General features: G+C 39.4%; 1 protein-coding gene across 10 annotated transcripts; it reads right to left on the bottom strand.

The window, feature by feature from the left end:
- Window positions 1-41,130: 41,130 nt before the first annotated feature.
- GK (glycerol kinase) lies at window positions 41,131-118,660 on the bottom strand. 10 transcript variants are annotated; one of them, XM_012106441.5, is made up of 22 exons: window positions 118,468-118,660; window positions 106,576-106,649; window positions 104,107-104,213; window positions 96,518-96,595; window positions 89,098-89,181; window positions 85,280-85,356; window positions 82,611-82,748; window positions 80,425-80,534; window positions 79,479-79,545; window positions 78,343-78,360; window positions 76,571-76,606; window positions 76,128-76,195; window positions 69,970-70,012; window positions 69,173-69,253; window positions 55,088-55,166; window positions 53,774-53,870; window positions 52,911-52,995; window positions 51,699-51,819; window positions 51,447-51,590; window positions 49,148-49,228; window positions 46,078-46,164; window positions 41,131-44,253 (listed from the first exon to the last, which is right to left on the bottom strand). In XM_012106441.5, the coding sequence occupies exons 1-22, from the start codon at window positions 118,543-118,545 to the stop codon at window positions 44,243-44,245; spliced, it is 1,764 nt and encodes a 587-aa protein (XP_011961831.1). In that variant the 5' UTR covers window positions 118,546-118,660; the 3' UTR covers window positions 41,131-44,242. The 10 variants fall into 10 exon arrangements, with proteins under 10 accessions (XP_011961831.1, XP_060263842.1, XP_011961833.1 ...); XM_060407859.1 differs by having other exon boundaries at window positions 41,131-46,164; XM_012106443.5 differs by lacking the exon at window positions 46,078-46,164.
- Window positions 118,661-144,179: the final 25,519 nt, after the last annotated feature.

Below are 144,179 nucleotides of genomic sequence, written 5' to 3'. Positions count from 1 at the left end.
TGCAAAAAAAATTTAAATGCTTAATATACCTGAATACGTGAGTGCACATAATTTGTACTTTTGGACTATACCAGGCAATGACTTGAAGGAAAACATACTGATTTAATCAAAAAGATAGAACTAATTTTAAAAATAATAATTATGATTTTATGTAGGTGGTAAAGCAATTATGTCATTTATAAACACAAAAGCCACACAAAAATAGAAAAGTGAAGTCTGGAAGCACTACAGTCTTGATATGAAACAGGGTTTTGCATAAACAAACTAATCAAAAAAAGGCCAAAGTTTAATTTACTGGTAACATAAATTATTTTTAGCATATGCAAAAAATAATCATGAAAATGCCCTTTGAAACCAAACTGCGTGTTTCAAAAAGAACAAATCTATTGAGTAAGATCAGAATCACTAATTTTAAGGTAAATTCAATTGTCACAGATACAGATACTTCTCACAACATAAATATTACATAATCCAATACTACTTTATGCAAAACCTATTCAGCACATTAAATAAACTCCATAATATGCCATGTTTTTTAGTAATTATATGTATCTCTCCAGCATGCAATATTTAATTCAAGAATAATTTACTGAAGGAAATACACAAAACTTGGTAAATTTCTGATTGAAAAAAGCATGTTTATTATCTCAGTTTGGATATCTTAATGATTCTTGCTTATAATCACATTCTGCCTGCCCTTTATCTCCCTGTCTTCTATTTTATCTCAAAGAAAGAGAAATGAGATAAAGAGAAGCAAGTTGCTGGACTAGACCTATACTGGAATATTGCTTTCAGTTCAGTTCAGTCGCTCAGTCGTGTCCGACTCTTTGCAACCCCATGAATCGCAGCACGCCAGGCCTCCCTGTCCACCACCAACTCCCAGAGTTCACTCAGACTCATGTCCATCGAGTCAGTGATGCCATCCAGCCATCTCATCCTCTGTCGTCCCCTTCTCCTCCTGCCCCTAATTCCTCCCAGCATCAGAGTCTTTTCCAATGAGTCAACTCTTTGCATGAGGTGGCCAAAGTACTGGAGTTTCAGCTTCAGCATCATTCCCTCCAAAGAAATCCCAGGGTTGATCTCCTTCAGAATGGACTGGTTGGATCTCCTTGCAGTCCAAGGGTCTCAAGAGTCTTCTCCAACACCACAGTTCAAAAGCATCAATTCTTTGGCGCTCAGCCTTCTTCACAGTCCAACTCTCACATCCATACATGACCACAGGAAAAACCATAGCCTTGACTAGACGGACCTTAGTCGGCAAAGTAATGTCTCTGCTTTTGAATATGCTATCTAGGTTGGTCATAACTTTTCTTCCAAGGAGTAAGCGTCTTTTAATTTCGTGGCTGCAGTCACCATCTGCAGTGATTTTGGAGCCCCCAAAAAATAAAGTCTGACACTGTTTCCACTGTTTCCCCATCTATTTCCCATGAAGTGATGGGACTGGATGCCATGATCTTAGTTTTCTGAATGTTGAGCTTTAAGCCAACTTTTTCCCTCTCCTCTTTCACTTTCATCAAGAGGCTTTTAGCTCCTCTTCACTTTCTGCCTTAAGGGTGGTGTCATCTGCATATCTGAGGTTATTGATATTTCTCCTGGCAATCTTGATTCCAGCTTGTGTTTCTTCTAGTCCAGCGTTTCTCATGATATACTCTCATATAAGTTAAATAAGCAGGGTGACAATATGCAGCCTTGACGTACTCCTTTTCCTATTTGGAACCAGTCTGTTGTTCCATGTTCAGTTCTAACTGTTGCTTCCTAATCTGCATACAGATTTCTCAAGAGGCAGGTCAGGTGGTCTGGTATTCCCATCTCTTTCAGAATTTTCCACAGTTTATTGTGGTCCACACAGTCAAAGGCTTTGGCATAATCAATAAAGCAGAAATAGATGTTTTCCTGGAACTCTTGGTTTTTTGATGATCCAGCGGATGTTGGCAATTTGATCTCTGGTTCCTCTGTCTTTTCTAAAATATTGCTTAAGTCAAATGCAAGGCCTAGACTGCTTCTAAACATGGTCACTTTCTTCCATTCAGTTTTTGCTGTAGGAGTAATATTACATAAACAGAAAACACTGATACATATATATATACACACACACATACTCACTTTATGTAATACATATATATTTAAAGCAATACCTGACATGTTATTCAAATCTTCGTTGTGTGAAATGAATCAAACTTTTGACAGTGACTTTGTGTGTGTGTGTGTGTGTGTGTGTGTGTGTGTGTGTGTGTGTGCAGCTTTCAAATACTGTGGTTCATACTATTGGGTAAGAATATGCCCTAAAAGTAATATTCCATAACTAACAAGCAAGCTCATTTCCTAGGAGAGATCAGTTAGCAGCTTCTAGCTAATCCCACTTGTGAATTGCCCTTCATAGCATTAAGATCACTAAGAAAGCAAATTTTAATATAGAGGACACCAATTATTTTTCAGCTTAAGTTCCCTTTTCCAAAATTGCCCATGTATTTCTGTCATGGAAGGATAAAGAGAAAATAATCAAAGGCTGTAGGGACTTCCCTGGTAGTCTAGTGGCTAAGATTCCGTGCTCCCAATGCAGGAGGGCTGGGTTCAATCCCTGGTCAAGGAACTAGATCCCACATGCTGCAACTAAAGATCCCGCATGCCACAACTAAGACCCAACCCAGCCAAATAAGTGAATAATAAATATTTGAAAGAACAAAAAAGGCTGTGAAAACCAACAATATTCACATTTGCCAAGATAGGTTAGGTTATGCTGTGATAACAACCCTTCAATCTCAGTGGCTAAACAAAACAAAAGCTTATTTCTAGCCTCTGCTCAAAATGGTCATCTCACTGAGGTAGATGCTTGGATCTACAATCACTGCAGCAGCAGGAGAAGAGTGTTGTGGTGTCTACCACTGGCCATTTAATGGTGCCTCCATGTGCAACTGTGTCCGACTCTTTGAGACCCCATGGACTGTAGCCCACCAGGCTCCTCTCTCCCTGGGATTCTCCAGGCAAGAATACTGGAGTGGGTTGCCATTTCCTCCTCCAGGGGATCTTCCCGACCCAGGGACTGAACCTGTGGCTCCTGCATTGGCAGGCGGATTCTTTACACTGAGCCACCTGGAAAGCCCAAGCATCGTAACCTCTAAAACTCAGGCAGCTGTGGGCATCTCAATTAGTACCCTGTGACTTAGATCAATTTGTACCCCGTGAATTAGAAGCAGTGACAGAAGAATACTCTTTGCCTGCAGAGAGACAACCAAGTGGCAAGGACCTGATGGTGATCTAGCTCTTAGTTATAACATAACCCTGAGGCTGACAAACCTTCCTGTCTTTGGGGTCCCAGATAAATCTAAAGGTCCAGCCAATAAATGCCTTTTTTTTTTTCCTTTGGCTGAAGCTAGTTTCTGTTGTTCAGAAACAAAAGCTTTACTACTGAATCAATACTGTTTAATCCAAGTGCCTCCTTGCTAAGTAAAGTGAACTGCTTCCTTAGGTTCAGGCTTGTGTGTTATTGAGGTACATACTGCCATCTCAATTCAAAGGAAATAAAGCATATGCTGATGTAGATACCTTCTCTTCTAAATTCTCTTACCACATGCTCTTGTACATGAGGAGTTTTTTCCCCTCAATCTCAGAGACTAAAGCTTTCTTTACTGATGCCCTAATTAGAACAGTAACTCAATGTGTCAAAGTGTTTAGCATTTTAGGCATTACGCTAAACACTGTGGAGTTAAAGGAAGTGTGGCTTAGTTAAGTATAATGTCCAATGTCACAGGACTAGATAGCAGCACAGGTGATCTTGACCCTATCTGTCAGACTCCAGAGCTTCTGCTTTTAATGGTTCTCAAAATCTCAACCTAAGCTAAACATCTATATCTCAAAATCATGAAAACAGATACATGTACATTTTTCCCAATAAGACTTATGTTTTATTAAGAAATCCTAAGAGCATCACCATGACACAAGATGTTCCTCTTTTTTGTCCCTCCCTTTCAATAAAGAATTGGACGTCTATCCGTGAACCAAGAATTGGGCATCTATCCATAAACTTCCCTGGTGGCTCAGACGGTAAAGCGTCTGCCTACAATGCGGGAGACCCAGGTTGGATCCCTGGGTCGGGAAGATCCTCTGGAGAAGGCAATGGCAACCCACTCCAGTATTCTTGCCTGGAGAATCCCATGGACCGAGGAGCATGGTAGGCTACAGTCCATGGGGTTGCAAAGAGTCGGACACGACTGAGTGACTTCACTCACTCCATGAACCAAAGCGCCTTTGCAGGAGTTGTGGGATCCAGCATGACACACCAAGGGACTTGCCAACCTGTGCATCAGACAGCAGGCAGAAAGACCAGTACGTGCTGTTGAACTGGTAGAATAGCAACCTGTCCCATATCATCTCATGACAGTCAAGAAAAAACTTGCAAAGTGCTGAAACTGGGCAGGTACGCACGGACAAGACAGAAATTGCAGAAGATGGCAACCCACTCCAGTGTTCTTGCCTGGAGAATCCCAGGGATGGGGGAGCCTGGTGGGCTGCCGTCTATGGGGTCGCACAGAGTTAGACACAATGAAGCGACTTAGCAGCAGCAGCAGCAGCAGCAGCAGCAGGCTTCCCAAAGGGAGATTCTAGCATGCCATTGGAGTAAAAATATATGGCATGCATTTTTGCAACATGTAACTATATGTAATATGTGAATGGGTTTGGACACAGGGGCGACAGTAAGAACTTTACCTGTGCTGTCCTTCATCCCTCAAGGGGATGAACAAGCAGTGGGTCTCCACCTCTAGCAGAGAAGAACTAGAGCGGGAAATGAGTGCAACATGTAACTATATGTAATATGTGAATGGGTTTGGACACAGGGGCGACAGTAAGAACTTTACCTGTGCTGTCCTTCATCCCTCAAGGGGATGAACAAGCAGTGGGTCTCCACCTCTAGCAGAGAAGAACTAGAGCGGGAAATGAGTGCTGACTTCTCCCAATGTAGCTGGAGAAACCCATTTTTCTCTAGCAGCACCCAGAGTACAGAGATCGGACCTCCATGGCTGGCAGGAGCAAAGAGAACAAGCAAAAAGGCAGACAAGAATACCGTATCAAAGGGCATTAAAGGGACATGGTTCCTACTGGATTCACTCGGCAGGAAATCTATTCACAAGCCTCTGGGAGTAGCACACCTGGGGACCTACCTACCTACCAGGTCCCTCGGCACCCTCAATTTCTTGAATGCTAGAGACACACCGCCCGCCACGCTGCAGCTGGTTGCCTGTACACACTGCCCAGCACAGCAGTGACAGCTAGTTCTAGACAGTGAGTTCAGAAAACAGGCCAGGGTCTATTGGCAAGGAAGACGTCAGAAACGTGAGCTATAGTGCCACCTTCTGGAAATGAGGTGTCCAGCAGCCAGCCTGACGAATTGTAAGAACAAGACATAAACGTTCAAGGATTCGGCCACAAGAGGGAGCAAGAGAGTGGAGCAGGTGTACCTATACAAACGCGGAGAAAACCCCAGATAACAGCACTAACAACCGGAATACTCTATTTGAAAGCAACTACTGCTGCTGCTAAGTCGCTTCAGTCGTGTCCGACTCTGTGCGACCCCATAGACGGCAGCCCACCAGGCTCCCGAACCCCTGGGATTCTCCAGGCAAGAACACTGGAGTGGGTTGCCATTTCCTTCTCCAATGCATGAAAGTGAAAAGTGAAAGTGAAGTCGCTCAGTCGTGCCCGACTCTTCGCGACCCCATGGACTGCAGCCTACCAAGCTCCTCCATCCATGGGATTTGCGAGGCAAGAGTACTGGAGTGGGGTGCCGTTGCCTTCTAGCATAGATTTAAAGATGTATTTGCCAGTTCAAATGTGAAAGCAAGCAGTGCAAAACTACCAGCAATATGAAAGACAAAATCAAGGAATCATGTCATCAACAAAAGATACTTCTTCAACAATTAAGCTGTAATGTACAAAATTCTGTGAGCTAGCTGATAAAGAATTCAAAATAGCTGTTTTGAAGAAACTCAACAAGCTACAAAAAATATCACAGAAAGACAATTCATTGAAATCTCTCTCTCACACACACAATCATGATTATCATAGCAAAGGAAATCATCAACAAAATAAAAAGGCAATCTATTGAATGGGAGAAAACATTTGCAGGTTAAATATCCTGAAGAAGGCTAATATCCAAAATATATGAAGAACTAATGAGTAAAAAAGCAAACAATCGGATATTTTTAAATGGGCAGAAGATCCAAACACAGTTGACCCTTGAATAACATGCATTTGAACTGTGAGGTCCACTAGTATGCAAGTTTCTCTCTCTTAGTAAGTATGTGCTATCATATTATTACACAATCCACGATTGGTTGAATCCCACAGATGCAGAACCAGGGATACAGAGAGCTGACTAAACAGTTATTTGCAAATGTGACTGACAGAGGGTTGGCATCCCAAAACCCTGCTTTGTTCAAGGGTCAACTGTAGGTATTTTTCCAAAGAAGACCTACAGATGTTTACAGAAAGATGTTCAACATCACTAATTATCAGGTAAATGCAAATCAAAACCACAATGAGATATCACCTCACAACCTGTTAGAATAGTTATTTTCTACAAAAGACAAGAAGTAAGTGTTGGCAAGGATGTGGAGAAAAGGGAACCCCTGTCCACTGTTGGTGGGAATGTAAATAGGTACAGCCACTATGGAAAAGAGTATGGCGGTTTCTCAGAAAATTAAAAATAGAACTACCATATAGCCCAGCCATCTCACTTCTGGATAGTTATCCGAAGAATATGTAAACTTATTCAAAACCATGTAGGTACCCCTATGTTCATTGCAGCATTATTTACAATAGCCAGGTTATGGAAAAACCTAACTGTTCATCAATGTATGAATGGATAAAGATGAGAGGTGTGTGTGTATGAATACTACTCATTCATAAAAAGAAAACTATGCCTGTTGGGACAGCATAGCTGGACCTTGACAGTATTATACTAAGTGAAATAAGTCAGAGAAAAACAAATACTGCATGATTTCACTTTGTGTGGAATATAGAAAAAGGAAAGAACATCTCACAGTTACTGAGAACAGATTGGTGGTTACCAGAGAAGAGAGTTGAGGCAAAATAGGTAAATAGGGTCAATTTGTATGGTGATGGACAGTAACTCGAGTTATGGTGGGGATCCCTTTGTAGTGTATACAAACATTAAATTATGTTTTAGGTCAAGTAAAAAATAAATGTTCAAAATGAGATCTTTACTGAAGAGATAAAAGTCATTTAAAAGAACTAAGCAAAATTTCTGGAGCTAAAAAAAAAAAAAATCAATGAATGACGTGAAAAATACAATAGAAAGCACCTGGAATAAAGCCGAGCAAACAGAAGACAGAATAAATGAGATGATAGGAATTTTGAAATAACCCAGTCAGAAAAGAAAAAAGAATGAAAAAGAGAAGAAAGTGTATGTGACTTGTAGGAGTCCAGCAAAGAAGTAAATATTAGAATATTCAGGGTTTTACAAAAAGAAGAAAGGGAGAAGGGGGCAGATAGCTTATCTTAAAAAAAAAAAAAAAAGGCTCAAGTACTCAAACCTGGGATGTGAATTAGACATCCAAATTCATGAAGCTAATAGATTAATTTATTATCTCAATGCAAAAAGATCTTCTCCAAGACATTAATATAAAACTGTCAAAACTCAAAAATAAAGAGAATCCTAAAAGCAGCCATGGAAAAGAAATTATAATCTACAAAAGGAAGCCCCATTAGGCTATCAAAGGGTTTCTCAGCAAATACGCTACAGGTCCAGATTAAGTGAAATGACACATCTGAAGAGTTTAATGAAAAAAAAATCACCAGCCAAGTATATTCCATCCTTCATTTTGAAAGAGAAATGAAGACTTTCCAAGACAAACAAAGGCTGAGAGAGTTCATCACCACTAGCTCTATCTTGTAAGAAATGTTGAAAGTAGTTCTTCAAGCGGAAATGAAACGACACTAATCAGTGACATGAAAATATATGAAAGTACACAGCGCACTGGTGAAGAACAATAAGCAGTCGGATGAAAAACTCTAATTATATAATGCAACAGTGTGTTAACCACTTAACTACAGTACAGAGATAAAAGGAAAACAATAACTATAGCTACTGCAATTTGTTAATGAATCTACAATATAAAAAGAAGTAAATAATGGCATCAGAAATAGAAACGGGGGGAGTAAAAGGGTGAAGTTTTTGTAGACAATTGAAGTTAAGTTGCTGTCAGCTTAAAATGGACTGTTTTTTTAATGAGATGTCTAACATAAGCCTCATGGTTACTACAAAGTAAAAATCTAGAAGAGATGCACAAAAGATAATCAGAAATAGAGCCACAGAAAAATCACCTACTTACAAAGATACATAAAAACAGAGGGGAAAAGAATCAATGGAAACACAAAACAGAAAGACGCCATTAGTAAGTTCTTAGGTGTCAACACTGACTCTAAAGGCAAGTGGACTGAATTCACCAAACAAAATGCACAGTGACTGAATGCATTAAAAAAATCAAGACCCAACCAAGTGCTGCCTACGAGAAACTCACTTCAACTTTAAGGACACACACATAGGCTTAAAGTGAAGGGATAGAAAAGATATATTTCGTAAGTGGAAAACGAAGAAAGCAGAGGTAGTTACACTTTTATCAAACAGTGCATACTTGAAGTCCAAATTGATAACAAGACAAAGTCATGTAATGATAAAGGGATCAGTCATCAAGAAAATATAACAATCATAAATACATATACAACAGAGCACATAAATATATTAAGAAAATACTAACAGATCTGAATGGATAAATAAATAATATAATAACAGTAGGGGATTTCAGTATCCAACTTTCAGCAAGGGAAAGGGCATCCAGAAAGAAACCCAAGAAGGAAACACTGGATTTGAACCATACATTAGACCAAATGGACTTAACAGACGTTTGTAAAATATCCCATCCATTTTTCCATTTTTTTTCAAATGCACATGGAACATTTTCCAGAAGTGATCAAGTGATAGTACTCAAAACAGTATAGCAAATTTAAGAAGGCTGAAATCACACCAAGTATCTTGCCAACCACAACTATATGAAACTAGAAGTCACAAGAATAAAGCTGGAAAATCTAGGAATATGTGGAAATTTAACAACTGTAAGAAGCAATGGCACCCACTCCAGTACTCTTGCCTGGAGAATCCCATAGATGGAGGAGCCTGGTGGGCTGCAGTCCATGGGGTTGCAAAGAGTCAGACATGATTGAGCAACTTCACTTTCACTTTTCACTTTCATGCACTGGAGAAGGAAATGGCAACCCACTCCAGTGTTCTTGCCTGGAGAAGCCCAGGGACGGCGGAGCCTGGTGGGCTGCCGTCTATGGGGTCGCACAGAGTCGGACACGACTGAAGTGACTTAGAAGCAGCAGCTCAACAACCTTGGGTCAAAAAAGCAATTTTTAAAAATCTCTCAAATGAAAACAGAAATATAACATATTAAAACCTATAGGATGCTAAAAAAAAAGCAGTCTTGAAGTTTATAGTGGTAAATACATATATTACAAAAACAGATTACAAATAAACAACTTTACACCTCAAGGAACTAGAAGAAGAAAAACTAAGCCCAAAATGAGCACAAGGAAGAAAGTAACAAATTTGCAAATGGAAATAGAGACCAGAAAAATAGAAAAAAAATAAACTAAGAATGGATTATTTGAAAAAATAAGTGGAATTGATGAATCTTTAAGTAGACTAAGAAAGTAAGACAACATCAGAAATCTAAAATATGACACAAATGAACTTATCTACAGTGTGGAGGGGGAGGCATGGACCGGGAGTCTGGGGTTAGTAGATGCAAACTATCACATTTAGAATGGATAAATAACAAGGTCCTACTGTATAGCACAAGGAACTATATTCAATATTCTGTGATAAACCATAACAGGAAAGAAGATAAAAAAAAGTATATATGTGTAATTGATTCACTTTGCTGTATACTAGAAATCAACAAACACTGTAAATCAACTACAATAAAATAGTATTAAAGAATAACATCAGAAATAAAAGAGGAGACATTACAACTGATACTATAGAAATACAAAGAATTATGAGACTCCTCTGAATAATTATATGCTGGGAGACTACATAACCTAGAAGAAATGGATAAATTCCTAGAAACACACAATTTTATACCAAGGCTGGATCATGAAGAAATAGGTAAATTGAACACACCAAGTAAGGAGATTGAATCAGTCATCAAAAACTTTCCAACACAGAAAACCTCAGGATCAGATGGCTTTACTGGTGAGTTCTACCAAAATTTGAGAGAAAAATTAATATCAATCTTTCTCAAACTCTTCCATAAAAGCCAAGGAAGAGGGAATACTTCCAAAATTATTTCATCAGGCCAGCATTATCCTGATAGCAAAGTCAGGTAAAGGCACTACAACAAAACTACAGATTAATATCCTGATAAATACAGATGCAAAACCTCTGTAACAGCAAACCAAAATTTATAACACACAAATAAGGATTATATACCCCAAACAAGTGGAGTTTATCCCTGGGGTGCAAGGCTAGTTCAACATATACAAATCAATTAATATCATATACCACTTTAATAGAATGAAAGGTAAAAATCATATGATCATTTCATTAAGATGCAGAAAAAGCATCCGATAAAATGTAACATCCTTTCATGATTAAAAAAAGAAACTGGGTATATAAAGAACGTGGTGGTGGTCATTTAGTCACTAAGTCATTGCCAACTTTCGTGATCCTATGAACTGTAGCCTGCCAGGCTACTCTGTCCATGGGATTCTCCAGGCAAGAATACTGGAGTGGGTTGCCATTTCCTTCTCCATATAAAGAATGTATGCCAATATAATAAAAATCATATGAAACAACACTGCAGCTAACATTGTAATTCAAGGGTGCAAAACTAAAAACTTTCCTGTAAGACCAGCAACATAACAAGGGAGCTCATTTTCACCACTCATTGAATGTAGTACTGGAATCAGAGAAATTAGGCAAGACAAAAAAATAAAAGGCATCTAAATCAGAAAGGAAGAAGTCAATTGTCATGATTTGCAGATGATGTAACAGAAAATCCTCAAGACTCAACCAAAATAATGGCTGGAATAAACTGACTCAGTAAAGTTGCAGGATAAAAATCAACACACAGAAATCAGTTTTTATACACTAACAGTAAAACATCTGAAAGAGAAACGAAAGTATCCCACTCATATTACAATCAGAAACAGTGCTTAGGAATAGATTTAATCCAGGAGATAAAAGATCTGTATGTTGAAAACTCTGACTTTGATCAAAGACATTGAAGACAAACAAAGGAAAATATTCTGAGTTCATACATCAGAAGAATTATTATTAGAATGTCCATACTATTCAAAGCCATCTATAGATTCAATGCATTTCCTATTAAAATTCCAATGGGATTTTTCATAGAAATAGAAAAAATTCTAAAATTTGTATAGAACTACAGAACGCCCTGAATAACCAAAAGGTCAACAATGGAAGCATCACACTTCTTGGTTTCAAACCATACCATAACGCTATAGTAACTTAAACACTATGCTACTGGTATAAAAACAGCCATTTTGAGCACTGGAACAGAATAACCCCCAGAAATAAACTCTTGCATTTACAGTCAAGTAGTATTCGACCAAGGAACCAAATACACTCAGTGGGTAAGTGTAGTGTATTTATTTAACAATGGGGTTGGGTAAACTGGATAACCATGTGCAGAAGAATCAAATAAAAATAGTATATAATATCATTTATATTGAAAATCTAAGGGAACTCCCTGGCACTTCGGTGGTTTGGATTCCAGACTTTCAACGCTGAGGGCCCAGGATCAATCCATGGTTGAGGAAAGATCCCACAAGCTGCACGGCATGGCCAAAAAAAAAAAAAAAAAAAGCCAAACTTGTAAAATCGGAGAGTAGAATGGTGGTTACCAGAGGCTGGGGAGTTAGGAGGCTCTGGAATTAGGGAGATGTTGTTTAAGGGTACAAACTTGCAAAAAGCATAGAAAAATAAGTTTTGGAGATCTAACACACAGCATAGTAATACAGCCAACAATACTGTATTATAAATCTCAAAGTTGCTGAGAGTTCAGTGCTTAACTGTTCCCACCACAAAAAAAGAAATAGGTGATATAATAGAGGTGTTAGCTAACACTATGGTGTTAATATCACATTATATGTAAATGTATTATGTAAACACATAAATCTTAAACTTATACATGTGTGCTGACTCTTTGCAACCCCATGGACTATAGCCTGCCAGGCTCCTCTGTCCATGGGGGTTCTCCAGGCAAGAATACTGGAGTGGATTGCCATACCCTCCCCTCCAAGTGATCTTCCCAAGCCAGGGATGGAACCCAGGTCTCCGGCATTGCAGGCAGATTCTTTACTTTTTGAGCCCAGGTTGTGTCAATCATTTCGATAATAAATTTTTCACATTAAGAAACTATAGAAGTCTACACTTTTTGAAATATTTGCATATACTCATTAGTATACATAATTCATGTAAATTTTATTTTTGCATTCAAAGGCAGTCCTTGAAAGCATAATACATTTTTTAAAGAGTCTGTGTGGGCCCTGCAGTGACTCATGTTTACTAATGGAGAAGATTCAAAGGAAACAGTCTGCTGGGTAACAGCTTCTATAGCTAGCATATATTTGCCTTTCATGAAAAACCAAACCTGCACCAGGACCCCAGCTGAAGGCTGAAACTGCTTGCTTAGTATTCTCAAGCAGTGCTTGCACTGGTGAATACGGGCAGGGAAAATTTGCAGGGCCCATCAAAACTGATTGTTTCTTTTGCTCTAGTCATGCAGGGAATATTTTCAGAGTGGATAGGGAGTTCTTTGGGGGTCGACATTGGAGTTTCTATTGTTTATCCGCTTTCAAAATACCTTCACCCCACATGATGGTGAGTCATTTTGTGCTGATGTTCAAATCCCTAGTCATGAGTTTGAGCAAACTCTGGGAGGTGGTGAAGGAAAGAGAAGGCTGGCGTACTGCAGTCCACGGGGTCAAAAAGAGTCGGACACGACTGAGTGACAGAATAACAAATTTTGTGCTGATGTTCAAGTCCCCAGTACTGGTTGTTCTGAGGCTCAAGTTTATCCTGCCCTTTGCTCCACTTGGTTCAGCCTCAAAACACGCAGGGGGCTTCCAATGACTCTTTCTTTGGCTGAAGCTATATAGTAGTTAGCTTTTACTACTTGACAAACTACTGCAAAACTCTGGCTTAGAACCAACATTAATTGAGCTCACGATACTGTGAGTCAGCTGGCTGATGCTGGGCAGCCCGGGTTGATCTCGTCCAGCTGCAAGCACTCTTCAAACCCCTGATGGCCTCAGACGTTTTCAGCTCCCCCTGGCCAAAGCAAGTCACATGATCATCCCAGATTCAAGAGGCAGATAGACTATCCCCTTGTGAAGAGAGAAAAATAATTACAGCCAGGTCTGCAATCCACCACAGTTTGCTTAAACTGATTTCCTATAGCTTGTGATGAACCACTGATGAAAACTTTTAATTAATTTTTTTTTGGCCACATCACATGGCTTGTGGGATCTTAGTTCCCTGACCAGGGAGTGAACCCAGGCCCTCAGCAGTGAAAATGTGGAGTCCTAACCACTGGACTGCTAGGGAATTCCCTAGTTTTAATTTTTAAAGTGTTAATATAATGTTTTTATAATCATATCTCATTGGCACAATGATCACACAGCTAATCAGGCAAACTTTACAAGAAATACATTAAGCTGATAAACCAACAGTGACTACAAACCAACTTCCTGCTGGCATTTTAACCCTTAAAAAATGGGTAATCCCACTTTCAAAGACTTTAGATGGGCTACTTAATGATCTTGGAGACTCACATTGTGTGTATATATATATGCTGTGTCCTGAAACTACTTCCTTTATAAATTTAGTCCATAATATTCCTAAGTGCTTTTCTACTAGTAGGCAAGGAGGGAAAGTTCTGTAAACTGCTGCTGTGGCAAACACAATAATGGCTCACACATTCTGTTGCAGAAGAGAGCAGTTCTGATGACTTTGTCACACTTGGTGTATATTTTACTAGAAATGCTAGAGGTTTACATTTAAAACCCCTCCCAAAGTGGTAGAAGTGGCTCGGCACATAATGTTGAATCTTCCAGCTCAATAAAACACTTCTGTATCCTCAAGCAGTGATGAGGCCATCTGGAGCCTGGCATGACCATACCAATGGGCAACACTAGTTACTACTCCTTCTCCTCCAGGAACATTAACTGAAATGTCCTTTTAAAGCAAAGCATCTGGACCTATTTATCACTGTTTAACAATGCAAAGGGGGTTGCATCTTAACAAGACAGCTGCATTAAGACGCTGAGGATACAGCGAAAAGAAATTCAACAAGGACAGAAATGACTGTCAACATCTCACCTTGCCCAAGACTTAGAACTCAGTGTCTTGGATGGCAAAAAATCCCCACTCTTTGTTTCCGCATTTGAGAGTCTCCTTGACTTTTCAAAATGAGATAAAAAGTTGCCCCTATATTAGATTCTTCAGAAACAGATGTCACTTCATCAACAATGAGCATTTCCTGACCCACTCACACACATATACACAGAGATCTGACCAAAGCTGAATGAATCCTGACTTCTCAGAGGCCTCCTCATCCAGCCCCTGACCCCCGATTGATGGTTCCTTCCTCAGGGCCAGTACTGAATCTTAAAGTCTCTTCAGTAGTGCAATAACACCTTAGGTTCCTGTTTAGAAAACTGTTTGAGCCTCAAGACTGGGAGCTAGTTTCTGCTGGGTTAAGAAGGAACCCCAAACAGAGATGCTTAAAGAAACAATCGTTTCATTCCTCATGATCCTGTGGGCAAAGCAAATCACGTGACCAAACCCTGAATCTGTGCCTGTTCAGTTCAGTTGCTCAGTCGTGTCCGACTCTTTGCGACCCCATGAATCGCAGCACGCCAGCCCTCCCTGTCCATCACCAACTCCTGAAGTTCACTCAAACTTACATCCATCGAGTCGGTGATGCCATCCAGCCATCTCATTATCTGTCATCCCCTTTTCCTCCTGCCCCCAGTCCCTCCCAGCATCAGACTCTTTTCCAATGAGTCAACTCTTCGCATGAGGTGGTCAAAGTACTGGAGTTTCAGCTTCAGCATCATTCCCTCCAAAAGAAATCCCAGGGCTGATCTCCTTGCAGTCCAAGGGACTCTCAAGAGTCTTCTCCAACACCACAGTTCAAAAGCATCAATTCTTCATCGCTCAGCTTTCTTCACAGTCCAACTCTCACATCCATACATGACCACTGGAAAAACCATAGCCTTGACTAGACAGACCTTTGTTGGCAAAGTAATGTCTCTGCTTTTGAATATGCTATCTAGGTTGGTCATCACTTTTCTTCCAAGGAGTAAGCATCTTTTAATTTCATGGCTGCAATCACCATCTGCAGTGATTTTGGAGCCCCCCAAAAATAAAGTCTGACACTGTTTCCACTGTTTCTCCATCTATTTCCCATGAAGTGATGGGACCAGATGCCATGATCTTTGTTTTCTGAATGTACCAGTTAAAGGTGTGGCTAAGGGAGGTGGAAACAAACAGGGGACCAGCACTGCAGTCATTTACTGCAGAGGGGTTCATCATTTCACCTGTGAGTTCCCTCAAAACTTGTGGCTGGATTTTCTACGACTCTGGTGACTTTTTTCTTTTGACATATGAGAGACAATGAGGCTTTGTTAGTTGCTCAGTCATGTCTGACTCTTTGCAACCACATGGACTGTAGCCTGCCAAGCTCCTCTGTCCATGGAATTCTCCAGGATGAGGAGGATAATCAGGGGACAGGAAAGTATGTATGTTCTCTTTTCATTTCTATTTATGTTTAAGTCGATTTCAATGTATACTCTTTTTTTTTTTTTCAAAACAGACTAGTCTAGTGTTTTACAAACCAAGAGAATTCATCCTGCCAAGTTTATAGAAATATTAAGTAACCATGACCACGTTATGGTCATGGGCATATTATCCCCTAGAACCTCACCACTGCCTGTAGTTCTACATTCAGAGAAGTAGCCATTTCCATTTATTTTTTTTTCTTTACAAGTTAGTTCTCTATTTACACAAAGGACACCACTTAATCGACTGTTTCAAGTATAAAAAAGAATTCTTGGTTTTTTTTGGTCACTATTAATATCTCTTGGAAATGCTCTAATTGGATGATTCATTCATTCCAAAAATAGTATTTAGCTTGTTATGTGCAAGAAACACAATGCCATGGAAAATAGTTTTCCTATTTGCTCTCCCCTCCCTATCCCAAACTAATTCATTCATTTCTTATTTGTTCAGCAAATATATACTGAGTATATTATAGGCCAAGTGCAATGACAACTCTGAGTAACCAACTCATACATTCAATCCACACCTATGTACTGAGTGTCCGTTATGTGGCAGGTACTATACCAGGCACAGCTCCAAGGGTGAGCTAAATTTGGCAGGCTTTTCTTTCTGTGGTTTACAGTGGACTTGGGAATACAGACAATCAGAAAAAAAAATCACACAAACATGAGTATATTCAATCACAAAATGAGATAAAAATACAACAAAGGAAAAGAACAGCCTGCACTAGGGAGCTACAAATTCCCTAAGTGATGCCTGAGGTGAGATGAGAGGTCTGGGAGAAGCCATCGGGGCAACCAGAGAAGAATCCATGGCAAAAGCCCCAGCCCAGAACTGAAGGAAGGAGGGGAGGGGAGGGAGGTGGAGGCGGGAAGGTGTGAGAATGAGGCTGGAGGTGGGGGATGGGGGATAACTGATGCTGTTGAAACTGAGTAGGACCTTTCTGGGTACAAAAGCTTCTCTGTTTCTCCCGTTTCTTATTGGCAGGAAAAGGGCTTGAGCCCCCTAGACCTTCTCTGAGTTCCAAGGGTCAGAGGCAAACAAGTACTAGTCAGGGAATGGAAGGGATGCAGAAACTGTGCATGCTAACTTGCCTCAGTGGTGTCCGACTGTGCGATGCCATGGACTGTAGCCCGCCAGGCTCCTCTGTCCATGGGGATTCTCTAGGCAAGAATACTGGAGTGGGTGGCCATGCCCTCCTCCAGGGGGTCCTTCCTGACCCAGGGATCGAACCCGCATCTCTTATGTCTCCTGCAGTGGCAGGTGGGTTCTCTACCACTAGCGCCACCTGGGAAGCCCCACAGAAACAGAGGAGCAATCACTAGTGACAAATGCATGACCTTATGGTATCATAGAGAAAACTTCCACACCCCCCAAATGTCCTATGCTTCATCATTTCATGCCCCATCCCCTCCCCTCCAAACCTTACCCACCCCAAATAAGGAACCAACTCACCAGCCCTGTCCTCCTCAGGGAGTGAGCAAGCCACCTGTTACTTGTTCTCCCTCTGTGAATCCCAATAAAGCCTTGCCTAAAAAAAAAAAAAAAAAAAAAAGCAACTATAGTACAGAGATGGGGCAGTGTCCTGGTTCCTTCTCAAGGAAAATACTTACCACTTTTGAGCTCTTCTACATTAAGGCCCCGACCCAGGTGGAAGATGGGAACTTCAGGCTGAGCACAAGAGTCTTGGAGTACCTCCCTGTTAACTCATCACCCACCAGCCAGAACAAAGTCACACCACCTGCAGTCCTGACCCCAAATACTGCCTAAGAACACTTCTTCCCCCGAACCACCAGAGAGTTTCAGGTTTTTTGAGCCCAAGGCACCCTTTCTCCTTGTTTGGCCCTGCAATAAACCCTTCTGTGCTCTAAACTTTGTCGATTTGATGTGTTTGGCTTCAGCTGGGCGTGGGCACACACACTCGCATTTGGTTACACTATGAAGGGCTGTCAGGCACAGTAACTACATGGGCTTTTATCTTAAGATAGATGACAGTGATGGAAGGTTTTAACTGGCAGGGGGACACGGTCAGATTTGTTTCCAAAGTGACTGCTCTGTTATGTTGGAGAAGACACTGGTGTGGGGGCAGGGAGATGAGGAGGAGAAATCCCTGTTGAGTAGTCCAGGAGGGAGCCTTGACTATGGTGGTGCCAGTGTCAGCGGAGAAAGGAGATGGATTGTGGATTTATAGGAGGTAAAAACAACAGACTCAGGTGATGGGTGTGCACAAGCTTAGAGAGAAGGGGGTATCAAAGCTGACTCCAAGATCAATGGCTCAATAATACCTTTAGTAAGCTTTCTACCTCTAATCTACACCCAATTCTAATCTGTGTTTTTAATTCTAAACTGTGTGGTGTTTTTTTTTTTTTTTCCTCACCACCACCCTCTTAAGGCAACTCAATTCTGATGCCATCTACCTGGAGATGCATAAGATCCCATAGGTTAAGGGCCCCTTTCAGACACCAATCACAAATCAGGGTTGTTACCTGTGCTTCTGACCCACAAGCTATAGATCAAATCACGACCCCCTCCCCTCAGGTCTGATTAACTCATTTGAGCAGCTCACAAAACTCAGAGAAACATGTGACTTACTAGACTATGGGGATATGAGGGAAGGCCACAACTCGGGAACAGCAGGAGAGAAGATAGGCACGGGGCATGTAGAAACGACTGCAGAGCTGCCATGCCTTCTCTAGGCGTGCTGCTCTTCTCAGTGCTCACCAGCCTGGAAAAGCTCTGAACCCCATCCCTTTGGGTTTTTCTGGAGGCTTCATTACATTGGCCATTGGTGATAGAATTCAACCACCTGTGGCCCTCTCCCCCAACAATCTGCAGGGGAGTGGGTAGGACTGAAAGTCCCACCCTCTTATTACCTGCAACCAGCCCCGCCCCAAGCTTAGATGCTTTCCAAATAACCTTATTAACATAACAAAAGACACCTTATTATTACTACTACTTTCATCGCATGCAATTCCAAGGTTTCAGGAGCTCTGTGCCAGAAACAGAGCCGAAGACCAAATATACACATGATTATAAATCACAGTATCACATTACCAACTTGTTAGGAACAAGACACTTCCTTTTGAGTAAGAATTGCAGAGGCCAGCCACGAGGTCACCCATAAGATGTATCCACTAGTTTCTACTGTGACATAAACCACTTCCAAAATGTTATGGCTTAAAACAACAATCATTTATTTACTCACAGTTTTGAGATTTGGCAGTTGGTGCTTTGCTCATGTGGGTCGTTCCCCTCCTGCGGGCCTCTGCACTCAGGCTGGTGAGTGCAGTCAGCTGGAAGTTTAACTGACTAAGGGCCTTCAGCTTAGATGACCTAGTGACTGGTTCCACCTAATCTCAGCTTCCAGGGGGCAAGCCTGGCTTCTTTCCACAGCGGTCTCAGGGCTCCAAAGAAGAACAAGAGGTGATTCCCAAAGGGCTATCACTTTCAAGCTTTTTTGCTTGCACTTTATTTCCTTTCACCTCACTGGACAATACAGGTCACGCAGTCAAGCCCATAGTCATTGTACAAGAGGCTCACTCAGGGGCATGAATATAGGGAGCTGTGACCCAACAGAGGGAAAACACTAAAACACTGCCACACATGTTTTGTTTTGTTTTGTTTTTTTTTTTTTTATTTCGTACTTTTTGGCCAAACTGAACAGCATGTGGGATCTTAATTCCCTGGTCAGGGATTGAACCCACACCCCCTGGATTGGAAGCACAAAGTCTTAATGACTGGACCACCAGGGAATTCCCGGTTTCATTGTTTTAACTATGAATGACCTGAAAACTTCTGGGAGGATTTCCTACTATTTCCTACTATAATATCTCAGGGATTTACCTACATTTATGTAGAATCAATGCATTGTGACTGCCAACTAAAGAATGTCACTCACCATCTATCTCTGCAAGGATTGTCATCACCTACTGCAGTCACTGACCTTCAGCACCCCCTGAAAGGCATTCAGGGCAGAAATCTGGAATGCGGCACTCTGTGAGCTGGGAAAACTGGCAGAACAGGCCTTCAGATATGTGTGTTTGACACCAATTTCCTACATCTTCCCGTATTTAGAAAACCACTAAAACCATTAACTAAGAGGTCTGTCCCTCGTGACACCTTCTACCAAGACGTGCCATGATAGCATGTAACCCTTCTATAAAACCAGCATAATCACAAAATACTCCTCTTTGGAATAGTTCCCCAGAGCTGAGAGGCTGTCTCCTGAGCTATAGTCCCAGTAAGTCCCCAAATAAAACTCAAACCCACAGCTCCCATGTTGTGCGGTTGTATTTCGGTCAACATTATCTAGGTACAACTACTGTTTGATCTGCTGTTCTTCATCTAGTGTCTCACACACAGTGTATCAAGTAAGTACTTTGCCTAGTAAAACACCCCCTTACTCCCTGCAAAATTTCATACTTTATATACCTATTGTTGCCCTGCTGTACCCTCAAAACAAGGCAAACTATATTAAATATACAACACTTAACTAAATCACCTAACAAACCTTTATTTCATGAGACTAAAGTTAATAATTACCCCAAACTAGACTCCTAACTATATCTATGCATTACTTAGGTATGTAAAGTTCATAAAGACAGATAACTCCCTCAATCTGCCATTTACTGCCAACAAAATAAAAATGAAAGTACATTTTAATAACCTCCAAAAGAAAAAAAATCTCTCAATACTAATTTTAAGACAAGCCAAACTACAATACCAAATACCAATATTATTACTTAAATACATAATTCTTATACATATAAAATCCAACACAACTTGTTACTGTTGCTTAATAATTTAAGCAAGGCACTGAACTTCCCTGGTGGTCCAGTGGATAAGAATCTGCCTGCCAGTGTAGGAGACATGGGCTTGATCCCTGGTCTGGGAAGATTCCACATGCTACGGAGCAACTAAGCCCTCAAGCAGGCCCCACTGTGCAGACTGCGAGCCAGAACTACTGAAGTCTGAGAGTCTAGAGGCTGTGAGCTGCAACAAGAGAAGGCACGGCGATGAGAAGCCCATGCACAACTAGAGAGTAGCCCCAGCTTCCCACAACTAAAGAAAAGCCCATGCAGCAAAGAAGACCAACCAAAAAGAGGATAAATAATGTTTAAAAATTAAAAAAAAAATCAAAGCACTGAAAAATACTTAGATGAGTTTACTAACTCTGAAAACACGTAAGGTTTGGCCCCAGCCTTTCTATGAATTTCAGGTAAAATTACAGATACAAGTACCTGCAGCCCAGTAAGAATGCCCTCTAAATCATAAAAGATCAAAAAGAGCAGGCATCAAGCACACTAAAAAGTGGCTCACAACATCTTGCTTAACCTTACCCCACAGGAAACAGCAGTGCTAAAAAGTAAGCTTATAACCGAAAGTTTAAGCTACGTTAACTAAACAGCACAATTGCGCTCAACCCACACACTAGTAAAGTAATGCTTAAAATTCTCCAAGCCAAGCTTCAGCAATACGTGAACCGTGAACTTCCAGATGTTCAAGCTGGTTTTAGAAAAGGCAGAGGAACCAGAGATCAAATTGCAAACATCCGTTGGATCATGGAAAAGCAAGAGAGTTCCAGAAAAACATCAATTTCTGCTTTATTGACTATGCCAAAGCCTTTGACTATGTGGATCACAATAAACTGTGGAAAATTCTGAAAGAGATGGGCATAGCAGACCACCTGACCTGCCTCTTGAGGAAGCAACAGTTAGAGGTGGACATGGAACAACAGACTTGTTCCAAATAGGAAAAGGAGGACGTCACGGCTGTATATAGTCACCCTGCTTATTTAACTTATATGCAGAGTACATCATGAGAAATGCTGGGCTGGAAAAAGCACAAGCTGGAATCAAGATTGCCGGGAGAAATCTTGTCATCTGCAATAACCTCAGATATGCAGATGACACCACCCTTATGGCATAAAGTGAAGAAGAACTAAAGAGCCTCTTGATGAAAGTGAAAGAGGAGAGTAAAAAAGTTGGCTTAAAGCTCAACATTAAGAAAACGAAGATCATGGCATCCAGTCCCATCACTTCATGGCAAATAGATGGGGAAACAGTGGCTGACTTTATTTTTCTGGGCTCCAAAATCACTGCAGTTGGTGACTGCAGCCATGAAATTAAAAGACACTCCTTGGAAGGAAAGTTATGACCAATCTAGACAGCATATTAAAAAGCAGAGACATTACTTTGCCAACAAAGTTCTGTCTAGTCAAGGCTACGGTTTTTCCAGTGGTCATGTATGGATGTGAGAGTTGGACTGTGAAGAAAGCTGAGCACTGAAGAATTGATGCTTTTGAACTGTGGTGTTGGAGAAGACTCTCGAGAGTCCCTTGGACTGCAAGGAGATCCAACCAGTCCATCCTAAAGGAGATCGGTCCTGGGTGTTCATTGGAAGGACTGATGTTGAAGCTGAAACTCCAATACTTTGGCCACCTGATGCAAAGAGCTGACTCATTTGAAAAGACCCTGATGCTGGGAAAGATTGAGGGCAAGAGGAGAAGAGGACGACAGAGGATGAGATGGTTGGATGGCATCACCGACTCAATGGACATGGGTTTGGGTGGACTCTGGGAGTTGGTGATGGACAGGGAGGCCTGGCGTGCTGCAGTTCATGGGGTCGCAAAGAGTCGGACCTGACTGAGCGACTGATCTGAACTGAACTAAACTAAAGAGGGTTGGTAAATTTAGGCCAGCTGCCGCAGTCAGACAATTTACCCAAATTAATAGAAATCCACTATAAAGCTTGTCAAAGAGTACCTCAAAATAAAGTCCTAGCTATGCTACCATAAGCCAAATAAAAATAAATAATAAAATAAAATATAAAATATAAAATTAAATAATAAAATAAAAATAAGTTGTAAAACTGACCTTAACATTTCTGATTACACAACAGCTAAGACCGAAACAGGGGTTAGATATCCCACTCTGTTTAGCCCTAAACCCAAATGATTCTAACAATAGAATTATTTACCAGAGTACTACTGGCAATAGACTAAAACTCAAAGGACTTGACAGTGTTCCATACCCTTCCAGAGGAACCTGTTCTATCATCGATAAACCCCTATAAACCTCACTAACCCTTGTTAATACAGTCCATATACTGCACACCCTAAAAGCAATAATAGTAAGTGTAATGATCAGGCATAAAAACATGGTCAAGGTGTAACCTATGGGATGGGAAGAAATGTGTTATACTTTCTACCTCAAGAACATAAAATATTTTCTAAGAAAGCTTTTATGAAATAAAAAGCCAAAGGAGGATTTAGTAGTAAATTAAGAACAGAGCACTTAATTCAATCAGGCCTAAAAGTACACACACACTGCCCTTCACCCTCTACAAACTTCAAAAACTTCTTTGAACTTATTAACAAGTATCAAACATATAAGCAGAGATTAAGTCACAAGGTAAGCATACTGGAAAGTGGGCTTGGATGAATCAAAAAGTGTGGCTTAAACAAATGCACTTACTTTATACCCAGGAGACTGCATGCTGTGTGAACACTGGGAACTAAAACTAGCCCAAACTTCCCACCAAGCTCAATTATTAAAAGGAAATTAAATAAAACACTTATTCAATATCTTAAGTATAGGAGACAGAAATTTTAATTTGTTAGTTTAGAGAAAGGACTGTTAAAGGAATGATGCCAAAAAGCAGTAAAAGTAGCAAAAACCAAAGTTTACCCCTTTGACCTTTTGTACCGAATATGATGATTTAACTAGAAAACTTGAACAAAGAGAACTTCAGTTAAACCCGCTAAAACCAGAAGAGCTATTTATGAACAGTTTATAAGGACAAACTCACCTAACGGACAAAACAGTAAGATCTGAGAGTAGAGGCGACAAGCCTAAAGGCCTGGTGCTGGCTGCGGTAACATGATGTTGCATCCCCAGCAGTCAAGATCAGAGGAGAGAGTAACTGAACGTCCTCCTTCCACGGACTCTCTCCTTCTGGATCCACCACCATACCTCTAAAGCACTGATTCCCTAGCAAGCTCTCCAGGCCCTGCAGGATTACTTTCGGTTGGCTTTGGGATTCTAAAGAGGAAAGCTTGAATTTTTTTTGGTCTCCATTCTCTTGTATTTGACCCAAAGGGTTTCTGGGATCACTGTACATATGCTTATGTCAGCTTTCCATTGTAAAAAAAAAATAGCCCAACAGACACAGCTATTGTATTGGTCAGTTATTAGCATGTAATTGATGAAACAAAATCTGTTGCATACAATCAACAGTGATTGTGCTCACAGGGCTGTGAGTCAGCTGGGGTGTCTGTTGATCTAAGAGCATCTGAGTCAGCTCCACGTCTATCTTATTGTCCTGAATCCACAGGGTTAGCTAATCAGGATTTTTCAGTAATGACTTATCTTTTACATCTACTGGCCACACTGAGTTCCCAGGTTGGTTGGTTTGCTTGTAGGTATTTTCAGTTGCCTCTTTCACCTTCCTTCTGCCCCTAACCTGACTCCCCTGTGTTTAAAATGTGGCTTTATAAAAGTTTTAAGACACAGTAGTTTGTTTCTCTGACTTTTAAATTCCAATTTTTAAAAAGATTTTTTAAAAGATGGCTTTTCTTTTATCTAGTACATTTATGAAATTTACAGAGACATTTTAGTTTATTATTTCTACACCTGTCAATTCCTAGAACAGGTGGGTAAGAAATCTGTTTATTACACTAAGATATCAAGGGCTCTTTTTATTACAACTATATCAAGACATTCTTTTCTTTTCTGGTATTATTATTCACAGAGGAAGGATCACCTTTTGTCCTTAACTTGAAATGAAAGTTCTAGCTAGACATTTATCAAACATCCAGCACTTTCAAAGGCTTCTCAGGCTATTTTGCCAGTTATCTGAGAAGGAATGATGATGAAAAGAAGCTCTGAAACCTCCCCAGAGAATCAGTGATGAAAAAATAAATTAATCCTAGAATGGATAAATCTTCTGTGGTTGATGAGATGGGAGTTTGCTAATTTAGGGTCACCTACTTAGGAATGACTTCGTATGCTTTGCGGATTAATCATAAATATTAATGGCAGAGGTTACTGAAGTAGAAAATAAAGGCTTACAAATACATGTATCTGCAAATATTCATCATGGAAACTTTATTGAATGAAAATGAACCACATTTCCAGCCTGGATGGGAGGGGAATTTGGGGGAGAAACAATACAGGTATATGTAGGTCTGAGTCCTTTTGCTGTCTACCTCTAACTGTTGCAATATTGTTAATTGGCTATACTCCAATACAAAATAAAAAGTTTAAAAGAAAAGAAAATGAGCCACATATCTAGGAAGCAAGCCTACATCAAAGACTAGAATATGGAATCAAAGTTCACCCAGTATAACTTCAGGGCATGTGGCTCAATTGCACATGACCTTCCACTCTTCAACCACCATTTCTTGCTAACACTTCTGAATGTGTATGTCACCCAGCTTTGGGCCCCAGAAATGCATATGGAAGGACAACAGTTAATTGTGATCTGAAGAGACTCAGTCGTGCTAAGAAGTCTGGTAGTGTGGTTCAGAGCACCAGTTCTGGAGTCAGACATACTCAAACCTGTGTCTTGCTCTTAGACTTTGGGCAAATCACTCAACACCCCCGAGCCCCTTCTAGGGATTCAGAGAGCTTGTCTCTTCTGGGGAAGATTCTAGCCCTAGGATCAGCCTTCATGAGCACCACTCCATCTGCCCCTCCCCACTCCTGCCCACCCACGAGGCCTCTGAAGTTCCCTCCTGGGGTTTTTGCAGGGAGAAGAACCTGAACCTTCCCTCTGGTGGAGACTTGGGGCTCTGGGCCGTTTATTTCCTAACTCACTGTCTTTAGAAGCATTTATCTTTGCCCCTTGCACCCCACTCAATCAAGCATAAAGCCCTCCAAGCATTAAAAGGAAAAAACCAGCAGAAAAACACTCAATAAATTATCTAGTCAGAGTTAAATAGTATTCACTAATTTTAAGGATATTGATGAGAATTCAACGTGATAATGTATGACAAAGCATATAAAGCACTTAACGTGGATATACAATAACATCTCAATATTATTATTATTGTCTACTGATCACCTTATAGGAGCAACATTTTATAAACCTGAGGATCAACACTTGATATTGAACCTCTTGGGCAGTTTGCCTTCCCAGGTGGCTGAGTGGTAAAGAACCTACCTGCCAATGCAGGAGATGCAGAAGACATGGGTTTGATCCTTAGATGGGGATGATCCCCTGGAGTAGGAAATGACAACCCACTCCAGTATTGTTGCCTGGGAAACCCGATGGACAGAAGAGCCTGGCGGGCTACAGCCCATGGACTTGCAAGAGTCAGACACAACTGAGTGACTGAGCGCTCAAAGCACACACAAGACAGACTTAAATTCAAATTCTGGCTCCTTCTTTTTAAGGACATGCAAGGGCTTCCCTGGTGGTTCAGACAGTAAAGAATCCGCCTGCAATGCAGGAGACCTGGGTGCAACCCCTGGCTCGGGAAGATTTCCTGGAGTAGAAAATGGCAACACGCTCCAGTATCCTTGCCTGGAAAATTCCATGGACAGAGAAGCCTGTCAGGCTGTCATCCATAGACTCACAAAAGAGTTAGACATGACTGAGCACACACACACACACACACACACACACACACACACATCTTATCATGACTATTTTCCCTATCTACTAAAAGATAATAATAGTTAACATTTATTGAGCAGTTACTCTGTGACACCCTTGTTCTAAGCAATTTGTTTAACCCTCACAACTCTTAAGAGGTGAGGACTGTTATTATTTTTTAGATGAGGCAACAATGCAAACAAACAACTAGACAAACAGCACACAACTAATTATTGTATGTCAAACCCAGGCAGAGAGCCCAAAAGCTTATCCATGTCATCCTTTTTCCCCTTAGTTTTCCTCTGATGTTTTAGAAATGTATTTTATTTTCCCTCAAGATTCTTGCAAATTGAGATTTGCTTTCTATTTGTTATCTATTAGCTGCAATTCTTACAAAACCTTTTAAAAAGTCAAACAACGGAAATGTATATACAGTAAAAGGGAAGGGATTTCCCTGGTGGTCCAGTGGGTAAGGCCTCACACTCCTCATGCAGGGAGCCTGGGTTCAACCCCTGGTCAGGGAACTTGATCCCACATGCCACAGCTAAAGATCCCACATGCTGCAACAAAGATCAAAGATCCTGCGTGCTGCAATTAAGACCTGGTGCAGCCAAATAAAATAAATAAAAATAAATATTTACAAATAAATTTTGAAAAGGGAAAGTCTCCTACTCCATACTAGGAAAAGGATGGTCCTCTTCACACACTAGGAAAGCACCATAAATTGTTCAGTGTAGACCTCTCTTAAAAATCTCAATAGCATTCTCTACTGACATCACAACGGCCATAGTAGGAGAAAACCAGTGTCATGAGTTTATAATAGCATGACTATAATACGCAGGAATTATGTCCAGAATCGCTTTCTGACTTCTGATCATTTCTGCTAAACTTTCTTCACTCTACCTCAACCTTTAAGGAGAATTTGGAAGAAGAAAAAAGTGACTCTGGAGGTAACTCCTAGGAGATAAAATGGCAACTGAGCCCTCCTTCAGACCAGACTCTGGGAAACTGAACACTGATGATATGAACACTGGTGATATGACCGATCACCATATACACTATGAAAAATTATTACCCGAGCCACCAGAAGGCCCATCATTCATAAAGCAGCATTCAAAAATGGCCATCCCCAAACCACCAGAACAGTCTTTTGCAGCTAAAGGTAAATTCTTAGAATATGATTCATTCATTTATTCTACACATATATATTCAGCATCTACCACATGCTACACACTCCTACATAATATGACTTAAGAAACAGACTTAATCAGAAAATTAGAAAAAACTCTGTCTTCATGGAGCATACATTCTAGAGAATGGTAAGAGAAACAAACAAGCAAAGTCATTGAATAAAATACATGATGTGTCAGAAGGTAATAAATATTATGGAGGAAAAATATCAGAGTTAAAAGTATTGGATAGGCCCAAGATTTTATTCATGTTGCTTATTTCTCATTTAAGATATTTTCTTCTATGGTCTTAGCTGTGTTTTAAATTTTTTGGCTTTCCTATTGTGAGATAGAACTGAGATACAGGAAAGCACATATAAATATAAATAGGCAATTATATAAAGTATATATTATTATAGGGTGAACACCATGTACCCACCAGTCCACTCATGAGATAGAATGGCCTGCTATACACTGAATATTTGCATCCCCGCAGAATTCATATCGTTGAAGCCTCATTCCCAATGTGATGGAGTTGGGAGTTGGGCCTTTGGACATGATTATGTCATGAGGGTGAAGCCCTCATGAATGGGATAAGTGCCCTTATAAGAGAGACCCCAAAGAGCTCCCTTGTCTCTTTTACCTTGTGAGGACAGAGTGTAAAAATGGTTGTCTGTGAACCAGGAAGCAGGCCCTCTCCCAACATCAAATCTGCTGGTGCCTTGCTCTTGGACTTCCCAGTCTCCAGAACTGTGAAAAATAAATATTTGTTGTTTAAGCCACTAGTGTATGATATTTTTGTTATCACAACCCGAATGGACTAAGACATGGCCCAACCACAACACCCTCCACAGACTTTCAGAGGTATCCACTATTTTGATTTCCACATTAGTCACTCCCTTGCATTTTAATAGTGTAACTACCTATATATACCTTCCTGGGCTTCCCAGGTGGCTCTAGTGGTAAAGAACATGCTTGTCAATGCAGGAGACATAAGAGACCTGGGTTCGATCCCTTAGCTGGGAAGATCCCCTGGAGGTGGGCATGGCAACCCACTCCAGTGTTCCTGCCTGGAGAATCCCCATGGACAGAGGAGCCTGTCAGGCTACAGTCCATAGGGTCACACAGAGTTGGACACGACTGAAGTGACTTAACACACACACACATATACTTCGCTAAAAAAAGATAGTATAGCCTTTGGGATTTCCTCTGTGATGAGGTGCTTCTTCCATTTAACCATTTTTCTAAATTGGGTTGTCTCCTTTTTTCTTATTGATTTACAGAAGTTTCTTTCAATTCTGGACACAAGTGCTTGGTTTTATATATGTATATATAATGCAAATATTTGTCCCTTCTCTGACTGGTTTTCTCACTTCTTACAATGTCTGTGACAGGCATGGAAGGGGCTCTGACCACCTGCGAGGAGGGAGGTTAGCTGATAGCCTCCTGATGCTGGGTCCTCTGGGGTCCTTCTCAGTGTCTGAACTGCACTTAGGCTTTTTGGGGTGGCCACTGGCCCATGACTGAGCACATGGTGGTACTCACGTCTGGCCATTTCTTCCTCTTTTAAAATTAAAACAAAAGTTATTTGATTTATTTACTTTTGGCTGTGCTGGGTCTTTGCTGCTGCGAGGGCTCCTCTCTAGTTGCAGCGAACGGGGGCTACTCTCTAGTTATGCTTCTCAGACTTCTCATTGTGGTGGCCTCTCTTGTTGTGGAGCATGGACTCTAGGGCCCACAGGCTCCAGTAGTTGTGGCTCAAGGACTCTAAAGCTCAGGCTCAATAGCTGTAGCATATGCGCTGTTCCATGGCATGTGGGATCTTCCTAGACCAGGGATCAAACCCATGCATCCTGCATTGGCAGGCAGATTCTTTACCACTGAGCCACCAGAGAAGCCCCTCAGCAGGTTATTTTTCATCATGTCTTGCCTTCCAGTGGTTTCATGAACTCCAGGCTGGTAGATGCCTTAGGAAAATTATTTCTGGTGGCTTCCAATGGCCTCGGGTCGAGAGGCTTTGTGGTTTGATTAGGCCAGACACCTTGCAGGCATTTCCTGTCCAGATTTCATCAACTAAGTTCAGGGCTTGAGGGACCCAGCTCATTGGAGCTAGGAGTTCTGGGGGTACAAATTTGCATGAGACAGGCATGTGCCAACTTCTCAGGGACTCTTTTCCTTCTCTCTTCTACTCTGGCTGTGCTGAGAGCCAAGGCAGCCTTCTCTCTAGTTTCCTGGGATAGGGAATAAGGGAATGGATCCTGGAGATGCAGTCTTCTTGGGTCCCTTCATAATGCTGCAGAATCACAAGAGACTCCCTTTTATTGTGACTGTGTCCTGCTCCTGGACATCTGGATCCCAGGTGTAAAGCTTATTCATCTTCAGTGCTCTGAGAGCTTATATCATGGACTATAGGCTACCATCCCCACGTTAAACATTAACCTGGGAGTTCATATATATATATGAACTTTCTTTCTTTATATATATATATATATATATATATATATAAACTTTTATAAAGTTTATATATACATATAGAAAGTTTATATATATATATTTAGATATTCCATAGTTTTAAGGTATTATTTCAATATTTCCAATGAAAAGGTTGATCCAAATCACCTAGTGTGATAAATATGGCCACGAATTATTTGCAGCTCTTTCTGTCAAGAGACAGGAACTATTTTCCCTTCCTCTGACTTCAGGCTGGGCATATGATCTGCTTTGATCAACAGAAAGCGGCAGAAGTGACACTGTAGGATTTCCCAAGCCGAAGCCTCAAGGGGCCCTACAACTTGCACTTCTACTCAGTTGGAACCCAGCCACCATGAGAACAGTGAGCACCTTAGGTGCTCTGGTTGACAGCGTAAGCTAACTGTCAGATGTGTGGGTGGGGTCACCCGGGGCCAGCCAGCTCCCAGCCAACTTGTCATCTCACTGGAGGCCCATAAATGATCCAAGCAAGATCAACAAAACTGCCCTCAATGAGCCCAGGCCAAACAGATAGTCCACAGAACTGTGATCAATACAACTGTTGTTGTTTTAAACCATAAAGCTTTGAGGCAGTCTCCTATGCAGCAACAGATAACTGACACACCCAGCTCACCAGTTATTAAAACCTGCAACTACCCTAAACTGAAATTTTGATGCTAAAAAATCAGTAACTTAAAACATAGTAACTTAATATTTTGAGAAGATATTTCTGCAAAATTTGTTAATAAGCTAAGGATATTCTACTTTAGGAAGCACATATTTGTGGCATAATTGGATTTTTAATCTTTTTCCTTTTGATTCCAGAAAATCTTTAAGCATACATGATTAGAATGCCCAAGTCCATTTGGATATACTAAAGCCAAAATTGATCAATACAATATAATAAGAAAAACTCTACTTTACATTCTCTAATCCCTTCCCCAAGTGGCCTAAAAGTAGCTCCACAAAACGCAACTTTAAAAATAAAAACCGCTGGACCTAGAGTTTATCATACTAAGCAAAGTCAGAAAGGGAGAGACAAATACCATAGATATCACTTGTATGTGGAATCTAAAACACAACACAAATGAACATATCTATGAAACAGAAACAGACACATGGACACAGAAAACAGACCTGTGGTTGCCAAGATTGGGTGGGGGAGGGAAGGATTGGGAGTTTGGGGTTAACAGATGCAAACTAGTATGTATAGGATGGATAAACAATGAAGTCGACTGTATGGCCAGAGAACTATAGTCAATATCCTGTGATAAATCATAATGGAAAATATATGAAAAAGGATATATATGTATAGCTGGATCACTTTACTATACAGCAGAAATTAACACACTGTAAATCAACTATACTTCAATAAAATAAACAAAACTCATTCTTTAACCTAGAAACCTGAGTGTAGAGAAAGGAATAGTCTAACTCTAAGGCCATTCACTTTGTTTCAAGTTAACATCCTAGTCACATGTTTTGGATAAAATCCTTCTTAACGTCTTTCCACAGCAAAGCGCAAAATATTTTGGGGAGCAAAGAATCTTTCCCTATGTCTTCCTACTTCAGCATTTGTTTTTTAGCATCTATGCATCTACAACTAAATTTCTTACTTTTACTACATTGCAAAGCAGGATATCATTACTTCTCTTAGACAAAAATTAATTTGGATGACTCAGTTCTAAAGTTGTTTATGATTCTTTTTAGATTAGTACATTCAAGGAAACTTTTGAAAAATGTTTTATTTTACAGAAAAAGAATTCCATTTAAAATACAATTTATTCAAAAGATACCTAAGGAATAAATTGTTAAAACAGTTGGCTCAACAACTATTTTATGATTGAAGGAATTTAATCCTACCTGTCGCTTATTAACATCGATATGAGTCTATTATGATTTTTTTCAAAGTATACCCTTTATCTCATGTAATTTTATGTGGAAAGTATTTACAAATTATTCTATAAATTATTCATCAATTTCCAGATGAGTTGTATTTTATTAGATTTGGATGCTAAAGTGCTACAGTGGATATATGATCAAAGTGCTGAGGGACTACAATAATAAAAAACATTTTCTTAGAAATTTTATAAAACTCAACATGTACAAAGCTAATGAAAATGATAATGGAGGTTTTTTCCATTTAAAAGTTATAATTTTTTAATGAAAATCTTAAAGTTTATACTCCACTTACAGTGCTTACAAAATACTGGCTATATTCCCCATGCTGTACAATACATCCTTGTGGACTCTTACATACAACATTTTGTACCTCCCACTCCCCCATCCCTATATGTCCCTCTTCTCCCTCCCCATGGATAACCACTAGTTTGTTCCCTATATCCATAAGTCTGCTTCTTTTTGTTATATTCATTAGTTTGTTGTATATATATATTTTTAATTGAAGGACAACTGCTTTACAGAATTTTGTTGTTTTCTACCATACATCAACATGAATCACCATAGGTATACATGTCTCCTTCCTTTTGAACCTCCCTCTCATCTCCCTCCCCATCCCACACTTCTGGGTTGACACAGAGCCCCTATTTGAGTTCCCTGAGTCATACAGCAAATTCCTATTGACTATCTATTTTACATATGGTAATGGAAGTTTCCATGTTACTCTCTCCATACATCTCACCCTCTCCTCCCCTCTCCCCATATCCATAAGTCTGTTCTCTATGTCTGTTTTTCCATTGCTTCCCTGCAAAAAATTATATATATGCATTAGTATACAATGTTTATCATTCTCTTTCTTACTTCACTCTGTATAATAGGCTCTAGGTTCATCCACCTCATTAGAACTGACTCAAATACATTCCTTTTTATGGCTGAGTAATATTCCATTGTGTGTATGTACCACCACTTCTTTATCCATTTATCTGTCGATGGACATCTAGGTTGCTTCCATGTTCTAGTTATTGTAAATAGAGCTGCAATGAACAATGGGATACGTCTGTCTCTTTCAATTTTGGTTTCCTCAGGACATATGCCTAGGAATGGGATTGCAAGGTCATATGGTAGTTTTATTCCTAGTTTTTTAAGGAATCTCCATATCATCTTCCATAGTGGCTGTATCAATTTACATTCCCATCAACAGTGCAAGAGTGTTCCCTTTTCTCCACACTCTCTCCAACATTTATTGTTTGTAGACATTTTGATAATGGCCATTCTGACTGGTGAAAGTTGATATCTCATTGTAGTTTTGATTTGCATTTCTCTAATAATGAGTGATGTTGAGCATATTTTCATGTGTTTGTTAGCCATCTATATGTCTTCTTTGGAGAAATGTCTGTTTAGGTCTTTTTCCACTTTTTGATTCGGTTGTTTCTTTTTCTGGCATTGAGTTGTATGAGCTGCTTGTATATTTTGAAAATTAATCCTTTATCAGTTGTTTAATTTGCTATTATTTTCTCCCATTCTGGGGGCTGTCTTTTCACCTTGCTTATAGTTTTCTTTGCTGTGCAAAAGCTTTTAAGTTTAATCAGGTCCCACTTGTTTACTTTTATTTCCTTTACTGCAGGAGGTGGGACATAGAGGATCTTGCTTTGATTTATGTCATCGAGTGTTCTGCCTATGTTATCCTCTAAGAATTTTATAGTTCCTGGTCTTACATTTAGGTCTTTAATCCATTTTGAGTTTATCTTTGTGTGTGGTGTTAGGAAGTGTTCTAATTTCATCCTTTTACATGTATCTGTCCAGTCTTCCCAGCACCATTTATTAAAGAGGCTATCTTTGCCCCATTGTATATTCTTGCCTCGTTTGTCAAATATAAGGTACCCATAGGTGTGTGGGTTTATTTCTGGGCTTTCGATCTTGTTCCATTGGTCTATATTTCTGTTTTTGTGCCGGTACCATACTGTCTTGATGACTGTTTCTTTGAAGTATAATCTGAAGTCAGGAAGGTTGATTCCTCTAGCTCCATTCTTCTTTCTCAAGACTGCTTTAGATATTTGGGGTCTTTTGTGTTTCCATATGAATTGTGAAATTTTTTGTTATAGTTCTGTGAAAAATGTCATTAGTAATTTGATAGGTATCACACTGAATCTGTTGGAGAAGGCAGTGGCACCCCACTCTAGTATTCTTGCCTGGAAAATCCCATGGACGGAGGAGCCTGGAAGGCTGCAGTCCATGGGGTCGCTGAGGGTCAGACATGACTGAGTGATTTCATTTATCACTTTCATGCATTGGAGAAGGAAATGGCAACCCACTCCAGTGTTCTTGCCTGGAGAATCCCAGGGATGGCGGAGCCTGGTAGGCTGCCATTTATGGGGTCGCACAGAGTTGGACATGACTGAAGTGACTTAGCAGCACACTGGATCTGTAGATTGCGTTTGGTAGTATAGTCATGTTCACAATATTGATTCTTCCTACCCAGGAACATGGAATATCTCTCCATCTGTTTATGTTGTCTTTGATTTCTTTCATCAGTGTCTTATAATTTTCTGTATACAGTTCTTTTGTCTCCTTAGGTAGGTTTATTCCTAGATATTTTAATCTTTTTTGTTGCAATGGTGAATGGGATTGATTCCTTGATTTCTCTGATTTTTAATTGTTAGTATGTAAGAATGCAAGTGATTTCTGTGTCTTGATTTTGTACCCTGTGACTTTGCTAAATTCGCTGATAACTTCTAGTAATTTTCTGATAGTATCTTTAGGGTTTTCTATATATATTATCATGTCATCTGCAAACAGTGAAAGCTTTACTTCTTTTCTGATCTGGATTACTTTTATTTCTTTTTCTTCTCTGATTGCCATAGCTAGGACTTCCAAAACTATGTTGAATAATAGTGGTGAGAATGGCCACTCTTGTCTTGTTCCTGATCTTAGGGGGAATGCCTTTAGTTTTTTCACCATTGACAATAATGTTTGCTGTAGGCTTATCATATATGACCTTTACTGTGTTGAGGTAGGTTCCTTCTGTGCCCATTTTTTGAAGAATTTTAATCATAAATAGGTGCTGAGTTTTGTCAAAGGCTTTTTCTGCATCTATTGAGATCATCGTATGGTTTTGATCTTTCAATTTGTTAACATGGTGTATCACACTGATTGATTTGCCTATATTGAAGAATCCTTTGATCCCTACAATAAACCCAACTTGCTCATGGTGTATGAGCTTTTTGATGTGTTGCTGAATTCTGTTTGCTAAAATTTTGTTGAGGACTTTTGCATCTATGTTCTTCAGTGATATTGGCCTGTAGTTTTCTTTTTTGTGTTGTCTTTGTCTGGTTTTGGTATCAGGGTGATGGTGGCCTCATAGAGTTTGGAAGTGTTCCTTCCTCTGCAATTTTTTGAAAGAGTTTTAGAAGGATAGGCATTAGCTCTTCTCTAAATGTTTGATAGAATTCATCTGTGAAGCCATTTGGTCCTGGGCTTTTGTTTTGGGGGAGATTTTTTCTATTTCTTCCCAGTTCAGTCTTGGAAGATTGAACATTTCTAAGAATCTGTCCATTTCTTTCAGGGTATCCATTCTATTGCCATATAGTCACTCATAATAGTCTCTTAGAATCCTTCATATTTCTTCATTGTCTGTTGTAACCTCTTTTTCATTTCTGATTTTGTTGATTTGATTCTTTTTTCTTAATAAGTCTGGCTGAAAGTTTGTCAATTTTATTTCCTCAAGGTTGGTTGTATATTTTAGTTCCTCGTATAAGAGATCTCATACAGTACTTGTTTTTCTCTATCTGACTTGTTTCACTTAGCATATTGTTTTCATCTTAGTTACTAAGTTGTGTCCAACTCTTTTGCGACCCCATGGACCCCACCAGGCTTCACTGTTAATGGGATTTCCAAGGCAAGAATACTGGGATGGGTTGTCATTTCCTTCTCCAGGATAATGGAGTTTTAAGATACTTGCTTGGTATTGAGACAATAATGTTGTGATCAATATCAGGTACAATTAACACAATTTTGTCTTGATTTGGTCATATTTGTGGACTGCTATAAACAGATTCTTTATAATATTCTAGAATCGCATAAGTGAGGCAGAAACAAAATAAAGAAGAATGAAAATAATTTGGTTGGTATTTGGGAAAAGAGGTGTTTTAAAAAGCTTCTTTACAGAAAATAGGCTAACTATGAAGACAGTACAATGCAAAGCAGAATATCACTACTTCTCTTAGATAAAAATTAATTTGGATGACTCAATTACAAAGTTGTTTATGATTTTTATGATTCAATTTTTATGACTGAATAAGTTTGAGTTATAATGTGTAATTAGCAGAGATATTTCAGCTTTAAATTGTTAAATGTTAAATTATAGATGATGAAGAAAATTATCTATAAATTTGAGTTTTTTCATGAGCTGAAAAGCCTAAGAAATATCAAAACAGTAGGAAAGTATAAGTGGAGTAATGGCTTCACTGAAGCCTTTGGTTTTTTATGATCCTAGCATGAAGGCAGAGAAGGCGATGGCACCCCACTCCAGTACTCTTGCCTGGAAAATCCCATAGACAGAGGAGTCTGGTAGGCTGCAGCCCATGGGGTCGCGAAGAGTCGGACACGACTGAGCGACTTCCCTTTCACTTTTCACTTTCATGCATTGGAGAAGGAAATGGCAACCCATTCCAGTATTCTTGCCTGGAGAATCCCAGGGACGGGGGAGCCTGGTGGGCTGCCGTCTATGGGGTCGCACAGAGTCGGACATGAATGAAGTGACTTAGCAGCAGCATGAAGGCATCCTGGACATCATTGTAGCAATCGCACATGATCACTATAATGCTATCACGTAATTATGATTAACCAAACAAGTATACTAGCCACTTCTGCAGCACACAATGATGGAAAGGAAGGCTACCTAAGACAGAAATGCCTTGAGTGTTGAAAACAGCGCCACCTAGCCGTTGAATTTGTTTCTAACAAGCCAGCTTCTTTCTAGTCCACATGACCTTTAGCAAGCAGGCAAAAAATTTTAGACTCCGAGTGACCGACTTTGAAAACAGGGATCTTGTATGGTACACACTGTGATTGTATATCTGAGACAATTCAGTAGAAATGGCTCAGCATCCTTACATGTTATAATTACTTAATATTGCCATTACAGCTTCCAAAGTACAACTCAACTAAAGAAAAAAAAACACATTATATTTGAAATCCTGTCTACTATGATCAGATGAAAGAAATCCATGTTAACACTTGTGCCTTCACCAGTTCTTCCAGTTGTGGGTCACAAATCCTTAAAACATCTATTAGATAAAGCGACTAAACACCAGTCTTACCTCCCAGTGAGTAAAGAGAAGTGAAATACCCAGCCACAATGGGGAAAAGAAATCCAGCATAGGTGAACAGCTCCCAGCAATCCATCCTCTCTGCTTCTCTGGCACCCTTTCCTCAGTGCAACACCTCCTTGGTTCTTACTGTGTATGACTTACTTCTCCAGACAGACCGCAGGGTCCTTGAAGGCAGGTCAAGCCCTCTTCTCTTGGGTGCCCTTGTGCTGCTGGCGCTGAGCTGAGCACCCGGCGATGGCTTATTGGTTGACTGATGTCATGGGGGGGCTGGAAGTGAGGGCGATTGATTCCAGCTGAGGAACCCGAGGCGCAAGGGAGGCAGGTGCAGGCTTGAAGGGAATGGGTGCCAAGAATGGAATGGTGGTGGCAGGAAGCTCAGTAGCTCTAAAGGAGTCTGTCCCCACCCCCCAGGGCTCTGACCTAGGAACTTGGGTTAAAAAAAAAGTTTACAGAAGTAATCCCAGAGGGAATAAATAAATTACTGTAACTCCCGAGATGAAATATGACAGCCACTAAAAGTTCTTTGAATATTGTGGGGATAATTGTTCAGTTTCCAAGCCCAATTTTCCCTCCACAGAAGGTGTTAATCATTTCGATTGTCACTGCACCATTTTATTTTAATCATGTCTTTGTGGTCTTTTAAACATGTTTGAAAGGAAACCAATTTCATCCAATTTTATAATTCAGTGCTTTCTTTCAACTGTAATGAACTAGAACCTGAAATAGAATAAAACAGGTCTTGTGCCCGATTTGAAATTCAGTATAATGGCAGTGCTCTTTCTCCCTTGATATTAAACCTATATCTAGAATGGAGACTTTTTGGCCCAGAAATTTTCTAGCCTTAATATGTAATTCTGAATGTGGTGGGCTGACAGTAGAACAATTCAAATTGTTGGAAGGTTCTATACTGGAAATAAGACAAATAAGTATTTTTTCTGAGTCATGGAATTCACAACAAATGGATGGTTAAGGATATAATTTCCAATATATATTATTGATTCTGAATATTGATGCTTTATATGAGGTGCTTGAAATAATTGTGCCAAGAAGATCAGTAAGATTTCAGCCCTTTTAATTGGTAAAGGTGTCAGGATAAACAAGATTACACTAATGGACTTTGATACATATAATTCGGATGATGATACATTGTCTTTTTTTTCACCTTATCTTTTTACTATGAAATAGTTCAAGCATACAGATAAGTAGAGGATATAGTTTAAAAAAATCCATACTATCACTCAGTCAACTCTTAAGATTTTGCTATATTTGCTTTAACTCTTTTAATTTTTTAAGAAACACAGTTTTTCAGGTTCCAGTGAAGTCTCTTGCCTGATTCCATGCTCTGCCTTCCAGAGGTAACCACCATCCAAAACTTGGTTATCTATCATCCCTGTCCAAGTTTCATACTTCTAGTTCAACTGTATGTGTTCACATACATGATACGTTGTGTTGTTTTGCAGGTTAAAATTTTTATACAACATTTATGAACATCCAAGTTCTGGGAAAATACCACCTTAAAGTTTAGGGGAAAAATTAAAATAACCACAGGTATTATTTACGAGTCTGGATAATTTTCTACCCTTCTTTCTAACCTCTTATTTTCCAATTTTTCTAAGAACAGTATTATTCATTTCCAACTAACAATTTGATCAAAAAGTTAAACAGACAAGAATGCTCATTTTACAAAGAGGTCCCTCGGCTGTTGAGAAACCAGTGATGTAGAGAATGAACTTGCAAATATTCACTGTCATTTGAATTAGATTTACAATTATTTGAAGAGGTAGGTGGCAAACAGACATTGTTTTCTCCTATAAACACTGTAGTAAAGAAAGAGACTTGGAGGTAAATTAATAAAAGGCTGAAGGTTTAAAATGAGCTTGAGGAGAAAGAAGATGAGATTAAACCTTCAAGAAAATTAAGACACAGCACAGTTTCTTAACTACAAGTCAAGTTACTGGTAATTATTGTAATATGTTTTACTTCAGAAGACTGCCTCCTCATTTACCAAGTCTTTGGGGAAAATGAGTTAGCTGTATCCTTCTGATCGGTATATTCTATTGGACAAACCATGAAAATCCCTGGGAAGCTGAATGGGAGCCCAGATCTTCTATTTCTTCATAATCTTTTATGTATTAGTGACTAAAGGATTTTTCTTATTTCCAATATGAGATACTTGAAAAAGAGTTAATGAAAGTGAAATAAAAAGGGGATACATTTATTAACCTCCATATTTTTGAGGAGCAAATAAAATTTATTTCCTTCAGAGGGTTCATTTCAGGGATTATAAGCTCACATGCTGTCAGGGACTGGTCAAATATATTTATCTTACATAAATGCAAATTATACTTTCATTGAGGTATAATTCATATACCATAAATGCATTCCTTTAAAGCGTATGCTTTTCAGTTTTTAGTATATTCACAAAGTTGTGCAATCATTACCCCGAAAGAAACCCTGTCCATTAGCAGTCACGTCCCTTTTCCCTTCCCTGCACCCCACCGCCCCCCCGACTCTGGCAGCCACTAATCCACCTTCTGTCCCTGCGGATTTGTCTATTCTGGACATTTCGTGCAATCTGAATCATACACTATGTGGCTTTTTGTATGACTTTTTTCACTCTGTGCAGTTTTCAAGATTCATTTACGTTGTAGTATGTGTGTGGTACCTTATCATTTTTACATGTGAATAATATTCCCTTGTATGGATATCTCACCTTTCATTTACCATTCATCAGTTGATAAGACAGTTGTTTTCTCTTGTGCTATTATGAATAATGCTGTCATGAACATTCATGTACAGTGGCCTCTGAACTTAAGCTCAAAAATTTAGATTTGCAGGGGCTTCCCTAGTGGTACAGTGGTTAAGACTCTAAGCTTCTGCTGCAAGGGGCAAGATTTCAATCCCTGCTTAGGGAACTAACATCCTGCACCGCAATGTGGCATGGCCAAAAGTTAATTAAAATTGATTGAGCAACCAGTTTTTAAAACCTTTGTAAAAAAAACTTATTTCATATTGGGGTATAGCCGATTAACATGAGCAACTTGTTTTTAACCTATCTTCTGCTTCTCAGAATATTTATCTTTATAGTCCCCAAATTTAAGTTAATAGGTCATTTTCACTAAATCTGATGACAGGGAAATCTTTAGAAACACTGGTGAGAGTTCTTTGTCTGTGATACTTAACACATTTTCTCCTTTAACGTAAGACCAGAGCTAAGATATGTACCTATAAAGTACAGATCAAGTAGCAATCAAGTTGGTTTTGAAACTCACTCAGTTTTCCAGAAATGCCTATTATGTGACCTGATGAATTGTTAGGTTGCAAGAACAGATCAAGTAAACTTCCTTATTTAAAAAGTACAGTTAAAACAAGCTATTACAAAGTTCTAGTTAAAAACTAATTCTTGGAACACTTTTACACTGTTGGTAGGAATATAAAATGGTGCAGCCACTATGGAAAACAGTATGAACGATTCCTCAAAAAATTTAAAAAATAGAACTACCATATGATCTAGCAATTCTACTTTTGAGTATATAGCCCAAAGAATCGAAATCAGGATATCTACACTCCCAGGTTCACTGCAGCATTATTCACAAAAGCCAAGATATAGATAGAACCCAAATGTCCATTGACAGATGAATGGATAAAGAAAATGTGGTATATACATACAATGGAATCTTGATCAGCCTTAAAAAGAAGGAAATTCTACTGTTTGCAACATCAATGTACCTGTAATACCTTATGCTAAGTGAAATAAACTGGACACAAAAAGAAATATTGTGTAATCTTACTTTATGTGTTGAATCTTAAAAAGTCAAACAGAAATAGGATATTGGTGGTTAGCAGGGGGTGGGGTGAGAGGGGAAATGGGGAATTGTTCAATGGGTATGAAGTTAGTTACACAAGATGATTAAGTCCTAGAGACTGCTGTACAACTTTTAGTGCCATAGTTAACAATATGCTATTGTGCATTTAAAAATTTAAGAGGGTAGATTTCATGTTAAGCATTCTTAAACATACAAACACAAAGCAAAGGGACACAAGGAAATTTTTGGAGGTGACTGGTATGTTTATAACCTTGATTTTGGTGATGGGATAATGGGTGTATGCATTAAGTCCAAGCTCATCAAAGTAGATACATTAAATATGTACAGTTTTCTATATATCAATTATACCTTATTAAAGCTATAAAAATAGTAATTTTTGCACTTCTCTTTATGATTAGACACTATGAGGTAAAAACTACCTACTTGACTACCATTGCTGTTATAGTTTCTGTGATATGACATCTTTTGTCTCATGGTTCCTCCTAAATTGCAATCATTCTTCATTCCCACAGGATACAAAATACCTATAAGCCAAACAACTGAGACTTAGGCATTTTAAAAGAAACACACTAAAAAAAAAATTCTAAGATATTATTACAGAAGCAAAAATGGATTATTTATGTTACTGATTACCTGGAGAACAAAAGATTGAGGTGTTGGTGATTGAGTTCAGAAAATAATGGCGTATTTGACTCCACCAACTCACCCAGACAGAGAGGAAGTGAAGCATAGAGTGGAACCAGTAAGTCATGGTTAGCCATGACTGCAAGACCCTATTGAGAACAGCTGCTGACCTCACCGGGGCATTTTCTGGATGCTGAGATGGGACAATGTAGTCTTTTTTGACAGAACAAGTAAGGTGCTCATCATCCCAGAAACTGCTTCTTCAACTGTTGGTTAATTCTTCAGTGTGTGCCTTATCAAGGGCTAACAGCTGAGCTGAACGTTTCCTGAACCATCTTTCTCAATTAACTTTGATCTAAGTTCTAGTCTGGAAATGAGAAATGCAAGTAAGAATGAGGGTCAATTTATTTTAAGTAAATTTATCATTAAATATCAACGTGTATCATTTCAAACATTTATAAATATCACAATTTATAGAAAATTAATGTAATCTTAAAATTATTGGAACAATGCTTTTCACAGTTATTTACATTAACTCAAACTACCTTTGTAGAAACAAACGATGTTTAAAAGTGTCCTTGCCACAAAGTAATAATTTCATAGTACCTTTCTATAACATTTATGTCACTAAAGTGGCAGCTGCACCAATAAAACCCAGAAGATTCAATAATTTACAAACAGCATAATCAGAACTGAAAACGCAAGCTACCATTCATTCCAAACAAAACAAAACCTTTTATATTAATATATATAAATATTTTTCCATTTTCATTACTGAAGAAAATAATTAGGAGGCAGTATTTTCTTGTTTGTAGTAAAAAAATTAATCTTAAGATTATTTTAAAATTGACATTGAGAAGCTAGATTAGGTAAGTTGTTATAATGCCTCACATTAAATTTTTTGAGAATTTCTTGGTTGTGGGTACAGCGAGAAGGAAATTCTTGGGTTTACTGGAAGCTTTTTCTATCAATTAAACCATTTTTCTGTTGTATTAATAATATGTCCATAAGCAGAGATAACTACTTGTCATCTCAAATAGAAATTTTAATTGCCTATCAGCCATTTACAACACACTTAGATGGAAAGAGATTCTTGGCTTTTTTTTTTCTACTTAAGTTTGTAAACTTTTTTTGATATCCCCTCAAAAGGATCCTAAATAGATCTAAATATATGTCAAAGGAAAAGCAAACTTTATATGGACTCAGTGCTTGTATTTGAAAACAATATATGCTATACTATTCCACAGGTTTTTTTTTAGCATATAAAAGTATGGTATAAGAAATTATAGTCACAATAAAGTACATTTTCTTTTATTCACATAGAACATATACTTAAATTTTAAATGTTGGCTCTTCAAGAAAGCCTCTCCTGGTAAATAATATGTATAACCATTGCCCAAAAATGTATACAGCTGTTTTCCCCAAAATATTTATACACATAGTGGTCCACTTAAGACCAGCCCCATTAGAATCTACTGAATACAATGTGTTCTTAATTTATAAATGGGCTACCCTCAGTATATAAAATATAAACGCATGTATGTTACACATACAAAGTAAGAAATATAAAAAGGAGAGATGAAAAGAAAAGGAAGTGTTCTTCCCTATAAGATCCTGACAGAAACTCAGTGTAATTAGTGAGACATGTACTCTTAATTTATAAATGGGCTACCCTCATTATACAAAATATAGAGGCATGTATGTTATACACAATGTAAAAAATATAAAAAAGAGAGATGAACGAAAAAAAAAAAGGAAAGTGTCCTTCCCTATAAGATCCAGATAGCAGCAATTCAGTATAATTAGTGAGACCATGTAAAATACATGAAGAATTTTCAGTTTTGGCAAATACTTTTTAGAAAAATGCCTAAGGAATGAGGGTACTAAATTTCTATATTAAGAATTTAGTAGAGGCTTCCATTTAAGCATTTAGTGAAGATGTTGTGGTCTCCCTAATAAGCAGAAAAGAGGACTTTGGGTAGGGGAGTCTGTTAAAAAGAAGCAAACAAAAAATCACAGATTTTTAGCCGATTAGTAATAGCCCCTTAATGAAGTGTGTGTAGTGCAGGAATCAAATCCTGGCCCATCAGAGTTTGAATATATGTGATAAAAAAATTCCAATGAACAGGATCTGAATTCTTCTTAGATCTTACAGGGAATGAGGCAGGAAATGATTGCAAAAGAGGGGGTCAGCCCCAAAGGTGGCTGGTCCAATCTTAACTAGTGCTGTTAAAAAACACACCAAATGTTTCTATAGCATTCTTTCTGCTGCATTTTCTTTATTTCAAGCCACAGGTCTACTTGGAGGATCATGCAGCAAGTGGCTTATAAATAAAATCAGTCTATGAATAGTGTCATCACATTAAGAGACAGAATCACTGGACTCTCTCCATAGGTAAAGAGCTCGCATCTTTGGAATCCATGAGTTGGTAGTATTTACGGCATACCTAAAATGGGACAAAAATCATATATGTCAATAATAATATACATGCAATTTAGGAGTTAAAGCAATGAAGATGATTCAATAATTACTGAGCTAGAAATTCCATATGGTTCCTAAATATTGCTTCACAGGTAAAATGCAACAAATACAACTGGGCCAATTTCAAAATTAGCAAATGAACACTACTGCTAACTGTTTACCAAGACAAGTCATTCCAATTTTTCTCAAATCTCAGCATATGTTACCAAGAGAGATCCTAAAGATGGCAATCATATCTATTTTGGAAGTCTAGGAATTTGGACATTTACTGTATCCTTCAGCTTAGAGATATGTTATATATCCTATTTTTTCAAAGACCAAGCTTTTTCATTCTGTACTGGTATCAAAGGGAAACAGAAGGGAAAAAAATATCAATGAAAACATTCAGCTGCAATGCTATTTTCTTTCCTTTTCCAGACCAACATAATGCAGCCAAAAAACAACAAAAAAAAAACAAAAACAAAAAAACCTCAGGATAAAGAAAAAAATAGAACTTTTCCTAAAACAGAATTTTTAAAAATTTAAATTACAGTTCTTCTGGGGAATAATCAGACTCTTCCACCAAACATTCCTGAGAAGCAGAAAGAAAATAAGCATCTGCTAATTCTGTACAGATTTATGAATACAGAAGCCTTTTTTAGTGTATAAAGCACTAATACCAACATAAGGAATGGGTATTATGGAAGAAAAATATTTGAACAAATTTATTATAAACATGAAGAATACAGAAAATGGTAAATCTAATTTTAAATTCTCATGCACATAACTGAAATTTTATCATGATTTAAAAGATAATTTAATGTTCTATTAATGTAGATAATTTTTATTCCCTCTCTGCTAATGTAAATAACTTTTCATTCCATATTTATATATAGTGCTTTAGTGATGATGCCAATCTGATTAATGCTTGTCAGACTTCTAAAAACAGATGTTCTCCCATATCAATAAAAAATTTTTACATTTTAAACCCAGGTCATCTTGTAATTAATTAAGAGAAATAATTCAACTCCCTAATTAAGAAGATTTTTTAAGTGTTTCACTTTCTTGGCAACATATGAAATACGTCATTTCCATTTAGGCCACTAATTTGAAGAAAAACTGAACTATCATTAGCAACAACTTCCAAAAATGATTATTATATTTAAATTAATGCTGGTTATGCAGTGAGTTTTATAATGTACTGAGCAATTTTACTTTTATAAGAATATTCAGAATATGTGAAAATAATAATTCAGTTTGAATTTCACCAATTTATTTCAGCAATAATTTTTAAAAAATTTCAGTTCACCAATGTATTCTCTTAACTAAAATAAAAGTGACGATAACTTTTCCCCAGGTTTAGAGTTTTACAGAAACTCTGCTAACATACTCTGGCCAAAAGTCTTACCAGGATTGAAATATTAAGACTTCTGTAGCAGATTTTCATAAGTATGAAAAACAACTTAGGTACATTTGAAAGACAGTTCAATTGATTTCAAATACTATACATTTCATCTACCACTCTGAACATCCTTTCATTTAAGCATGAACAGTAGTACTTGTGCTTACTGCTGCACTTGCCAGCAGAATGTAGCCCCTCAAAGAAAATCATCTACTAAAAATCAAAGAGAATAAAAGCAGAGTCACAGTCCTTAATTCTGAATTAAATAGTCTATTAACTAGTCCTTTAATAGATTTTCCAGGTTCCTAAGAACAGGAAGAAGGAAAAATACTGAAAACTTTCTGTTCATTTATACACAAAGACATTAATGCTAACTCATATAATTGTCTAATTTAAAGAGGAACTGACCTGAGAGGTACCTTGCTCCGATTAACATTACCACGCTACTCACTATAAAAAAGCCCAAGGGTAGACTACAGAAGATACTAGGGTCACCTGTTGTCATCCGAGTAGGAGGGAATTCCAGTCAAGCAAACCAAAAGAAAGACACATAATTACAATATTTGTGTTAAGAATCACATGATAGCAAAAAAAAGTTATAAAAATAGTATATTCATAAAAGCTAGCAAAGAGTTATTACTTTAAATCAAAACCAGAATCAAAATTGAGGGCTTATGACAGTTAACAAACAATACAGATAGCATGCCACAAATAGCAAGAACATAGAGCATATAGACCAACATAAACCTTCCACTGGCAAAGCCAAAGAAAGCTGAAGGAGAACTTTCTTTTTGGGAGGCTGCTGATTTTAGCTTTCTTGGTTCTTCCCCAAAAGATACTAAGTGAGCAATCCCATTCCCCATCCAGATTAAAATTATAGATCCTTTGGCTATCAGAGAAGAGTTATATTAGTCCAACTCATTAGCTTGAAAATAAATTTCAAACCCTATTGGTTTCATTTTCTTTTTTACACACAGTTGGTATAACAAAATGATCTGAAAATTAATGTTACTATATAATTTAAAAACTAAACTGTATTAATCTATATTTTAAAATATTGTCTGAGAACACAATTGTTTTGATATTTTCTAACCTGACTGAAAACATTTCCTTTAAAGAATAGCTAGAGAGATACAGACATAGGCTTTTCTTGAATTTAAACATTATGTATCTTGAACATTTAACACTTTTTGGAAAAAAATGTTATTTTGGTGGGTTTGGAGTACAAAGTCATGAAGTCATTATTTATCATAAGCTCTCTCCAAAAAATATTAAATCCTCAATCATTCCTATATTTTAAACATATTAAATGCATGTTAAAAATTCTTTACAGTCCATTCAAATATAGTTACAAACAAGAAAATAAATATGAATGCTTCAAAATTGGCAATATGCTTTGGAAATTAAGCTAACATAATATTCTTCCCATAAATTAAAACTATTTAAAGAGGATAAGAGGCCAGGTAGCAATTTGAATAGATTTATGAGATCATCGAAATAGGATTCTATCTGTACTATTATTACATAGCTTACATTGCTTGAGGAACAATCAGCATTTCACTAATTGATTGAATATTGTTATCTGGATCATTATACAGTTTTAGAGACTCTCAAAATGTTGTACATGAGTGCTTTTCATAAATCTGCTACAAATTGTTTTCACACTTTGCCTTAAATACACTGCAGCCTAACTGAAACAAACACCAAGTTTGGAAAATCGAAAGCTCTCAAAAAATCAAATTATTTTATCATCAATTCTGAAGGCAGAAACAAAAAAATCATGTAATTTTCTTTTATCCACTTTTTCTTGGCATTTTAAGTTCCCTGACAGTAAGGTAAAGCAAACAGAAAATGATCAATTGGCTTTGTGGGAACTTGGCGATCAAAATTGTATCCTCAACTGCAAGTAAGGAAGAAGTATGTGTGGCATCGACATGGAGGCGGATATGGCAAGGGAGGGGAACAGGTTGAATTGTGCCATTTTATTTATTTATTTGGCCATCTAATCTTTTTTTGGCCATAAAATAAATAAAATACATTTTATTTATTTATTTTTTGGGAGCATGCGGGATCTTGTTCACTGACCAGAGATGAACCTGTGCCCCATGCATTGGAAGTGTGGAGTCTCAACCACTGGACTGCCAGGGAAGTTTCCGTGCCATTTAAAAAAATACAACTAGTCAACAAAATCAGAGAACTCATTTTCATCAGCTTTTAATTGAGGGTAACCAGAAAATAAATCAGGGTGCACAGCTGCTGCGTCCTTCAAAGCAACTAGCACTGTGCTACAAAGAATACCTATGATTGAGAAGTTTAACTATAAAAGGTCTCAAAACTGCAAACAGTCTTAGCAAGAAAGGCTTTGTCACCATCTTAGAAAGAAAGGTGGGTCTCAGAACAAAGGATTTAAAGACAATGGATATTAAGCCTAAAGCTTATTTAGGAGAATAAACAAAAGCTTCAAGTAGAAACAGGATGATCCCAGAAGCTTCTCTGAAAAGCTAGATACATTAAAAGTGGTTCTTGGGACTTCCCTGGTGATCCAGTGGCTAAGACTCTGGGCTTCTAATGAAGGGAGCCCGGGTTTGACCCCTAGACAGGGAACTAGATCTCCCATGCTGCAACTAAGCACTGGTGCAGCCAATAAATAAATAATTTTTTTAAAAAGTGGTTCTATACTCACTTTGGGGTTGGAAGGCAGGCTATATTTCATTTATAAACTCTTCTCTCTTAAATTATATGCTTCAAAATATTATTGGCCATTGTTTCATTCATTAAATTCCAAATCTTATATTTAGCAAAGGATTACAATATCAAGCCACATTAAAGGTATGTTAAAGGCTGTTTCAATATTAAAGGCAGCTCAGAGCTGTTTACAACTAAATATTTTATTTATGGTAGATACCTTCCCATCTAAGTGATTAAAAGCAAAAATTCTCTAATTTCTGCCAAGAGCATTTCCCAATTATGACATTTCTAATTTACTATGTTTGGTACTTTTCTTCCTCTGATTTCAATGAATTCTTGCAACATACACTCACTAAGGACTTGGGAGCAGTCTAGGAAGTAATGAAATGTATTCTGAAATCAATATAGCTTTTAGTCAGTTCAGGTCATGAAGACAGCCCCCCAAAAAGGCAAAGTCAGTCACGAAGAGGATAAAAAAAGTTTAGTTGATTTTTTTTTTTCATTAGGAAGAAACTAGAAATACTTTTACTTTTAGAAAACTAAGTTATCAATCGAAGTACCAGAAATAAACTAATAAGGAAAGGTATGGCAGGACAGAGTTAAGCACATATATCAATCTGATAATTTACATTTTATGTTTAGAACTTTAAAGTGTTTTCAAAATGTTAAAAACTATGAGCATTATGATAATGCTATTCTTCAGAGCAGCCTTGCTAAGTATAAACAGATACTTAAAGAAGCTATTTAACATACTAGGACAAAGTGGCAATAACAATAAAAACATTTTTACCACTTTCTGAAGACTGAGTTGTAACCCAACCCATTGATTTCATCACAGCTTTCTTCCATGTAGAATAACGAATTTCACTTTCTAGAAATAGAAGGTAGGAAAACCATACATAAGAAAGGCAGTTTACTCAATGTTATGTGGCAGACTGGCTGGGAGGGGAGTCTGGGGGAGAATGGATCCATGTACATGTATGGAATAATCTACCAGGAGACCCCAGTTCGATTAATAATCTACCAGGAGACCCCAGTTCGATTCCTGGACTGGGAAGATCCACTGAAGAAGGGATAGGCCACCCACTCCAGTATTACTGGACTTCCCTGGTGGCTCAGATGATAAAGAATCCACCTGCAATGTGGGAGACCTGGGTTTGATCCCTGGGTTGGGAAGATCCCCTGGAGAAGGGAACGGCTACCCACTCCAGTATTCTGGCCTGGAGAATTCCATGAACTGTACATGTACAGTCCATGTGGTCGCAAAGAGTTGGCCACGACTGAGTGACTTTCACTTTCACATGTATGGCTGAGTCACTTTGCTGTATACCTGAAACTATCAATAACAACTGTTAGTTACTATACTCCAATACAAAATAAAAAGTTTTTTAAAAAAGAAAGACAGTTTACTAAGATGTTCTAAGTACTATACTTATATTCACTCATCATTCTTGATAAATTGTTTCACTTATTAAACTGACGCTTGTTACACTGTATTTAACTGACATGGAGCTTTACCAGGACTCAGATCCCGGTATGGTTGCCAAAGACTGCCAGTGACTGCAGAGAGAAGCTTGTGTGGAAGTTGGGGGGAAATTTAGCCTGCTCTGCAAAATGAAAGGAGATGCGGAGACAGGCTATCTGCTAAGACCAGGTCATTCATAAGCAGGTGGTGATGAATTATAAAGGAGAATCCTATTTGATCTGTTTTCTCTTTGGAGGAGGGCAGAGGACCTTGGAAAGTGAAAGTCGCTCAGTTGTGTCTGACTCTTTGTGACCCCATGCACTGTAGCCTGCCAGGCTCCTCTGTCCATGGAATTCTCCAGGCAAGAATACTGGAGTGTGTAGCTGTTCCCTTCTCCAGGGGATCTTCCCAGCCCAGGGATCAAACCCAGGTGTCCCTCATTGCAGGCAGATTCTTTACCATCTGAACCACCACAAAATCCACTATGATGCCATTTTTTTACATATAAATTTATTAATTTTAATTGGAGGCTAATTACTTTACAATATTGTATTGGTTTTGCCATACATCAACATAACCCTGTATGAGAGACAGCAAAAGAGACAGAGATGTATAGAACAGTCTTTTGGACTCTATGATGCCATTTAATACACAGCTTTTTAAAAAGGTTTAAAACCAAATTGAATACATAAAACCTGACTTTTGTACACAAACTTAATTACAGGTATTGGGGCTTCCCAGGTAGCACAGTGGTAAAGAATCTGCCTGCCAATGCAGGAGATGCAAGAGACACGGATTTGATCCCTGGGTCTGGAAGATCCCCTGGAGGAGGAACTGACAACCCACTCCAGTATTCTTGCCTGGAATAGTTCACGGACAGAGGAGCCTGGCGGGCTATAGTCTATTGGTCTGGCTTGTGGCTTAGTTTTGTTTGTTACAACAGTGAGTCAAATATTTAATGCTCATTGATTTAAATTGTTGCTGATTTTGTCAGGCGAGCCCTGCTGTGCTTAAAAGTTACCAGAATGGTCCTTAGCCAAGTAAATCCTGTCCTAAAACTGGTCATTGGCACTAAAGATGACCTAATGCAGACACAATGGGTCAGTGGTCTATATATCTCCCTTGTCACTGTCAGCAAAGGTTACACTAACAGGCTATTAATAAAACTGATAATGTGGCAGTGTTATCCTCGTACATGAAGAGACTATAAACAGTAGAAGTGAATGGTAAAAAAGTGATTATAGAAATTTGTTTTTTTTTTAAATAGGGAACTATTTCTCTTATTCACATTCATTCAGATATGAAGCCAAATATGTTTAGCAGCTGAATATGAAATTACCTTCGCATTTGCAATCTTATTTCATTTCTTGATTTGTGACTAAACCACCAAACTCTCTCTCCCTTTTCACAGTACACCAATCTTCAGTCTTTACGAGTACCCTCACTGAAAAAGATAACTGTAGAGCACAGGGAACTATACTCAATATTATGTAATCACCTATATGGGAAAAGAATCTGAAAAACATAGTATATATAACTGAATCACTTTGCTGTACTGCTGGAACTAACACAACATTGTGTTAGAAATCAACTCCACTTCAATTAAAAAAATAAATAAAAGTACCCTCAGCGTTGATCTGAGGTTCAAATCGCTCCATTGTGACAGCCGACAAGTCCTCAGGCTCCAGACTCCAGACGCCAACCCCTTCTGCAGCCCCTGCAGCCATGGCAGCTCCCAGGGCAGTTGTCTCGGGCATGGATGGCTTCACTGAGGGGAGCGAACAACATCACTCTCTTAGCAGTGACATATGCCTGAAAAATCAGTTCTCCAGAAAAACATGACTCTTGGGGTTTGAAGGAATGAGGGCTTACTGACCTACTGGAATATACAGAATGTCTGCTTGTAACTGCATAAGGATTTTGTTGTTGGTCATTCCACCGTCTACCTGCAAATGGCTGAGTGGAATTCCACAGTCGCGGTTCATGGCGTCCAAAATCTGAAAAAAAAAAAAATGCAATGAACATCATCAAAGTACCACACAGTAATATCCAGAAAATAGTCATCTTCTACTTAAAAACACACAAAAGCTCCCCAAAGCCTACAGAAGAAAAAAAGAGATTTCTTCTAGGTCCTCCTTGATTTGGTTACCACCAACCTTTTCTCTGGGGAACTTCCCTGGTGGCTCAGACGGTAAAGCATCTGCCTGCAATGTGGGAGACCTGGGTTCAATCCCTGGGTCAGGAAGATCCCCTGGAGAAGGAAATGGCAACCCACTCCAGTACTCTTGCCTGGAAAATTCCATGGATGGAGAAGCCTGGTAAGCTACAGTCCATGGGATTGCAAATGGTCAGACACGACTGAGCGACTTCACTTATTCACTTATAACCTTTTCTCTTACCACTCCTCTGCACTCACCTCTATATCCAGGCAAGCCAGACAACTCTATTTTGCACCCTGATTTCCTGCCATGGTGTCTATGTTTGTGCTACTATTCAAATCCTTTACCTAATATGTGTTGCTCAACATCCCCTCAACTGTAAAATGCCCAATGCCCAGCAGCTAACAGGAACTTAGAGAGTAATGACAGCTGGGAAAAGAAAACAAACTTGCATTTATTACATTACTGTTTAGGCAGGCTTCATTAAATTTTTTTTTTCTTTTGGCCTTACTGTGCAGCCCATAGGATCTTAGTTCCCTGACCTGGGATGGAACCCAGGCCCACTGCAGTGGAAACATGAAGTCTTAATCACTGGACTGCTAGGGAAAGTCCCCAGGCTTAATTTTTTGATTATGCTGGGAAGATTGAAGGCAAGAGCAGAAGGGGGCGGCAGAGGATGAGATGGTTGGATGGCATCACTGACTCAATGGACATGAGTTTGAGCAAACTCTGGAGATGGTGAAGGATAGGGAAGCCTGGCGTGCTGCAGTCCATGGGGTCACAAAGAGTCGGACATGACTTAGTGATTGAACAACAAGAACAAGCTTATAAAATTTTCATAAATTTCTGGCATATATAAATATATAATATAATTTGTATAGGAATAATAAAGGTGGATTAAGTACAGGAAAAAGGCCCATATTGATTACCTCTCGAGTTTGGAAACAAACAGCTTCTAATGCAGCAAAAGCAATATGGCATTTATTGGTGAACTGAGTGAGCCCACAGATGATCCTAAAAATATACACAAAGATTTTTAAGATTAGAGCAGAATAAATGAGTCATTAATCGGGAATGTTCTAAATGTGGAAAGGTTGAATTTGGTACATAGAAGTGTATGGGGGGGAAAAGACATTAAAAAGCCAAAACTGGACACAAACATTAAGTAGCTGGCAAAATCCTTACAGTCTACAATGTTGCATCCAAATATGAAAAAGTTCATGATCTATCTGAATAGATGACAATAATATAAAACAAAATCAATACTCATCTAGATGATGGCCTTTTGATATATAACTTACAGGTGCCTTGATAAAAGATAATAATACTAACATGAATAGGAATATAGCCGGGGCTTATTGTCAGATGACATAACTTCATGGAATTTTTTCTAATATTTATTTATTGATTTGGCTGAACCAGGTCTTAGTTGTGCCAGGTGGGATCTAGAACCCAGGTGCCCTGAACTGGGAGGGAGGGCAGAGTTCCAGCCACTGAGCCACCAGGGAAGTCCCTGGAGTTCTTGTTTATGTCATGCCAAGGGGCACGCAGTGCAGTATCTTAGTTCCTCAACCAGGGATCGAATCCATGCCCCCTGCAGTAGAAGTGTGGAATCCTAGCCACTGGATAGCCAGGGAATTCCCAACTTCTAAAATTATACTTCCCAAGTATAAAAGGTTTCCTCCATACTTCAAAATCATTTGAAAATAGAAAACTATTAACCAATAAGTTCTTAGCTAATATAGTAAATAAATCAAGACTGACAAAAGCATACCTTATTTTCAATTCTTACCCTCTTGCACTAGGCTCCCAATAAGGTGCATACAGCCCCGAAAATGCTGGGACGAAATAGCAGCCATAAGAAGTACCTACTTCTTTAGCAAGTTTTTCTAATGTTGAAAACAAACAACAAAAACAAAAACAAAAAACACACACACAAAAAAAATCATTCCAATATATACTACTTCTTTCCAAAAATAAGCACACATGTTTAAAAAATTAGGACAGGACTTTTGGTTTCCTAATATGCAGTACAGCAAAATGTTGCTAATTGTAGCAGAATACGAGGAGCAACAAAAGCAAATTTCTCCACAAAATATAACCCAGTCTGCATGTACACCCGTGGTGGATCCATGTCAATGTATGGCAAAACCAATACAGTATTGTAAAGTAAAATAAAGTAAAAATAAAAATTAAAAAATATATATATATATATAACCCAATCCAAGAATGAAAGGAATTGGATTAGTTTTGTTAAGGTATTGTAGTTCATTTCCACTATTTTTTTCCACTATTTTTTAAAAAAATATTTATTTTCTGATGTGCTGGGTCTTTGTTGCTGTGCACAAGCTTTCTCTAGTTGTAATGAGTGGGAGCTGCTCTCTAGACATGGGGCACAGGTTTCTCATCGCAGTGGCTTCTTTTTTTGTAGATCACGAACTCTAGGGCATGTGGCCTCAGTAGGAGTGGTGTAGGGGCTTAGATGCCCCACGGCATGTGGGATCTTAGTTCCTGGACCAAGGATTGATCCTGTGTCCCCTGCATTGGCAGGCGGATTCTTAACTACTGGACCATCAGGGAAGTCCCCATTTCCACTATTTTTAAGGTTGCTGACTAGCAAATGAAGAAGTGGCCTTCACTGCATTCCTAATCAGAAATGTGTCCCTGATTGTCTCACCTTCAGGTGAAATGAAACAAGCAGAAGGAAAGTGGGTAGGGAGTTCAAAATAATTACCTATCGCTTGAAAATAGCCATAGTAATACTTAAATTACGGGTACTGGAGTTTTAATTCTCACTCTAATAAGAGTTAAAGCTCTTTCTTATCAGATAAATTTAACTGCAGATTCTGGCAATCTTCGGTGTTCAATTTTACACTTGGGTAATTTTTATGCCCTACCGTGCCTATTTATGAATAAGCACCACTAATTATGTCAATTTGTTGTTTTATAAATCTTCACAAAGAGTCTTTTATATATATATCAAACTCATAATAGGGATCCATATAGTTTAATGTCAAATACAGGGCAAAGCATTAACAGACTGCAAGGGTAAAATATTTACAATTTTCATTATTTAGATTCCAGCCCTTTGTTAGAACATACTCACCAATTTCCTCAGAGCTTTTTATAATTCCAAGATTGTCTCTAAGCCAGCGAATAACAGCACCAGCTATAGCTACTGAACCCTATGGGAAATAAGGAATCCAAGAGAGAATATATTAAATATGTTATCAGTATATAAAGTTCTTATTGAGCATATTCTCTGTGTATGATTCTACCAGATGGATACGATTCCAAAATTTCAACTTTGGGACTTCTACAAACGTCATAAACCAGGTCTTTCAATATAAACATGGTTTTATCTAAGTCATTGTAGAAATTTTTCATGAGGCAGAGAAGCGAGCCCTCCAGTAGATCTTGGACCTGTTCCCATAGATGGACATCACTGTGGTGAGCAATCTGTTTCTTGTACAATTGTTCTGTTGCTAAATGACAAAGGTATATTATCACCCGGAATACATTCCCATTGTAGCCACAGCGTTATTGGGAAATGTTATGCGAAGAGTTGACTCATTGGGAAAGACTCTGATGCTGGGAGGGATTGGGGGCAGGAGGAGAAGGGGACGACAGAGGATGAGATGGCTGGATGGCATCACGGACTCAATGGACATGAGTCTGAGTGGACTCCGGGAGATGGTGATGGACAGGGAGGCCTGGCGTGCTGCGATTCATGGGGTCGCAAAGAGTTGGACACGACTGAGCGACTGAATTGAACTGAACTGAACCCTGAAAGTTTTTTAAGCCCATTTCCCAAATTAAACAGTATATTAAATCTAGCAGCCACATACAAAAATAGTCAGCAAAAGGCTAACTGCAAAGTAATTATTCTTAGATAACTAATGAGGACCTAACTGTATAGCACAGGGAACTCTACTCAATGCTCTGTGGTGACCTAAATGAGAAGGACATTTTTAAAAGAGCGGCTATACGTATAACTGATTAACCTTGCTATACAGCAGAAACTAACACAGCATTGTAAAGCAATTATACTCCAATAAAAATTAATATAAAAAATAATGATTCTTTATAACAAAATCACCAACGGATAGAGTGGAGGGGGAATGCATGGCTGTGGCAATAAGGAAGAAAACATACAATTTGTAGTCAGATGAACCGGGTTTAAGGCTGAATTCTATTTTTTAATAGATACATAATTTTAGGTAAATTAGTTGGGCTTTCCAAGACTCCATTTATTCGCCTATATAAGGGTAATGACTATAATAATAGTTACCTAAAGAAATTACAAGGAGGCTTAACACAGGAAGTATACAGGAAAGTTATTACTGAATGTAAATATTAGTTTCACTAGTTAGGTGTTAAAAAAGCATATCAGCCAAATTCCATTGTCCGATGTATGGATAAATGTAGTAAACCTACACACTGGAAAATTATTTGACCATGAAAAAACATGAAATTCTGCTACAACATGCGTGAGTGTTGAAAACATTATGCTAAATGAAAGATCACATATTGTATAACTCAATTTATATGAAATGTCCACAATACACACATCCATAGGCACAAAGAGTTGATTAGTGCTTGCCTAGGGTTGAAGTGATAGAGTTAGTCTTTGGGGAAATAAAAATGTTCTCAATTTAGACTGTGGTGATGACTGCAAAACTCTGTGAACATACTAAAAACCACTGAATCATACACTTTAAAAGAGTGAATTGTGTGATATGGGAAGAACATCTCCATAAAGCTGTTTTTTTAAAAAAAAATATATTCTGAGGCCAAAAGAAGTATTAGCACAAACCACTAGGAGTTCCAAAAAAGGTTTTTTGGTTCTTATGTTTCATTCATACACATTTGTTCATCTTCCGTGTTTTTTTTCCATATAGATTATTAATGTAAATTACTTGATAGAGTCGCTCCAAACCGAAACATCAGATAATATAGTTAAGTATAGGAAACATAATTTTTTTTATACGTTGCTTGCCTCTCTACCCCTAGTAAATAGAATTGCAAATGGTCATCCCTTCTTGCCATCAGTTTTCAGGATGTAAACAAACTAGACGCTGAACATGTTGCTATTAATACATTCTACCATTCATGGCTGCTATGAGAACAAGTCACTATATTCTACTGAAAAGCTGGCAAAACACCAGTCGCTCTTTTTATACAGTGAATTTTCAGCTATGAAAATTATTTGAGGAACTGATTCGACATCTCTGTGAAGATAGAACCAGATTTTAAAAGTGGGACAACGACAATTTAGTAAACACCTGACAAGGAACCCTAACCCAATGCCTCTCCTCAAAGAATACACTTCCTAACTTTGATATATTATATACTTAGGTAGGGAGTAGGACTATTAAGGAGAACTAAGTACATTTTTTGCTTTTGGAGACAATTCAACTCTGAAACATCCTTTGGAAGCAAACAATTCAGATATACTAGTTGCCAAAGACTAGAAAACACATAAGATTCTCTAGACCAGTGTTGTTAACAGAAATATAATGTGAGTTGCAGATATAATTTAACTTTTTTAGTTACCATAGTTAAAAAGGTTAGATTAATTGTAATATATTTTGTTTAACTCAATATATTAAAAATATTATCATTGCAACATTGAGATATGTTTATATATATATAATTCACTAAGTCTTTGAAATCAGGTATATATTTTCCACTTACAGCACATTTCAATTTGGACTAGCCACATTTCAAGTGTTCAATAGTCAGGTGTGGCTAGTGGCTACCATACTGGACAGCACAGTTCTAGATCTACATGGAAATACAGATGTCCTTTCTCCTTATACACTCAAAAAGACACTGGTCCTACATGGCACCTAACCAAGAAATGTGTATGTTTCCAATGGTTTTAGGTGAGTAAACAACAAATTTTAAAAAGCCATTGAGCTGGAAGTCTAGCGGAGTGGTCTTATGGCTATCAGCTAGTGGAACTTCATATTTTGGGAAATCAAATGTTGGTGTACCTCCTTTCCACTGATGAGGGCAATATGTTACATGCTCAGATAATTTTTTTTCAGAGGAAGCAATGTGGTTGTAATAAAAGGAAAATCAAGATTTTTCATTAAAGGTAACTGATTGAGAACATTATTGAGGACATTATTTAAAGCCACTGTCAAGCTTTCAGGAGAAAATTATTTTAAATTTGGTCATCGGGAGTATACAGGAGTGCTCTATTGTTGAACAAAGAAGTAGGTTTAATACGAAAAACACTTATCTGAAATAAGTATATAATTTTGGTATCATGATATAATACTTGGTATAGCTCTTTACAAATTAATAAAAATAAGAGAAACCTCCAAATTCACAAAAGATGTAGTCTGAATCCAAAGGCAGGAGATAAACTGGAAGGTGGTATAATGCTTTGAAGATGGGCAGGGAAAAGAGTACAGGAATGGAAACCTAAAATGATAGTTAGAAGGTGACTGTCTACTTGTGATCAAATAAGTTACTGTCAATTATATCATAAATATAAAGATTCAATACTTCAGCTCATCAACTACAAATATGAATCAACCCTTATCCTAAGTCACGATCCACTGGGAAAGCTACACAGAAGCCTAACTGAGGTTTTCTAAGAAAAACAAAAACATAATAGAAAAGAGAGGGCTTCTCCAGTGGCTCAGTGGTAAAGAATCCACCTGAAATGCCGGAGACATGGGTTTAATCCCTGGGTCAGGAAGATCCCCTAGAGAAGTAAATGGCAACTCACTCCAGTATTCTTGCCTGGGAAAACCAATGGACAGAGAAGCCTAGCAGGCTAAGGTTCATAGGGTTGCAAAGAGTCAGATACAACTGAGTGATTGAGCATGCACAAAGAAAAACATAATAGAAATGAGGGGTAAAAAGAAGAAGTTCAATGATAACTGGACAAAAGAAATAAATTACTAAAAACTAGACAAACAGCCTGGAAAGTGAAAAGCTAAGGAAAAGGCTATGTGAAGATTAGATTAAAAATAATCAAGTAGCTCTGATATAATGTCATAGCAGGCAAACATACGTTCCCTCAAAAGTTCCTTGAGATGAATGTTACTGCCATGAACAGTATTATAAAGTAGATTATTTTAGGATGTAGGATGTATCTTACAATGCAATTATGGTTAAAATCAGTACATGTGGAGAAAAATTATGTAAAATTTAGGTTATCCTTAAATTGCTCAAAATCAACCATTAGGCACAGGAAACAGTTTTGTGTATGCTACAGTAATACACAACACTATATAATTTATACTGTACTTAATTTATATATGATTACAAATGCAAAAATCTAAGTACAGCATTTTTAATTGCAAAGAGAAGACAATAGGAGCAGAGAGGTGAATTGGGGAAGCATTTTTGAAATGTAATCTGTATCATTAATACTTTGGTAACCAGTTAGAGAATTAAAATTAAAAGCAATCATTTGTCAGAAAGTATACACCCGTGGCGGATTCATGTTGATGTATGGCAAAGCCAATACAATATTGTAAAGTAATTAGCCTCCAATTAAAATACATACATATACATATACATATATATATATATATAAAGAAAGTATATTTTCTAAGAAAGTACATTAGAAAAGTCCATAAACAATGTTTATAGGCCCCCATGATCCTCAACTACTGCTATTCATGCTCTTCCATGATCCTTTCCCTTTAAGCAAGGTGGGATCTATGACTTGCTTTTAACCAACAGGGCCCGTCAAAGGTGACAGGATGTATGTGGCAATATGTATGTGATTACGTTGCATAAGATTATCACACCCGTTTTCTGGACTCTCTCCCCACCTTGTTGGTGTTAAGTCTTCACATAGGAAGGAACTGCAGGTGGCCTCTAGGAGCTGAGGACAGCCTCTTGCTGATTGCTGGTAAGAAACTGAAACCTCCAGTTCTACAACCATAAGAAACTAAATTTGGTCAATAACCTGAGTGAACCTAGAAACAGACGGAGTCTCAGATGAGACTGCAACCTCAGTCTACACCTTGTGCAATCTCAGTCTAAATCTTTACTGCAGCCCAGTTAGACCCTGAGTAGAAGATCCAGCTAAGCTTTGCACGGAATCCTGACCCAAGAAAACTGTAAGATAATAAATGGGTATGGTTTTAAGCTACTTGCATCAGTGGTAGGATTGTTATGCAGCAACAGTTAACTAATAAATAAGGTTTATACCTAAAATGAATATCTGGCTCAAGAGAGATGAAAAACTCCAAAAAAATAAAAATTTGACACCAAATTCACAAATCACATCAAAGAGATGAGAAAAGGGACATTTAAAGAAAACAACGGGTGGGGGGGTGTTAGCCCCTATGAAAGATGGTATGGAGATTCCTTTAAAAACTAGGAATAAAACCATCATATGACCCAGCAATCCCACTCCTAGGCATACGTCCTGAGTAAACGAAAACTAAAAAGGACACACATATCCCATTGTTCATTGCAGCAATATTTACAATAGCTAGAACATGGAAGCAACTTAGATATCCACTGACAGATGAATGGATAAAGAAGTTATGGTACATATACACAATGGAATATTACTCAGCCATAAAAAGGAACACATTTGAGTCAGTTTTAATGAGATGGATGAACCTAGAGCCTATTATACAGAGTGAAATAAGTCAGAAAGAGAAAGATAAATATCATATACTAACACATATACATATGGAATCTAGAAAGATGGTCTTGAAGCATTTATTTGCAAGGCAATAATGGAGGAACAGACATAGAGAACAGACTTATGGACACGGGGAGAAGGGGAGGAGAGGGTGAGATGTATGGAGAGAGTAACATGGAAACATAGATAGCCAATGGGAATTTGCTGTATGTCTCATAGAACTCAAACAGGGGCTCTGTGTCAACCTAGAGGGGTGGGAAGGGGAAGGAGATGGGAGGGTGGTTCAAGAGGGAGGGGACATATGTACACCTATGGCTGATTCATGTTGAGGTTTGACAGAAAACAAAATTCGGTAAAGCAATTATCCTTAATAAATTAAAAAAACACAATGGGGGTGTTATAAGGAACCCTCTTTGGAGCTCATGTTTAAATAGGCAAAAATGGCATAATATAGGATTTGGTATATAAAAAATACCTGTTGAGTGTCTACTATATGCCAGACTCTGGGATAGAGTGGTGAACAAGACAGGTAAGTCTTCTGACTGCAGGGAACTTATATCCTAGTGACAAAATACAGAACATGGAAGTCTCAAACCCATAGTATGCTCAAGTTCATAATCAGATCAAAGCTCCCCAAGAGCATTTTGTTTTGGGAAATAACATTTAGAAAAAGAAGATGAACGAGGAAGGGAGAAGCACAGCTTGGGGAAGATGGCACACAGATGGCAGAGGGAAGGCAGAACTACTCACTCTATTTTGGTAATTCTTGCTCAATTTTGTTTCAGTATCTTCCACCACTAAGGAAAATTTCCAACTAGCAACAGTAGGACAAATTTAATCAGTTTAATATGAGTTTAAAGTCTCGAAACAACTGAAGGATCATGTGTCCTACTTCCTTTTTACTAACAATGAAATAGGGACCCAGAGATGTTAACATTCTTAGTGATAAAATCCTATCAACAGAGATGGTTGAGTTTGCACTTTAAAAAATCACCTGTGTCCGTAACAGAGGATAACAGGCAAAATATAAAAAGAGAAAAACAAAACAACACATGATAACTCAAGAAGAAAATAGCATCAGTGTGGACAGAAACAGAAATGCACAGCCAAATAGGGTTTGAGGCCACAGGCATGAAGGATTCTGGTTCATTGTTCTGTATGTGTCAGGCAGCAGGAGGGGCTGGAACTGACTCCTGCAGAGGCAAAGAATTCAGAGTGCTTCATGTAAGACCAGGAAGAGTGTCAGTGCTTGAAGCCAGGGGCTTGGTGGTGCTCTCCTGCTTGTGTAGGGGTGTTGGAAAACAAGCAGTTGTCTACCTGCTGACTCAGGCTATTGGCTTAATGGAAAATGAGACCAGAAGGGAAAATTTCAAAATACATGAAGAAATTCAGTATTAAAACATCAGACATAGTGTTCAGAAAACAGAACACCTACATGCAAAAGAATCAAACCAGACTACTTTCTCACACCATATATGAAAATAAGCTCCAAACAGATTTAAAATTTAAATGCAAGATCTGAAAGTATAAAACTTCTAGAAGAAAACACAGGCTGTATGCTCTTTGACCTCAGCAATATTCTTTTTGTACTGTCTTCTCAGGCGAGGGAAACAAAAGCAAAGATAAACTAAAAAGCTTTTGCACAATGAAGGAAGCTATCGACAAAATGAAAAGGCAGCCCACTGAATGGGAGAGAATATTTGCAAATGGGGTTAGTATACAAAATATACAAAGAACTCATATACCTCAATGTCAAAAACTATCTGATTAAAACATTGACAGAGGACCTAAATAGACATTTTTCCAAAGAAGACATATAGATAGTAAATAGCCCCATGGAAAGGTGCTCAACATCATGAATCATCAGGGAAATGAAAATCAAAATCACAATGCAATCTCCTCACACCTGTCATAATGGCTATTATCAATAAGACAAGAAATAACAAGCGTTGTGAAGGATATGGGGAAAAGGGAACCCTTGAGCCCTGGTGTCCACTTCTGAGTAATTTTTCAAAGAAAACAAAAACACTAGTTAGAAAAGATATATGCACCAGCACGTTCATTGCAGCATTATTTACAATAGCCAAGATATGAAAGCAACCTGAATATCTCTCGATAGATGAATACAATGGATAATTTTATAATATATAATGGAATATTACTCAGCCATAAAAAGGGGTGACATCTCGTGATCTGTGAAAATATGGGTGGACCTAGAGGGTACTTGCTAAGTGAAATAAGTCAGAGAAAGAAAATATAGCATGGTATCACTTGTATGTGGAATCCAAAAAATAAAACAAATGAACAAACAAAATAGAAATAGGCTCACAGAAACAGAGAACAAAATGTTGGTTGCCAGAGGGGAAGAGGGTAGGAGGATGAGTGAAAGAGATGAGGGAGATTAAGAGGTACAAGCTTCCAGTCATAAAATAAACAAGGCGTGGGACATCCCTGGTGGTCCAGTGGTTAAGACTCCATGCTTCTAGTGCAGGGGGTATAGGTTTGATCCCTGATTGAGAAGCTAAGATCCCACAAGTGGTGTGGCCAATAAATAAATTAATTAAAAAATAAACAATCACAGGGATATAATATACAGCAGTGGGAATATAGTCAATATATTATAATAATTTTGCATGGTGACAGATGCTAACTAGACTTATTGTGGTGATCATTTTGTAATGTATAAAAATACTGAGTCACTATGTTGTACACTTAAAACTAAGTTAAATATAAATTAATTATACTTCTATTAAAATTTTATTAAATTAAAATATACAGACTTTTAGTAAATTAGATATTACTGCACATCATATGCTAGCTTGGAAGCATCACTTCTAGTAAAAATGTGTGGAAGGGGAAGAAATGACATCAGTCAACAAAACTTAACAGTTGGAACAGAATTCATTCCAGTCTGAGAAGTAAGTCTTTAAAATAAGTATGTGCTAAATATATTCAAAGGAGTGCATTAGAAGACTTCCCTGGTGGTCCAGGTTAGGACTCTGAGCTTCCACTGCAGGGGTACAGGTTCAATTCCTGGTTGGGAAACTAAGATCCCGCATGCCATGTAGCATGGCCAAAAAAGAAAAAAAGAAACAAAAGCCAAAGAGGTAAATTAAGGTATGATTTCCACAAAAATAAAATGAATTACAAACCAAAAGAAAGAGGGAAATAAAACAAAATCAGGTGAAAACTAACCAATTAAAGATTCTAGAAATGAAAGTACTGAGTGAGATTTAAAAAGGTAGTAGTTGAGATAAACCATAGAACAGACAAGAGAGAACAGGTAAATTATTGTTCTTATACACTGCTGGTGGTATTACATACGGTAATGAAAAAGAATGAAATAATAGCAGTGAATCTCACAAAGTGAATGTTGAGTGAAAGGGACCAAAGTTTGCATACTGTATTACTCAGTCTCACTCTTTTGTATTATTAACATATAAACTATGAAAAACATGCAAAACTAACTCTGGTGTTCAGGGTTGCACATTTAAGTGTTAGAACTATAAAGAAAATAAGAAAGTGGCTATAATAAAAAGCCAAGGCAGTGTTACCTTAGGGGAAAGGAAAGAAGCTGTGATTGGGAGTGGCACATAGTGGGTTCCTGGCAGTTCTCTGTTTTTTGACCCGGGTGAGGTTACATGGGTCTTCATCTTTAATATTTCTTTTTTCTGGCTGCACAGCATATGAAAACTTAGTTCCCTGACCAGGGATCAAACCCAAGCCCCTTGCAGTTAAAGTGTGGAGTCTTAATCACTGGACTGCCAGTGAAGTCCCACATGGGTCTTCTTTAATAATAATGTGTTAAGCTGTACAGTGATGGTTTATGTATTTTTCTCTACATATTTTACATTTCACAATTAAAATGTTTTTGTTTTGTTTGTTTTAAAGAGAAAATCTTGAAATGTAGATACTGAGAAACTCACCAGGGATACAGCACAGAGAAACAAACAGATTAAAAACATATAAAATGGCAGTTAAGAGGCATGGAGGGTGGGTTGGAAAGTTCCAATATCCAGACAATAGCAAATCTAGAAGAGGATGGAGGCAATGGTAGAGAAGCAATATTTGAAGAGATAATTGCTGAGAATGTTTCAGAACTGAAGACAGACTTGTATCCAAGTACCTAACAGAATAAGTAAAAATAAATCTAAACTAAGGCATATTATAGTAAAATTATGCAATGTCAATGATAAGGATATAAAGTTTAAAAACTTTTATATCAGGGCAGCCAAGGTCTGATTGGCAGCAAAAAAATGGCCAAAAGGAATGTAGCTACAAAAACTGAGATTTTTTATATCCACTCCAGAGAGAGGGCACAATAAAGAGAAACCTATAAAGAATAGGCTTACTACCCCAGATTCTATGAACTTTCAAAGGTTGTCCCTCAGCAAGAAAATCCTGGGGGTGGTGAATGGGGACATAAAAGGTCTGGGACCAAAGAAATGATACTGGACACAGAAATTGATAAATACGTCAATTAATATGATTTATGATGGACTGAAAATAGTATCAATTACTGTATGTTTAAGAAAAGGGGGAAATGAAAATTGTAAATTCCATAACATGACTGCTGGTGGAGGTGGTAAGTATAAAGCATTCAAGGTCCTCATCGTGGTTGGATGGTTATTAAAAATATTAAACAATTATAAACACTCTTGGAAAAATATATACTATTATTTTGAAAGTACTACTAAAAAACCCTCAAACAACAATTAGAAATGCCTTATGTTGCTTCCTAGTCAGCAGAGGCATAATGAAAGAAGACTAAAATCTAAGAGGGGTAGGCATAGTTTCTGTTTTCAAAGAGGGTACTTAAAAAAAAAAAAAATTTATTTATTTATTTTGGCCTCACCAGGTGGCTTGTGGGATCTTTGTTCCCTGACCGGGGATTAAAACTCTGCCCCTGGCAGTGAAAGCATGGAGTCCCAACCACTGGACCACCAGGGAATTCCCCACAGAGAGTACTTTTGAAAGTAAAGAAAGTTACTTTTTGACACCTCAGAGTGCAAAGCCTAGCCAAAGTCTGTCAAATTACAGAAACGAGTATTAAATACCTGCTTTATAAGCACTTTCCCCCAAAATGAAGCAGGGCAACTAGGTGGAATTTGCATGAATTCACTGAGAAAAAGTTATACCAACCTGGCTTGATTCTCTGCATTCTTTTTTGATTTTTAAAAAAATTTTACAAAATTTTTGTGAAAAGAATTAGAAAACATGGAAAAGAAATTGTGTTGTTAACAAACTAGTGTGTGTGTGTTATGGCTGAGCTGCTAGGTTAGCAGAAGGGTGTGACATATGGGGGATGCAGGGAGAAGAACACTAGACTGAGGAGACTGAAGCCCTGACTATTCAGATATATAAGGAAGGAGATGGTCCAGTGGGGCAGCCCAGGCATCTAGACTCTGATGTCCAATAATGTGGATTTGCATCAAACTACCTTGGCCAAATGACTCCAGTTTCACTTGCCTTCTTCACGCATGAAACAAGGGGATAGCAGGGTGTAGCGAAGCCTGTTGTCATCTAATCCACTGCTTCCCTCAGCTTTAAAATTCTATGAAACTAAAAAAAATTACATGAATCAAAAACAAAATCATATGGTAATATATATGCTGGTGCTCTGTGACCACACGGAGGGATACAGTGGGGAAGGAGGTGGGTTCAGGATGGAGGAGATGCATGTATACCTATGGCTGATTCATAGTGATGTATGGCAAAACCCATCACAGTATTGTAAAGTCATTATCCTCCAATTAAAATAAATAAATTAAAAAAAATCATAAAGCTAATGTGTTAAGTCTCCAGAAAAGACAAAACTGGAAGAGTAAGGGTGAAGAATGAAAAAGCATTCAGACTTGTGTCAGAATTGGCTGAAAAATCACTATCATGAAATTTAATAGGAAGAAACAAAGACCTCAATTTAGATGAACAAAAGATCGTCTCTGCAAATATTAATACAAAATGGCATAGACGTGGCTTGATAATTCATTCAAAAAGAGCTAGATATTTTAATATATGCTCTTGGAGCCAATGATATGGTGGGATGATTAGACTAAATGAATGAACTCACAGGCTAGAGTAGCAGAAACAGTGTTTATGGTCATGGAGGCACAAATCCCACAATGGGCATATTTCATTTTATTATTTTTTAAACACTTATTTGTTTGGCTGCACAGGGTCTTAGCTGCAGCATGTGGGATCTAGTTCCCTGACCAGAGATTAAACCTGGGCCTCCGGCATTGGAGCTTGGAGTCTTAACCACTGGACAACCAGGGAAGTCCCAGGAATACCTCATTTTACTGTGCTTTCCAGATACTAGGTTTGTTTGTTTGTTTCCCCCACAAACTGAAGGTTTGTGGCAACCCTGCACAGAGCAAGTCTACTGGTACCATTTTTCTAACATTTGCTCACTTTGTATCTCTGTGTCACATTTTGGTAATTCTAGAAATATTTCAAATTTTATTATTATATTTGTTAAGGTGATCTGTGATTAGTGATTTTTGGTGTTACTACTGTAATTGTTCTGGGGTGCCACAAATTGTTCCTATATAAGACGGCAAACTTATAAATGTATATGTTCTAACAGCTTCACCGACTGGCCATTCCCCATTTCTCTACTTCTCCTCAGACCTCCCTATTCCCCGAGATGTAACAATATTGAAATTAGGCGAATTAATAACCTTACAATGACCTCTAAATGCTCAAGTGAAAGAAGTGTCCCATGTCTCACTTTAACCCAAAAACTCAATAGAAATAATTAAACTAATGATGAAATAATATCTAAAGCTGAGACAGGCTGAAAGCTAGGCCTCTGGCACCAAATGGTTAGCCAAGTTGTGAATGCAAAGGAAAACCTGAAGTAAAGTAAAAGTGCTATTCCAGTGAACACATGAATGATAAAGAAGTGAAACAACTTTATTGCTGATATGGAGCAAGTCTGAGTGATCTGGATAGGAGATCAAATGAACCACAACATTCCCCTAAGCCAGAGCAAGGCCCTAACTCTCTTTAATTTTATGAAGGCCGGAAGAGGAGAGGAAGCTTCAGAAAAAAATCTGGAGCTAGCAGAGGTTGGTTCATGTAGTTTAAGAAAGGAAATTGTCTCTCTAACATAAAAGTGCAAGGTGAAGCAGCAAGTGGTGATATAGAAGCCACAGCAAGTTATTTAGAAGATCTAGCTAAGACCATTAATGAAGGTGGCTACTAAACAACACATTTTCAATGTAAATGAAATAGCCTTATATTGGAAGGAAAGACATCGGAGACTTTCACAGCTGGAGAGAAGAAGTCAATGTCTAACTTCAAAGCTTCAGAGAACAGGCTGTCTCTCTTGTTAGGGGCTAATGTAGCTGGTGACCTTAAGTTGAAGCCAATGTTTATTTACCACTCTGAAAATCCTAGGGTCCTTAAGAATTACAGTAAATCTACGCTGTCTGTGCTCTATAAATGAAACAAGAAAGCTTAGATGACAGCACATCTGTTCACAACATGAAGTGCTGAATATTTTAAACCAGCTGTGGAAACATAATGCTCAGAAGAGGATTCCCTTCAAAATATGAAGGGAACTGACAATGTATCTGGTCACACAAGAGCTCTGATGGAGATCTACAGTGAGATTCATGTTGTTTTCCTGCCTACTAATGCAACATATGGGCTTCCCTGATGGCTCACAGATAAAGAATCTGCCTGCCAATGCAAGAGATGTGTATTCGATCCCTGGGTTGGGAAGATACCCTGGAGAAGGACACGGCAACCCACTCCAGTATTCTTGCCTGGAGAATCCCATGGAGAGAGGAGTCTGGTGGGCTACAGTCCATGGGGTCATGAAGAATTGGACACGACTGAGCGACTAGACAACAACAATGCATATACATTCTGTAGCCCATGAATCAAGGAGTAATTTGAATTTCAACTCTCACTGTTTTAAGAAAGACAACTTGTATGGCTATACTTGCCATAGACAGTGATTTCTCTGATGAATCTATCCTGGGCAAACTGTAATGAAAACCTACTAGAAAGGATTTAGCATTCTAGATGCCAAAAGAACATTTGTAATTCATGTGAAGAGGTCAAAATTACATTAACCAGTCCAACCAGAGTTTAGAAGAAGTTCACTCTATCCCTGATGGATGACTTTGAGAAGTTCAACACTATTTCTAGGAAGTAACTAAAAATAATGAGAACTAGAATTGGAAATGGAGCTTTTTTGTGACTGAATTGTTGCAATGTCATGATAAAACTATAGAGACTGAGAAGTTGCTTCTCATTCTTACAGATAACACTGTGATTTTCATTAGCTTTGAACGTCTGCTTCCCTGGTGGCTCAGACGGTAAAGTGTTTGCCTGCAATGTGGGAGACCCAGGTTTGATTCCTGGGTCAGGAAGATCCCCTGGAGAAGGAAATGGCAATCCATTCCAGCACTCTTGCCTGGAAAATCCCATGGACAGAGGAACCTGATAGGCTACAGTCCATGGGGTCACAAAGAGTCAGACACAACTGAGCGACTTCACTTTCACTGTGAATGTCTGTCATATTATCTATACTGATTGAAATGTACTTACTTCTAATGCATAATATACAGGTTTATCTCTGCCGAGTTTATAAGCCACTGTGGTCAGAAGGCCATGTTCAGAAAATACACACTGTAGAAAAGAGAAAAAGAGTTTATAGCCAGGAAAACAAAAAGACAGCATAAGATTTTTAAAGCAAAAATGATCTAGTTATAACTCAATAAACATAACAATTTAGAAAATATATCTTAGAAATCAATATTACCAGTTTTAAGAACAATACACTTGGCAGACTGGGATATATATATATATATATATATATATATACACACACTACTATATATAAAACAGATAACTAATAAGGACAGGACACTCTACTCAACACTCTGGGTTGGGAAGATCTACATGGAATGACCTACATGGAAAAAGATCTTAAAAAAGTGGACATTCTTTGCTGTACACCTGAAACTACCACAACATTATAAATCAACTATTAACTCCAATAAAAATTATTTTTAAAAAGAATAATACACTCAAATAGTACAAAAAGTTTATCCCTTGTTGGAAATTGGACTTGAATTAAGAATCTGACAAGCTCCTAGTGAGATATTCTACTAACACAATTAAAAACACACATATAAAAGTTAAAGAACCTAAAATGGTTCTTACAAGAATGCTTAAAATGTAATGATACTCATCATTTTTATTGAGCTCTAAATTAAACCCTGATAAAAAATTTTTAAAAAGCTGCTGACTCAAAAGTTACTTAATAGCAAATTATGTTGAAGTATTATTTATATGAAGTTAAAGAAGACTTCCATGAATCTTTTAATTTGAAAAACACCAACCTTACGGCCTGTATTACATAGTAAGAAGCAGCCTGTTCCATACCTACAGTTAGGGGAAGAATGAACAGTAGGACAATTTTATTAAAAGTAAATGCTGAAATGTTAATAATACAATATTGACATTTAACATAGAACAATAAAAGAAATGAAATTTTTAGAAAAGTTTCAAAACTTAACAAATATCACATACACTCTTGGAATAATGTTTTAAAGAACAGTCTAGGGATTTCCCTGTTGGCCCAGAGGTAAAGAATTCTGCCAATGTAGAGAACACTGGTTTGATCCCTGGTCTGGGAAGACCCCACATGCCACAGGGCAACAAAGCCCATGTGCTACAACTACTTAGCCCACATGCCTCAAAGCCCGTGCTCTGCAACAAGAGAAGCCACCACCATGAGAAGCCCAAGCACCACTAGAATGTAGTCCCCACTTGCCACAACTAGAGAAAGCCTGCACAGCAACCAAGACCCAGCATGGCCAAAAGTTAACAAACAAATATTTTAAAAATATGTGCTTCCTTAAAAAAAAAAAGTCTAGAAGAAAATGTACTTAGTGGAATCCTAATGGAAAAACTCAACATTCAAAACACTAAGATCATGGCATCTAGTCCCATCACTTCATAGCAAATAGATGGGGAAAAAATGGAAACAGGGACAGACTTTATTTTCTTGGGCTCCAAAATCACTGCAGATGGTGACTGCAGCCATGAAATTACAAGATGCTTGCTCCTTGGAAGAAAAGCTATGACAAATCTAGACAGCGTATTGAAAAGCAGAGATATCACTTTGCCTACAAAGGTCCATATGATCAAAGCCGTGGTTTTTCCAGTAGTCATGTAGGGATGTGAGAGTTGGACCATAAAGAAGGCTGAGGGCCAAAGAATTGATGCTTTCAAACTGTGGTGCTGGAGAAGACTCTTGAGAGTCCCTTGGACTGCAAGGAGACCAAACCAGTTAATCCTAAAGGAAATCAACTCTGAATATTCATTGGAAGGACCAGTGCTAAAGCTGAGGCTCCAATACTTTAGCCATCTGATGCAAAGAGCTGACTCATTGGAAAAGACCCTGATGCTGGGAAAGATTGAGGGCAGGAGAATGGGGCGGCAGAGGATGAGATGGTTGAATGGCATCACCAACTCAATGGACATAAGTTTGAGCAAGCTCCAGGAGCTGGTGATGGAAAGGGAAGCCTGACGTGCTGCAGTCCATGGGATCGCAAAGAGTCGGACATGACTGAGTGACTGAACAACAATGAAAAAATGCAAGTATAGTATTTGGAGTTTAGTCGTAACCCAGGTTCCTGTTTATATTAATAAAATAGCACTGAGTTACAATAAATCCTAAATTCTCTCACAGTTACATCTCTACTAATCCACGTATAGTGCCATTCAGCAATGGGGCAGGCCGGCCTAGCTCCATCATTAGGCAGCCGTAAACCTCTGGCATGGAGAGGGTGTAGGTCCAGCGTGGGGGAAAAGTGTAGCTGGACTTTGGCACAGGAGTAGCTAGGAGGGAAAAGCTATTGCTGGTCTATCTTCTCCCTTCCCTTTGCAGGATAGGGTGTTCTAACAGTGCTCAGAGAGTCAGAGCCAGCACGTAGCACAGCTGCCAGGGAAGAACTGAATTTACTTTGTGGCGGCCTTATCAGCAAAAGCTTTGGACTCTGCAACAAATCTGGCAGTTGGACATGCATGAGTGGTTCTGAATTGTGCGGAGCAGATAAGTGGTTCAAGCTGATATCAGCAAGGGTCTCATGGCAACACTTTTCAAATGAGTTGGCTATCATCCCTGGCTCACCACAGCTGTCCTAACTTGCCTGGGATTCCCTCCCCACAGGCCTTGCTGCTGTGCTCTGTGACTTTCATTAGCCCAGGTGGGAGAATGGGGACGGCTCAGCCCAGGGGTGCGCAGATAGATCCCAGCAGATGCTGCTATTAATATTAGTCAGTGCTAAGCCAACAGACACCTCTGACTGTGTTTGTCTTATGGAGCAAACAGAAAGGGGGCAATTTTTTTTTGAAAAACATCTTTCCAGGAACCACTGATGTGAAGAAGAATTCACCCAAGACCATCCATCTCTTTTGCTTGATTCAAGCATGATTGTGGGCTGCTTGATGACCAGCCAGCACATTCAGGGAGCACGGCATCCATCAGTATCTACCTCAGTTTTCAAAGATACCAGTCAAATAACACTAGGTTCAGGTAATAATACATTTATGAAGTCAAAACACATAAATCTCTATACCTTTTTACTTCTGTGATGCTGAAAAAGCTACATATTTTAAGTCAGTCTCCATGAATAAATATTCATAAAAGTGGAAGTTAATTATCTGTTCCACACTTTATAAAGGAGAAATCTGTACTGATTTAGTCCCCATATAAACACTATGTATACTGAACAGTAGTGTACAAGTCCTAAATTATGAAATTGACACAGAGGCTCAAGGTACTTCATAGAAGTAAATTCTTAAGTTCATGTACACTTAATAAGTAATTAATGAGCATTATCAACACATGAAGAGACTTCTTTGCTACATTTAGGCCACAGCAATTTTTTGTGTGTGTGTGTGTGGTCGAACAGTATGTGGGATCTTAGTTCCCCAACCAAGGATAGAACCCATGCAGTAGAAACTCGAAGTCTTAACCACTGGACCACCAGGGAAGTCCCTAGGCTACCACTTTCAAAGCCATATATAGGCAATTATTTTCTTCTTAAATTTTATTTATTTTTTTCTTCCCAGTCATCAAAAATATATGGGTTTTTCAGCATTTATATGGTCTACCTATCCTTTCTCAAGATTCTACTGGGTTCAGACAGTGGGGGTGGTGGGGTGGGGGTGTGTGAGTGGTCCTAGTTGAATCTGTGGAAGAGGCAGGAGGCCTCTGCTACTACACTTAGAGCCTCTGGGAGAGAGGAGGCACTTAAAACACAAGCTTAAATTAAAAACACAAACAAACAAAATTCCCCAAAGTTGGAAAGATCCTATTAATCTAACAAACTGTCTACTTCACTCCTCCTTCCTGGATGGTTGCCTGTTTGCATAGCACATTCTGTCCTGCTGTCTCTATCTTCTACTTACCTGCATCTCTTCTGACCATTTGTAACCTGGCTTCCATCTTGAGCATTGTATTAAAGCTTCATTCTTGGAGGTCACCATCGAAGACCTGATTTCTATGTCCTTTTTGTTCTATTTTGCACTGCTGACCAGGCCCCTCTCTTAAAGAGAGACCCTGGTAGAGTCTTAAATAGAGACCCTGAATCTCCACATTAATGACTCACTACATTCTATTTGTCTGAATTCTCCATCCAGTCATTGCTTCCTTCTTCTAAATATCTCCTCTACCTATACACTTTTTCTTGGTAATTTCATCAATTCTTATTGCTTCAAAAATCACCTCTAAATATGGGAAACTCAAAATCTATACTTTTATACTACATTCATTCCCCATGACCATGTATGTATAATGTATAGCCTACCAGTATCACCAACGTATCCCAAACACAAAGTCTTGAACCCATTCCATACTTTGGCTACGTCTAACCACTGGGACCAGGTAACTAGACTCCATAACTGCTTCCTGTCTCGTGTTCCTCTGCAGTGCCATGGACATCCACCCATATCTCCATCTCAGTCCTCCTCATCCTTCTTAGTCTTTGTTGATGTTACTGAGTTGCTGTAGCCGCCTCCATGTCCTCTCTGCCTCTAGTTTTTCCTTGCTTTATTTTTTTTAATTTAGTTGTTTATTTTTGGCTATGCTGGGTCTTCACTGCTGAGCGGGCTTTATCTAGTTGCGGCAAGTGGGGGCTACTCTCTAGTTACAGCGCTAGGGCTTCTCATGGTGGTGGCTGCTCTTGTTGTAGAGCACAGGTCTAGGTGCAGGAGCTTCAGTAGTTGCAGTATGTGGGCTCAGTAGCTGTGGCTCCTCGGCGCTAGAGCACAAGCTCAGTAGCTGTGGCACAGGGGCTTAGTTGCTATGCGGCATGTGGGATCTTCTGGGATCAAGGATCGAACCGTGACTCCTGCACTGGCAGGCAGATTCTTTACCACAGAGCCACCAGGGAAGCCCTCTCCTTGCTTTAACCCAGGACTGCCATATCATTAATGAACAGCTCCAGTCATCTCTGAACAGCAGCCCCCAAACCTTCAGGAAGTATCCCATTGCCTTCCAGAAAAACAAACAAACAAACAAACAAACAAAAAACTCCTTACTCTGGAATTTAGGGTGTCACACCACCTTAGCCTTATTTCCCCACAATCACTTCCCTACCCAACTGTCCTCTACATTCTCTAAATAAAGTTTTCCATTTCCTTATTTGCCTCTTAGTTCAGTGTTCCACGTGTTCACCAATACTGCTCAGTCTTTAAAACGTCTCACTACTAACAATCTTTGTGATTTTTCTTCCCTCCCTTTGAAACCCAACAGCAGTACTTCCAAGTTTCTTATGGCACATAAGTTCTGATCTATACTATGATGAACTGTATATCTGTGATCTTTTCCTTCAGGAAGAGAAACATGAGCCAAAGATCTTAGAATTCTTCCCCTCTTTCAACCTGCAGGGGCTGCTGAGGTACTCAGACTGCCCTCCCTAACTTAAATCCCGCATTTCCGGAATTGGCTGAAAATGCTTAAGAGGGAGGGGAGCATAAACAGAAACAAAATAAACTTTGTGCAACTTTACTGGGCACCTCCCATGTGCTCTACAGTGTCAGGTACTTGCCAAAGAGAGATAGCATCTGTTTTACTAGCATTAGGGTGCCAGGCAGAGGAGGAAAGAAGAGGGCAGTGGGGATAGCCTACTTCTCTATCATTTCTCTGACTCCTGACTTAGCTACCTGGAATCCAGAATTCAAAGAATATGTTTCTAGACCCACAGGATACCATGACCTGAGAAGAATTTTCCTATCTCTCCTCTCAGAAAAACTGTCACCCAAATGTCACACTTTTGCATGAGGACTTCTGACCCTACTAGAGTATAAGAACACTACATCTAAACTATAGAGACATTCCGTTACTGACAAAAAGGAGAATGTAAGCACTGAAGTTAACATTAATGAGAGAATTAGAAAACAGGACTTCCCTGGCAGTCTGGAGGTTAAGACTCCACACTGTCACTGCAGGGGGTGTGGGTTTGACCCCTGGTCGGGGAACTAAGATCCCACATACTGCGGGGTGTGGCCAAAAAAAGAATCCTCAAGATAAAAACCATTAAAGGTAGACAGCCTGCTGCCAGGGCTATGGAAATCTTTTCCACACAGGGGACAGTAAAGTATAAAGGTCAAGTGCCCTAAACTGAATCAGCTGGATTCGGATGCAAAGACTGCCTTCCTCACTTACTAGCTTAACTTCTCTGAGTATCTGTTTTTCTCATCCTAAAGTGGGAGTCATCTTATCACTCTTAAATATGGGGCTTGTTATAGACTACATGTGTGACTATTAAGAAGACGAGATGAGAAGAAAAATGCACAAAATCTCTACTTCTGTCATTCCTTCTGCTTTGTGTTGAGGCAGAAACTTCAAATGACGGGGAGAAAGCATAGTGCCAGAGAAATAACTTTGAAAAATCCCACAAAAATATGACTTTGAAATTAGTGAGAAAGTCTTGTGCAGGAACAATATGTTGAAAATTAGAGTTTCATCATGGCTTTCTTCCCTCTGCTCAGCCTCCCTCCAACAACCTCTGCAAAGGGCAAGAATACTTTATTTTTTATCATTTAAATTTTTTTAAAAAATTGTATTCATTTTGGCTGCCTGTATGGCATGTGGGATTGTCACATTTCCTGACTAGGGATCGAACCCATGCCTCCTACATTGGACATGTAGAGTCTTAACCACTGGACCACCAGGGAAGTCCGTCCCAAGGCAAAAGTACTTTAAACCAGCATTTAGTTTCTGTATGGGAAAGGTTTTGAATTTTATAAATTAAGATTTTCACAAGCTTCATCAGTGTGTTTACATATGCCATGGTTTGATTTACGTGAAGGAGATGAAGAAAAACAAATGGCAAAAAGTGTAAACATATATAACTGTATTGGCACTCTTGAACTATTAATTTTCAGTCTGGAGAAACTTCAAAAGCTTTTCCTCATTCCAAACACCAAAGGGAAAAACAAACAAACAAGACCCCGTTGGTTTGCAGGTCTGTTTCTTAAAACTCACGTGTTTTTGGCTTGTCCATCTTGGAAGCACATTTGTCCCACCAATGCAGCAGACTGGTCTCCCAAACACTGAAAGGATATATGACAATAAAGAATACTAAGATAATATTATCCATTTTCTTTTTAGGAGAGCCATAAGATTTATTTTTCCTTCTTCATTTAAGAAGGAGTGAACTGTCTTATATTCTTTGCATTACCTCCATTTGGCCATTGCCCTATGTGTTAATGCTCCAAACAGGGATAGGAAGGGAGAGTTAGAATTAATTTACTCAACAAAATTCTTAATAGCCCACACTGCATCCCATCAAAACAAGAATTAGCCAATCCTTCTGCTCTTACTTATTTTCCATAGTTAAAGGAGGAACAGATTGATTAAGGCAAGCCAGAACATGAAAGGGGGTGGGGTAGGGAGGTGGTAGGGAGATGTTTGGTGATGAAACTTACCCCAGATATTGGCACACCTTCCAAGGCCCCAGCTTTCTAATGAAATTTTAAAAAAGGATTATGAATAATCACAAATTTGGCTCTAATAACATAACTGTAATAGAAATGAACACAAATAGCAACATGCCAGAGCATGTGGGCAGACAAGACAAAGCAAGTGTTTCAACTACATGAGTGGTTCAGAGAGAGAGATACTAGCAATATTCCTTGAAGAGACATGGACATGAAACACTGGACAGGGAGCCAGGAGTTGCAGGATCTACTCCCGGTTAGTTAGTTAGTTAGTCACCGAGCAGGCTGCTGAAACTTCTCTATACCTCAATTTATTCATCTATAAAATGGGCCTGAGCTTATATGAATGCCACAGACCATTAGTTCTTTGCTATTATTGCTGTTACTATGAACAGACTAACACATCCTTCACAGAGCTATCAAACTAGCATGGAACATGTTTATTTTGGAAGGCTGAACTTTACCAACTGTTCTTCCTACCCAAACTGCTCTTGATAAATAAGAAACAAGAGAGAGGTTCAGGTATGGGGCATTATTTGTTCATAGCCAACATCATTCTTTACGTTTTAATAAGCAAGAGTTAATTTGTGTCATGAATAGTGGTTTTGATTTTGAACCAGTATGGCTAGCACTCTAAGGAAAAAATGAGATTTAAGTGACTGACTGTGAACTTTACCAAATTTAATTTTGAAAAAAATACTTACACTAATACAAACCAACATGTATTGATATCAAGGAATTAGGGGAAAGGAATATGATCCCCAAAGTACTTGTGATGTATTGAATTGGCTTAAAAGTTCATTCGGGTTTTTCCATACCATCTTACAGAAAAACCTGAACAAACATTATGACGAACCTGATATTAGGAAGAGGACCAAACAAAAGCTTTCATCTGACCTTTCAGTCTGCCATTTCTCTGAGAGCTTTGGGTTCCCCCTCTATGATAGTGAGGGGAAGAAGAGAAGCCACCTCACACAGCTATGGTTAGGAAATAAGAGCATGCATGTGGAAATCATTCACAAAATAGAAAATACCCACTAGATAGTGGGGCAATATTTTATTTCTTTTATGCTTTTGGGTTAATCCAAGACCTTTTATTTACTGTATATATTCTTGGACAATCTGAACCTGGCTTATAAGTGAAGTGAATCAGGAAACCTAGAGGCCGGATATGTAAGGTATTCAGATACTGTAAGAAGTCTTTGCTTACACTATTCAAGTTATTATCAAACTACCAGCAGAATCTACTATGTGCGGTCAGGCACGGAAAGCGCTCTTTTTTCTTTACAGGGAGGGGGTCCCTGGAGGATTCCTGGGAATATTCTCTGGTGAAGCATGCAGAAAAAGTGACAGTGCATTTCCAACTAACTGGTCTGAAAGGTTGGGCAAGAAGTCATTTAAGAGACGTAGAGAACATCTAAAAACTATACCTCATTTTCCTATTATGCTACAGCCCAAAAGCACATCACAACTGTACTTTGTAATAGGGACTATCACAATTTCTCATTTCAGAAAACTATCTTAGTCTTTTATTTTGAAACATCATTCCTAGTTTTATGGAGGACTTAAAAAGAAACAAATAAGATTATGTTTTAATAATAACTAAAGCTTCATTAGAGCTTATAATAATTTGCAAGGTCATGGAAGAGTCTGGATTAATTTGCTGAGTAAATGGATTTCTGCTTATCTAAAACTAAATGGAAATGCACTGTATCTTTTCCAAATGAATGGGTAGCATCATTGGTGGGCAACCTACTCACCGGGCTATGAGAGATTTTCTATAGTCAGCAAGGGGGAGAGAGGGGGACAGAAGGATAATATTTTAAATGCAAGAGAAAACTAGGCCAGTTAAATGTTTTTTCAACCATTCTCTGAAACTGTTTCTCAAGAACAGTTTTTTTTCCTCTGACCCAAGTCAGTTTACAGGTAGCTATGAAATTATCAAAGCACTTTTAAACTGTAGATAAGCAATGATTATGCTTCCCTTAAAAAATGCCATGTTGCCTTAAAAGGCTTTATTATAAATGAAACACTTAAGACTTCTTGCTTAAGTTTTAACCAGAACACTCGGGTATTCTAGTGTATTAAGTCTATAAGTAGACTAATACTTTTTATGAAATGTCCAAACATTATTTTTTGGTAATTAATCTTAGACTTTTCTTAATTTTTACCATACATTCTAGATTTTTGAGCTTAAACACCAGTTCAAATCATCCTAGAGGTTTTCATTCCTGGTGTGTAATCAGAAATACTCAGCGATGCTATGTGTAATTTGTGCTTAGACTACTTCTTCTGTGGGTTTCAATGAAAGCAACAGTAAAAATGCCTATGATGAAAACCAATTTAATTAACAATCACAAATCAGAACAGACTCTTTGCTTTCAGCTTCTCTGCTAAGTTTTGTTCAGACTGACAAAGAATCTAATATGAGACATGGTCTGGCCATTAAAGGAGATTCAACAGGAAAAAGAATGCCACTACAATGTGAAGAGACCTTCCTATAAATTAAAAGCAGGCAATGCAACTACTAAACAGTTATTTGGATTAAAAGAAGACACTGGCTCAAATATTCCCTTATCACCTACCGCAGTTAGATTATCTCATCAATACTTCAAAATACTCAAAGAAAAGCCAATAAAGTTCATAGCATATAAAATTTTATATGTAGTTTGATATAAAGTATACATAAAACATAAATTGGCAAGAAGGACTCAAGAATTTGAAGTTATAAAACTATTTAGACAATACTAAATTCTTATTTTACATACTGCCAACATTCATAAAAAATTCATGGGTCTCAAAATATAAAACATAACACAACTGACTTTTGAATTCTGAATAGTAAGGTTTTTATTAAGATAAAAATTAAATTAAAAAAATTTCTTTTTCTTTTTACCATTAGGCCATAGATCTCTGAAGAACTCCGGACATTTGGAAGAATTTTCATTGGAATTTCAAAAAATCTAAAAAAAAAAAACCAGTAAAATAAGATTGGGTATATAATGCTATTTTAACTAAATATCTAGAAACATTTATATGAATTTAAAGGCATGCAAACAAAAATTAAAAACAGGCATATTTGAGAGTTGAGTTAAATGGGAAGAAATAAATAAGCCAGCAGTAGGCAACTCCGGTACTCTTGCCTGGAAAATCCCATGGACGGAGGAGCCTGGTGGGCTGCAGTCCATGGGGTCGCTAAGAGTCGGGCACGACTGAGCGACTTCACTTTCACTTTTCACTTTCATGCATTGGAGAAGGAAATGGCAACCCACTCCAGTGCTCTTGCCTGGAGAATCCCAGGGACGGGGGAGCCTGGTGGGCTGCCTTCTATGGGGTCGCACAGAGTCGGACACGACTGAAGCGACTTAGCAGCAGCAGCAGGCTTAGATATTTAACACTAACTTTACATAAAGAAATCAATACAAAAGCAAAAGTACACAAAAAACAAAGTACTTTTATAAAGGAACCTAATTTTCCTTGAAGAATCATTGAGACAATTACTTAATTTGGCCTATTTATTATATATGCAGTAATAGTCTCTTACAGGGAGCCCAGTCTTGTGCTCTGTGATGACCCAGAGGGGCAGGATGTGGTAGGGGAGGGAGGCTCAAGAGGGCACGTGTATATATACATATTCGCATTGTTGTATGCCAGAAACCAACACAACATTGTAAAGCGATTATCCTCCAATTAGAAAAAAAGAGTATACAACATAGACTTGTATATTGTAGTTAAATATCAACAAAGTTTGGTGCTCCACTGACAATCTGAAAAAAATTATGATTTAGGTTATAGACAGGCAACAAATTGGAAAACTATCATGAGGGCAAAACACAACTCACTCGCAGAGCTCTTTATCCCATTCCAAAGAATGGATGTTGAAAAGCATCGTCCTGCTTGCATTCGTTACATCTGTACAATGGACACCTCCACTGGCTCCTCCTGTCAAGCTCTGGGCAGAAGAACATGACATGTTAAATCTGTACTTATTTGCAATTGAATTTCTACTTTGTCAAGAGCCAGAATCTGTTGCAGAGCCCATACAGCAAGAGAATGGAACGTTTTAACCTTTCAATTACTTCATCTTCTAGTGTTCCTTGGTGTCCAACAGAAATACAATGTAACAGAACCACATTGACCCACACATGTAATTGGATATTTTCTAGTTGCTACAATTTAAAAGCATAAAGAAGCAGGTGAAATGAATAATACTGTAAGTTTTATTTAACTTAATATATTCAAAATATCCTTTCAACGTATGAAATTATTAGTAAGACATTTTACCTTTTTTTTGTATTAACTCTTTGAAGTGCAGTGTATATTTTACACTCATGCACATCTCAATTCAGACCCGCCACATTTCAAGTGCTCCATGGCCATATGTGGTCAAGTGGCCATCATAGTAGACAGCAGTTCTAGTTGATGGTTAATGAAAACAAAAAAATCAGCTTTGCTTTCATCCTTTTATCTTTGGAAGATGCAGAGTCTTATTAAATTTGATGTGCCTACCTCGTGGGATGTTATTGACCTGTGTTGCTCCTGTTCTTGCTGTATGTGTGCGCACGTGTGTGTGTGTGTGTGTGCGTGTGTGCCCGTTTTGAAGTAACAATTCTCACCGGGCTGCACTGCACTGACCCAAGCACATATCCTGAAAGCAGAGCTTTAAACTCTCTAATGTTAATACCCTTGGACCTGAACTACAAGGACTGCTGCTTTCTTTTATGTAGAAGCAGTGAGGAGTAAGAAAGGAACAGAAGTGCAGTAATGGCATCACGTGGGAACAGGGGAGGAAGGGGACAGCTCAACGTGCTCCCTCGAGTGTCCTACAGCTCACAGTTCAACATACTGCCTTACTCTGGCTCCAGGCAATGGTGAGAACTATTGTCCGAATTATTTCAACTGTGATTAAAACATATGAAAACTGCTAGCCATGAACACAAAGCATAACGTGCCCTGGCCAAGACAGGGAGGGCTGGGGAAGGCACCACTTCCTGATAGAGGGTTTTGTCTGATCTGCTCTGTGGATCTGGCAAGCGACAAGAGAGGCAATGTTCCTTTAACATTCCCCTGAATGTTGGAAAAAAAATAATAATCCCACACTTACAGAAGTGTTTGCAAATGAAATTATATGTCTGGTATTTGCTTTAAAATTATCCATGGGGAGAAGGAGTGAGTATAGTGGGAACAACTTTGGCCATAGCCAATGACTGTAGCTGACTCATTATTTTAGAGGTTCATGACACTATTCCCTCCACGTTTTGGGTGTATTTGAAAATACCCTTGAAAATAACTGAGAATAAGAAAGGCAGGGAGATAAGGAGAGGGAGGGAAGAGAAGACATGTATGTGCCTGGGAAATGTTTGCTTCTACTCATTCATGTTCAATTTAGGCAAGAAGATTATACATCAGTAATTTCCACTATGATTTTTCATATTGTGGCCTAACTAAGTAATAGACACCTATGCGATGTTGAAAGCAAATGCTAAAAAGTAGTCCCAGGTGTATTACCATGTTAAATAGTAGAAAATAGAAGAGATAATTTCTTCTAAGAAATGGCTAGTGGAAAAGAAATACAGTTAACCCTTGTGCAACACAGGTTCAAACTGTGCTTTTATGTAGATTTTAAAAATAAAAACTATAGTATTACACAATCCGTAGATACAGACTGCTAACTATCTCTGGTGGGTTCTAGAGCCAGTCCCCTGCACGTACCAAAGGAGTGAATAATAGGCAAGGGATACAGGCGACTGAAATTTACTACTTGATAATTACCTAAATTAGTTATGCTAAAGGTAACAGACATGAGATATGGTTTTGGCAATCATCCTTCATTTTTACTGAAATAAGGCAAGAAAAAAATAAAAAGGAGGTAGCCAAAATTGCCTCTCAAATGGCAGCTGAAATTTTCTGCTGTTTCGTGAGTGGCTTTTCTTAATGATGCTGCCAACTAAAAAGTTTGAAACTCTCCATAGAAAAAAGATAAGCAATTTAAAAATGTTTTCCATACATACATGATTTTTAAACATACCCAAATAAGCCATGAATCAATGGTCCCAAAAAGAGCTCTATCTTCTTCAACAGCCTTTTGAACTTTTCTCACATTGTCAAGGAGCCAACGAAGCTTCACCGCACTGAAATAAGTGCTAAGTGGAAGGCCTGTCTTGGACTAAATACAGTTAAGACATTCAGCCAGGAAATGAAATTCTTAACAGTTTAAAATAAACCACCAAATCAAAAAGGTCAACAAATTATAAAATATGCAATGACCCTAAAGGCAATCTCAAAGTATTATGTATAAAAAACACTTTTCCTATCTCATGGCACAGGAAAGCATGTTCATGAACAAAAATCAGAGTGATATGTTTGCAGTTCAAAGAGCATCCATGTAGCAAGATAAAGAGAAAATTAAATGACACATACCCTGAAACCTAGATAGCTCAGCCACAGATGTTAACTTTTGTGATAAGTTAGTATTACACACAGAACCTAGTCCAAAACCCTGCCTTTTATTTTATATTCAGTGAAATTAATATTTAAAACTATTGAAAATCAGAGAGTGCAAGTTTATCAATTCATAAACTAATCACCACAATCAGAAGATTGTTTTAAGATAGATAAGACTTAACAAAAACAATATGTTTGTGTGCTAAAAATATAAGAAATACATAGTCAAACACACATACATATTTAAATAACATAAAATTGGTGGACAATAGAGCTCAAAGACACGCCAGATGAAAGCAACCCAAAGTTGTTCTATTTAAGAAAGTAGTTGCCAGTTGAAACACAGTGTTGTACACATGAAACTTATATGATTTTACAAACCAATGTCACTTCAATTAATTTTAAGTGTGTGTGAGTTTGCATAAATTCCACAAATACATTCAACAAAGGGAGGGTTAACTGAATAAAGGATAGAGGGTAAAAATGAAACACAGGTTTCCTTGAGAATGGATCCAGTCCACTCATTTTAGTTAGCATATTAAACACTATATTTAGAAGGGCTGGTGAAAGTGATTAAAAAACATACATCAAAATAATGCAACTATCTTTTCCTTCTTGATCCCCATTCTCATTTAGCAACTCACCTAACTGCAGGAAGTGATCCCTTTTCCTTCTCACCTCCCATGGATACGCATAGTAAAAAATCTCTAACTGTTTAACACTGTAATGCAACCTTGTAAGTTAAGAATCTTAGCTCACAGTTTACTGTGAAAAGATCCATGCTCAAAAATTATAATAGAAATGACATATGGGCTTTAGAAACAATAGAAATAACATATGCTTCTTTCATTTGAGGAACCAAGGGTCATCCCACAAACCAAAGAGTATGGTAGCATATTAAAAAGCAGAGACATTACTTTGCCAACAAAGATCTGTCTAGTCAAAGCTATGGTTTTTCCAGTAGTCATGTAAGGATGTGAAAGTTGGACTATAAAGAAAGCTGAGCGCTAAAGAATCGATGCTTTTGAACTGTGGTGTTGGAGAAGATTCTTGAGAGTCCCTTGGACTGCAAGGAGATCCAACCAGTCCATCCTAAAGGAGATCACTCCTGGGTGTTCATTGGTAGGACTGATGTTGAAGTTGAAACCCCAATACTTTGGCCACCTGATGCAAAGAGCCAACTCATTTGAAAAGACCCTGATAATGGGAAAGATTAAAGGCAGGAGAAGGGGACAACAGAGGATGAGATGGTTGGATGGCATCACCGACTCAATAGACGTGAGTTTGGGTGGACTCTGAGAGTTGGTGATGGACAGGGAGGCCTGGCGTGCTGTGGTTCATGGGGTCGCAAAGAGTCGGACATGACCGAGTGACTGAACTGAACTGAACTGTGGCTCAGCCGGTAAAAAATCCGCCTGCAATGCAGGAGACCTGGGTTCAATCCCTGGGTTGGGAAGATCCCAGCCCAGAATGGAAAGGCTATCCACTCCAGTATTCTGGTCTGGAGAATTCCACGGATTGTATTAGTCCATGGGGTTGCAAAGAGTCAGACATGACTGAGTGACTTTCACTTTCACACTTTCACTTTCAGAATCAACAACCACAAGAAACTACCATTTAAGAGTCCCACTGACAAATATAAAGGGAATAAACCAAAAGCCCCAAACAAACAAACAAACCAAAAATCAAACAAACAAAAAACTCTGGAATTTCCTTTTGGATACTAGGAGAGCTTGACCTTGCTAACAAAAGTACCTCACCTGTTTTAAAACTTTTCCCCCCATTTGTCTGAAGAGAGATCTATATAAGGACCAAAAACTAGGCAATTTTTTGGCATCTTCATATGAAGAAAATTAGAAGAGGAATTCACGTAAAGGCTGGAGTGTCTTCTACTTTCGCTCCCTGAGTCCAGATGTCTAAAACCTCAAAAGCACCCAGAACTTTCTTTGATGGATGGTGAAAAAGCAAGAGAGAAGGATTTGGAAAGCATGTGGAATTACAGAAGCACTCCCTAGGAAGTATGGCTTAAGCCCACTGGGACACTTTATCATCCCCTCCAGCCTATTTATCTTGGAACGTTATTTCTCCAATTCACCACAGGGCAAGGAAGACAGGTAATTATCTGTAGAGAAATATTCTATAAATTGTATCAAATAACAATTGTGCAATAAGACAGAAAGCCTGGTGAAATCTCCAAGCTTTTTTTCTGTTAAATGAGAATTTCAATAGCATATTTTTGAAGAGATCTCTTACCTTGACAAAGTTATTATTTCCTGGGATTCTTTTACTAAGACTCTCAACAGTAGACTGGGTTCTTAGGTCAAGCCACACTATAGATCAAAACACAATAATAAATATGAAAAGCTTGATTTTAAAAAAAATCAGACCTTAATGAAATCACTATCAAGGATAGGAGACCGATTAGTTTCTATAAGCAATTAAAATGCTGTAGCTTACCAAAGACAGATATTAGAAAATTAGAAATGAATGGGCATATTGTTAGAAGAGAGGATAAATTTATGAGGGAGAATTTAAAGCTTTTATGCAAAATTATAGACCAAGTTAGGAGAATAATACATACCTTAGGGTGCTGATTTTGTATCCTTTTTATAGAAAAAGATGAAAAAACTGTTTTGGATATGGACTTTCTATGCATACACGAGTGCAGAAAAAAATATAAATGCAAGGCAGGCTAGTTGCCAGGGCAAAATGTACAGCTCAGGATGACTGTACTAGGTATAAAAGGCTGTACCTTGGAAAAACTGAGTAGCAATTTGTGACAAAGTAGAGAACCTGACACTATTATAGAGGGAAAAAATTAGATTCATTTGCTTATGTACAGAATGCTTATTTATATTAAACTCTTTCAAAGTAGACTAGAATCCAGAATCACTACACGAATCATTTAAAGGTCACCATTCTTTCTCCTTGCTAGATTATAAAGTAAACTCTCCATTTTAACAGATCAACCTTGTTTTTACTGAGTAACTATCACTCTCTTTCTGATCTCCCTAGTAGGAAGTTGTGTTCTGCTTTACAACAGAAGGCTTGAGAAAGAGAACGCATTAAAGGGTATACAAACCAATTGTGAAAGATAAACAATAGTATCATCTGAGCTTTATTTGTCAGATTTCAGTTCTGAACCAAACTTCTGTAACTTTGAATATGTGAGTGCTCACTCGATATTTTTAGGCACTGACTATGCTCAGACGGCTCCTGAAAACAGTCTATTTAAAGGGCACCAGGAAGATCATGCATGCTTCTCTGCTACCCATGTGAGTGCTGGCCGTTACTGTCTAGTTTGGTTCACCCTTAACTATACTATGCCTTTCTCTTCATTTAAAAACCAGTTACTTCCTGTTGTGGATTTTAATCAATTCTTTTTAATTACTTAAAGCATTATTTCCCTTGAGGGCAGTCTGTGCTTGATTTTGATGGTGGCTACTTTGCAGGAGAATTGAATCAGGGACTTCAGGATACTATACTGCTGTGGTCCCCAATCTTTTTGGCACCAAGGACTGGTTTCGTGGAAGACAATTTGTTCCAGGACCAGGGATGGGGAGAGGGGTGATGATTCAAGTGCAGTAGAGTTTGAGCTCCTACGAGAATCTAATGCTGTTGTTGATCTGATGGAGGCAGTAATGTGAGGGATGGAGAGCAGCTGTAAATACAGGTGAAGCTTTGCTTGCTCGCTTGCCCTCCATTCACCTCCTGTTGTGTGGCCCAGTTCCTAACTGGTCACAGACTGTCACCAGTACTGATCCATGGCCTGGGGGTTGGGGACCCCTGCTATACCGGTTTCCAAAGTAAAAAACAAGGCTCTTCATCACCAAGGAAACAGGAGGCAAAGAGGAAGCCCATGGAAATACACAGCCAAGCAATGACCCCTGCTCTTTGCTGCCAGGCATCCATTCTTCCTGCTGCCGGGAGCTATCGCTTTGATTCTCTTTAGGAAACCACCCCTCCTTCAACCTTAGCCTGAGATTCCACCCTACCCTCGGCTCTAGAATCTTGTCCCCAATGATTGGTTCAGGTGTAGTCAGATTAGCCTGCCTGAGATTTTTGTGCTTAGTCCACAACAGTCCCTGTTCTCAGCTCAGCTTGGGAGTGTGCAGCTGGGACCTGCTGTGCCCTGGAAGAGAGCTGAATCGGCCACATCTGGAGTGAACCTCAAAGAGACAGACTGGTGGGGGACCTAGGCGATACTGTCTGACTCAGGAATCAAACAGCACCTGAACAAAACTACTAAAAGAATTCCTGGTTTTTTCCCCTTATAACTTCATTTTAGTTGGGGCTGACTTTTCTATGACTTGCCCTGGGATGGATACAAGCCATTAGCAAAAGCATCATGGAGTCTCCAAGGTCTCCTGTGTCCAGGGAACATGGCAATCTATCCACTTTGTCCACAGAGGCAGTGGTGTGTGACTGTGACCCAAGGGGACCTTCCTCATAGGCAAGCAACCCTAGCAGGTGTTAACGGCTGGACCAGAGTAGTTGGGCAAAGTAGAGGCATTCTAGAGAAAGGTTTTACATCTGTGACAGGTAGAATTCACAAACACATCTCAATCCTCCATGTTTCAAACTACAGTGGGCTAGGGGTTTAAAAATCAATGTAACTTTGACTACCTATGCAAAAAAAAATGAAATAAGATGGGTTAGGATGGAAAATGTCAACATTCACTGAACTCAGCAGGATAAATATTGACTTGTGAAACTTTGTTTTAGTTATGCTGGTTTGCTGAATCATGAGGTAAAATTTATTTTTTATCAAGGGAGACTGCTAGGCTTTAGGCTTTATTTGCTTACTGATCCAAAGCCTTCCAGATCAGCATTTTTCTATATTTTAATGGACATAAAAATTACTAGGGAGTTTAAAGATAAATCCCACTGCCAGAAATTCTAGGACAATAGGTCTAGGGAGGGGGCCCAGAAATTACACCTTTTAAATAGATGTCCTCTTTTTAAGAAACACTGCGAGATTCAACAGCAGTGGTTCTGATCCAGAAAGCACAGCTGAACCACCTGGAAAACTTTGAAATCACACATCCTGGTCCCTACATCAGAGGATTCTTATTTTATTTTTTTCCTTTTGTGGCCATGCTGCATGGCATGTGAGATCTCAGTTCCCCAACCAGGCAAATGAACCCACAGCCCTGCAGTGGAAATGTGGAGTCTTAACCACCAGGGAAGTCCCTGCATTGTAGGAATCTGGTTGCGAGTCCAGGCAAGGAGAGCCTGAGTCCTCCCACCTGTGTTATTCAATGGTCTGCTCAAGCTTGAGAACCTCTTTTTTAGGGCACGTTCTTTAGGACACTGAATCTGTTCCAATTGTTAATTTCAAAACAAAACTAGACACACACTGATGATCAAGTGGCTCTGTGATTCTATTGCTCTTGGACAAGGACTACTTAAGTTAACAGAGCACCATGCTCCTCATTTAAAAGCTTCAAAGTACCCACAGTACTGGTATCTGGTACCAGTATCTGGTATCCACAGAATGAACCCCTCATCGAAGAGAGTCAAAACACTAGAGGTGAAATCTACATTTTTGACTTTGCCGCCAACAAGCTATGTGACTCAAGCAAGTCTCATTTCCCTTTAGGGCCTGGGTTTTCAGAATATAAAATAAGGCAGTTTAGACTAGATGGTCTCAGAAATCCCTCTCCTTCCATTATCCCATGATCACGGAAGGCTGGCAGAATTTTTGTTTTTATAACTCGAGTCTAAAGTGATTAGAATACATGGAATGAATTAGTAAAACTGCCAAAGAGGAAAATGTCAGTGGTCGGTACACTACCAAGCAATACACAAATGCTTGAAATTAATTGAATTAAGAACAAAGGAAAATTAGAAAACTCATTAAAGGAGCTAAGATGGCAGAATTACATGAGCAGAATAAGAGACCAAAAGCCAAAGAGAAGATCCCGAGCAGGAGGACTAAGCCCCATGTGGAGGTAATTTCTGAGAACAATCAGAAGAGGTGCTAGATCCAGAACCAACAGCAGCAGTCAATTTTCCCCAACACATCTGAGTTGGAAGCTGGGGGCGAGCAAGAGCCAGAGCACCAATACCTGAGCAAGTGCCAGCAGCTGGAACTGAAGAGCCAGAGGGAACAACGGCAGCTGGATCTGAAGGACCAGGAGAAACTGGAGCAGCTGGAGCATTAGGAGAAATAATGGCAATTCATGCTAGAAATGGCCAGGTTCAAGATTTGTGTTCTCTTCCTGACCATTTAGGACATGGTGGCTCACATGGGCAAGTTCATCAATGAACAGTTTTCTACCCATTTGAGTGTAGAAAAAGATAAGGAAGAGACGTGGAGCAGAAGGGTAACAGGCTGTCCAGTCAGTCTCTGGTTCAATAGCACTTCCGGCTGGACAAAGATCAGGTCAATTCCTGCTTCTTGTTCAGATGACTCTTCCCTACCTGGCCACACAGTCTGTGTCCCAGTTAGGAAAGTGGCTCAGTTGGTTATTGACTGCTGACCTGACCGCAGAACTGAAATGCTGTGTGATGCAGTGAGTGCATCACGAGGGGATGTATGAGTGGAATGTTAAGGGAACTGCTAGTCTCTGCAGAAGTGGGCAGGGCACCCATAGGAAGACAAGTGGCTTTGGGAAGGCAGTGCCCCAGGAAAGCACTTCCCTGGAAGGGTGGCCGGAGGTACAGTCCACAGAAAGCAACAGCATGTCTAGAGGGAACAGGGAATTGCTCAGTCCCAAAGTGATTCAGATAAACATTGGAAGGAAAACAGAGTCCAGAACACCATACAGCCTGTTTCTAGAAAACACGTCCCTTACTTAGACTAAATAAACTGGATTTAAATGGTTCCCACCACCAAACGAATAGGTTCCAAAAACCCAACTTGGGTGACCTGGAATTTGTCTTTGTATTAAATGAAGTCATATCCAATATATGTCTCATTGATTTAGTTTGTTCTGAAAAACAAAGTTTTAAGAGTAAAGAAAAATGCAGTTGCCTCAAAGCCCATGGGTCAAGGTTAATTGAGTGATGTAGTAAAGAGTATAGGGGAAGAAATCTGTTTTAGAATATTTAGAAATTTGAATCAGTTTTAGTTAGTCATAACAATAGAAGGAAAATGTACCAAAGAGGGGGGAAAAAAACCACACTAGAGATCATCTAAATTATTTTCAGTTGACTAGAAGCAAAGGCAAATAATACAGCTCCTAGGGATGCATTGGAGAAGGAAATGGCAACCCACTGCAGTGTTCTTGCCTGGAGAATCCCAGGGACAGGCAAGCCTGGTGGGCTGCCGTCTATGGGGTCACACAGAGTCGGACACGACTGAAGCGACTTAGCAGCAGCAGTAGCAGCAGCAGGGATGGTTTGCTACTGGCCTGACAGTGAGATAAGGTAAGGCCACAGGTTATGGAAGAACTAAGCAAGGACTGCTGACAGTTAGTTACACTCAGTGTTACTGGGTTGCTTTCCCCACAATGGACATTAAATCTAGGAAACCAGATTTAACTGCTATGTGTTATGGTAATTAGCCAAAAGTAAAGCTATAATAATTAAGCTGGGTATGAGGTCATTTGCAAAGGGGAAGAGACTGTCCCTCAGCTGATGACATTTTCTGAAATCAGGTGGGGGCCAAAAGAAAAATGGAGAGTTGGGGGAGGAGGCGGTGAATGAAAACATGTATGTCAAAATTTGGGGGCTGAAACCTATTTCAGCTTTTAGGTGTATAAATGTCAAGATGCCAATGGCTGATGTGAGTGAGTGTGACCCCAGGTAGGCTCTGCGATTCCCATAAGAAAGAACACCTGTTGTTTAAACCAGCCATTTCATCTGGCGTTCCTGGACTGAAAAGGTCATCAGCCAATTCAGAATAGGCATCTGTGAGACCATGTGGCCATGTTCTGAACACTTACTGAAGCCTGATAGTCTGCTAGGCATTAAGTGTCCTATGTGTATTAATTCATTGATCCTCAAGCCTATGAGGGCTGCTATAATTTCTCCAGCTTAATCACTCAGGAAACAGGCACAGAATGGCAGGCAGTAAGTGGAAAAGGCAGAATTTGAACCCAGAGTCTGAGTCCAGAATTAAATCTCTATGATATAGATGTAACCAAGAAGAAGTCATAGCTTTAAATAGAATATGAAAAAACATAGCTCCAAGTTGAATTCTAATTTCGTTTCTTTTTATTTAAACTGGCAGAGTTGAGGAATTCAAGCACCACAAAATATGGCAGTACTTCTTTACCCAGGATTGAAGGAGATGTAAGGCATTCAAAGAACAATGTAACAATAGACATGACAAAATGAAAAATAAGGGGATTGTGACAGAGTGGAATACTCCATATTTTAACAAAAAATAACAATCTGCTCCCTTCCCAAGAAAAACAATACAAAAAAAAACCACACCTTTGTTGTTTAAGACCAAGTGTGCTTAGGAGTTTTAGGAGGTTTGCCAGCTATGGTTTTCTTTCATGTTGATATTCTGAAACATATCCCAGTTCCCAAAAAGATAAAAGAATTGAGCTCAAGGTTCCTTCAGATCTCAACAGATGACTAACCAGATTTAATCATTGGCCTGGGGTGAACTAACATGCAAAAATTTTTTAAAAAGGCAAAGAGAATGACCAATGTCTAAAACTGTCACTCTCTGCATAAAAAGTCATGTGTCACAGGAAACTTTAAATCCAGTACCTTAGAAAAAATGTTTGTAATACCATTTAAAGAAGGAATAATGGCTGAGAGACACATGATTTTTATTTCTGTAATATACTACAGGGCTCACATCAGTGACTGTGGCCTCCCTGGATATTAGTCGTTACTATGAATAATATTTTGACATTAAATCATGAATTGTGTTCAACAGAAAGCTACCATGATGAGGGTCCTGTTGCACTTGGCTTGCCGTGCATACCAAGCAACTTCAGTAGTGAGTGACGAAACTTAGCCAAGAAGTGGGGAAAGAGCTGGGCCATCCGAGTCAAGCCAGAATGTTTCCCTGGTAGCATCAGTGAAATGTGTATATGAATTTGCAAAAAATCAGTTGATTCAAGCCTTCCCCCACTCAACCTCTGAACTACCTGTGGAGCTTTGTGCTTCTTTATCGGTTTAGTCTGTGGTACATTTGTCAATCCAAACTTCCTTTTCAATACTATTAAGAAGACAGCAAAGCCTGTAGACCACTAAAAAAAAAAAAAAAGGTGGTTCTGGAAGGAAAAGGCTTAGAAAAATGGTGGGGAGAGGAGTGGAGGGAATTCTTTGGAAAATATTGATGAAGATAATGCTGAGAGGGAGACAGAAAAGTCAGAGGGATGAGGAAAATGAAAGACAAGCAAGAGAAGGCAGAGGGCTGCTTCAGATCCAGGGCCACAAAGCTGCTGCAATCCATCTGTGAGACCATCACAGTAAATGGCTGCATCATGGCCCAGGGACTAGGAAGGAGGGATGTGTTTTATCTCCACCTTGGGTACCATACCAATGCTCACCTCACCAATCACACAACTAACATAGAAACGCTAAGACAATATGAAGCTTCTGAAACAGACCATCTGTGCCTCAATGGATACCTTTGCATGTTTTTCTATCTCATAAGCATACTGTTACAAAAGATGTCAAACGACTAACACACCCTAATGACAAGGAAGAACAAATAGCCTTTCTTGGTCTTCAAGGTCTTCCCCAAGCCTATTTCATGTCCACTAACAGGACCCCGAATTTCTCCTCTCTGTTATTGTACAGGGGCTGAGTGAGTAGATTACCTATCAAGGACCCCATAAAAATGGTGACATAATAAAAAGCAATTAAAAAAAGAAGACTGGCCCTCTCTTGTGCTTGCCTATTACAAATACTGTTCATCGGTTATATAACTTACTAAGTAAACAGAAAAATGAAGAAGCACAGGATAGGCTTCGAGTGAGAAAAGGTTTACAAGAGGAAGGGACAAGGAAGGAAGAAAATATATAGATAGAGAAAGAGGGGAAAAGTGAAAAACCCACTGGCCATGATATAAACGAAGACAAAGAAACTCAAAGACAAAGATATGTTAAAAGCTGATTCTGTTTCATGTTGTTTCAAGATAAAGCTGCTAAGGATTTCATATTGTGTTCATATTCTCAACTGAAAATTTGCATGGACATATACCACTTTAGTATTTCCTGGGTGGAAGAATATTAGAGGCAGCATTTATCCTTGCCATGACTTAGTGGCATCTCCTCCCAGCTAATTACTCTCTGACCTCCTTTTCTATTCTCTTTCCTTGTCTAGCCTCCAAATTTCTACACCTAGCCTTCTGTGTCACCAAGGCAAGCATAGTAACTGCCTGGTTTGTCACTATCTGCCTAGGGGTCATCACAGAACCTGTCTACAGAAAGGCACTTAAACTTCAGTTGCACAAATTAATGTAACCTTCATTCTTATGGTGAATTCATCTATAATAAACTGAGACTATATTAACAACTTTTTTTTTTTTTGGATGCACCACAAAGCATGCAGTGCCTTCAAGTTCCCTGTCTTAGTTCCCTGACCAGGGATCAAACCTGCACCCCTTGCATTGGAAGCACAGAGTCTTACCCACTGGACCACCAGGGAAGTTCCTGTTATCAACTTTTAAGTCTACATTTTGAAAGAGCTCTTTATAACAGAGCCACAATTCTAATTGTCCAGAAATGAGCTTTAATTCCAAGTCCCATATTCAGCTTGGCCAAGAGAGGAAGTCATTTTTCTCTCATGTTGGCACTCTTTAAATATTACTTAATTTCCTTCTGTTTTCTCAGGCTAAAAATCTTATAGCCCTGTTTTATTTTTGCCTCATGTTTATGCCCTATTCAATTTCCAAACATACCAGTTGTATCTTTCCTCTGAAAGGTCTGGCCAATTTGTCTCTCCAGTCTTACTGTTCTAATCCCATCAGCTCATTAGCAGTTTCAATTAACTCCTTTGCTAGATTTTACTGAAGAGAGTAATCTTGTCCTTTTTAATATAATTACTTACATGGTAGGATTTCAATGCTTCCTATTTGTTCTTGCTTCCTGGTTCTATTTCTTTTTCTTTCTTTCCTGCCTTCTTTTTAAAAGTCATTCTATTTTCCCTCTTCAGTATACATTATTTAGTCTTTCACTGCTTAGCCTAGAGACCACAACATGCATCCTTGACAGTACTGGGACCACAAGACACTTTAATCTCATCTACTACATATTCCTTTCATGTACTATTGTTGCCATGTAGTATTTAAAATTTTAATATATTTTGAACATCATAATACATTATTTCATACAGTCAAAATTCAGTTAGAATGACCTACGTATTTTCTCTTTCTTGGCCTCTGTATTCCTCCTTGCATTGCCTAGTTTCCACCTGAGAACATTTTTTTCCTTTTACCAGAAAAAAACTAGTTTTTCTTTCAGTAGGGGTTTGCTTGTAATGATTTTTCTAAGTTTTGGTTTGTCGTTGCTTTATATTTTACCTTCATTTCTTAAGGATATTTTCACTAAATATAGGATTCTAGGTGGATATTATTTTCTTTCAGCACTTCAAAGATTTCATTCCACTGTACTCTGTTTCCACTGAGAAATCAGCTAGAAGTTTTAGTGTTGCTCTCTTCAAAGTCACGTCCTCTGGCTACTTTAAAATTCTTTTTATCTTTAGGTCTCAGCCTATGTTTGTGTATGGCTTTCTGTGTATATATCTTGCCTGGGGATTCATAGTGCTTCTTGAATTGGTGGCATATTTTTCAACAGTTTTGAAAAACTTTTCTCTCTCTCTCACTTTCCTTTTCTTCTGGGTCCCCAATTAAAAATATGTTGAACCTTCTTATCTTACTCTATATTTCTCTTAGATACTTTTCTACATTTTCTAAACCTTTGTGTGTCTGTGCCTCAGCTGTGTCTAATATGATGCAAAACTCATCAATGAAGTTTAATACCATTATAAAATTTCTATCCTTAAATTTCTAATTGTTTGCTAAGATTATCAATCTTCCCCATGAATTTCTTGAACATGCAGGTCATGGTTAAAGTCTGATAACTCTAATATTAGGATTTCCTATGGGTCTGTTTGCAATGTCAGTTGTTTCTTTTGGTTTTCAGTCATTCTTGTTTTGAACGCCTGCTATTTTTTAAATAGAAAATTAGAAATTGTAGAAGAAAAAGGAACGAATAAATAAGCACATCACAAAAAGTCTTCCTGGTAAAACATTTACTGAAATCCTTCACTATAAGTATAACTTCAACTAACCTAGTTGCATTATTTTAATATGACAACTCGAAGTCCAAAGCTGCATTTCTACAATTCAAAGTTTAGAGTTTAACAAGAACTTTCTGGTTTCTGTGAGTAGGCCCTTCCTTTCATGAGGGGGAAAACAAAAAGTAAAACCCTATAGGGTACCCTAAAAGGTATAAAAAGTTGGCTAACATTTGTCTGTGAAAGAATACTCTCCTAGTCACTAAAATTGCAATATCCTCCTTATATTCAAAATGAGCTGCTCATGAGAATGAGAAGAAAATAAAGATTCAAAAGAGGTACTTTGTCTAATTGGACCTTTGGCTACAATTCTTTCACCTTTTCTTTGCATCTTTAGTTTTTTATCACAAGTACAGAAGACATACTAAATATTTTCTTGTAACACCTTAATTTCTTAAATACCTTAATTTTTTATAAAGATTCTTTCCAAAGGATTCAAGCTACTCTTACAAAACACTTTTAAAGCACATTTTCTGCTTGAACGTCACTTTTTCCAATCTATACTAAAGTTAACTTCAAAGTAAAAATTGCTCACTCCATAAATCATTCCATCTCTGACAACCTCTGTCTCCACTCCCCAACCCACAACCTGTTACTTTATTGACCAAAGAATGGTGCTTTTCTATTTGTGACAGAATGATGCCTTTTAGTGACTATATATTTAGAACAAAATCTTCCTTTTAGTAAGTGAGAGTGTCATTCAGTGCTCAATTGTCATATGCTGCTAAGAGTGAGACTAAAATATACATGGTTATTTCCACTGAATAAAGCATGATATCTAATGGTGGTATGTTTGAGATTCAGCCTTTCCACCCTGTGGACATAACCACATTTATAGCAGAAGGAGCTAAAATGATGAGATTGTTTTCATAAGCTCAGTAGAGTCGATTCAGGTGCCTATATGGGAAGAACAAGTACACAAGTACTTTACAGAGAGGTGGACATGGGACTGGGAACATGTGTAATCTTGAGTTTTGAGGGGAGGAGGAGGTAAAATCTCTTTTAGGTGTCAGAAACAGCAGGGATCACGAAAAGTTCTAGCCATACTGATTCATTTATCTAATACAAATTATCAGGAAGGGGAGAGCAAAAGAAAGAGTTAATTCAACATGGGAATAACTATCTGAAATTGGTAAATATATAACAACCCATTTCTTAGAAGACTCTTTGAGATTATAGGAAACATGACTACATGCTTTTTGAGCCAGATGTTTTAGCATGACCACATCTGCAAGTAGAAAAAGGCCTTGCATTTGACATCCACGCACAACAGCTTACCTACAGCATTGTAGAGAGGTTCTCCAGTTAACTTGTCCCAGACTACAGTGGTTTCCCTCTGGTTACTGACACCAATAGCTTGCAAGAGAAAATTAAACAGAAAAGAATTTAAAAAAAAAACAAGCAAAAAATCTGAGGATAGTTCTCTTTTTTTATATATAGGCACAAGTAAACATAACAATGTGGGGGAAAAAAAGACATTTGAAACATTAGTAGTGGTATTGAGTTGATTTTCTTCAAATGGCCCCAGGAAAAACAAACCTCCAAGTCAAGCTTCTTTTTCTTTCTTACAGACTCCTTCCCTCTTTACTATCAGCACACCATGACAGAGATCCAGATCAATAGTGAAAAGAAAGACTCCCAGGTTGGCTTATAAAAAGGGAATGCAATAACTTCCCCAGTTTACAACACCCTATTTATTATGCTGAGGCGACCAACAATAACCTCATTCATTTATTTACTAACTGCTACAAGAAATTTCCCTCTGTGTGCACACACACATCTGCATTTTAAAAAAACAGCCACCAATAGAATCCTTCATGCTGGGTAAACTCATATTATGTTTAGTTAGAAATTCAATTTTTTCATGTATTTTAATAATAGTTTACGAGACATAGAGTTTGAATCAGGCATAAGTACAATATGTGATGGCAATTACCTCATACTAACCTATATACAACTCAAGGGCTATAGTTACAGTAAGTTACTCTAAGTAAAATACCATTCCATACCATTTTATTCAGTTTAGCTTGATTCAGCTAAATTGGAGGTTTTCAGACTTGGCTGTACATTAGAATCAACTGCAGAGCTTTTATAGAATTCTAGTGCCCAGGGCCTGGAGCAAACATTTTCATTTAACTACCTGGGGTAGCATCGGAACATTGGTGTATTTTTCTTAATACTCCCCACATGTATAGAGTTGCATATGCTGGGCTAAAGGGCTCTTTCAGAATTTAACCTTAAAGGCAATATAATCAACCCATCTTATGCTCAAATCTCTGGAATTGCCTGTTACGAGACCATTCAGACACCTTCTAGTGAAAAGATACTACCTTTCACGAGGCAAACCAATCTATGCCACACAGCTTTTCTATTTGAAAAAAATCCTTTTCCTCGTCGTTTCTGCCTGTCGATCTTTGCCACACTCTTTGGAGATACAAGAATAAGGTGACTCCTTCCACAGGTCAGCCTTTCACACTTGAAGCAGTTCTTCTGTCCCTCCAGGCTTCTCTTCCCTTGCCGAGGCTGAACAATCCAATTTCAATCCACTGCCCTGACCTCCATACGGCATGGTGTAAAGTCCCTTCACCATCTCCCCTAGGAATATGCAACTATCTGTCCAAATTACTCACACTGTACCCCAGAATAAACATACTAGCAACGTTCTGACCAGCAGAGATCTGAAGGGGACCAGCAGCTCCCTTGTTTTAAATCACCTTCATCCAACGCAGAGTTACTCATTGTGACACCTTGCCTAGACGTACAAAGATGAATGAGATTCCATTACCAGGAAACTTAGAGGCACAGGGTGAAAGGAATAGATTTGGGGGTCATTTTTTTTTTAACAAAAGGAAGATAAAAATGTTTGCAGGGATACAGGAAGAGAAAGAAGAATATGGGGGTAGGGGAGGAAGGGGTCTGGAAATGAATGGGACACCATCCTGATTCTTACAGTAACAGAGGGGATGAGATTAATACCCAGGGAGGAGCTTCACTAGGTCAGAAGCTTATTCGCTGCCCTTGTGATGGAGGGAAGGGGGCAAGAGATACAGACATTAAGAACAGGGACAGGAAGTTGAGGAATTTAGATGCCAGAACCGCGACTTTCTCTATGAAGTAGCATACAAGGCGATCTGCTAAAACGGGGATTGTGCAATTGGGCACTATTCAATAGAGCTCAGGCTCCAAAGCCAGACTTCCTCTGCTTTCTAGCAGTGTAACCCTGGGTCTCAGTTTTATCTTCTGTAAAATGGACATCACCAGTAACTCCCACCTTGAAAGTGCAAGTGTTAGTCACTCAGTCTGTCTGACTCTTGCAACCCCATGGACTGTAGCCCTCCAGGCTCTTCTGTCCATGAAACTTCCCAGGCAAGAATACTTGGAGTGGGTTGCCATTCTCTTCTCCAGGGGATTTTCCTGACCCAGGGATCGAACCTGGGTCTCCTGCATTGCAGGCGGATTCTTCACTGTCTGAGTCACCAGGCAAGCCTTACCAGGTTCCAAAAAGGGAAACTTGAATTGATGCCTATTGAAACAGTGCCTGAGAGGACACACGTATATCCATGGCCAGTTCATGTTGATATATGGCAGAAACCAGCACAATATTGTAAAGCAATTACCCTCCAATTAAAAATAAATAAATAAATAAAAAACAGTGCCTGGCACACAATATCTACTCCATACATGTTACTTATGGCTGCCGTTCAGTGTCATCATTGCTATGCAGACAGTGGAGTGTCAGTCGCAAGGAATGGGACTGAACGAAGTAGGACACTCAAAGGTAGAGGAATTCCCTAGCAGCACTGTGGGCACAGCAGAGGCTAGAGACCTCAGCGGGACCTTGGCAACGGTTGTTAAGGTGAACTTCACAATGAGGACCATCAGGAATTCATGCTCTACTAAACTCTCCTATTCTTCCCCACTGCATTAATTAACGGTTAACTAGTTGTCTGTTTCCTGAGTTGCAATCCTGGAGTTTCTATTCTACGCCCTTCAGGCTACCCTTCTTTTTTGGTTCATTCCCTGGTGGTTCAGATGGTAAAGCATCTGCCTACATTGTGGGAGACCCAGGTTTGATCCCTGGGTTGGGAAGATCCCCTGGAGAAGGAAATGGCAACCCACTCCAGCACTCTTGCCTGGCAAATCCCATGGATGGAGGATCGTGGTAGGCTACAGTTCATTGGGTCGCAAAAAGTCGGACACGACTGAGCAACTTCACTTTTCACTTTCTTTCACCTGGTATTTAGAACATCTAGAACTATTGCCATCTGAGTCATCAGTCACAAGTTCCACTCTGACCACTTCTTTCCCCTCTCTCTCAGTTTGGTTCCTTCGTGCCAAGCAAAAGTGCTTTTATTGCAGACAAAGTCCAGAGAACCAGCTTTCTCAGGACTCTCTTCCACACAAACACATCTGGCACTGGTTTCTCTGATACAGGTCTCTGAACTTCTGAACTTCTTTCACAAGCTGATTACTTGCCATTTTTACCCTAAAATGCTCTAGGTTTTCTATGCTCCTGAAAGAAACTTTTATTGACTGCACAGGTACTTATCTTAATAGTTTCCAATTTTAATTCCCTCTTTTTCAGAATAACATGTTTAGGTTTCATAATTTGCCACCCTAGTCAAGCTACAATAAGAGCATATGACATACAAGTCTTTTAGCTATAGATATTATAATCATTGGCATATATAAAACCCCATGTATAAAAAAACAAAAACAAACAAACAAATAAAACACCCAATGTATTACTCTTGTATCTGGCAGATACTTTTTTAGGATTTTGTTTTCCTCAACACTGAGTGTAGCTATAAAATTAACTAGTTAAATGCTACATTTAAAATCGGGTTAAATTTTGCTTAAGATTGCCTGTGAAAAGTTATAACTGCAGTTAAGAAAATATAATGAGGAAAAAGCCGTTGGAAATAGTCCAGAATATTATAATTGTTGTCTTCGTAGAATTATAGATGACATGCATCCTTATTTAAAAATAAGCTATAATTTATAATTGGAACACATTTCTGGAAACAAAAAATGAAAAACACACATAGTAAAAGAAAGTGGCTCCAAGGTAAAGAGTATGCCTGCCAATGCAGGAGACACTGGGTCAGGACTATCCCCTGGAGGAGAAAATGGCAGCCCACTCCAGTATTCTTGACTGGAGAATCCCATGGACAGAGGAGCCTAGTGGGCTATGTCCATGGGGTCGCATAGAGTCAGATACAACTGAGTGCACACACAGAAAATAATACAATCCCTAGAGGAAGGCTCCGGGACTACTGGAAGTTCCATGTAGGAAGCAGTATAAAGCTTTTTAAGAAAGTACCATCTGGAAGATGTGTGCTTATGGCAAGTTGTAACAATTTCAAATGATAGCTGGCAACTGCTGAGAAGTGCTTTGGGACCAAGAATACCTTTTCTGAGAGGCGATTTCCTTGTTTTGCAAGAACTACTATCTAATCATTTAGGATTTGATGCTCTCAACTTTGTAACAGTGTATTTTGTGTTCTGTTTGTACCTCCTGACAGAGGATGAATGAGAGAGATTATCTGGTTTTGTCACTCTGTATACTTTTTATTTACATTTTTTATTGGGATATAGCCAGTTAACAATGTTGAGCTAAGTTTCAGGTGAACAGCAAAGGGACTCAGCCATAGATATACCTGTATGCATTCTCCCCCAAACTCCCCTCCCCTCCAGGCTGTCACAGAACATTGAGCAGAGTTCCCTGTGCTATAAGTACATCCTTGTTGGTTATCTCTTTTAAATACACCAGTGTGTATATGTCCATCCCACACTCCCTAACTATCCCTTCCACCTATCCTTCCCCTTGGCAACCATGAGTTCGTTTTCTAAGTCTGTGAGTCTCTTTCTGTTTTGCAAGGAACTCTACTTGCACCATTTCTTTTTAGACTCCATATATAAGGGATGTCATACAATATTTCTCTTTCTCTGTCTTACTTCCTTCACTATGACAATCTCTATGTCCACCCATGTTGCTGCAAATGGCATTATTTCAGTCTTTCTAATGGCTAGTCAGTCTGCATACTTTGTATTTCCTTCAGTCCAGTGACAGGCAAACAGAGCTGCCCAGCTCTCTAAGCCAAGAAGGAAAGCAGCAGCCTATTCGCTTGTCTTGGGCTCCTGTGAGCTGTTAAACTGGAAGGTGAACTCTGATTTTAGAGACCTTGTTTGTAGGGACCTGAAATCAACACACTTCGGCTGATGAGGACGACTAAAACCAATGAAACTGGAGTTTGTAAAAGAAATACAACCAGCTATGATGAACTCAGTGATTGCCAGGTAAGTGATCAATGAGTCACTCTTTAGTAGGGAAAAAAAAAATCATTTATTTGCCACACTAGAACTCAAAACTCAAGCCATTTTGAGGTTAACATCTGTGTGGCTCAGGAAAGAGAGGACTGGACCAGGAGACAGGGCGGCTGAGCATGCATGTTATCCACCACTAAAGAGCTCCACAACCTGTGATGGCTTCCTGCCCCCTCATCCGCAACTAGGTTCGGGTGATGGAAAATCCTTTACATCACGAAGCTTCTGTGATCTAGAGCTCTAGCCAAAGCTTGGCCCTTGACAGTGCCCATTCAAGAAATTATCTGGGAACAAAATTTTTTTAGCGCAATCGGCCTGATATGGATGGGCTTGTGGAATGTTCTCTTCCTCGGCCATAGGCTGAGAGTTGTTGAGAAGGAAGTGCTGGGTCACTTTGGTTAGGGTATAAGTTTCACACTGGCCAGACACGAAGGAGCAGAGAGCAGGGAGCTATGTGTTCAGTGCTCTTGCAGACAGTGCAAGTGGAAGACAATTCACTTGGACTGCAGTTATGTGTCATCTTCAGGAACACCACAAAAACAAGAGAAAAAAGAACCACCTGAGTAGGTCCAGAAGGCTAACACACTGCAGCCTGCCTCACCTGTACGGGAGGTAGAATGAGGTCAAAATCATGGCCAGTGGCTCTGGAGTCTACATCCTGAACATGGCGTTCAGCCACCTAGATGATTAACGTCACTGGTAATGGGTATTTTGACAACAGGGTGTGCTGCTGAATGCCTCATATGTTTACACTGTTTAGACTGTGAAAGCTGCGAGGACAATTCAAGAAAACTGACCAACAATCAGTTTCACATGCAACTCATCTAAAACTTGGTGAATGCAACTCTAAAAGAAGTGTGAAGCTCTTCCCTTAGATGTAGGAATAAAATGAGGGTAGGGTATTAAAAAAACTGTTAACCTATATCAAACTGCCTGTGGGTATTTCTTGTAAAAATCTGCAGTAACAGAAATATCACTGTTAACAGTATCCTATGAATTTGTAATGGGATTGACATGTTTCTCCCATTTGACAGCTGTACAACCCTATTTGTGCTCCACTGTGTCCCAAGGGCACTTAGCACGTTGTAGGCATTCTGAGTTTGCTGAATGACTAGTTTTGATTGTGCTTAGCCTTTTTTTGAAATGACTTTTATTTAGGGAAATAAGGGAAACTTTGGGGGGAAAAAATCAATGTTTCAACTTGGGAGTACGAGTCAATTTAAGAACCAAGATGACATGAATTAAGGAACCACCACCAACAACAACTAATTATTCCCTCTACCTAGAGACAAATTAGCCAAGGAAGAAACAGAATAGCCCTTGAATGATGAGCTAGAAACATTTAAACTCTAAGGAGATGGCAATAACCACATTATGCTTTCACCCTTTACACTAGCAGCCCATCAATTTTAGATGTCTGGGTTATTTTTTCCTCCCTGTATGAATGGAGCAAAGTCAAACATAGGCAGACATTCTATTAAAACTACTAGGAATGCACAGAGGCATCTATAATAATCTCACACTCTCAATTATTTTAGGGCAACTTCATACATGAAGTGTTTTGATTTCAAATCATCTCTGTCCACTCCAAGCTGTTCCTATTCTTTCTCTCCTCAGTAAAGAGCATCTCTATAACCATCCAAGAGCTCCAGGAAAAAAAAAATCAAGTCTCAACTGTGACCCATCTCTCCCCCTCACCCCAGTACTCTCTCTGCTCCCCTGACATCCAATTCATCAGCAAGGTCTGGCCCTTTCTCCTCACTTTCACTACAACCACTGTTGATCAAGTCATCGTCCTTTCTCTCTCAGGACTTCCAGAGTGGTCTCCACACTGGTCTTGAGTCCACACTTATACCTTTCCTATCCACTCTCCACGCAGCAGTCAGGGAGTTGTTTCTAAACTGCAAGTCAGACCCTGTTATCCTCTATCAGCTCACTTAAAGCCTTCTCATGGCTCCTTGTGACACTAAGAACAACATCCAAACTCCTAACTGACCAACAAGACCCTATCCACTTTCCAGATTTCAATTCCTACTGAAAGCCTTTCTCAGGTTGTAAGAAACAACACTTCTTTTACATTGTTTTTGACATGCTGGCCTTCTTTCTGATCCAGGAATTGGCCAAGCTTATACCCACTCAGGGCCTTTGCAGATGCTACTTTCTTTTCCTCAAACACTCTTCCCCCAGATATTTGTATGGCTGGCCTCTGAGACATCAGAAGAAGTGTCACCTCCTCAGAGAGGCCTTCTCTGGCCTTCTAATCTAAAGGAAGCCTTTCTCCGTATACTCTACCATATCACTGGGTTTTATTTTCTGCATGGAACTTATCCATATCTGAAATTAGCTAATATTTCTCTGCTCTTCTTGGTGGTCTCAAATGCACCAAAAGCAAAGAGAAAAGGGGCCTAATCTTTCTGTTTATTGTTGTATCCTCAGTTCTTGAAGAAATGCTTGCCATTGCACAGGCACTTGAGTATGTGCTGAATGAATGAATGAATTTAATTGAGATAATCACAGAGAGAGTAAAACATTAAAAATACCTTTTATGTTGGAAATATCAATATTGAGCTGCCCGAGTTTCTCACACGTTTTCTCTATACACTCATAGACAGACTGCAGAATTTCCTTAGGGTCCTGCTCCACCCATCTTCAAACAAAAGAAAGTATTTTGGTTAGTCCACAAACAAGCAAGACAGATATAATTTATTACTCTAGAGATGTTCACTTATGAGGGTGTGGCTGCATAAACTGAAGAAAATCAGATAAGCAAAGCATATCCAATGTTCTAAAGAAAGGACTTAAAGAAGGGCCAATTTCCCTTACATTTTTATTATTCTTCATACAGTAATTAACCATTTCAAAGGAGGTAATACTAGGCCACAAACAGCAGATATTCTACCGGTTTTAAAATCATTTTTTCAAATCCAGTAAGAAATAAGTTCCCCTATTCTTTATGTCTTGTAGGTCTGATGAAATCTGATAGTATTCACATTTCACTAGTCATTAGTCATTTTTAAACAGACTAAATACAGATATTATTCTTTGGACACACTGACTGATTTCCTTGCTTATATATTTGTTTGTTTATTTATTTATGAAGCACAACAAATTCTGAAGTCAAATAAGTATATTAATCACTTTTGTCATCATTTTTCCTAAAATGTTATGTTAGAAAGTAGGGGAAAAAATTTTTAATTCCTTCCAAGAACTATGTCATGTAGACAAGTGACTGGTCCAAGTTTTCAGACCAAATCCCAGGGCAATTGTACGTAAGGTACAAGAACCACAGAAGGATCAATGGCTCATAATAAATGAGAATGGTGAATATCTGGGAAAAACAAATGGCATACCTTATCTATGGAAAAGTAGAAATGACACAAGTTAAAAGAATCCTACGCTACAATCTGGAAGTAGCAAGGGAATGCCAAATGCCTTTCTTCTCAGCCTTCCTCCAGGTCTGCCCAGCTTTCCCCCAGGCCTGCCCAGCTTTCCCAAGCGATGAATTCTGTCTCTAAATTTTCTCTTTCCAAAAACCCAATCTCCTTCCACATATTTCTAATTTCTATCCCTCCAAGACTAACTATCCTCTCTCTTAAACTGCAATGGGATCAGGTATATGGACAGTCATTCCAATGCTAGTAACATGTCAATAACTTTTATTATTAAACAAAGGAATTTCCTGAAACAGAGGAGAACATTTTTAATGGAAAATCTGGTAAGGCACTGCTTTGTTTTCCTCTTTCTTAAATTGAAGTAAACTTTACAATATAATGAACAGATCTAAAGCACACACATTTGTTGAGTTTCAACAAATGCATATACCAATCTAACCCACATCCAGATATAGAATATTTCCATTGTACCAGAAAAGTTCTTTCATGCGTTCAAGTCAATCACACACTCACAGGTAACCACTTTCGGGACTCCTATCATCCTAATCAGTTCAGCATCTTTTTAAATTTTAGATAGTCATATAGGATGTAGTCTCCTTTGCCCAGCTTTTTTTCATTTTCCATGATATCAGAGATTCAACCATGTTGTTGCATGTATCAGGCCACTGTTTTAAACCTGCCTAACAGTATTCCATTGTTATTGTTTACTGCTGAATAGTATATTCATTGTTTACTGATGGCAAACATTTGAGGGGTTTCCAATTTTATTATGAACAAAGCTACTATAAGCATTCATGTAGATAAGCCTTTCTATAGGCATATGCTTTCACTTCTCTTGGATGAATTCCTAAGAGTGGAATGCAGCAGATATATGATTTACTTGATAAGAAACTGCCACATAGTTTTTCAAAGTGGTTGTATCATAAATATCAATTTTTGAACACTGTACAGTACATGTATATGTACTATATAGAGCATATATATTATTAATACAATTACTACATATGAACATTATTTCCCAAAAGGATGATTTAGTAGCAGATGTTAAGATATATGAATTAAAAAAAAACAAAACTCGTTTCTTTATTTAAGGAAAAGACCTTCATGTGCAAATCAGGAGAGAAGCAGCTTGACAATAATGAAGACATAAAACTAAATGACTTCAAAGTCAATGTGGAATTTCTGACATCTAATATACCTTTGCTTTATTACTTTACTACTCCTTTTCTGTCCCTGAATTTCTAAGCCATCAGTCACATTTTTGCTGACCTACCAAGTTAGTGCTTCTTTTTCAATATATATATTTACTTATTTATTTATTCTTTTTGCTAAGCCAAGTCTGAGTTATGGCACATGGGCTCAGTTGCTCCTTGGCAAGTTAGATCTTAGTTCCCTGACCAGGGATAGAAACCAAGTTCCCTGCACTACAAGGCAGATTCTTAACCATTGGAGCATCTGGGAAGTCCCAAGTTACTGCTTCTTTTCTTGACTAATACCTATTCCTTGTCTTCTCAGGAGGGTGTTTGGTCAAGCTTACTTTACAGAGACATAGGGCAGGTGGGTTGAGATGGACTAATAAATATGAGGTATCTTTACATATTAAATTAGGAAACATACCCTTCTCTTGGAAACTCTTGTTTTATTTCCACTTGATGATGACTAAGTAGTTCGGCTGTTTTTGAATTGAAAACCTGAAAAATATATTGCAAGAGTAGAGTAAAAAATGCAGGTAGACAGCAAAGATGTTCAAAAGTTATTCGGCAACTGAAGTTCTTATTCACTGATAGAAAAAGCATTTCAGAGGAAATGCCTGACAATGCTCTCTTCAGATAGAATCATGCAAGTTACAAGGTAGCTTCAGAAATAACTTCTTTTTAAATAAATGAAAATCTGTTAAAGCTGAAGAGGCAATTCTTCATTCTTTAAAAAAATGGTTCCAGATGTAGGAAATTTAATACATCAACCAGTGAATAGTATGGATTTCTTTTAGAGATTAGGAAAACCAAAAATAAAAGAGCTGGATCAGTGCTGATAGTGATAGTGTCAGGTTCCATTCTGCATCCATCTTGCATGTAGAAACAGGAATCATAGACGCCCAGGCAGGAAAGCAGCCTGTGTAAATTCTTTTGAAGGAAAGTGTAACAATGCATCTTACTCTTACGAGAGCCAAGGAGAGTCATTATCAGGAAGGAGAGAAGAGGACCGACCGTGGCATCAAGCTGAGTGCTCTCTGTGACATGAATTGGTGACTCTTGATTATAAAACATTAAAACTCGTGGAGGAAAGCTACCAAAAAATAAGTGTAGTACTAGCCTCTGCAATTTTAACACCATTAAAATAACGCTTCCTGAAAACCTAACAACTTCTTTTCCAAGTATTATTTTTCACCTGGGTATATCTATATTTAAGTATCACATGACTTAGTCTTTCAGAGTTAAGAGTTCATATTTTAATTAAAATTAACTTCCCCAATCACTTTAATTGCAGCAGTAAAGTCACCTCCAATTAAGAAAATGTTTCCAGGCCTACGTTTCCTGTGGGAGAAAATTCCTCGCTGAAGACAGACTCAGAAAGACAAAGTAGTAAGGGGAAACACATGGTAAGTCTTGTTGCTGTTCGCCTCCCTACTCACCACACACATCATCTTTTGGGGAGGAAGTGATAAACATAATGAAAGCAAGAAGGCAAATTCTCAAGTCCTCTGAGGAGATAAAATATCTCACAAGTCAAAGGTTAACCTGACACATCATAAATAAAAGGCATTTGGCAGGAACCGGTATAATATACCAGTAATTTACAACTTTAGCATTAGTGTAAGTTTCTAGGATGTCCATTCCATTTTCCCCATTTTATTTTCTAAAGTTTCTCTAGGGCCTGGAATAGTGCCTGGCCTAAGGTCAGTAATTAATAAATATTTGTTGAATATCTAAAACACTGTGGTCTATCAGGTACTTATTAGGAGATACATTATTAAATAAAATGGGAAATGGTTATATGGCATAAACTCTTAATAGGAAGCCATAGTTGTATGTTTCCTCATATTACTCCTGTTCTCAAAGTCTGCTGTTGCTGCTGCTGCTGCTGCTGCGTCACTTCAGTTGTGTCCGACTCTGTGTGACCCCACAGACAGCAGCCCGCCAGGCTCCCCCGTCCCTGGGATTCTCCAGGCAAGAACACTGGAATGGGTTGCCATTTCCTTCTCCAATCCGTGAAAGTGAAAAGTGAAAGTGAAGTCACTCAGTTGCGTCCGACTCGTAGTGACCCCATGGACTGCAGCCTACCAGGCTCCTTCATCCATGGGATTTTCTAGGCAAGAGTACTGGAGTGGGGTGCCATTGCCTTCTCTGTCCCAAAGTCTACAAGTCCCCAAAGGACCCTGGAACAAGAAACAAGAGAGGTAGGATGGGAAGGGGGAGGGAGGCTTAAGAGGGAGGGGATACACATGTAATTATGGCTGATTCGAGTTGTTGTACAGCAGAAATCAACACAATATTGCAGAACAATTATCCTCCAATTAAAAAATTTTTAAAAATAAGGTGTGCCTTTTTGGTGGATGGATTCATAAAAGACTTTGACAGTGGACCTAGGGAGCTATGAATGGAGTAGGCTTCCTCTTCCATCACCCCCTAGTTTTAAGTAGGCTAATGTCAGGACCCTTATGCACACACACACAAATGGGTTTAAAGGTTGTTGAAATAGGTACAGAAAAGGGAAGTAATTTGGAAAATCCTATGTGGCATATTAGAGCGTGATGTCTGATCACAGAGCATGTAGATGTAAGAGGATGAAGTCTGGACCTCTCTACTTCTTTAGAGCTCTGACTCTGAGGGGAAAATGGACATCACCTTTAGGTGTTTAGGATCTGACCTTGTGCATCACTCCCCGGTATATGGGGCACGTTTTAGATTTACTATTTTAGAATCTGCAACTTGCTTCATGGATCATCATCCAACAAAAATATAATGCAAGTCACAAATGCAAGCCACATATAATTCATAACATAATTTTGTAATTTAAAATTTTCTCACAAAAAAACAGTTAAAAAAAAAAGCTGGTAAAATTAATCTTATTAACATTTTTAAACCAATATATCTAAAATCATTTCAACAGGTGATCAATACAAAATTGATTAGCTTGTCTACTTTTTTAGTACTAAGTCTTTGAAATCTGGTATAGACTTTATACTTCTGGTCCAACTCAATTCAGACTAACCACATTCAAAGTGATCGATAGCCACCTGAGACCAGTGGCTGCCATATTGGACAGTAAAGTTGTGGAGTAGTGCTTTTCTCATATACCTAGTTCATGTGAGGAACTGTAATGAAGCCTCCTGATTATCCATTTGTCTGCAGGTGAACAAGTATCCAAAGTGAGCTAAGGATGTTTCCATAAGACTCTATGGCTGGTGGGTGAAAGTGAAGTCGCTCAGTTGTGTCCGACTCTTTGTGACCCTGTGGACAGTAGCCTGCACCAGGCTCCTCCATCCATGGGATTTTGTAGGCAAGAGTACTGGAGTGGGTTGTCATTTCCTTCTCCAGGGAATCTTCCCGACCCAGGGATCGAACCCAGTTCTCCTGCATTGTAGACAGACACTTTACCATCTGAGCCACCAGGGAAGTAGGTAACTCCAATGACAACACATTGCTGCTGCTAAATCGCTTCAGTGGTGTCCGACTCCGTGCGACCCCATAGACGGCAGCCCACCAGGCTCCCCTGTCCCTGGGATTCTCCAGGCAAGAACACTGGAGTGGGTTGCCATTTCCTTCTCCAATGCATGAAAGTGAAAAGTGAAAGTGAAGTCGCTCAGTTGTGTCCAACTCTTTGCGATCCCATGGACTGCAGCCTACCAGGCTCCTCTGTCCATGGGATTTTCCCAGCAAGAGTACTGGAGTGGGGTGCCACTGCCTTCTCCGGACAACACATTACCCAGGAGCAAAAATGCTAGTCTGTTCTTTTCAGGTAGATTTCAAAAGCCACTGTCACTGAAAGATGACAATGGCTATACAATTTGCTTTATAAAATGAGTAGCATGGTCATTCATGTAAAAACTGTTAGATGGCAAGGGAGAAACACCCCTGAGTTACAGATGCTCCTCATCTTTTCACCCTTTTCAAGTTTGAAACTCAATTTAAAGATCAGTCCAAACTGCAGACGCAAAATGACACAGAACAGAAACTCTCTTTTAAAAAATTCATGTTAAGAGAATTTATTTAAAGGAATACACAAAAGTTTATGGGATCTGGAAGAGATCTGAGCCAGTGTTCAGCGTCCTCCCCACATCTCTGGGACCCTTCAGAAGCCGGGAGGGAGGGAAGGACAGAGCGTTTTAACTCAGTCTCTGGACCACACCCTACCTTAGATTTCATATTTTACTGACTTCAGCTTCCAGATTTAAACTCTTCTAGAAGTGCACTTAACCATGGAGTTCCAAGGCAGGAAGCAAAATGACAATACAAGCTGAGACCCATTGACCTAATGGAATGGTCTCTTACTTACCAAGTGAGCTCCGAGAGATGGGATAGGACTGACAAACAGGGCTAAGCTCTGGGTTTTCTAAATACTAGAGCTTTTCCAGTACAAAATCATACTGGGACTAATTATGATGTTTTCATCCATTAAGTGACAGCAAATATGAAGAGGTTTTCTAACATAGGGCTGCCTATGCTATCAAGAGGAGGAAGGACATCCAACCCAAACTTGGGGGGAGTTGGAGAAGGGCTCTCAGAAGATGTAATTTGCAGACGAAGACTGGGAACAGTGGGAAAGGTAGGCTGAGGCAGGCAAAGCAGCTGAGGATGTGTGTGTGCAGTGATCCATGTAAGATGCCTAGAGGTGTCTTGGCAGCCGTGGGTACTGAATGAAGTGCATTGCTGAGATATTCAGTTTAGGAGGTATAAGTATTTAGATGCCTCAAGGGGCTTGGATAGGGAGGAATGACAAAAAAGGAGGAATATTCAAGGATGACAGGTTACAGGTTCCAAGTTAAGAGCAGGCAGTGTTTTGCTATATTCAAATGGATAACCAACAAGGACCTACTTACAGAACAGGGCACTGTGCTCAATGCTATGTGGCAGCCTGGATGAGAGGGTAGTTTGGGCGAGAGTGGATACATGTATATGTGTGGCTGAGTCCCTTTGCTGTTCACCTGAAACTATTACAACATTGTTAATTGGCTGTACCTCAATATAAAATAAAAAGTTACAAAAAAAAAAAAAGAGTAGGCAATGTTACAAAACAAAGGTATGGGAAGGAGCAGTAATTACAGTATGGAAAGGAGTAAAGAGATTGCCAATTTCATTCTAAACAACCTCTGTTGGAGTAAAGACACCAGCAGTCAGTTGCTAATGTTTGAGGACACAGCTAAGAGAAAGAGATCCATTAAGGGCAGAAACTTGGAACTAGTGGATAAATAAGTCCTGGAGAGCTGATGCACAGTAGAGTAATTAGAGTCAATGGTAATGTACCAGAAACTTCAAAGTTGCTAAGAGACTCGATCTTAATGGTTTCCACCAAAAAAAATGAGTGAGAATTATGTGACAAGGCAGAGCTACGGAGATAATGCTACGGTGGTAATCATATGGCAATATACAAATATATCAAACCACACAGTGTTCATCTTAAACTTATACAACCTTCTGTGTCAACCATATGTCTATTAAAAAAGAGAGAGAGTTTTAGAACTGCACGTGAGCCAGAAAGGCAGTTGAGAGCGTCATGCTTGATGTCATATGGGGGCAAAAAGCACAGGCCTGGGGGTCAAGCTCAGCCCTGTCCATATCAGTTTTTTGGTTATGTCTTTTTGTCTTTTTTCTGGCCATGCAGCACAGCATGTGGGGTCTTCCTTGACCAAGAACAGAGACTGAACAGGTGTCCCCTGCAGTGGGAGCATGGAGTCTTAACCACTGGCGGGCGTGCTAAGTAGCTTCAGTTGTGTCAGACTCTTTGGGACCCCATGGACTGTAGCCCCTCCAGGCTCCTCTGTTTATGGGGATTCTCTGGGCAAGAATACTAGAATGGGTTGCCATGCCTTCCTCTAGGGGATCTTCCTGACCTAGGGATAGAACCTGTGTCTCTTACGTCTCCTACATTGGCAGACAGGTTCTTTACCGCTAGTGCCGCCTGGGAAGACCTTAACTCCTGGACCACCACGGAAGTCCCATGACAGCTGTCTGACTTTAACTTTTCTAAATTGCTAATTTTTCCATCTGCAAAGGACTAAGTAATGTATGAAAAGTATTTCATACAGGGCGAGCCCATAACATGTATCCAAAAGATGTTACCACTACTGCTATCAGTGCTACTATTTTGATTACTGTTCCTATTATTACTACTACCACCAGCACAGCAGATAGGTGATAAGAGTTCAGATTAAAAAAAACAATCACCAGTTCTGTATTCATCTCTAAGCGCAAATCACGTCTCAGTTCCAGAGTTTGTTTTTGGTGGCGGAGGGCAATGAAAACTTGAAGAAACAAGTTCAGGTAGGAAAAGAAAAGTTCAGCATAGTGCTGGCACAGAGTAGAAACCCAAAAGATGTTACCACTACTGCTGTTGCTACTATTGCTGCCACTTACTACTACTATTTCTATTATAAGCAGGAGAGTTAGAAGTCATCAGTCTATATTCACCACTGTGCCTAAATTATGATCAATTTCCAGATTTGGAAGAGGGGGACATTTAAAAACCGAAAAGAAGGAAAATTACTTCTATAAGAACTGTTTAAAAAGAACTTTCTGAAACAATGCCCACCTTTTCTGTCTCAGCCAAAGGGGAGTAGTGGAGACACGAAATACAGTCCTTACTAAGTAACTGTCTTTCAGGCTTGCCTCACCCACCCTGTGACTAACTCAAGCATCCCATCATAAACATGCATTCACTTCCCTCCCCACGTGATTTCCCCACTAGCCTACTCATGCCACACTCTACTGGGTAAGTAAGACATTTTTCAGGAATGCAAACTCCCTCTCTAAAACACCATGATATTATGTAAATCTGTAGCATCTAAAATAAAAATACTAGCTATGAACATGTTACACTGCAAACTTGACCACAAATGGCATCATGGCATCTTCCTAAAGCCAAAGTGAGGTTATATACAATAGCATATATTTATACATACCTCTAATATAACTATAGTTGTTAAATCCAACTTTTCCCAAGACCCCACAAGTTTTCCCTTTCTAGTTTTTCAGTCCAAGAGTTCTAGACAACACATCAAGCCCTGGAGGCCTCTCTCTGCTGGTGTCTATTCAAGTAACAAGCACCTCTGTTGCTGCTGTTGTTTAGTTGCTAAGTTGTGTCCAACACTTTGCAAACCTATGGACTCTGTGTAGCCCACCAGGCTCCTCTATACATGGGATTCTCTAGGCAAGAAGCCTTGAGTGGGTTGCCATTTCCTCCTCCAGGGATCTTCCTGACCCATGGATCGAACCCATGTCTCTTGTGTCTCCTGCACTGGCAGGCGGATTCTTTACCACTGAGCCACCAGGGAAGTCCAAGGAACACCTATCAGATGCCAAACGTTGTATTAAGCTTTGGAGAAGCGGAAAAAAAGATAGCTCTCTGCTCCTCATGGAAGTCCAAACTGAAGGCTCTAAACATTTATGTTTATGAGACAAGAGGACAAGAGAGGGTGGCAGCCCTCTGATGAGATGTTCTTACCATTTCTGTAATGTGATGGGCAAGAAAACCAACTGAGTGGGGGTTGGAAAACACAGTTACATTTATTATAAGAGGGGTCTCATTCCAGCTGTGGGCCAAATTCATTTGACCAAATTCACTGTTCATTAGTTCCTGTCCCCTAATGGGTGATTAATATTTATGCGTTGAATACATAAACGAAAGAAAGCGGAAACCCATCCCTTAACCTTGAGATCTCTAAGTATGATGAGACAACCGGGGCCAAGGCAATGTTTCCTGCCAAAATAAGCATGGAGCTACAATTCAAGTCATTCTTCACAGATGCTGGCTATTGGAACAAAATGGTTATGCAACCATTATCCACGGTGACTACACCTAAGCCCTGCCCAGGCCCCACTTAATCTGAGTCACAAGATGATCAAAACCAGCAGTACTTATTCAAAGGCAACCTTTTTTAAAAAAACAGTGAAACCAGTGTGTAAGTCTGTTTTACTTGGTGAAGATTCATCTGTGACCATAATCAGAACTGGTAAGTGCCCAGCCGCCTATCTTCCCTCCACAGTCAGTCTTCCACATCCACAGTTCCGTTTCTATAGATTTGAGCAACTGCAGATCCAAAGTGTTTTCTAAAAAAAATTCCAGAAAGTTCCAAAAAGCAAAACATGAAGTTACCCTGTGCCTGTCACCTATGTGCATGGCATCTACATTGTATTTACAACTCTTTACACAGTATTTACATTGTGTTAGATGTAAGCATCTAGAGAGGATTTAAAGCATAAGGGAGGATGTGCCTAGATTATATGCAAGTGATATGCTACTTCATTATATAAGGGATATGAGCATCCTACGATTTTAGTATCCATGGGGGACCTGGAACCAATCCCCTGGATACGGAGAAACAACTGTACTCAGAAAACTGGGGAACCTACTGAAGGCAGGAGGATTTAGGACGATAGGCTTCTGACTGGGAGAAACCTGGATTTGAATCCCAGTTCCATCAGTCACTCTGCAACCTTGGGCACATTCCCCAACATGTTCTAATCACCTGTGTAAAGGAGCTCAATAATACTACCTACATCACAGCTGTTATGAGGATTAAATGAGATAACGCTGGGAAAGTCCTCAATAAGTACCTGACACATCACAGGTACAACACAATCCAAGCCTTTGTTTTTTTAATGTATTTTTAATTGGAGGATGATTGCTTTACAATGTTGTGTTGGTTTCTGCCATAGATCAACACCAATCAGCCATCAATATACACACATCCCCTGCCTCTTGAGCTACCCTCCCACCTCCTACCCCATTTTACCCTTCTAGGTGCAGTCTTTTTTTAACAGTCAATCTAATGGGGAAACAACAAAGCTACCAAATTAAAGAAGGAAGTTGACTGTTTCAGCTGAAGCTTTTGTCTTATAAAGAAATGGCCCCTCCTCTAAACCTGTTACACTAATTCTCTTTCCAAGAAGTTCCTACTCTGCAATCTGGGTAAACCCTTGCCAAGCCCAGCTCACTTTCCTATCAGACAAGTTGGAAATTTTCTTTTGGTGCAAAACATATGCCTAGGGTCCCCAGGTTAAGTCTTTGACTACTAGAGGAAGAAATGAACACATTCTAAATTTGCAGCTCTACTACTAAAAGAGAAGCAATTAAGTAATCAGACATACCCGAGCCAGAGAGCTTTAAGATTTTTTGACAAGATAAAAAGGAGAATCCGAATTCAAATTCAGTTGACCTATAAAAATCTTTTCAAGAAATATGTGTAAAGCACTCCCTGAAGAGAAGACAGGTGTTCATTTGTCATGTTGACCAAGATATTTTAAGGAATACAAAGATGAACAAGTCTCCAAAAGGAGGTTCCTGCTTTAAGTCAGCAGATATATAACAACACAAAGTAAAGCTGATAAGAGCTATTAACAGAGACATAAAAAGAATGCTCTAGGAAGGGGGAGAAATTCTGAGTAAGGGTTTGAGCAAAGACTTCCACCAAGAGATGGTAACTGAGCCACTATTTGGAGGTAGAACAGAATTTCAAGGAGCAGATATGGGAAAATGGGGGGGAGGCATTTCCCTTGGATGAGAGAACGTGAATAAACACATCTTGTGTCCCTTATGGGAGAAAAAAATGTAACTGGCATAGAAAAAGGGACAGGGAAGCTCAGTGAGGTGATTGGTCCTGTGAACACTGAATGAGACATGCAAATACAATGAATAATGGCCAGGAAACTATTTTAATACTTTTCACTTTATAAGCTTCCTTATGACAGTTCTTATTTGTTGTATTCTTTCCTGAGAAGAAGATAAGCAATTATTTCTGAGTCATAATTACGACGTGGAACAATATGACTGGTACAACCCCTGGGGATCACTTTGTGACTGTAGCACTTGTTCAGCAAATCTATTATCTGAATTTTGCAGACAGTGGTTTAGCAACTTCTTTCCTTATAACCAAGGGAGAAAAAAAAAATCCCTTTCTAAACCATTGCCAGATTTTTCTCTACTTCACCCAGAATCTCTTTACACAGGTAGTCTTCTGTCTACCTCTGAAGCTTTCTTGAAGAGTTGTTTCTCAAGGAGCAGGAAACTTTACTGATCAACTTTTAAACATCACTCTGTAAGCAGGATGGGAGCCTTTTGAATGTGCACCTTAGCTTACTCATTGATATCAAGCCACAGTAAACAGCAGCCGACTTCTTAAAGGCTCCTGCTATTCATGTCAATCGCTGAACAACCGACTGTGATAATATAAAGTTGATTCATTCCTTCCCCACCAACTCGGAAAGACAACCCTCGGGCAACAGAATCTGAGGGGCCAGGAACAACCTGCAGTAGATAAAGAAGACTGCTGGGCTACATGCACGGCAACAGTGTTAGTCGCTAAGTTGTGTCCGACTCTGCAACCCCATGGACTGTAGCACTTACCAGCCTCCTCCGTCCATGGGATTCTCCAGGCAAGAATACATTCCCTTCTCCAGGGGATCTCCCCGACCCAGGGATTGAACCTGGGTCTCCCACATTGTAGGCAGATTCTTTACCATCTGAGCCTCCAGGGAAGCCCCATGTACAGCAACACTGACAAGTCAAAAGGAAGACCAGCACGGTCAGGCTGGCAACTCAAAAGGCAGCCTACAGAGTTAGGAAATATTTTACCCACTTTCAGAGAGGGCAAAGGCTGTATAAACTTGGGAACAACTGCCATGTTTGGTTTGGCCCCTACAGTCTGTTAGCAGCTAGTTGCCAACGTTTAAGGACAGGAAGATTTCACTGAAAACGCTTGACTACCAATTTTTCTTAAAGAATCTGAAGCTTGTGCAACATGAGGCGAGTGTTCCTGCCTGGCAGCTAGAGGCTGTCCCTTTAGCCTGAGTCGGATCTCCAGCCTTCCTCCTCCCTCTACCTGTCTGTCCCCTGCAGGCATTTGTGTGGGCAAATCTTGAATGTGGCTTCAAAACTCAACCCACAGTTAGTCAACACACATGTCTTAATAGTCTTTCTTAGTTTGGGAAGATGGTAGTGATGACTGCATACTTTATTAATCAAATCTAGTTAGGTGAACTTTCTTATGATTCAGGGTTACTTTATAAATGTTTATATGAAAATAAGACAAAGTAAAACCTGCCCTGTCTGATCAAAAGATAAACAATGTAAGAAACAGGAGAATTAGGTCTTGGCAGCTCAAACCAGTGTAAGTCACTAAATAAGAACCAAGCTAAAACTGGACTGAAAGCTTCTGACTTTAGACAAGAGAGATGAGTATCAAAATGAAGGTACAGATGCAGGTTTTAGTCAAGTGGTCAACTAAATAGAGTTCTGAAAAAAATATATAAAAGGTATATACAATGTATACATACATATACATACTAAAGAAGACATGAAAACATGAATTGAGAGAAAGAAGTGAAGAGGGAGCTAAGCAATCATTAAATATTTATATCAACTTGCCAGGTTAGCCAAATGTCCATTGAAAGAATGAGCTCTTAACCAACAGTTTACTTCAATTACTTTTAAATGATCTTACTTAACTCAGTACTAGCAGTACCAGATTACTTTAAGAGCAAGTTTCCTAATGGCCCCAAACAAATCAATCAGCAGAGAGTCATTTAAATAGCACTCCATTATGGCAAAACTCTGCTGTCACACATGGCAAATAAAAAGAGAAACAATTTCCCTGTCACTTTATGTTGTGAAGTGCCGAGAGGACAGTCATCTTTGTAACAGGCAAAGTATCGGAACTGAAATTTACGAAGCTTCGAAACGAAATCAAGATTCCGCTAAAAGCAGTGTAGTGTGACTTTTCCCTAACGTGTTATGCCACTCGCCAGCCCCTGAGCATTCTACCTTCTGCAATGTCTGTGGGAGACGATGACAAGGCATCATCACGCAAATACTATATTTGTTTGCTCCACAGACTCTGTGTTAGGCTCCCACAGCCGTGACACAGCTTCCCCCCATCCAAGGACGTCCTGAGCCGGGCAGGCCAAATGCTTCTGGGGAAGACTGCAGCAGCGGTCAGTGTGGCCACCTGTCCCCGGCGGCAGGCGGGCCGCTCTGCACGGATGCTCGATGAGTCCTAGCTCCCTTCGGGGGAGGAATCCCCCCATCAGTAGGCGGCCGCGCTCCACCACCGAGGCCAGGGGGCTACTCAGCTCAGCCGCGGGGGTCGCGAGAGGCCGCGTTGCCCCAGGCCCGGGCGGGGCGGCTCCAGCGTGGCAAGTCCCACTACGGAGCTCTTGGCCTCCTCCTCTTGCCCCGTAGCCGGGGCCCCGGGCCGTGGGAAGAACGGGATGGGGACGCGACACCCAGCCCTGGCGTTCCAAGGCTCTCGCCCCGGTTCAGCACCTTCTCAAGTGGCACCCACCCCGGGCTCACCAGAAAGCGCGTCGAGCTGGTGCCCTGGTCCACTGCTCCCACCAAGGGCCCCAAAACTGCTTTCTTCGAGGATGCCATGAAACCAGCTTTGGGTCGGCAGGCGGTCTGGACCCGTTTCCCTGGTGACGGCGACGGGCGGGGAAGGGGCGTGCGGCTAGCCTGGAGGGCCTGCAGGCTGGCGGCAGTAGATGGCTCGGACCGCGCTTCGAGCGGCCCCTTTACCGGCGCGGAGCCTTCTCGCCCCGCCCCTCCGGCCCAGGCCCCGCCCGCACCCGCGTTCCCCACGACTTCGGGGGCGGAGCGAAGTGGGGGGGCGCTGTCTGCCAAACCGGCCAATGACCGAAAGCGGAAAGAGAAGGAACGTTCAGACAGTCTGAGGGAGTGTGACGTCATGGGGCGGGGCCTGGGCGCGGCGGAGGCGGTGTCCCGCGCGGCAGGTCACATGGGCCCGGCGAGCCGGCCGCCGAGCCTGCTTGCAGCAGGGCCTCAGGGGGAAGCTGGTGCTGCCCATTGCAGGGAGCATCACTGGCCCGCAGAAAGGGCACAGGCCCACCTACGCCCCGGGGCTTCGGCTCGCGGATGGGTTCCAAAATGCGGAACTGCTTGCTCCTCTGGTGGGCTGTGCAGAGCACGGCGTGAGTCACTCTTTGGACTGACCCCGCCGGGCCTTCCCGCGCTTCCGATGCCCCGCCCACTTACCCGTTCCTCGTCCCACTTAAGAATAATCTCCTTCACTGGGGCTGACCCTAGGTAGTGTCACCTTCAGGGGCAGCGCGAATCCTGCGCCTCTGGAGGTTTTTTAGGGATAAGGAACTCAGAAGTTCTTTCGGTTTAGCGTATAAGGAAAGCGCTCACAAATCAACCTCCTCAGGTCATCAATTGACTATGCAGAAAGTCCCGGGGCCCCTCCCTGTCCTGATGCGCCCTTGCTCCTCGCTTGACCTCCCTCTGGTGTCCTCTCCCTTACCCGCTATTTCCTCTCCCTCCGTTAAATGCTGTGGACAGCAAAAGGAAAGGAAAGGGGCCTGCTCATTTGACCTTGAATTTACTTTGCCGGGTTCTTTGGGATACTGTTTTTCAGGAATTTTCAAACTCTGGACCGAGACCTACTATGAGAAATAGCTAACAAAACAACCCCAGGCATATGTTGGAGTGTGTGTGTGTGTGTACACGCGCGTGCATTTATATTTATATAGTTACATGTTATATATATTTTATATATCGTTACATATATTCTAAATGTTTCCAAAACAATATTTATCTTTCTATGCATTCTGTATATTTGTTATTCTATTGCATATCATCTTGTTAAAATGCTGGTTGAAAACATCACTAAATTGATTTTGTAAACCAGCATGCTCTATCAATTTCAAAAGCATTGTACTATTCCCACTCTCACATTTTCCACCCCATTTCCTCAGTGTTCCTCTCAGTGTTCTGAAACATCATTTCTGTTTTTTCCCCTTTTGCCTTACTCTCCACCACATCACTTATTAATCTCCTGTGTTTACAGTTTTCTCACTCTTGCTCTGGAAGCAAATTTTCCTATACTCTGTTTAGAAAATCAAATTCTAGTGTTCCAGATGAGGCCTACTTCTGGAGATGCTGGACTTGGTAAGTACTGATAAACTGACTTGCTTTAGGAGTGCAGATGAAACAGTATTTCTGAATTTCCTGGAAGAGGAAAAGACACAGACAGGCATACCGGCAAATGTAAAGGAATTAAGCCAACTTGCCCCAGATGGAAAACCCTGAAAAATGTTAATTGACTGATACAGATAAAGATTTCCTTGACTCTAACAGGCAGTAAAAAGAAAGTCACCAAACCTACCACATTGATCCATTAAAGAAAAATCCCTGAGCATGTGTGAACTTTCACACACTTTTGACTCTCAGATTCTAACAGGACAGCAAATCATTTGTTCAGCAGTATCGTGTGATCAGAATTCCGACGTTTCAGAAAAAGTAGGACTAGATGTACTCGAGAGATTCTGAAACTTATTGATCTTGTGGTTCCCATGATAGTCTGTGTGTTCCACATTGTCATTCCTTTACCAAAACAGAACTTATGTCTTTGAGGAAAAGTGACTTATGCACGTCTTATCCTGGATAGAATCTAAACTTTGAACCCTTCTTATCTTTAACATAGGCATTCAGAACATCTGCCAGTGTTCCAGAAACTCAAGATACTTATCGAACCCTTACTGTAACGTAACTCACGATTCCTTAAAGACAAATATCCCCATTCTTATGTTGGTTCGATTGTAATTCTTGAACCACCTTGTGGCTTTTGCCTGTATAAGCCCTTTACTCTTTCTCTTCCCCAGAAGAGAACCTGAATCTGTGTCTCTGGAAATGAAATTCCTAAGACTCCAACAAAGCTCTTTGTTTTGCAGGCCTTGATATTGATGATTGATACCAAGGGTATCAGTGAGTCTTAATTGGGAGAATCCATCTCAGCCTTACCTCAATGGCACACCTTAAATATTTATTCTGACTCTCAGAAACTTATTTATTCTCATCTTTTTGGAATCATCCCTGTTTGCATACTGTTTCTTATCCCTTTAAACCCCAGCTATAGTCTGAAAACTTAAATCTATTATGAAAGTGAAAATGAAGTCACTCAGTCACATCCGACTCTTTGCAACCCCATGGACTGTAGCCTACCAGGCTCCTCTCTCCATGGGATTCTCCAGGCAAGAATACTGGAGTGGGTTGCCATTTCCTTCTCCAGGGGATTGAACCCGGGTCTCCTGCATGGCAGGCAGACGCTTTAACCTCTGAGCCACCAGGGAATAGATTTATATATAAATATAGATTTATATATAGATTTTTAATATAGATTTATACATAAATCTATTATATATAAATCTAAAAATCAACCAATATATATTCTGATTCCATTTTTCATACTATGAGAAAAAGTTGGAAATAACTGGTGATGAAAAATTAATTAAGGGACTTCTCAGGCAGTTCAGCAGTTAAGACTATGCACCTAATGTAGGGGGTGCAGGTTCAATCCCAGGGGGTGCAGGTTCAATCCCTGGTCAGGGAACTAAGATCCCACATGCCATGCAGCATGCCCCCTCCCCCAAAAAGAAACTAATCAAAAGTCGATTTAAGAGAGAAATGAAAAAATTTTTTGAGCCAACCTGAGGATTATAGCCAAGGAGACCACCTTTTAGAAAGCTCTAAGGACTGTCAGAAGACAGAGCACAGTTATGTTTTTGAGACTAAAGGTGATATGTCAAATGATATATTGACATGTCTACACAATCTAGATCTGCATGTAGAAAGGGTCATCTAGTAGTGGGTCATCCTGACTGTTTACAAAGTTAGGAAGGAATGATATCTCCTAAGGAGGTCTGTGATGCAGATACACAATACACACTAAAGGGGACAGAGGAAAACAAAACAGGCAGAGAATAATATCATGTTTAAATTTTTCTTTTCTTGCCATAAAATGCCACAAAATGAATTTAATCTCATCATAACATTGGTCCACGTGAGGCCCAGAGTGCATAAGTGACTTGTCTGAGACCTTCAGTGGTAGAACCAAGGCCAGAATTTCCACCTCCTGACACAAGCAGAGTGCCCTTTGATGGCAACCTGAGGAAAATTAGGAAGAGAAATGGATAAAAAGGAAGAAGATAGGATGCTGGTCCACCTTGATCTCCCCAACACCCACTGAGATTTGTAGGCAAAGTGATAGAAGAAACACTGGTTTGGAAAACTAAGGACCTTGGTTTGAAGTTGACCCTGGCATTTAACACTTAATCTTCCTGAACTTGAGTATCTCATTGCCTCCCATGGCTTTCTTTTGCTTATCTGTAAAATGGGGAAAATATCTCTGACATGGGTAGGCTAATGTGAGACTTAAGTAACACAGTATCTGTGAAAACACTCTACAAGTAGCACATTTAGTACACACTAAAGGGGACAGAGGAAACCCAAATGGGCAGAGAATAATATCATGTTTAGATTTTTCTTGTCTTGCCATAAAATGCCATAAAATGAATTTAATCTCATCATAACAGTTTACAGTTCATCATGAAAAGCAAGATGGAAGCTTAGTAGTAGGTGTATTTCTATCAAAGAAATCCAGAGATAAAGACCAAGGTCCCTCATGCGAATGGTTTAAGTAGCTTGAGTCATCGAAAGCTCATTGTGAAATATCTCTGACTGGTACAGCAAGGAATCAGTGTTAACTCCACCCCTCCCCTCAAGAGTTTCTGGGTGTTTCACTTATATTTCTCCTCTAGTTTTTCTTGTTCTTATTAATTTACAAAGAATTTATATAAGCAGAAAGGCCACATTTCCTTAGAGAATTTTTCTCTTTTTGTCCAATAACACTTCTTGGTCTTTTCATATTTGCCCGACTTATTTTTCTAGTCTAGTCTATTATTTTTTGTTTGTTTCTCACTGCCTCTTTGATCAGGTCTTTATTCAAAATCAGCTGTCCAAAATGATTTGATAGTTTAGTCTATTTGGAAAGTTAGCTTTTCCTTAATCTCTCCTGGTTATTCTAATGATTACTTGGATATGGAGTGACAGATATACAAAAAAATAAGTATAACCTGGAAAGGATTATAATTAATAGGAGCAGTCCTCCTATATTTTATGGGACTGGAACAATTTAGGCAGATACATGAAGTGCTGTGCCCAAGGTAGCAGAGGAAGTTAAAGATAGATTCAAAATTTAAATATACTTGATAATAACAGCCAGATTGAGGGCCTTCCCCTCCTGCTATGTGAACTGGACAATCTCCTCGCAGGCATGTTAACAATCTAAGTATAACATCACTTTGCCGACAAAGATCCGTATAGTCAAAGCCGTGTTTTTTTCCAGTAGTCGTGTATGGATGTGAGAGTTGGACCATAAAGAAGGCTGAACATTGAAGAATTAAATGCTTTCGAACTCTGGTGCTGGAGAAGACTACTGAAAGTTCCTTGGATAGCACGGAGATCAAACCAGTCATCCTAAAGGAAATCAACCCTGAATATTCATTCAAAAGACTGATGGTGAAGTTCCAATACTTGGGCTACCTGATTTGAAGAGCTGACTCATTGGAAAAGACCCTGATGCTGGGAAAGATTGAGGGCAGGAGGAGAAGGGGGTGACAGACGATGGATGGTTGGATGGCATCATCGAATCAATGCAGACTCCAGGAGATAGTGAAAGACAGGGAAGCCTGGCATACTGCCGTCCAGGGGGTCACAAAGAGCCGGACAAAACTGAGTGATTGAACAACAATAACAAACTCCCTAGCATTATATATCATTTTGTGCAATGTTACCGTTATAATAGATATGGTGATCATTCTCAAACTTTACCTACATTAGAACCACCTAGCAGCGGTCCCCAACCTTTCTGGCACCAGGGACTGGTTTCATGAATGATAATTTTTCCACAGACCAGGATGGGGTTTGGTTTCAGGATGATTCAAGCCCATTACATTTATTGTGCACTTTCTTTCTTTTATTATTACATCAGCTCCACCTCAGATCATCAGGCATTAGATCCCAGAGGTTGGGAATCCCTGATATAGGGGACTTGTTAAAACCTGGGCCCATAACCTCAGAATTCATGGTTTAGTAGATGAGGTCTGAAAATCTGCATTTCTAACAAGCTCCTGGGTGATGCTCCTACTGCTGCTACAAGGAGCACACTTTGAGAGCCACTGTGCCATGCATATGCTAGAATATCTATTTTTCTGGGATTTGGCAAAACTGTGAGGTATGAGAAATTTGTCTTCTGACTTGTATAGAACTCTTTTGTCCCAAATCTTAGTTCTCTGTTAACAATCAAATAATCCACTTAGAATACTGGTAGTAAAGGTCAGAGGCAGAGATTCTCAAACATTAGTCTGTGTCAGAATCACCTAGGGCACTTATTAAGGATGCAGATTCCTGACCCCCTCAAATACAATGTACAAGGCTCCCTGGTACCAGGGATTTTCTCCTGATCAGTATTATATCCCTAGGTGTGGGTGTTCTATAAGTGACTGTTGAATGAATAAATCAATCTATCAATATGATAGACTGTTAAATAAGTGGCTCCTAATGAATTGTGACTTTTGATAATAATGTCCTTGTGTTGTACCTTCCCACATTTTGGCGGGGGAGGGGGGTGGCTATTTTAAAGTTTTGTTATAGACTTTGCTACTGGATACAAATAAAGGCATACAACTGTCATAGGTGTGATGGGCAGTATGTACAAAGTCTAAGCTGTAAAAAAGCATTTTAAAATATAGACTGGTGTTTTGGAATACACTGTGTCAGAGGCTGCCCATATTAATGTTTTTGGTATAAAATGGTAACATTTCCCTTGATAAGCAGACAAAACCTAACCACTACCTTATAGACATTTCCATCTCCTGTAACTACTCTACTCTCACTTACCCAAATTAGTCACAACTCACTTCTGTCCCTTCACAGGTACAGAGGACACTGGGCTTGGGCCATGTGACTTTCATGATTAATGGGATGTTAGAAAACATGATGCAGGAAGAGACTTGAATAAGTCTTTGTACAAGAAACATATGCCCTCTTGAAACTGAGCCGCCATGCTGTTAAGAAAACCAAAACTAGCTAATGAGAAGCCACATGAAGGAAAACTATGGCGTTTTTGTTGACCAACACCAGCTTCCAGATACATGAATGAAACCATCTTGGATACATCAGCCCCAGCAGAGATCCCAGATGATTGCAGCTACTAAATGAGGGACCAAGCTGAATGAGTGACCTTAGCCAATATCACCCAGAGCTCATTCATAGAGAGTTATGAGAGATAATAAATGGTTGCTGTTTTTAGGCACTTGGTTTTAGAGCACCAGAGAAATGATATGATGAGTACATTTTGGTGTCATCTCTATTCCTCACAGAATTTAATTCTTGGTCTTATTTGCTTATAACCAAGACACTGGCTCTTTTGGAAAAGTCAAAATATGAACATCCAGAAACTTTCTCGTTTTCCAAAACCTTTGAACTAATGCAAGTTGAGCTGTCAATTGAAAATCTGTTTAACCTCCAATTAAAATAAATAAATTTATATTAAAAATATTTAAAAAAAAAGAAAACCTGTTCCTGATAAGGTTCTGGACAAGGGTGATACCTGGAATGCCTTTGAAACCTTGGTTTGATCTGTTAAACGCAAGTGGTGCTTAAGGTGGGACCATGACACTTTGCTTGCTTTGATTTCCTTCTCCTAGCATCTGTTTGGCTCTCTAGGCTCACATTCTCTCATATCCCTCATGCTTTCTCTTTCATGTGCGTGTTTGCCTTTTCCTCTGCATATGCTCACCTCCAGGCCTCCAGTGGCTAACAGAAGACAAAGATGTATGCTCCTTTTTATTTTCTGCTTTTGGCTACTATATAAAAAGATGGAATTTTCTATGTGGAAAATGCTTAAAGAGATGGGAATACCTGACCTGCCTCCTGAGAAATCTGTATGCAGGTCAGGAAGCAACAGTTAGAACTGGACATGGAACAACAGACTGGTTCCAAATAGGAAAAGGAGTATGTCAAGGCTGTATATTGTCACCCTGCTTATTTAACTTATATGTGGAGTACATCATGAGAAACACTGGGCTGGAAGAAGCACAAGCTGGAATCAAGATTGCCAGGAGAAATATCAATAACCTCAGATATGCAGATGACACCACCCTTATGGCAGAAAGTGAAGAGGAGCTAAAAAGCCTCTTGATGAAAGTGAAAGAGGAGAGTGAAAAAGTTGGCTTAAAACTCAACATTCAGAAAACTAAGATCATGGCATCTGGTCCCATCACTTCATGGCAAATAGATGGGGAAACAGTGGAAACAGTGACAGACTTTATTTTGGGGGAGCTCCAGAATTACTGCAGATGGTGACTGCAGCCATTAAATTAAAAGAGAATTGCCCCTTGGGAAAAACGCTATGACCAACCTAGACAGCATATTAAAAAGAAGAGACATTACTTTTCCAACAAAGGTCCATCTAGTCAAAGCTATGGTTTTTCCAGTGGTCAAGTATGGATATGAGAGTTGGACTATAAAGAAAGCTGAGTGCCGAAGAACTGATGCTTTTGAACTGTGGTATTGGAGAAGACTCTTGAGAGTCCCTTGGACTGCAAGGAGATCAAACCAGTCAATCCTGAAGGAAATCAGTCCTGAATATTCATTGGAAGGACTGATGTTGAAGCTGAAACTCCAATCCTTTGGCCACCTGATCCAAAGAACTGACTCATTGGAGAAGACCTGATGCTGGGAAAGACTGAAGGCAGGAGGAGAAGGGGACGACAGAAGATGAGATGGTTGGATGGCATCACCGACTCAATGGACATGAGTTTGAGCAAGCTCCAGGAGTTGGTGATGGACAGGGAAGCCTGGTGTGCTGCAGTTCATGGGGTCACAAACAGTCAGACATGACTGAGTGACTGAACTAAACTGATATAAAGATGGAAAAAATATGAATAATGACAAAAATGAGCTCAATGGCATATATCCACTATTGATACTATGTATAAAATAGATAACTAATGAGAACCTACTGTATAGCGCAGGGAATGCTACTCAGTGCTCTGTGGTGACCCAAATGGGAAGGAAATGCAAAAAAGAGTGGTTATATGTATATGTATGGCTGATTCACTTTGTTCTACAGTAGATACTAACATAACATTGTAAAACAGCGGCACTCTAATAAAAATTAATTTTAAAAAAGTGAAGTCAGTGTAATCACAATTATGTTCAATATTGTGTTCAATTATGATTAGAAATTATGCATTACATTTATGATCATGGGGCAATGGCTTTTCAAAGTGCTCCATTCACACATTCATATCAAATAAAGAAAATTACTTTTGTGCCTTTCTGAAAAGTCCCATAGTAGGCATGGGACTACATGTTTGGATGAAGGAATTCACCAGTCTCAGTGAGATTACAATCACTCAATTGCTGATTCTTTGACAAAAATGTGTGCTCTTGAAAAGAAAAGGTAATTTTACAGTTTGTTTGTCTAAGCTCCCTATTTAAACTTGACTAGGGAAAAAACGGAGGAAAACCTCATTTATCACTCAGTAAGGGCATGTAAGAAAAGAGGAACAATGATGTTAATTGAAGTATATTCATTGTTCTTTTAATGGGAAACTCTATTTTTGAAATATTCCACTAAAGTCATCTGTGTCTTTCGGGAAATTTATATGAAAAGAAACATATGTATGTATGTATGTATTTAAATTGTTTTTGGCCTCACTCCTTGGCATGTGGGATCCTTGTTCCCTAACCAGGGATTCCTATACCCCTTGCATTAGAAGCAAGGAGTCTTAACTACTGGACCACCAGGGAAGTCCCTGGATTTATTTTTTTAATTAAAGCATTGGAAATATCTTTTCAGATTATCTAGCTCAACTGAACTTATTAGAGTAGGAGAAAATAAAGGCAAGAATCTAAGTTGCTTGTCCAAAGTCACTCAAACATATGAGGTTGGTTACCAAGTGCTGAGATGCACATGTGTGTCTTATATGTGTCTGCTCAGTCGTGTCCGACTCTGTGTGACCCCATGGACTAAAGCCCACCAGGCTCCTCTGTCCATGGGATTCTCCAGGCAAGAATACTGGAGTGGGTTGCCATTCCTTTCTCCAATGAATTTATTACTATTCATGAAAAAAGAACTCAGAGTATAAGCCAACCTACAAGGAATCAATAGTACTATTTTCCCAAAATACTGAAAACATATAAACATTATATATATAAATGATTAATCATTAAAAAAAAATTGTGGCCTCTCTTCAGAGTCATTCTACCATACTTTTTGTTCTCCATTCTCCCAAGGCCCCATTTCTCACCATTACACAAAACCAAAGCCTTCATCTCTATCACCAATCTCTCTACTTATAGAATGAGAAACACCAGATGCTGGCGAGGATGTGGGGCAGTGGGAACTTTCATTCACTGCTAGTGGGACTGCAAAATAGTACAGCCACTTTGGAAGACAGAATGGCACTTTCTTACAAAACTAAACATACTCTTACCACTGGACTCAGCAATTGTACTCCTTAGTATTTACCCAGAAGAGCTGAAAACTTTTATCTACACAAAAACCTGCAGCAGATGTTTATAGCAGTTTTATTCATAACTGCCAAAACTTGGAAGCCATCAAGATGTCCTTCAGTAGGTGAATGGATAAGTGAACTATGGTACACGCAGACAGGAGAATCTTATTCAGTGCTCAAAAGGAAATGAGCTATCAAGCCATGAAGAGACATGGAAGGGTCATAAATGGACATTGCTAAGTGAGAGCAAGCAATATGATTTCAAGTATAGGACAATCTGGAAAAGGCAAAACTATGGAGACAGTAAAAAGATCAGTGCTGGCCAGGGGCGGGTGGGGTAGGGATGTGTGGGGATGAATAGGTAGAGTACAGAAGATTTTTAGGTTGGTATAACTACTCTGTATTGATACTATAATGGTAGGTACATGTCATTATACATTTGTCTAAACCCACAGAATGTAAACATTAAGAGCAAATCCTACTGTAAACTATGGACTGTGGGTGATAATGATGGGCCAATGTAGGTTCATCAGTTGTAACAAATGTAGCATTCTGGTAGTGGATGTTGATAATGGGGGAGGCTGTGGGTATGGGGACAGTGGCCATATAGGAATTCTCTATCCTTCCTGTTCAATTTTGTTGTGAATTCAAAACTGCTCTAAAAAAATCTCTTTTAAAGAAACTAGAAATACTTCTAATAGATATGGATGGTTCTGTCCCTACTTATCCTCCTCAGCTGACTATACACTACTGGGCATTTATTACTTTGTTTGAGAAATCACCACCTTTTCCCTCCCATTGCCATTTCGATTCTCTGGTCTTGACCTCCTTTACTACTTTATTTATTGCTGCACCACATAGCTTGTAGGATCTTAGTTACCCAACCAAGGATTGAACCCATGCCCCTGCAGTGGGAGCTTGGAGTCCTAACCACTGGACTGCCAGGGAATTCCTTCAGTCTCCTTTACTTTCAACCACATTGCTTGCACTGGTGTATTTTCTTGCTTATGATAAAATGAATTTTTTAGAATTCCCTTTAGTTGTATTTTAATGCTGTTGTTCAGTCGCTAAGTTGTGTCTGAGTCTTTTGCAACCCCATGGGCTATAGCCTGCCAGGCTCCTCTGTCCATGGGATTTCCCAGGCAAGAATACTGTAGTGGGTTGCCATTTCCTTTTTCCATGTATTTTAATAAGCTTATGAATTTAATACTTTTTTTAAAAAACTAAGGCTATTTTAAATATTTTGTGAAAACTGGCACAAGATGGAGTCACTAAATTCTGGAGGACAGAAGGGTTTTTTTCCTTCTTTTAAGAACAGTTGGTCCCGAAATCCTTGCTGTTCAGGAGAATTTCAAGAATATTTTATACTTCCATTTTCAAATATACCTCAACTTCTCTCCCCTTTATGCCCTTTCCCCTGGTTGCTGGTTCATGACACTAAAGTCCACAGATGGAAATTCTTTCTTTGTAGTTTATGTCTGGCTGCCTGGAAATGATGGTGATGTCACAATCTTTGGTTAGGCAATCTAGCAAGAGGAACCTGGTTAAAGGGAAGATAACTTCTATCTGTAAATTAGTATTTGTACAATGAGAAAACCATCAGTTTCTCAGGTCAGTACTTCGTCTTCTTTTGAACGAGGAGATAGGACATCTCTGCTCATTAAAGAGAACTTGCTTTGCTGTAATGCCAATGTCCAGATCCTTGGAAATGCCTGCCTATTCTGCAGGTGACGGAGTCCACATTGCTTCATCCTTTAGACATTGCCAGTCAACAAATCTCACAGATAGGGACACCCAGACTGGCATATGTGTTCAGAAATAGAGAACAGAGTGATCACTTCGAACTCATGATTCACAGCTACGTGGTTACAAAGTTTAAAGGAACAAGCCCCTTTTCAAGTGAGGGTCTGGTGCCTTCTTCGGTACCCTCAGTGAAGTGTTTTGCAGTAGAATAGCTTTTCCTTCTATAATTGTGTTTATTATGTGGGAACCTTCTCTGCTAACAAATATAAGAGAGCTTGTGACATGGCTTGCATTCAGGAAAGACTATTTTCAATCTTTTGGTTTTCCCCGTTTAATTCTACGGATACTCTTTTTTTCTAAAGAAGAAAAGGCAGATCATAGATTCCAATCAGAGTGAAAATACTCAGATACTTGTATATTTTATAACTATTTTTCTTTCTTTTTTGAAAAAATTGAGGTATAACTGACAACATATTAGTTTCAAGTGTATAACACAACTATTCAAAACCTGCAGACACTGTAACATGATCTCCACAGTAAGTCTAGTCACCATCCATCACCATAAAAAGTTACTAAAATAATGTTTTTCTTGTGATGAGAACTTTCAAGATCCAGGCTCCTGGCAACCTTCAAACACGTGGAACAGTGCCACTGACTGTTGTCACCATCCTGCCCACCATCCCCATGATCTATGCTTTTTACAACTGGCAGTCTGTACTTGAGACCCCCTTTACCCATTTCACCCACCCCCAAACCTTCCTCACTCCTGGCAACCACCATGCTGTTCTCCACATCCATGAGTTTTGTCTTGTTTCTGTTCTGTTTTACAGATACCACAAGTGAGTAACATCATATGGTATTTGTCTTTCTCTGTCTCACTTATTTCACTTAGGATAATGCCTTCAAGATTCATTCACGTTATCACAAATGGCAAGATTTCTTTTTCTTTTTTTGGCCATGCCTTGTGGGATCTTAGTTCCTTGACCAGGGGGGAAACTTGTGCCCCCTGCAATAGAAGCATGGACTCTTAACCACTGGATCTCCAGGGAAGTCTCTACATTTATTTATTTTTTTTCATGGCTACTTAGATGAGTGTTTCTGTGGCTTTAGAGTCACACAAGTCTCTGAGTCAAAGTCTTGTTATGCAGGACAAGTTGTAGCAAATTGGAGGTTCTCTTAGACTCACCCCTTTAAAAATACCACTTTCCTGGCCTTTGGCCCTTGCTCACAGGCCCTTCTTTAGCAGTAGTCCCTTCTTCTTCCCTCCCCACTGTAGCTTGTTGTGTGTGCTGCAATAATGGCTTCCAATGTGTTCACTCCTTCTGTCTCCAAGCCCTTGCTTAGTCTCCATCACCCTAGGTCTACACTTGACCAGGCGACTTGCTTTGGCTAAGGGCGCAATAGGAACTATGACGAGCGGACACTTAAAACAAGCTTCTTCATTTGGGCCAGGGCTCCTTTGCTTGAAACTTCTCTGGTGGTCAAGTGGTTAAGACTCCATGCTTCCAATGAGGGGGCACAGGTTCAATCCCTGGTCAGGGAACTATCATTTCACATGTCATGTGGTGCAGCCAAAAAGAAAAAAAAAGGGCGGGAGAAAGAAAAACCAGCCTAACAATCACTGGGGATGTGAATGAGGCTATCCCAGAATGTCCAGCCAGCCTAGACCATAAGAGCCATCACAAATGTCCCAGTCATCACAAAGAATCCACAGAACTGTGAGCTAACTAAAATCTTTTGTTATTCTCAGCCCCTAAATTTCAAGATAGTTTGTTTTGCAGCAAAAGCTATGTGACACACAGTCTCAGTTTGATTTTCTATCATATGAGGGAATACTGATCATACAACTTGTTATTCACCTTTCCTCTTTTTCCATTTTGGACAATATCTTAGTCCAGTTCTTTAGTTCCAAGGAACACAATCCACTTAAGTTAGCTAAAAATAAAACTCTGTGTGTATATATGTGTGAGTGTGTGCGCAGGTGCACAAGTAAATATGCTAAGTGGGAGATTAAGTGATGGTTTTAATGACAAAACAGACAACTTTTTATACACAAGACCTGCAGCTCAATCAGGCCTTATGTATGCTGGTGACGAGAAGCCTCTGAGAACTGAGTCTACTCTAATTTTCATTTTTTTGGCCTCTCTGTGACTCTTCTCTGAAACTCTTTGAGCATCTGCTCTGTTTTCCTACTTAAAGATCACCTTTCTCTGTTTATTCATCAAGTGGTACAGGGCTCCAAATGACACCTCAGCCTCCATGTATAGAAGACTCCATTGCTTTTTTTTTTTTTTAAGATTTCTTCTGACGTGGACCATTTTAAAAGTCTTTATTGAATCTGTTACAATATTGCTTCTGTTTTATGTTTTGGACTTTTGGCCAGGAGGCATGTGGGATCTTAGTTCCCCAGCCAGGGATCAAACCTGCACACCCCTGCACTGGAAGGCAAAGTCTTAATCACTGGACCATCAGGGAAGTCCCTCTATTGCTTACTCATTGCAATCTTTTACAAACTCTCAAAAATTTAATTGACCCTGGACTTCTGTGGTGGTCCAGTGGTTAAGAATCCACCTGCCAGTGCAGGGGACACAGGTTCAACCCCTGGCCTGGGAAGATCCCACATGTTGAGGATCAACTAAACCCATGTGCCACAACTACTGAGCCTGCCCTTTAGAGCTGGGGAACCACAACTACTGAGCCCACGTGCCCTGGAGCCCATGCTCCTCAGCAAGGCAAGCCACCACAATGAGAACCCCGTGGACCACAACTGGAGAACAAGCCCTGCTCATCACAACTAGAAAAATCCTATGGGTAGCAACAAAGACCCAGCACAACTAAAAAATTATTTTTTAATTGACTCAATTCATTTGCCTTCTGCTTATGAGTCAGCTTCCCGTTAATCAAGTCATCACCCTGATCCAGTCACTGTGGCGACAGGGGACAGATAGGTTGGGCAAGAACTCTTGTGCATCTACTGGTTGACTTGGGTTCTGCTGATCTAGGCTGGGCTGGGCTACGTGCCCCTCCTTCAGGCTGTGGTAGCCTGGGTCGCCCTTTTTTGCACTGCTGGTTGTGTATTGTGTGTGCAAAGTTGTTTCAGTCATGTCCAAGTTTTTGCAACCCTATGGACTGTAGCCTGTGGGACCCTCTGTCCATAGGATTCTCCAGGCAAGAATACTGGAGTGGGTTACCATGCCCTTCTTCAGGGGATCTTGCCAACCCAGGGATCGAACCTGCGTCTCTTGTGTCTCTGGCATTTGCAGGCAGGTTCTTTACCGCTAGCGCCACCTGGAAAGCCTGGTTGTGTATTAGATAGGCTCTGTTCCACATATACTCCTTCCTTCTTTGCTTCAGTGAGATAGCTTGTTCTGAGGCATGTTTATCTCCTGGAGAGGGCAAAAGTGCAGGAGAACAAATGGAAATGTGCAAGGCTTATTAAGGCTAGGCTCAAAACTGTCATACTGGTACTTCCATCCAGATATCATTTATCAAAGCAAGTTACATGACCAAGCCCAAGGTCAAGGGGCAGGGAAATCCACTCCACTCATGATAAGACCATGACAAGTGTCTGTTTGCAGGGAGGGCTGAAGAACTGGAGTCAGCAAAGCAATCGGATACATCTTCCCCTTTCCACACCTTTGAGATGCTCATCATTGGACCAACAGAGATGGCAGCGTTGGTGACTAATGGTGAAGAGTGGGAAGACATAGGTCCAGGGGTTAGAGGAACTAGTCTATAGGAATGGCTTCTAAAATTGTTAGCAGTCAAAATGACACAGTTTAAAGGGACATGGTAGATATGGGCTTACTCTGGATCAATACTATTATCCCAGGAGATCCAATGTGTTACCATAGTTGCAATCTCCAGGCCACAGCATGACCCTACTGGAGAGGGCCAGCCAAGTTGTTCAGGGTGGAGCCCTTTTCCCTGGAATGAGAAAACTGCTGTGCACATCAGGAAAGCAACACAGATATATACAGTCATATAGCTGACTGATACAGAAGAGGTCAGAGCTGAAGTGGCAGCATGACAGCAAGCACTGGCCCAAGGCTAATAGCACAAGACTACTTCAGGCCCCGGGCTTCCCAGGTGACTCAGTGGTAAAGAATCCCCCTGCCAACGCAGCAGACATGGGTTGGATCCCTGGTCTGGGAAGATCCCCTGAAGAAGGAAATAGCAACCCACTCCAGTATCCTTGCCTGCAAAATCCACGGACAGGAGAGCCTGGCTGGCTACAGACCATGGGGTTGCAAAGAGTTGGACATGATTGAGTGACTGAGCATGCACTTCAGGCCCCAGAAGATTTACTTTGGTCAGGCTTGGCTAGCGCCAGAGATGAAGTTATTGAAGTCCCGAGGGCCTGGCAAGGAAAAAAAATGGACTAATTCTGCTAGCTCACAATGTTTTTTCTGTCTTGTAAACCCTCTGCCTCCAGTGCCCAGCCTGCTATACAGCTTGTCTAAATGATTCAGTTGGCAGGTATCATGTTCCACCTTATCTGTTTCTTACTTGTCATGTGTGGATTGTGTGGAAAATCACATGACTGTTTAAAATGATAAAAATCAGAGCAGGCCTATGTCCATGTAGTTGGTTCTGATTTTTTAAGGAACAGAAATTAGGGTAACAAAGTCAGAAGATCCAGTAGGTGTAAACAGGTGGTAGGAAGAAGAGGCAATAAAAACCAGAAATCATTAGTCAGGGTTCACTCTGATAGGCCCAGAAGAGGCTCCCAATACCAGCGAGTTCCTAATGGTGAAAAGAGCCTGTGCCCTGACTATGTGTTAGGAGAAATGGGGGAGAAGCCTGTTTTGAGCCCTTAGGGGAAGAAATGGACATTGGCCAAGCAGCAGAGGGAACTCTTTAAAACTTCCTCATCTCCGAATTCAGAGTAAGCTCCTGTTCATTTCTGCAGTCTCATTCCCCACAACTTCCCCATCTGTACTCTACCCACTGCCAATGAGCATGCTTTCTGTTTCTCAAAGATGTCCTGCTCTTTCCCTGTTCTGTGCCTCTGACCGGGCTGTTCTCACCATCTAGGATGCTGTCTTTCCAACTTTTGCTGATCAAGTTATTCTCACCCTGTGATATCTACTATCTCTAATTCTACTTCTTCCATGAAGTGGATTCCTTAAGCAAATGTGACCCATTCTCACTTTAGCTCCCACAGGACATCTCACAGTCTGCCTTTTATTATTATTTTACTTGTACATGTTTTAGCCATCCTTTCTCTTGCCTTCCCTCTGTATTCAGTTCAGTTCAGTCGCTCAGCCATGTCCGACTCTTTGCGACCCCATGAACTGCAGCACGCCAGGCCTCCCCGTCCATCACCAACTCCCAGAGTCCACCCAAACCCATGTCTGTTGAGTCGGTGATGCCGTTCAACCATCCCATCCTCTGTCATCCCCTTCTCCTCCTGCCCTCAATCTTTCCCAGCATCAGGGTCTTTTCAAATGAGTCAGCTCTTCGCATCAGGTGGCCAAAGTACTGGAGTTTCAGCTTCAACATGAACATTCCAATGAACATTCAGGACTGATCTCCTTTAGGATGGACTGGTTGGATCTCCTTGCAGTCCAAGGGACTCTCAAGAGTCTTCTCCAACACCACAGTTCAAAAGCATCAATTCTTCTGTGCTCAGCTTTCTTTATAGTCCAACTCTCACATCCATACATGACCACTGGAAAAACCATAGCCTTGACTAGACAGACCTTTGTTGGCAATGTCTTTGCTTTTGAATATGCTATCTAGGTTGGGCATAACTTTCCTTCCAAGGAGTAAGCGTCTTTTAATTTCATGGTTGCAGTCACCATCTGCAGTGACTTTGGAGCCCCCCAAAATAAAGTTGGCCACTGTTTCCCCATCTATTTGCCATGAACTGATGGGATCAGATGTCGTGATCTTAGTTTTCTGAATGTTGAGCTTTAAGCCAAATTTTCACTCTCCTCTTTCACTTTCATCAAGAGGCTCTTTAGTTCTTCTTCACTTTCTGCTGTAAGGGTGGTATCATCTGCATATTTGAGGTTATTGATATTTCTCCCGGCAATCTTGATTCCAGCTTGTGCTTCTTCCAGCCCAGTGTTTCTCATGATGTACTCTGCATATAAGTTAAATAAGCAGGGTGACAATATACAGCCTTGACGTACTCCTTTTCCTATTTGGAACCAGTCTGTTGTTCCATGTCCAGTTCTAACTGTTGCTTCCTGACCTGCATACAGATTTCTCAAGAGGCAGGTCAGGTGGTCTGGTATGCCCTTCTCTTTCAGAATTTTCCACAGTTGATTGTGATCCACACAGTCAAAGGCCCTCTGTATTAGTTATCTGTTATTGTTGTTGTTGTTCAGTCACTAAGTCCTGTCCCCATGGACCACAGCATGCCAGGCTTCCTTGTTCTTCATTATCTCCCGGAGTTTGCTAAAACTTAATCCCACCGAGTCGGTGATGCCATCCAGCCATCTCATTCTCTTCTGTGCCCTCCTCCTCCTCCCTTAAATCTTTCCCAGCATCAAGGTCTTTTCTAATGAGTCAGCTCTTTGCATCAGGTGGCCAAAATACTGGAGCTTCAGCTTCATCATTAGTCCTTCCAATGAATATTCGGGGTTGATTTCTTTTAACATTGACTGGTTTGATCTCCTTGCAGTTCAAGGGACTCTTAAGAGTCTTCTCCAGCACCATCCTCTATTTTATCAGGACCTATAAAGATGCTTGTTCTCAAAGTCTCTGCCCTCAAAAGACTCTAGTTTGTCTAGAGGGAGATATAAACAGATGACTGGGGATTGAACATATGGTAAAGATTAAACAGAAGGGGGAGTGAGTTCTATGCATCCTGTAAGAAGGGAACGCTAACCAGACTTCAGGAGTCAGAATGCAGAGGGTAAAGGGCAGAAGTCATTCAAGCAGAGTTGGCAGCATATGCAGAGACCCTGGGATTGTTCACAAATTTCTGTAAGAAGCAGTGCATTAAATATTTATATTTAGATCTTAGAAAATTAATAACCCAAATGTATCAATTATATAAAAACTTTCTTATTTGTCACTTCTTCTGGCAACCTTCAATAAGCTATCAGTTACTGCAATTTATAAATGAGGAAACCAGGCCCAGGGTTCAAAAGATCAACCTGGAGTCAATCAAATTCAAAGTAGCAGAGTAAGGGTGACAACACAGATCTTCTGATGCCAGGGTCATGCTCTTTCCTCTACATTCTGCCTCTCAGATCCAGCTCCTCTTGAAAGGAGAGAACTGGGCAAAAGGTCAAGGAGAGGCTAGAGGATAAATGACATAACTTTCATGGTCTGAGCCCAAGACTAACTCTGCTTAATAAAGTATAGAAAATCCAGTGCTGGTAGTGGGTAGACCAGAGTGCCTTTTAATCTCTTCCCATGGACTCCTCTGCTTTCAATGGTTGGCACTGCTTGTCACACTGGTAATAAGAAGGATGGTGGTGAAGGATGACCTCTAACCTACTTAAAGAACTGATATGCAAGCGGTGATGGTAGCCAACAAGAATGTCATAACATTCAAGTGTAAAGAATTACTTGATAGTGGCACAAATCACCTGACTGAAATTCTAACGTCAGTACAAATGACATCTCAATGGTGAACTTTTTTTTTCTTAATAAGATACTATTATAACTCCAAGTTTCCACTTAAAAATATACATGTGCATATACATGTATATATGTGTATACATTCATAATATTTAAGTGGCGTAATATAGGTAAAATCTAACGAGATTGCTGTAATTCCCCAAATTCTGGTCTCTACAGAGATCAGCACTGCCACCCTCTGTAAAAGGTGGAAACTGCAATTATCTAATAATGATACTGTATCCTTAAATGTCAATTGTTTCCCTTATTAATAGCCTTGAATGATGGAATATCTGTGTTGGATAAAACCTTGGCGATCACACCTCATTTTCTACATTACAAACTAGATTCAGGGAAATTTGATGATTCTCTTGGGCAACATTTCTTTGGGATTTTCATATATGTGATGCCATTTCATCACTGAAATCTCGAAAAGTAGAACAAATGGTATTCAATTTTACAGATGGGAAAAAAGAGCTCAGAGAGTCTAAGCCTTGCTTATGAGCACAAGAGTAATAAATGACTATGCCAGCATTTTTGTGCTTTTCCCTGTACCAGGTGACCCTTCATGAATTTCAATTGATCTGAAGGAAATGACAGTTATGGAATAACATTAATTAAAAATTAGCATTTTACTGTTTTCTGATGCAAGGTAATAAGGAGGTAGAAAGTGTTCTATATTGAAATCTGAGACATTTCTAGCAGCTACTGGCCAAGTAACCTTTGGACTAACTTCTTACATGTGTTCATCTCCTAAGTCACAAGTCTGGAATTTGACCTGTCTCTCAGCATTAGTATGAAGCTCAAATGAGCTAATTGCTGGGAAAATGCTATAAACTAGAAAATTTTAACTGATTATATGGTGATTCCTGACAGACTTGATTATATGGTGATTCCCGACAGACTTAACAGAACTTGATTATCTGTAAACTTTTAATGGAAAAACATTCTAACCAATGTTTTCATATAAAAAAAGACAACTGTAGGATTTGCTCTCTCAAAGTTTTAGATGATTGTCACAATTTTCTGGTGCTATCTTAAGTAGAGAAAACAGAACTATGAAGTAGAACAGATATAAAAAATAGACTAATAACATTTTAAGATGGCAATATATGGCAACTCAAGTGACACAAAGTAATAAAAATGAATTATTAATAAGTGTGCTGAAGAAAATGGACAGCAATATGAAGAAAAATTAACTTATAGTGATATTTATATCATATCCTAAATATATTTCAAATTAGTTGGTTAAATATTAAACAGCCATGTGAACAATACTGAGACAGAAAAACTTCCAACATTCAACTTTCAAGCAGAAGGTGGATTTTTTTTTTTTTTGGATTCACTTTTTTTTTTTTAACTTTATTTTACTTTACAATACTGTATTGGTTTTGCCATACATTGACATGAATCCACCACGGGTGTATAAGAAAATCTCTGCAAAACATCTCTGCAGTTCCTGAAACCCAGAATAAATTAATCTTTATCAATAAAAAAAATTAAACAGCCATCTATTAACAGAGCTAGAAGAAAATAGAATCATAAATCTTAAATTAATTGCAAAAGGGAGATAATTTCTTGATAATTAAACTCAGAAATATCTATGATAAAATGCATTAAATAAGAAATGAAAAGTTTTCCCACAAAAATGAATAATAAAATGAAAACAACTGAGTGAGAAAGATATTTGTACTTGATATGCAGAAGTAAGAATTTCTGACCCAAAATATGTACATAAGAGAGATACTGATTTATAAAGGCAATAGCTACTTTCCAATGCAAGCAGGGTCAAAGAATATGAATGTACAGTTACATAAGAGGAAATATATGTAGTAATCAAATCTTATTCATTTATTTATTTAATTTTTGGTTGCACTACATCTTTGTTGTGGCAAGTGGGCTTAGCTGCTCCGTGGCATGGGGGATCTTAGTTCCCTGACCAGGAATCGAACCAACATTCCCTGCATTGGAAAGTAGATTCTTACTCACCAGACCACCAGGGAAGTCCCTCAAACATTATTCAAAAGTTAAGCTCCCAGAAGAATTTAAAATTTTGTGAATTAGAGCAACTCTAAGGTGTCATTGTAACTATAATTCACAAAAATCAATTTAAACAGGTCATTGTTTGACAGGGGTGTAGGGGAAAATGCTAATCTTATACAGTGCCGACAGAATTTAGGCAATCTTTTCCAAGGAAGTACTTCAAAAGTACATCTTTTACAAAGACATTTACGTTTACATCTCATATTATAGTCAAAACTTGGAAGTTTCTGAAATACCACTGTGTAGAAATTACTAGGCCTATTGTGATCTGTTTGGGCAACAGATTAATAGTCCCATTAGAAATGATAAATGTTTGATCCATATAAATATATGAAAATAAATATATATAACATAATTCTGTATAAAACAAATCAACAATGTACAGACATTGATATCAATCTTATAAAATTCACAGTATAAGCAGTAGGGTTGGAAGGGACCCTGCTGCTCAGTAACAAATAATTTTAAATGAAGTTTTCCCTTCTCGTGTAATTATTTGGTTCAACTTTATTTTATACCATGTATAAACATAAAAATATGAAAATACAGTTTAAAAATCAGAGATAAATATAATTCTTCTATGGGGCTGTGGATTATTATTATCTTAAGAATTTGGGGGACATCCTTTGCAGTCTAGTGTTTAAGACTCTGTGCTCCCAATGCAGGGGACATGCATTTGATCCTGGGTCAGGGAACTAAGTCCCCACAATGCCATGTGGCATGGCCCCCCCATTTTTTCCCACATCTACAAATTGTGGTTTATTTACTGCTATCAGCTGAATTTTGTGTCTCCCAAAATTCATTTGTTGAAATCTAATCCCCAGTGTGACAGTGTTTGGAGGTGTGGCCTCTGGGAGATCAGGCCATGAGGGGATAGCCCTTATGAAAGTGCCTAATGAGCTCCTGTGTCCCTTCTGCTGTGTTAGGTTATAGTAAGAAGACAGCTCTAGAAACTAGGAAGCAGGCTCTAACCAGACACTGAATCTACTGGTGCTTTAATCCTGGACTTTCCAGCCTCCAGAACTGTGAGAAACAAATATTCCCTGTTCATAAGCCACTCAGTCTACGGTATTTTGTTATAGCTGCCCACACGGGCTAAGACATTTATTATTTATACTTGTGATACCCGTTGATCTTTTTTCCTTTTATCAATTCAGTTTGTAGACTTGGAACTAAATATACTCTTAAGAGATTATCTAGGTCAATCTTCTCATTTTGAGATTGAGGACATTGAGGCCCAGGGAGATTATGGGACTCCTCAAAGTGACAGAACTTGACAGTTACAAATTAATATTCAGTTTATATACAAGCATTCCTTATTTTCTCATAAACAGATTCGTCATACCTCCAAATGAGCATGTTATCTGTCAGAGTAACTCAGTGTCAAAAGTATTATTACCTCAACCTTGCACATAATTAAAGAAATGAAATTCAAAATAATAAAATGCAATGTATCTCTTATAAGATTAATAATAAATTAGAAACATATTATATTTAGTGATGGTGGGGGCTTCCCAGGAGCTCAGTGGTAAAGAACTTGCCTGCCAATGCAGGAGATACAGGATCACTCCCTGGGCCGGGAAGATTTCCTGAAGGAGGCATAGAAGAGAAGTCAAGGTGCTGCCAAGGCTGTCCTCCGTCTGGGGGAATCCAGGGGAGAATCCTTTTTCTTGCCTTTTCCAGCTTCTCAAGATTGTTCATATTCCTTGACTCTGGCCATCTTCAAAGTCAGCAATGGCCAGTTCAGTCTTTCTCATATTGCATCACTCCTGACACTCTCCTTCTTCCATATTTGAGGACCCTTATGATTACACATAAGGGAAGCTATGGGCTTCCCTCAAAGCTCACTTGGTAAAGAATCTGCCTGCTATGCAGGAGACCCTGGTTCGATTTCTGGGTTGGGAAGATCCCCCGGAGAAGGGATAGGCTACCCACTTCAGTATTCTGGCCTGGAGAATTCCATGGACTGTATAGTCCATGGGGTTGCAAAGAGTCAGACACGACTGAGCGCTTTTCGCTTATGATTACACATGGGTTTCCCAGGTGGCACGGTGGTAAAAGGAAAAAAATCTGCCTGTTAAGCAGGAGACACGGGAGATGAAGGTTCAATTCCTGGGTCAGAAGATCCCCTGGAGTAGGAAATGGTAACCCACTCCAGTATTCTTGCCTGGGAAATGCCATTGACAGAGGAGCCTGGTAGCTTAGAGTCCCTTGGGTCACAAAGAGTTAGACACGACTGGGCAACTAAACAGAACCAGTATAATTACACTGGGCTCACTGAATAATCTAGGAAAAATTTCCTATCATTAGGTCAGGTGATTAGCAACCTTAATTCAATCTGCAACCATAAATCCCCTTTGCCATGAGATCAGAACATGGGATTATTCAAGGGATTAGAAAATGGACATTTAGGGGAGGACCTTTATTCAGCTTATCATAAAACATGAGGACCATGGCCACTCTGGGACTATAGAGGGATGCTCCCAACATGAGCCAGAGGGGCTGGAATGCTAATAATTTATAGAAGCTGAATGTGGTTTTATATTCTCTCACTGACAGTACCTCTGTCAAGTGTAGCCTGAAGGAAAACTTGTTATGCTAGTTTGGTACTTGAGCTGAATGTGGTAAGCAAACAGGACTGCCAAGTGTTTAATTCCTTTATTGTTTCTCTCTTCCTTTTATTTTGAGAGTATTTGTTGGCCCTATATCTGCATCTGTGCTTTTGCCCTTTTGTGGAGTCCTTTACTGACCAACACAACCACATTCTATTGTGAATGTGTCCACGTTACTGTGTCCTTACCATACTTCTTGAGAAAGTTCCACCACTCACGAAAGCCCTTGCAAAAACACACGTATCAACATCACTCTTCACTGACAAAAGATATGTTAGTAATATTTATTTGAGGTGCACATACATGACATGCCCGCAGACACACATACACAAAATTTACTCTAGAGGTTTAGGTGGGAAAAGAAAAGGAAAATATAATTTAACTTGAAACAGAAACCCCATGCAAAATTCAGGAGTAAAAGGTAGTCTGGGGATAATAAGATAAAGTGCTTCTGTAAATAGAATCATACTGTTTAGGAACATTATTTTTTTTTAAATTAAATTAAACTAAATTATTTTTATTGGCATATAGTTGCTTTACACTGCTGTCAGTTTCTGCTGTATAGCAAAGTGAATCAGCCATATGTATATATTCATTGTTGTTCAGTTGCTACCTTGTGTCCAACTAAGTCTCTACGTTGTGTCCAACTCTTTAAGACCTCATGGACTACAGCACGCAGGGTTCCCATACACACACATACACACACACACACGTATATATGTGTACATATTTCCCCTCCCTTTTGGATTCCCTTCCCATGTAGGTCACCACAGAGCACTGAGTAGAGTTCCCTGTGCTATACAGTCGGTTCTCATTAGTTATTAATATCTACGTTATACATAGTATCAATAGTGTATATATGTCAATCCCAGTTTCCCAATTCGTCTCACCCAGGAACATCAATTTCTTTTCTAAGGTCCCAGGTGCACATTTTCGTCAACAATTGTATATAATTCCGCCCCCTGCCCCAAGCTTAATCTTTCCTTCTGATGTTGTGGCATTAGTAGTATCCAACTCAGAATTTGAAAAAGAGGTTGAAAAAAACCACCATCTGAAATGGAGGCAACATGTATCAAAATGGGGGAGATTAATCACGGATAAGAGTGATCTACCTAGAGAGGTGTAAGGGTTAGGAAGGTTAGGAGAGAACTAAACCGGAACTTAAGTGGACGTCTTTGAAATCCCAGTTCTGTTTTTTACTCTTTAAAGTGAGATAAGGGCGCCCCTGGTGGTGCAGTGGATAAGTACCTGCCTGCCAACACAGGAAACACAGGTTTGTACCCTGGTCTGAGAAGATCCCACATGCTGTGGGGCAACTAAGCCCAGGCGCCACAACTACTGAAGCCCACGAGCCCTAGAGCCTGAGCTCCGCAACAAGAGAAACCACCGCAGTGAGAGGCCCGCGCACCGCAGCTAGAGAGTAGTCCCCGCTCTCCACGACTAGAGACAAGCGCATGCAGCAATGAAGCCCCCGTGCAGCCAAAAATAATAAATAAATACAATTTAAAAATAAAGTGGAGATAACATGCTGGCTAGTTGCATTTCAGAGGGATGGACAAAACTTCAAGGCTGAGTGGCTGTCCAAATAGAATCCCTCATGGTTGGCAAAAGACGGGATTAGAGTCTCCTGTTTGGGAGGGCATTTCCTGAATTTGCTCTGCCTGGTATTAGGTAAAGGTGTGGGGCTGTAGCAGCTTCTCAGCAC

Source organism: Ovis aries, chromosome X (assembly GCF_016772045.2).
Source record: "Ovis aries strain OAR_USU_Benz2616 breed Rambouillet chromosome X, ARS-UI_Ramb_v3.0, whole genome shotgun sequence".
Taxonomy (NCBI): Eukaryota; Metazoa; Chordata; class Mammalia; order Artiodactyla; family Bovidae; genus Ovis; species Ovis aries.
This window is presented reverse-complemented; position numbering and strand designations above follow the sequence as displayed.

Coding starts and splice junctions, on each gene's coding strand:
- GK (XM_060407859.1), bottom strand. CDS start 118,545: ATGGCATCCTCGAAGAAAGCAGTTTTGGGGCCCTTGGTGGGAGCAGTG. Junction 55,167..69,172: donor CTGTATATTATGCATTAGAA/GTAAGTACATTT, acceptor TATTTCCCATAG/GGTTCAGTAGCTATAGCTGG. Junction 51,591..51,698: donor CATTCTGTATATTCCAGTAG/GTCAGTAAGCCC, acceptor CGCTCCCCTCAG/TGAAGCCATCCATGCCCGAG.